Raw genomic sequence first — 117,176 nt, 5'->3', positions numbered from 1 at the left:
TCAGTGTATCTGAAGAAGTGTGCATGCACATGAAAGCTCATACCAAAAACAAACTTAGTTGGTCTCTAAGGTGCTACTGGACAATTTATTTATTTTTATTTTTATATATTTCTACCGCGTCAGACCAACATGGCTACCTACCTGAATCTAGAACTTTTGGGTTGTGTTTGTTTTCTGGATTGTTTTGATTGTACACTGAATTGGGTGGCAGGGGGTTGTACACAGTCTTGGTATCATTTTATTGTGAGGCAACATAGAAAACATTTTAAGTAAATAAATCAAACACTAACTATTAAGGTGCCTCTTTGCAAATGGATTCTACCTCAATGCAAAGGATTGGAATAGATTACCTAACATTACCTCCAGATATTAGGTGCACATTTCCCGCAAGTCCTCCATTTTCACTGCACCGCTTATGTTCTTGGGAAGACAGGATCACCAGAGCAAAACTGGAGCTTCTTAGTAGGTTATATACAACCCCCAGCCAAGTGCCTCATGCCTATTCCACAGGGAATAGCCTGCAGTGCCTGAAAAGCTCAGCACCTGGTTTTAATTTTCTCACAGGTGAGTTATGTCTGGTAATGCTGCAAAGTCTATTGCCTCCCATGCCCTATGTCAAGGTTATTTACCAGGGCTCTGGGTGTTGCCTCAGACTTTTCTACAATTAGGCAGCCAAAAGCTCAGGGATTTCTGTTTGCATGTTTTAATTTCATGCAGGAATGTCTCCTTCCCTGCCATATTTAACCCCTGCCAAAAGTGATAATTCCAGGTTTGAGCTATGCAGCCAAAAGCAGCAGGACACAGAAGACTTAACAGGAATTATCACTCTATATAACAGGACAGTGCTGTCCCAATGGTCCAGGAGGCTGAATCCTGCTTTTCAGTAACAATAAAACCGTCACACTGATCTCATCTCACAAGTGGCCTAAATCAGGTCCAGGAGAGGACTACTGGCCAGTCTCTAGTGGACCTTCTCACACTGGCTTGACACTGTGATTTTGCAAAGAATTAAGGACTAGATGGAGACACAACTGACTTGGCAAGGCACTTCTTGCATTCTTAAGCCAGAGTCCATGTTCACTTAGCACAGATTAGTTGTACCTTAATTGTTAAGACAAGGAATCCAATGAAAATATGTTTTTTACAGGTTGATGTAAACAATGGCTGCAACACCACTGTGGCTGTTGGGATGAATGCACTGCAATAACACTGGTGGTTTTATGTCTCTGTGATGAAAATTGTGGCTGTTGGCATCTTAGGGGGGCCCAGACTGTCAGTATTTTGTAGGAGGGATCCAGGCACATATCAGAAGAATTGGGCTTAGGTCACTAACGTGAATGAAAGTGCTCAGTCACCCTTCTGCAGGAGTGAATATGCCCTTTTCAGTTTCTCTCTGTTTCTCATTTTTCCAATCTTAAATTCAGTTCTCCACATTGCTACGTCATCTTGTGATGTATTTATTTTTAAATTGTCAGCAGTTCTCTGGAAATTTCTCCTGCACGTTTTTATGTGCAATGTTGCCTAATGTATGCATTTTTGCAAAGCAATTTCCCCTAAAATAATGCACATTCTTATGTTACTTTCCCTTATATACACATTTATATGCACGCCTTACCATAGTATATGCATTTTTGTACACATTAATTGCCTGGAGCGTTGCATTGCAAACTGCGGAGAAGCTCACATTTCAAAGGAGAGCAGTGTTTCAGTTTGCATATTGTTTTGGAAAATGCAAAGCTTTCAAGTTCACCTTTAACAGTGAACTGGAGCGAATTTCTCCATGTGTGTGAAGGGGGGCAGGTTATACCAAATTGAACAGCGACAGGGGCAGGCAGTTTTTTAAACCCTACAACCATGCTGTGATCCCAATCCCACAGTCCTGCCGTTGCTGTTTGTTTAGCATAATTCAGCTACCCAACAGCAGCAAACTCCATCTAGCTTGGCCAGCACATCACGTCCTAGAGTGGGGTGAGAGCAAGCAAACCTCTCAGGACTTGGAAGGCCTGCCTTGGGGAGTCAGGGAGCTGGGAGCAGGGACATGAGTCAGGTCTAAACAAGGAGGGGGGTCCATTTTTCTTTTGTGTGCTGCTTTCACTTCTGAAAACAATGTTTAGGAAACATGTGCTTTTCTTCTTTTCTTTTGTTTTCTTGCTGTGACACCCAACAAGTGTTTCTTATAATTGTATAAACAATCCTCCTCAACTCCCTGACATTGTTTTCACCTTTGGCTGCTTATTTCTGTGTACGTGATCAGAGGGCCAAACATCTGCAGGGAAGGCGGCGTGCTTTCTTGTGGTAGACAATGAGCAAAGTACAAAGATACCTGCTAAATTTATAGTCTAGCTTTGAAAGAGATGCATGCAATGGAATATAAGAGGGAACCAGGGCACAAGGAAGACGGAAAAGGGCAGCACTATGAAACTGGACCACCAGACTATCTATTTTGGCAAGCTGATGAGAAGGTGGCATTGCACCTTGCAAAGCCCCCAATCTCTCTACCCCCTTAAAAAATCCATGCCTACTGCAGACTTCTTTCTCCCACCCAGCAAGGCTAGGAAAATACACAGATCAAGAGTTCTTGCTGGAAATTGCAAGAGGGTGCTTTCCGTTTTGTTCTATCCAGCCTGACAGTGCTCCAGAAGAGGATGGTTCCGTTTGACACCCCTCAAAAGCTATTTTGATGGGCTAAGCCAGGAGCGGGGAACATTTTTTCAGGCCAGGTGCCACCTTCCTTCAAATCCAGCCTTCTGGGGGGCCACATGCCAGAGGAACAAGGAAATGGAATAGTGGGTGTGGTGAAAATGAAAGTGGGTGTAGTCAGAGCTGATATGGGATACATATAGGCACACCACATGCGGCACACACAACACATATTGACACAACGCGTGGGCACAAAATAGCTACGAGAGCCAAGATGGAAGAGTCATAAATAACTGTCCCAGTCAAGGAGGTTGGCAGGGATGTTGGTGGTGGGGTCACCGCTCACAAGACTTGTGGGAATAGAAAAAAAAGAAGCGAAGGGGAACCCGCAGAACAGAACAAGATGGTTCCAATTATCTACTCGAGGACACATGGAATATTCATGAATACGGGATGTACCTTAGTAACTGGATCTGGGGCTGCAGCCTCTACAAACGTCAAGTGAAGCTACGAAGGACACCTCAGGGTCACGAACTGGGCTTTTCTATTTAGTGCAAACAACGCATTTTAAACGGCTGTTGACACAGTACACGAGTAGGATTACCACTGTCAGGGCAGCTTATGCCAAGTACACAATGCTTTAGCAAAGTACTAAAGCTGGCGGGACAGAAGGGAACGAGCAACAAAACCACCCACAGCCATTGAGGTCACTTCTGACATCATTACGCCATCATTTTCACAATCTGTCTTCAGTCCACGTTATTTCCTGCAGCTGTCAGGGGTGGGGAAGTGATGTATCAGAAGCACAAATGGGAAATGGAGCAAGTTACAGAGCCAGGGGGTCGCAACACGAGACTGCTTCTGGCATTGTCAAGTGTTTCGTAAAAATTGAGGCTCGAGACAACCAACCTCTTCCAGGTCACGTCTTAAACCAGCTTCTGATGGGATATTTAAACTGTGTGGAACTCTTCTGCTGTTAGTTACCAGGAGCATTGGACTGCAGTCTACTTACAAACAAGTAGCGTCTTGTTCCATTGCGGAATTGAAACATTAAAAATACTCAGCTTCCAGGTCACTTGAAAGCTTATTTGAGAAGCCAAGACATGCATGAAGACTCCTGAGATTTGCAGCACCCTTCAGTCCCTGAAGAAAATATGTTTTCCTAATGGTTGTGGTTTCTCTGCAGTGCCTGCAGTGTATATGGTCCTATAAACTTCTACAGACCCTCTAAGTGCCTCTTTTTTCTAGGGATAGTCTCAGATTTGCAGAAGCCATCACAGCTTCTGATTTGATTCCAGAATGTCCCACATTTCCTTAGGACATCCCTATTTTCACTTGGGAAATGTTGGAGGGTATGGAGTTATGTGACCCCCAAGCCAAGGAGATAAGTAACTCTACAATTTTTAGAAGATATCTGAAGGCTTTTAATGTTTAATGTTTTTATATTTGTTGGAAGCTGCCCAGATGGGCAGGGTATTATTATTATTATTATTATTATTATTATTATTATTATTATTGAATAGGGCGTCCCTATTTTCACCAGAGAAATGTGGGAGGGAATGCTGCTATCTTAGGGTGCAGGGGTTATTATTAAGATTCATTAATCCATTCAGAATAAAATATTTTGTGTGGTTCCCAAAGCTGTGATGCTAAGCACAAGTTGTTTGGCAGTAAGTCCTGTTGAACTTGATGCCATATTCCAAATGGTGTCTTTCTGCCCCCAAGGAACAGGCATGAGCGCATCTTCTAAAACAGGCCCTACTGGCTTTATACTCAGATAGCCTAGTTAAGACGGAGCCAACACCAACCCCTTTGTTGCCTCGCGCTGTCAGTTTCATGGAGCTGCTGTCCCACAGCTGCCTGGGAGCTTGGCTCCCTCCCCATGCGGAAGAAGCAAGCTGACAAGCTGAGCAGTTGGCAGGCTTCCGAAAGCAACATAAATCACACCGGATTTTCCACTGCAGCAAGCAGACCTCCAATGGCCAAAAGGCATGAATCGGAGCAGAAAGCGGGACCTCAGAAGCAAAGGTGCTGAGGGCACACGATCCGCCTTCTGTCTGGCTGCTGCTGCTCCTGCACATCAGCCGCTCCATAGTGATCGGGCCAATTAATGAAGCGTGAGCCCTGAGCTGCTTTGGCACCCACACGCAAGCACTTCGTAAACCTCTGACCAGTTCTTTTTCATGTTAAAAGTGTCACTGTTTGATATATCATCCAATCCCCAGGAACCACCACCATCGAACATGTCCTCAGCAAAGCAGTCCATGGACATGAAGTACAATCACACCAATATACAGTCAGGTATCTGTGGATGATGGGGCAAGAATGCTAAAGGATTCTAAAAGACTAAAAACACATTTACAGTGTAATTCTGTGCATTTTCACTCAAAAGCATACCTTGCTAAATTCGGTAGGACTTGCTCCCAGTTTTGTACATTTAGAAAATGGCAGCCTTAGTAGGTAAAAGGTATAGGTAAAGGACCCCCGGACGGTTAAGTCCAGTCAAAAGCGACTATGGGGTTGCAGCGCTCATCTCGCTTTCAGGCTCATCTCTGTCCACAGACAGCTTTCATGTGGCACAACAGAACACCGTGACGGAAACCAGAGCACACGGAAAAGGCGTTTACTTTCCTGCCGCAGCAGTACTTATTTATCTACTTGCACTGGTGTGCTTTCAAACTGCTAGGTTGGCAGGAGCTAGGACAGAGCAACAGGAGCTCACTCCATAACAGGGATTTGAACCGCTGACCTTCTGATCGGCAAGCCCAAGAGGCTCTGTGGTTAGACCACAGTGCCACCTGCATCCCAATAGAGTATCATTTCATAAATGGCAAAGAAGCGCTAAAAGATGATGTTCAGGCGAGTCATGGATCCTCGATCCACACTCCCTGGGAAAAGTCATGACTCTGCCCCTTGGGACAATATATATGTTCTCAGCAGGGGCGCCGTTCTCATATACAGAGTCTGTTTCTCCTTTATAGTGTTTTTCTGAATCATCTCTCTGGCTGGTGAGAACTTTTAGGGGTTCAGTGCTACCCAGGTTTGATTTCCTTTGGAAGAAAACCACAGGGGGCTTATGGTATTTGGTGATATTTCACTTTATTTACAAATATACAGGTTGAGCATAAGTGGAGGGACAGCTTAAGACACTTCAACAGACAGCCAAACTTTTGTTCTTCTGCTTTGGTCCTAACCCATATTCTCCATCACTTCCTATAAATCCCCAGAGAGCAGGACCAATCTACCATGGCTTGGGCATCCCTTTTATTGTCTGAGCCACTCCCCACCCCCACCCAACCTTTCATCTCTTTGGATTTGGACTCCCATGAGAATGTTCCCGGGCTCATTCCTAATTTTTAATGCTTAGTCCTTTGGTTCAGAGACAGCAGCGACCGATGAGGGGACGTCTCCTGCTCCCTCTTTTATTCCATAGTACATGTCATCCTCTTCTACATTATGCGTAGCTCTGTGTTCCAGTCGTTCAGGCCCTACTGTAGCCAATGCCCCATCTCCTCTGGGGGCAGGAATAGGGCAACGGCTTTGGTTAGGTGCCGTTATCCTTTCATTGTTTTGACCTTGACCTTCCGCCGTCAGGGAATCGATCAGGGCAAAATCTTCATAGGAAGGAAGCTTGAATCTGAGCTGGCTTTCTGTTGGAGACATAGGCTTCGAGACATTTTCCCTCCTCTGTAGAAACGGACTGTTGGCTGCAGATTCCACGGAAGAGGCGTCAGCTTCCTCTTGGAAAGAAGCCAGTGGCGCCTGGTTAGGAAACTTTTCCGACTCACTAGAATTTAAAGAGAAGGTTCATTGAAGGACATAGCTTCCAAGGCTGATTGCTGAGCTGTTTTGTGTTTCTACTAGGACGTTTATAGTAAATCAAGCCGGGCAGATGCTGTGCTTTTCACCGGCACATCCCTGGTTCTGGAATGACCAGCTGTTGTTGATTTATTTAACTTGGTTTCTAAGGGTAAATTAAATATTATTGACCATGCCAGCCCAACAGCATTGTTTTGATCTTGAACTCAAGAGTCACCAATGTGGTCCCCTCCAGATGTTCTTGGACCCAACTCCCGTCATCCTCGGCCAGCATGCCCAATGGTCTGAGTTAACAGGAGTTGCACTCCACCCGGAAGGTATTGGGCTTGTGATGCCTGCTTTAACTAGAAGGAACAACACCGGGCAGAACAGACTGTGTTGGCTTTTCGTTGATACAGAGCTAGCATGCATCTTATATTTAGCTCCACCTTCTATGGGGATGGTAACATTAGCTGATTAATCTAACAGATTAATCAACTAATGTTGCTAATCTGTTACATTAATCAATTAAAGAACATAAAAACGTAAGAAGAGCCTTGCTCTGGATCAGGCCAGTGGTCCATTTAATCCAACATCCTCTTGTCACAGTGGCCGACCCCTGTTCAGATTTGTTCAGTTCGAAAGGAGCTCCCAGATAAACAATCAGTGGTGCGCTCTCTCTCTCTCTCTCTCTCTCTCTCTCATGCACTTTATATATATATACAGTGTGTGTGTGTGTGTGTGTGTGTGTGTGTGTGTGTAGTACATATATATCATTGCACCATATCTCACACATAGAAAAGGATATAATTTCTAACATAGAATATTACATATTTACAAAGATTGTATCGGTTCTGACACCTGCATTAGTAACATTGTTTTATGCAGATGTTCATTTATTCATTTTGTTTAATCAAGCAATGAAAATGCATACAACCAACTAATATTTATATAATTTGACAACCATCCCACCATTGCAAACTTTTCTCTATCCAGAGTGCCTAATAGAAATCACCAAGAGTGACCATAAGGTTCAGGGTGGTGTGCAATTCAAACCAGCCCCTGAACGCACCGCATGAGCTACTCACCAGTACAACCTTGTAGAGTCCTTCTGGGACATTGGGTCCTTGCAGGAGTCTCCATCGCTTTCTGAATCCCTGTGGACCTCTGCCTTGGCCTGTACAACAGGCTGGGTACATCCTTCTGCCCTGACCGGTGGGACTGGGGCAGACAGAACTCCCACAGATTCTGCACCTGCCACTTTCATCTGGATCTGTTCATAAGAGGGCAGGCTTTTCTCATAGACTTCAGCTTCTTTCTGGCTGGTGTAAGGTGTCTGGGAACTGAGCAAACAACATGAGAAAGTGGAATATTACTTCACCAGATCTGTTATTAACAGGGGACAGGAATCTGATTATTTGCTGATTCAGAAATTTGAGCAGCTTCAGAGGACCTAGCATTTCTCTAGTCAAGTTTGCTTCCTCTTAAGCGTGTTGCAGTTGTTCGTTATCTGGATATGAGCTGTCAGGAGACCTGCTTTTCTTACCTGTCCTCCATTCCCTCCTGGATGACTAGGAGAAAGGGACATGCAAAATCCATCAGTCTGTATGCCAAGGCTATGCTGCCTTCAGCTACTTTAGTTTCACTTTCCTTTCTGTTGTTGGCAATTGCAGTATTATGGAAAATTGTCTTGTGCTGTTTAAGGGAAGTTGATGGATGGAGTGTGGTGGGAAGGGAGATATGAGCAAGTAAATGACATATAGCCAGGAATGGAGTGGCCCATGGACGCCTCTGAGGCTGGGCTAATGCACAGTAGGCTGGTGCCGGGTCCAGGTTTTCAATCAGAAAAACAACTGCTTATGAAGTACATAAAATAGGCCTTCTGGCAGCAGGCTGTGCTCTTGCCCTTAGTCAATGTTGAGAGGAAGGGAAGAAGTGACTAATGAACTTGGTACAAAGCTCTATACAGCTTGGGACCAGGATAGCCAAAGATTATCTCACCCCTGGGACTCAGCTACATTAGTAAAGCAACAACTATTTGAATGTGCTATAAGCATGCAACACCAGATGGTGCCAGAGAGCAGAAAAAATTTATATGCGATTTTCCATAGGGTTTTATCTTTCTTTTATTATAACGGATCTAATTTCTGGCTTATTTATAGCGGTTTCCCCCTGTGTGTAGATCCACCCTATATATACCCAACCTGTCACTGCACTCTGCAGGAGACCACCTACTACAAATAACTTTTCACCAGGATTTATCCATCTCTAGGGTGAGAGAGGCACTGTTCTGAAGAAGCTTGGATGTGAGGTGGAGAATAAGTTCTTTTAAGCTGCCATAATTTTATCTTGATTAACCAGTTATAGCTTCTGCACAGCCCAGAGAGACAAGGCCAAAGGAGCTGCTGTTCTTATGGCCAGTGCAGAATGAACCCTAAGGAGGCCCACATTCTTTTTCTGGATTGGATTATATATAGCAGGGCTAGACACTGAAATGAGATGGAGGTTGCAATCCTATACACACATCTGAGAGTAGGCCACATTGAACTCAATGAGATCTGTTTCCAAGCAGACAAGCATAGGATTGTGCTGCAAATACTGCTGCCTTTTGCTTTCCTATGCATAGGTCTCCAAAGCTGTTCCATGCTTTACACACAAACACACACACCTCTGAGGAGCTTTATATTTTCCCTAAAGACACCGCATTTCTCCTGCTTAAAAATACACTTAAATTGTGCAATTCACTGCCCTGTGCCAGCGTTTCCAGACGTTGACCTTGTCCCCCTGTGGAACACAGTTTGCAATATGCACAGGCAAGTACTGTATTCTAATTAAAAAGTAGATTGCAGACTGTTGAGTTGAAGCTTACAGGCTTGGTTTCCGCAAACATACCTGTTCTTCTCGGGAATCTCATTTTGAACAGATGAAGCAGCAGTGTTCTTTACAAGAAACTTCTCAGACTCCACGTCAACAGAAACAACTCTGATCTGGGGAGGGAAAGCGGGGAAGTAAGGGAAGATAACTCCTTGGAACAAGGGGGTTATTTCCTCCCATCAAATGAGCAGCTACACACAAACACATGCACAAATACTGAATTTAATTAAGAAAATGTGATGTATCATTTGGATCTCAAATAAAGCTCAGGAGGCAGTCCACCCTGGGCAAAGTGATTCTTTCTCATCTATCTCCAAGGAGATGTAGGGGTTCCCTAGAAGAAAGGCATTTTATTTTTATTTTTACATTCCGAACTGTGTCTTCAATCAAATCCTAGATTTCCAGAAAGAAGATTCAAGCTGCAACTCCAACAGGGAACAGCCTTAGATTCGCCATTACCTAACTTATTCTTTCTACAGTTCCCGCTGCATTATATTGTGACATCATTCTAATATCTATCCTGCGACGGCAACATTATTTTTGTGGCAACAGTAAGGAAACCAATGTGTAAAGTAAAGGATACCAAAAAATTTGATTGCTTTGCAAGTAAAATATTTTTAAGTTTCTACTTCTTAAAAGGCTAACAAGCTCAATAAAGAGTAGGGAACATATAATCCCGCCGTTTCCAAGAGCCCAAATATATTCTTGGGAAGTCTGAGTTTGATACCCCCAAAATGCAACTGTTGAAGTCACATTCTTTAGAAAAAAGGAAAAGTAGACTGTTTCCTACCTTCGGGTAGCACTGACACATGCTCCAAATGATCCCCGCAGCGATGACCAAGGCCCCTAAGGTACAAAAAGTGATGTAGATCTGGGGCTTATCCACACTCATGATGAACATCCCGATCATCACGAGAAAAACTCCCAAGACGATGAGCCCATGGCGAAAAGTTTTCTCTTCAGCCATTGGGATCCAGGAAGAGAGATTGAAATCGAGGTAAGTTCTGGGCAGGCTAATTCATGGAAAGAACTTGCACTGGAAAAGCGTGGGTGGTGGTGGGGAGTCCAGAAAGGCTGGGCAGCCCTTCACCTGTCCCTGACCCAGACAGCAGCCCTCCTCACTCTGGTGCACTGCAAGGAGATGGTGCAGGGAGCCAGCAAGGGGACAAGTGTCAGCTGCAACCTTCAGACCAGTCCTGCCCAGGTCTCAGCCAGCCAGCTTTTAATGGGTTTGTAATGAATGCAAACAAGATCCTTCCATTCACACATGAGTAACATTGCCCAGGGACACTTCACAATAACCTTCCCCCTAGGTATATACAGCGCAAAAGCTGAGCATGCTTTGCCAAAGGGGTGTGGACTCAGGAGGGGAGGTTTTAGGACCCTTCTAGAACGGGATCCCAGTTGACAGGTTTCAGAGGCTCACTGGTGAATTAGGAAAACAGTACCCAGAGAGCCAACTGACTGCTCCACAGTCTGGTCCTTTGTCTAGACCTTAAGGGGACTCTCTGGTGGGACAATAACCTTCCTGCCTCTGTGTGGTGTCAGATGGCATGGCCTTCGTAGTGTGCAGTCTTGCACGGATGACAATGGTGGCTCCCCCAGGCTCTGGATAATGAAGTTATTGCTTATGAAAGGCAAATAGGAAGGAGGCTTTACAAGATCGCTTATCCCCCCTGCCCTCCCAAAATGTGTTCTTTCAGTCAGACCAGTTATCACAATGGCTACATTTTGCTCCTGTCACCCCCTTCCCACCCCATTGCTTTCACACAGGCTTTCACAATAACTCAGTTATGTGGGGCAGGATAAATATAATCCCTCACGGAGATGAGCCATTCACTATCAAATGTCAACTGTAGCCCCACCCTCTAAAGTGCTTTCTCAAAATCATTCATTTACAGTTATATTGACAAACTTCAGGCTGCATTGCCTGTATGCATTTACCTAGGAGGAAGCCCTGTTTAATTCAATGGGACTTACTTCTGAGTAGACCTGTATAGGATTCCACTATAAGTCATTTGACTAGCTTTAATAGTCTGCTAATGCATGTTGATAGAGTGGAAGTTTCTATTCATCCTCCCCCCCCCCAAAAAAATCTCTCTCTCTCTCTCTCTCTCTCTCTCTCTCTCTCTCTCTCTCTCTCTCTCTGTGCGTGTGTGTGTGTGTGTGTGTGTGCGCGCGCGCGCGCGCCTGCCTGGCTGCCCGCCTGCCTTAGGAACCATCCTCACAGTCCTTGTTGGAGCTTGCTAGTTTTGAGTTTATATGCAGGATTTTAGTAATCGGTCCATTGTTACAATTTTCTTGTCTCTGCGTGGCTTTGAAATGCAGTTCCTCGTATCTTCTTTCCCACCTGTCAGGGGATATATTAGTGAAATCAGAAATAATACGGATTTCATTTTTTTATGTTATAGTTAGGTGAATGGGCTTGGAGGCAAGGGAGATTGCTTAGGTTATGGCTTTTTCTCCTCAAGCAGCTGATAATATTCTGCTGCCCCCCCCTCCTTTCCTTAAAACCTTTGAGATTTGTAGAAGGAAAAAGTTTTGGGAGTAGGTTGCCATCTAGTGGGCATTTTACACAGCTGCGCCACCAAAAGTGCTGCGGAAAGCTGAAGAAAGCTAGCCTAATGTAAGAAAGCCAGCCTAAATTATGAACCTCCAAAAATGGAAGTTGTTCACAAATCAGAAATCTAAATAATCCTCCCCTCACACCTTTCTTCTTATTGTTTCTTGATTCTTCAAGTGCATATATACCCTTCCAGTGTATTAGCAACCTACATTGACAGTGGGGGAAACCCTGGAGAGCCACAGCCAGTCAGTCTGAATGATGCTGAGCTGGATGGACAAATTGTCTGATTTGGGGCATTTGTAAACTTACCAATTATAGCTATAATTGCTGGGGGGAGAAGTTTGCAGATATTTTGCCATGCTGGCACATGGTGTCAGCATTATTCAGCCGAGTCTTCCAGAATAATGAACTCACAAACACACATTTCTTTTCTACCACGAAAAAGCCCTGACTTTTCTGAAAGATCTGTAATGGATCCCCAACATCTTCATTTGTGCAGTAAACAAGCACCATCCTGGTTTCTTGGTTGAGGGGGTTGGTGGGTATGGCTTGGAAGACATCTGTTTTACACCACCTCCCTCTGACCAGTCAGTTTGTGAGCTCAGTTCAGAGGAAAGGCATGGCCTATGAAGATGATGCTACTGAATCCATGCACTGTTCGTGACAGCAATTGTAAGCTGCAGAAAACAACATTTCATCACAATAACCAGGTTCACCAAAGACATGTAGTTCCTCTTCTAATCTCCCATACTCCCACAAGATTAGAATCCTGGAATACTAGGCACAAATTTGTTTTAAGCCATGAAAGGTCCATTCCCCCCCTGCTCATGCTCATAACTTCCAATATTTACTGACTGGATGAATATAGGGGTATGTAAGAGTTGCGATGACAACCGTGGAATTTCCCTCAATTCAGGCAAAACCCTCCATTAGTGTGGAAAGAAAAACCCCACATTCACTCTATTAGCAGCGGCGTATGACCAAAGGGGCAGACAATCAGCTACAAATTCACTCTTAAAAGAATCTGATTGAACAGCAACTGTTCTACCATAGAGGTAAATGTAGGAAGACCCCGAGTAAGGTAGCTCCCCAAGCTCCTAAGAAGTTATCTTTATTTGGCCATCCATATATTTTCAGTTCATATTTCTGGAGCTTTGGCTTCATTTACTAGCCCCCAGTGGAAATATCCTTCTCTAACAAGACTAGCTCTTGAGAGAGTCGACACCAGATGAGGCATGAATCTTGCTCCAGTAGTCATTGAAACACACCATTATCAGCTGTTGACATTACTCACAGATTTTACAGCACACATTAGATACACAATAGACCCTGAAGAGCAGTCTGGGAAGTCCAGCTTTTAAAAAGATGGATGCAACTGAGCCAATATAAGCTGATGTGTGAAGTGGTCCTCAATCTTGCATCCCACCATGACCAAACATATGTTTCTAAGGCAGGGGTGAGAAACCTGTGGTCCTCCAGATGCTGGATATCTTCTTATCTTTGACGATCACTCGTAGCCGAGTAAGATCGTCTTCCATAAACAAGGTTTTAACAATGAGTCCGTAAGTGACTGTGGAGGCCAATTCTGGATCCACACGTCCTTCCACAGTGGGGACATCTGGGGCTGATGGGAATAGGAGTCCAGCAACATCTGGAAGGCCACAAACTCCCAATCCCTGCAAGCAGGGCAGGGAAGCTATAGGCCTTCTCCACAAGTGTTCCTCTGGTTATGCAGTGGTGCGCTCTGTGTCCAAAAATGGAAATTCCACAGAATCATGGATTCTGTGGCCTCTCTCCAGGCCTTGAGGTGCCTGCACATTTCATATCACTCTGTCCCAGGTTATCAAGCGGTGAACAAACCATCTAATGCACCTTAGGAAAGAGACATCATAAAAGGGATTTCATACAAGCAAAATCAATCAATCATGCGGCTAAGTTTATAACCAGATTCAAGTGGGTGGTGAGCAACTGCCAATAACAGCAGTAGTTGCACTTCAGTTGCTTCAGGTTGTTTTGCTACGTTTACAGCTTTTGGATTTGGGGACTGCATTTGGGTTGTACATGTGCAGCATTTTTCAGCACTGTATATCATATGTGTATCATATCTCAAGCAATCCTTTCAGGTTTATGGGAGGAAGGAGTGGGATACATCTATGCCACGTAGGGTGGGGGATGCAGACTTGGGTGTAGTTGTTGGCATCTGCCTGTCTCGAGAGACAATGGAGTGTGCCTCCAGGGGTGAAGTCAAACCAATGTGTTAGCAGCACTGAAGTGACCTTCCCAGGACACAAACCTGGGCAGTGTGCATAGAGGTCCTGGGCTTGCTGATGTGGTACAAAGGAAAGAAGAGCAATACTATTCCACCAGCTTGGCTGCAGGAATTGCCAGAAGGATGTGTACAAGGCGCCATCCAACCATCTTAGGGACTCTGCTCCTGATTGTGTAAGGTTTACTCCTTAGCCTTTTCTTCTTGCGAAGGCAGCAGAGGTTTAGGATCAGAGTTTCCTTCTCTTAGATGGGCTACCCTCCCAGGTTGACAAACCCCATCCGTACCTCGCTTTCCTCTATAGCACATGAAGATACCACCTTCTTGACCATTGGACCGCTCTTGGTCTTGTTCACTCAGTCTGCCAGAGCCTGTCTTCACATGCAAGGGAAATCCCTAACTCACCAAAGGTTTGAGGCCAATCGGTTACCCTCACCTGGTTAGCTGGCCAGTTGAAACCATTTCCTGGGGCTGCTGTTGCATGCTGACTGCTTCTAGGAGCCATAGGTGAGAGCTGAGTGCAGGGTGGGGACCAAAACAGGACAAACTACCCCAGAAGAAGCATGACGTGTCCCCCATCAGAGGTACTACCCCTCCCCAGCACCCCATACCACCCTTTGGCGTAGTATAGGTTATGCAAATCCATCCTTAAATCTTTTCCAAATTTTGCCTGAATCACTTTAAGGGCAAAGGAATTAAAGTCATTGTCCTTTGTTTCCCGCAAGGTTAATCCTCTGTTTTAAAAGCAAGCAAAGTCTTATCTTAAAAAGTCTCTTGAACTTTTGCTTCTTGAAAATGTGTGTAATCCAGCACAATGGAATGCAGGAAACTCACAATGAACCGAAAAGTTGGCTGCCGGCTGAGTGCATGATCCGCAAGAGGCATCTTTGCAATGTGTGAAGTAGTCACTCCTCTGCACAGAAAGCTGAAAAATCAAGATTAGACGTTCCTATAATTATTTTCCGCTTGATCTGGGGTTTCCCTTCTCACAGTTTATGCTGCAAATGGCTGTCCCACATTCCCTTTCAGTAAGGAAGCATGGGAATTATTGTTGCTGAGGCTGGTCTAGCTGGATATTTCACTCAAGGAAGAAAGGAGTAATAATTATTTAGGATTCCAGAACTATTTGTACCATCCCTTTAAAGCTGTTTTCATAAAGTGTTTCACAAATCCTGTTGATCTTCATGATAGTTAAGTCAGACATAACACCTGCAAGCCACTGAAGAATTACCAATCCTAAAGTGTTAGGAGAGCTTTCAACAATAATTACAGCAACAAATCAGGAGTAAAGTATCATGGGAAATGTTATGTACTGAGCTGAATCCTAGAACAATAGGATCCAGAATGCAGCAGTCTGATTGGTCCACAGGAGCCACCCAATCCAGCTCCAGGTGGAAGTGAATCAGCGACCTGATTGGCCTGAAGGAGCAGCCAATCAGGCTTCTGAAGGAGGTGAATCCGCAAGTGTGGTGTAGTGGTTAAGAGCGGTAGTCACGTAATCTGGGAAACCGGGTTCGTGTCTCCGCTCCTCCACATGCAGCTGCTGGGTGACCTTGGGCCAGTCACACTTCTGTGAAGTCTCTCAGCCCCACTCACCTCACAGAGTGTTTGTTGTGGGGGAGGAAGGGAAAGGAGAATGTTAGCCGCTTTGAGACTCCTGAAGGGGAGTGAAAGGCGGGATATCAAATCCAAACTCTTCTTCTTCTTCTTCTGATTGGCCTACAGGAGCAGCCTGGAATTAACCAATCACGCGGGGCCCATTGTGTAATTAATGTATATATAATTAGATGTTTTGGGGAGATTCATTCATTGCTACTATGAGCTGAATAAAGAGCATGAAATTCACACTCAGGAAATGTATCCATGCTAGGTTTATGTGGAAGCCCCTGATAAATTTCAGAGCTGCATTTAAAGTCCATTTCATTTGAAATGATCACTAGCAAAATCCAGCATGTTTTAAGAGCTGATGTTCCCCTCCCCGTTCAGCTTTTTATGAAGAGATTATATTCTGTCTCTGAAGCACTAATGTAATTTTACTGCAGAAGGATTAACTTTTCAATGAAATTAGAGAGGGTAAATCAGATGAAGAGAAGTGATTTCACTGGCTTGGCATCTTTCATGTCAGGGTTGCCAGCTTTTCTCCTGGCCCTGATCTTGAGCGTTGAGCAACAGCCCAAAGTGAAGAAATGAAACAAGTTATGCTTGCCTCATAGAGAAACAAAACAATGGGGAAAGGCACAGGAGCAGGGCTATTAACACACTGGCAGCCCTTTATTCATGGATGCATTAGGTGGTTGTGGTTGTGGTTGTGGTTGTGGTTGCTGCTGCTGCTGCTGTTGTTTTATACCCTGGCCATTTGGCTGGGTTGTCCCAGCCATTCTAGGTGGCTTCCAACACATATAAAAACATAATAAAACATCAAACATTAAAAAAACTTCCTGACACAGGGTTGCCTTCAGATGTCTTCTAAAAGTTGCATGGTTAATTATCTCTTTGACATCTGAAGGGAGGGTGCTCCACAGGGCAGGCGCCACTACTGAGAAGAGCCTCTGCCTGGTTCCCTGTAACTTCGCTTTTCGCAGTGAGGGAACAGCCTGAAGGCCCTCAGAGGAGTTCAGGCTGAACGATGGAGGTGGAGATGCTCCTTCAGGTATACTGTGCCAAGGCTGTTTGGGGCTTTAAAGGTCAGCACCAACACTTTGAATTATGCTCAAAAACATATTGTGAGCCAGTGGAGATCCTTTAGAACCGGTTTTATAAGATCTAATATCAAACAGAGTAGACTTTACTTCTGGGTAAACTTGCATAGGATTGTGTTTTACATTTAACTAGGTAGCACGGGGAAAGATTAAACAAGAATGCATATAGAGAAGATAATCTAATATTGTGTGCAGTTAATTTCAGAGTAGAATATTTCCCTTTAACCAATAAAAGGGTGCAACCCTGCTAAAAATACCAGACTTAATTGCGTTCCCGATGCTGCCAGATCCATTGTCTAACACCCACATAACCTATTCTTTAGTTTGAAGGAAGAATTGATCGAACATGTGACAGACAATACCACGCTGCACACAATGCTGCCTTTCCTCGAATTACCTGAAACTTAATTTGAGGGTTCCAGATGTGAAGTTTGCCAGATCTTTGGTTGCTGAAGGCACTTCTTAAAGGAACATTAATATGTGTCACCTTGCCCCTTAAGGAATTATAATTTCAGTTATTTATTGTAAGCAATCCTCAAGCTGAGGCAGAAAGAAAGAAAGAAAGAAAGAAAGAAAGAAAGAAAGAAAGAAAGAAAGAAAGAAAGAAAGCTTTGTAAGGGTTCTATTTTATGTGACAAAATTGGCAGGCTACAAATATTGAGTAATCCAAGCTGTCTTTTATGTGGTAGTGATGCATCCTAGGATAACTTCACGCTTGGCTCCCAGATCAACCCACATTTACTATCCACTGCAGAGCCACCCAACATGGCTGAGCCATAAACGTGGGTTGGTTTGTGAGCTGAGTGCGCATATTATGAGATGTCCGCAGACTCAGTGCTGCTTTACTTCCTACTGAATTCGGCCACGCTCCACTCAATCCACATTTCTCATCATGGCAGTTTGATCATACACACTGACCTAATTCTTAAAATCAAATCAACTCCTTCTTAACATTGGGGGTTTCTCCCCCCCCCCCCGCCCCTTTTGCCTTCAAACCTTTAATTTTGTAGTTCTGATCCCGTTTGCTAAATTCTGGATTCTTTGCTTGCAATTGTTTTTGCCTGAGCAATTTTTGTTGGAAAGTATCCTTTTTTTGCTGTCCTTCTTAACCTTTCCTCATAAATTTGCACCCCCACCTAAGGTATACTTATGCTTCTAATGTTGGGGTGGGCTGAGTTGCACACTGTTATGTACTGAGTTGAATAGGATCCAAAATGCAGCAGTCTGATTGGTCCTAGAACAATGCAGCAGTATGATGGGTCCGCAGGAGCCACCCAATCCAGCTCCAGGTGGAAGTGAATCCACAACCTGATTGGCCTACAGGAAAATCCCGGAATTAGCCAATCACGTGTGGCCCATTGTGTAAATAATGTATATAAAGCAGATATTGTGGGGGAACATTCATTCCTCGCTAGTATGAGCTGAATAAAGAGCATGAAATCCACACTCGACTCTGAGTATATTTCATACACTGAACAAGGACACCCGTAATTTCTTAACATAATGAATCATTGTGGAGTATTATCACCTAGACACCTTCTCCAGGCTGGGGAGCAATGGTTGCAGTGTGCTGTAACCGCTCCACTGCTGGTGTTGCAAAGGGGAGGGGACTATCTCAAACTGACATTTACAGGCAGATGACATAAGAAAACCTGAATAGCTGGGCCGTCTATATCCCTCACAGCGATCTCTTGTTTCTTCACTATTTAGTAAACAAACATTTGGAAAAAAGGTGTCATGCGAAAAGGTTACAACTTCCCCCTTGAGACACACACAGGAACAATTCTGTTCTCTAAAGTGGTTCTTGGCTTCAGGACGATTCAACACCAGCATTGTCTTCCATGGAGCTAAGTGACCTTAGGGTTGCAAATGGAGAACTCCGTCCCTTCTTAGGCACTGTATCAACATACAACTATTGGTTATATTTTTATGTATAGCGGAGGGAATCTTTTTCTCCCTCCCTCTCTCTTAACATTTAGACCACCTTTTGGCATAGTGTGGGAGCAACAGCACATGTTCTGTTTCATTGGTTTGTGTTGTGGCTTAAATATTGCGCTATGCCACCCACGCTAGCTTACTTTTTACAATATTAAACCAGGTTTTATATCAGTAAAGTTTGTTATGGTGTCCTATCCAAAATAAAAAAAGCAGCAGCAGACATCCTGTGCTCTGAATTCCTGAACAAGGTTGCTACCTTTGTTTCTGAGAGTCTCTGTACTTTAATAACTGTGCGATAGCAACATTCAGATCAGGTGATTTCTTTTTCGCACTGCGGAGATGTAGTGATGTTTCACCTATTGAATGCTTGCCTGTCACCCAGCCAGTTAACTCTTGCATGGAGGGGGCTCTTCACAACATGACCTGTTGGGTTGGTTCCCTCATCCGCCTGTGGGTCCTCAAGGGCTTATCTGGTGGGGAGCGGTGTCAACAATAACTCAGGCCTAGCCGCCATTTTAATTTCTCACAGTAGCCTAGCTTCATGGCTTCCATTTATATGACCAGTAATTGATCCTTATTGTTTGCATCTGATCACATTACACAAAAGCCAGGTTTATGACACAAACAAGCTCTTACCATTTTCCTGTCTTGGGTAGGACAGGGCAAGGGTTCACAGCTAACTGGGAGCAAAACCGCAGCCTGCCCACTTCCAAATACTTCCTATCAGAACTTCCATAGCAGTCACACTTTAGAATCAGGAGTGAACTATTGTAGAATAGGCATAAATTCAACCGTAACTTCTTTTGCCAGCATGGAGATGCAATTGAGAAATATTTACCTGTTGGATTCCTGCCTGTTTTGCAACTGGTAAAAACACAGAAGTCTTGGTGTATCCTTTGTCCATACACTGACTAAATAAATGTCATTAAACATTTTATGAAATAAGGAGATTAATAGGAAATAGGTATTTGCACAGAGTACTGGAAAACGTCCAGAGGTCTTTTGTAGCTTAAGGGTAAACAGACTACTGTTAATACTTTGGGGGGAAATAAAAAGGGGAGTAATAGGTGGAAATGAGTTGAAGAGAGATAAGGCAGGCTAAGAGAAGAAGAAAAAACTTCTCCTTACCCATTATAAGATTCAAGGAATTGGTTTGGGTATGGATAAATCCCCTGCTTGTGAGATTTTGACCACCTCATCTTCACATGAAATTGAAATTTCTCCTGTGTGAGAATCACCAAAGTTACCGTGTCATCAGAGAAAATGTTATTTCTAAACGGTTTCCTTTTACGTAGTTATCTGGAGATTTTCATGTGGGCAATATTTGAGACAAATAACTTCCCATGTGAAAATGAAGCAGTAAAGTCATTGCTTGAAGACTTCTATCACCTCAAAATAAACATGTGACTCAGTCCTAATACTCCCCCGTAACAATTACTTTTTTTAACATAAAAAAACCTAGGAAAATAAACTGTTCATTCTCATCTGTTAGATCCTCACAGAATCCAAATATAGATGCACGCAGTGGTTCCACTAAATCGTGTTACTTCCAGGGAAGGCAATCCTGCTGCCCTCTTCCTTCCCCCCATGTTTCAGATGACATGGGATTCTTCCTCAGCAGCAGAAGAAGCATATTATCTTTAGTAACTTATGAGTAACCATCCTAATACGAATTGGGGATTGTCTTCCCTCCCACATCTTCCTTGGGCCTACTTAAGACTTGTATGTCCTCAGGCAGAGATGGGCAATCTCAGCCTAGGGGCAAATGCAGCAATCCAAGGCCTCTCTAGCCGGCCCTTGAGACTTTCCCCAGCCATGCCCTCTTCTCAGGCTATGCCGCTCACTGGGTTTGCTCTGCATCCTCCTGCTTTTGCCTGGATGAGGCGTCACTGAACTACGATAATGCCTCTTGCTTGCCTGCATAGAGAGGTATATGCATAAAAACCACTGAAACCAGCACCAACACCCTCTCCATCCCAGCTCACAAAAACATTCTCAGGAGCTCATCAGCAACATCTGCAAAGCACCCCCAGAAACACGCCGGAGCCCAGACCTACTGATGACCATTCACTCATCATAACTATGAAAGATGATGTGGTCTCGATAGATGGTATTTATATTCAAGACTGGGATGCTGGCTTGAAACTGAATTTTGTCCCCATTAAGTATGACCTCATTAAGAGTAGCATTTGGCCAAATATAATCAAAGAATGGCTTCTAGGGGCTACTTAGGAAACCTTCCAGCACTGAAAGAAACCTTTCTCTGCCACAATACATGGGGTTGTAATCCAGCAAAGTTGTACCAATGCCATGGGACTTCCATTTCCTTTCTTCCTCCTTCCCCCGAACCCTCCCCAAAAGAAATCCGCTTCACGAGGTTCCCAGCCCTCTGGAGGTGATTTTGAGAAGCTGGAGGGCACAGGAGAGGAAGAGGAAGTTTCACTGCATGCATTGGATATTGCCTTTGGTGTTCAGAACTCAAACACGTTTGCCTATATCCCCGCTATGCATATAAAACAATTCAGAATTGATAGTAATTTTATTAAGAGCATTTCAGAACATTTTCAAAATGTCATATATCCATAGCCTGGTTACCCAAATTAGCTGTGTACTGTCCTTAAAGGCCTGTAGCAGTGTAACCTATGAAAGCAGTTCTTTCATTTAGCGCAAGTTTGAATTTTCTATGCACTTAGTATGTGCTTCTGAAGCATCATTCTCGGCACATGAAGCATTGTATTCACATTAGTCGCACACTAAAAAAAGCAATGTCGAGACTGACCTCTGACAATTCGGCAGGGACCCCTACGAAAAGACAAAACAGTTGTTCGTATTTTTAATAGCTATTTAGCTTTTCCACTCCAGCTTGCCACAAATAACTAATTTAAGAAAAAGGCAGGTGTCAGCTCAATAGTAATCTAGAGATTCCCAAGACAGATGAACCTGATCCCAAGGTCATCCGTCGCACGAGCGAACACTCTCATAGCTAGGGGGCGGAGTGTCGCAGGCGACGCTCGAGTCGTCCCACGATGCTGACTCCAGCCTCGGCAGAATATTCCGGAACAAAACGCTATCAGAGGAACTGCGCCTACGGCCAGCATGGCGTGTGTCATTTTCGTCCACCACTTGATACAAGGGGGGCCTGCTCTCCTTTAGGCTGTTGGGCTCTGTGCAGTTTGGGGTGTCTTCAGCAGGCTGGCAGTTCAAGGCTTCTTCATAGGAGGGAATACTGCTTGGATCCCAGGTGCTGCAACAAAGCAAGGCAAAATAAAAACCCATTAATCATTATTTTTAAAAAGAGGTAAAGGTAAAGGCACCCCTGACCGTTAGTTCCAGTTGTGGCCGACTCTGGGGTTGCAGCGCTCATCTCGCTTTATTGGCCGAGGGAGCCAGCGTACAGCTTCCAGGTCATGTGGCCAGCATGACTAAGCTGCTTCTGGCGAACCAGAGCAGCGCACGGAAACGCCGTTTACCTTCCCACCAGAGCGGTACCTATTTATCTACTTGCACTTTGACGTGCTTTCAAACTGCTGGGTGAGCAGGAGCAGGGACCAAGCAACGGGAGCTCACCCCGTCACAGGGATTCGAACCGCCGACCTTCTGGTCGGCAAGCCCTAGGCTCTGTGGTTTAACCCACAGCGAAAGAGGTATCTTGATGCAAAATAAGGTTCGCAAGGGCATATGCAAGCAAGATTAATAATTTCAGTACAATTAGTAATCTTTCTACTCCACAGCTGTAGCTATTACTCTTGAAGTCTCAATGTCAAATGTAGAGAGAAAAAGTCAGAGAGAAGAGAGAAGAAGAAGAAAACCCCACCGACCTCTTTTCATGTGTTCCTCAAGGACAATGTCACACGTGACATGTAAATGCAGCTGCAATTCTATGCACAGTTACCTGGGATATGCATCTTATTGACCTTATTTCTTAGCGGGTATATACAGGATTGCACTGTGGGTCTCTTGTGCATTATATAAGAACATAAGAAGAGCCTGCTGGGTCAGGCTAAGGGCCAATCCAGTTCTCAGCAGATGCTTGGTGGGAAACCCAGAAGCAGTGCCTGAGCACAGGAGCACTCTGCCTTCCTGCAGTTTCCAGCTACTGGTGTTCAGAAGCCTATTGCCTCTGACAGTGGAGATGGAACACAGACATCAGGGTTAGCGGTGACAGACAGCTGCATCCACCACAAATTTGCCTAACCCTCTTTTAAAGGCATCCAAATTGTTGGCCATCGCTGCCTCTTGTGGGGAAAACCCACGTGAATAGGTATAGACAGTGCTTTTTTCTGGGGGGATGCAGGGGGACGCAAACCCCTAAACATTTTGTGAATCATTGGCCTCATTGAGTAGGAAAATGAGAGTTGGAAAATGAAAGTACCCCTAAACAATTTTTTTTAGGAAAAAAGCACTGGGTATAGAGAAAGCACAAGAGAATTTTCTTTAGTCGAATGTACCTTCTGTGGGTATATTAGAATTACACAGACCGGAAGTGCAAAAAATACTAATAAATGTATACAACATCAATTTAAGTGAAGAATTTGTCCCTGCATCAGATGCCTCTAGCACTTTAGCAGTACCCGTACACTACGGAGACTTGTGCCCTTTCACAATATTTAGAATATCAAGTGTCAAACTTGACCACATTCCCACTGGTTAATGTGCATTTCATGGGCCACTGATCATCACCAGGCCGCAGCGATTACTTTTTCCATTGTGCTTTGCTAAGCAAACATGGCTTGTATACAGGTGAAACTTTCACATAACCTTTGATCATTTGACTTCCCTTTTCTTTTCCAAGGGGTAAAAGGTTTATATGTGGGAAGCAACAATATACTGAGATCACAGAGTTCACCTTGAAACAGTGCTAGCCAGGGAAAATGCTACGCTGTAGATCAAAAGCAGCAAATGGAAAAAAATGATACCACAAAGTGATATTTTATCATTGTACATCATAGATGTCGTATCCTAGTTTTAGCTAAGCATCAATCTACCCCCATCAGGTTTGGGCGCAAAGATTGTGCTGACCTGCAGGTCTGTTTCTCAAGAGGCTCCACGGTGGAGTAATGAAGGTCCCTGGAAAAATGGTACTGATAGCGGCGAGAAATTATCCCTGCATTGGCTGACCACAGAAGGCCAAAAAGGAGGAGGAGACCACCAATTCCACAGCAGAAGAAGCTTATGGACCTGAGCATTGCATTAGATGAGGAGGAAGAAGAGCTTGCCACTGGTCCGACCTCTCCATCAGGCATGATCTTTGGCTCACTGCTAGATGGGGCGGCTCCCATCTCGCCATCACTCCACCAAGCAAAACAGAGAGTCCCCGTCACCAGCAGGATAGCTCCAGTGATGGTCACTCCATGGCGCAAAGTACCACTTGCCATTTTAAAAACAGAGGCTGAAGATACAGGTCATCTAAAGTTTCACCAGGAAATAGGTCTGATGTTCTGATTCATGCTGGGGGTGAAAAAAAGGGAAGGGGAGAAGAGAAACCATCACAGTGGGGAAAGAATGGGGGGGAAATAAAAAACACAAAGCATGAACTGAGGACGAAAGGAATGCTGTCCTCCCAACACACTAGGAGCAACGTAACAGCCAGTTAATTATTGCAGGTAACAGTTTTTGTCACAACTTTTCATTAAACGTGTTGATGCCGTCCCTTCTGTCAAACAGACCATGGCTAAAGCAAACCATTTTGCTTGTTACTGTGTTATGTATTCTTGCGTTTTTATATTGTAAACTGCCCCGTGATGCTCAAATGAAGGGTTCTATAGAAATGTAATAAATAATAACAATGACTGATCCTTCTGTGTGAACATCAACCAATATCTGACTTTGGGCGTTTCCAGACTAGCGCTGTCTTCAATCACATACTGGCAAATTCGAGTGGCCCAATGAAAGCTGATTTGGCCATCTTGCTCAAGAAACCCACTGCCCCCAATATTGGACTTTTTGCGATAAGGTGACAGGAAAATGCACTGGAAAGTGTGGGATAACAACTGTTTGATGCCACATGGTATAACCTCCCCACAAACAAATCAGAACAAATGCTCAATGCCATCTAACCTCCCTGCAAACTTGGTGCAAACAAGTAAGGAGGAATGCTCAATAAACAGGTCATCTGGAAGTGACCCAAATTACCAACCAGGTTCCAATCCTAGATTACCACTGAGCTTGCCCAGGCATTTATTGTTTAGAGTGGTGCTTAAATTGTTTGTGCCTATAGCCCTGACTCTCTGTTTTCAGCGCTGCTGAATTTCCATCTGTGACTATATTTTATTCATTTCTGGCCCTGGGATTTGATTTTATTTTTTACTTGATAAAGGGTGTGTTAGAAATCCTATTAATAAATAAAAGAGTTTTGCAGTTCACAACTAAGATAGATTCATTGTGTGGAACAGACTGGACGAGTATTAAAATAACCCTAATCTACTGGTTCCCATGGGAGGCAGTGACAGGTACCATCTTGGATGCCTTTACAAAAGGATTGGAGGACAAGGCTATCAATGGCTACTAGTCATGCTGGCTGTGTTTTACCTGCACCGTCCCAGGCAGGCTGCCTCTGCATGCCAGTTGCTGGGAATTGCAAGGAGGCAGATGTGCTCCTGTCTTGTTTGTGGGCTTCCCACAGGTGTCTTAACTGCCAACTGTGAGAACATGATCCTGGACTTCAATGGATCATTAGATGGACCATTGGCCTGATTCAGCGGGTTCTTCTTATGCATGAGCTGAAGGCCCCTGCCGTTACCAGCAGATTCACACATAATGGCAACTGACTACTTGTCGTCTATTTATGACATGAGAGCCATAGCTCCCAGGTCTTCATAATTCCATAATTATTGATGCCACTCATGCTATCTAGATTTTGGAGTGGAGGCTGCACAGGATGTACCCCTAGATCTAGGGTGTAATAATCACTGTAATTGCACAGTTGAGTCGATAACCATGCAAAAATGAATATGCTTTGTATGAATCAGGTGTTAATCATAATATGCAAGGTTTCGAGTGAAGGGAAAGCGCAAGATGAAATGGGAGAAAAATGTATTCCGAGGACTAAGTGATTTAGCAATTATCTTAAAAGGCGTACAAGTTGTATTGCTGCGGGGAACCTTAAAAATTTGTTTGGCTATTAATTTTTTTCATTATAATTTTCAAACACCTGCAACAATTAGACAATGCGCAAAAGATTACAGTATTTCAAAGCATGGCCCAGTCTGAAGGTTAACGGCAACCTATAAAGAGAGAAAGGGGAGGGAATTGTTTTGATAAATCTCTAAGAGTGAATAGCCCTGTGTTTGTTCTGAAATATGCAATCTCAGATCTGATGCAGAGGCAGAGAAACCTAGAAACTGGGATTAATTTGTCATCTTCAGGACGAGTGGAAACTGCACTTTTCACATGAGCTGGGCAAGCTAATTGGGAAACTGAATTACGAGGCAGTGAAAGAAATCCTGGATGATCTTATCCATATTTAATGAAGAGATGTGATGAAATCAGATTTATTAAAGCTGCAGACAGATTGGATGAATCTGAAGTGTATTAATCTAGTGCCTCTTTCAGCTTTGGGGAATGCATCCCTGGCACAGCCCAATGATTCTTGAATCACATAAACATGGGACTACTCTGGAGCTGAGTCTGTCCCATATGACAAGGCCAAGTCAATGGTCTGTGTCAGGAGTGCAAAAACAAAAATGCCTAGCCATCGCTGGTACCTAAAAAGATGGATCTGGGGACTGGCATCTGGGCTGCTGCAGAGGTTACCTCCAGACTCCCTTTGCAAATGTGCTCAGGTCTTTCTCTCTACTCTGAACCTGGCTAATTTTTACTAAGATGTTCTAAAGATGCTCTAAATTTTGGATCCTCAGTATGGGCCAGGGAGTCTGGTGGCCCTCCAAGTGTTGATGGGTTACAATTCCAACCGTCCCTGACCATTTGGTCATGCTGGCTAGGGCTAATGGGATTTGGAGTCCAACAACATCTGAATTCTGGAGAGCCACAGGTTGCCTATCCCTGCAGTAAGATTTCCCATAGTAACGTACTTGATGTCAGAGAGAAATTAAGAGGGGAGATGGCGATTACTGTCAGGGACTCTCAGGTTTGTACCTTGCAAGGTCAGCAGAACTGATGCATTGTCTGTTGCAGTCTCTAAGGCCCTGGAAATACACCTTCCAAGTCTATGAAAGGATCTCCCGCAGCACCAACAATTATATTAGTTTGTGCCCCTGTGGGAAATGGTGGTCTGAGACCACAGAGACAAGCTGTCCCAGAAGACATTGCCTTGTGTGCTCCTGCTTTTCAACAGCCTGAACAGTCAAAAAGGGGTATCGCAGAAATAATAATAAGGTGGTAAGATTGTCTGATATTCAAAGGTTCTTTGGAAGACAGGCAATAGATTTGAATCCAACCCCTAGAATGGAATAGTCCTGTGATCAACAAGTCCCAACTGTAGAAGCCCTGGACAAGGTATTCTACTTGTGCAAATGGGCTTCCCCCTGCTCCCCCAAAAAAGAGCTTTGGGGAAGGGTCAGGAGAACCCCGAAAACAGCACAGCGAAGAGGGGAGGGGGATTGTTCTGTCTGGCAAGTTGAAAAGTTTGCACTGACAGAATGTTCAACAAAGCACAATGCTGAATTCATCCCAATATTTTTAAATTGCTGCAACCCACCCTGGTCCCTTTTGGTAAATAACTGAATTAATAATATTCAGATATGCTGCAAATATAAAGAGATGCTAAAATGTGAGCTACCTTTGTTTCTCGATTCAAGATCTAGCTTCGTCGCCAACAACTCACACCGGTTTCAAAGGAATATCTACCTACCTGCTGGGTCTACAAAATGTGGGTGAGTCAATCCTTCTTAAATCCACTTGAAGGATTATACGGGGCTTAAGCCGTGGTACGGTGCCTGTCTTAACAACACCAGTTAATTAACCTTACAGAGACAGTCTGCTTACAATAAATTGGATTACAGGATCAGGCTCCTTGCATACCACACATTTCGTGGGATGCCTCTGTGGCCACCAGGAGCAAAGCCAAGAGATGCGACTCAACCATTTTATTAACTAAGATGCTTCAATCAATGCTTCCCCCCTTCAGGCCCCTCTCCACCAAACAAAGAGGGCAAAAACAGATCATATTGTTATGAGTTTGTGGGTGCCAGACACTTGTAATCCTAGCCAGCTAATCAAGGGAGGCTAGCTTCCTGATGAGGTAACTGGCCATTAAGACAGCAAAGGAAAGGGCTCTGTGCCAGATGTGAAATGGGGGGGGGGGGGCTTCTCCTCCAGCTCTCGGATAGTTAGAAGGAGAAAGCTGGGGTTTGAGGGCAGAGTTTGCTGTGGCCTAGAAGAAAAAGTGGCAGGCTGGAAAAGCAGAGAGAGCGCGCACCATGGCTGATTTCTGCAAGAATCCAAGGCTGTGGCTATGGGAGAAACAAGACCCTTTGGGGTCGTTGATACTGTGAGCCCCTCCATCGCAGGCTCAGGCTGCATATACAGTATGTGTGAACAAACCATATATCATCAAGACACTCCTGTCTCCACAGTGCCTCATTCCCAAATGGAAACACAAACCCTGGGCAAGTGCCTGGAACCCCTCAAATCTCGCACCGCTTGGAAATTGGCGCAGCACGCAGCAATATATTATATCATTTACAGGCTGGAGGAAAAGGCTTAGAACCTAAGCCTTTAACCACTATATAAATGTGGAGGGATTGTGATGATAATTATAATAAATGCCCATTCTTTCTCTCAAAGAATACAGGTCACTGTAGTTTGTAAAGAATTCCTGGGAATCGTAACTCTTTGAAGGGTTAACTACAGTGCCCATAATTCTTTGAGGGAATGATGTTCTTTGGCTGTGTTTTAAAGGTATAGTGTTGTGTACACAGCCTGTTGGTTACTGCTAACACTTTGCATGCCAGCAGGTCCCAAGTTCAACCCAAGTCCCACGTTCAACAACAACAAAATCAGGTGGTAGTAATGGGGAAAGATCTCTGCCCAAGATCCCAGAGAGCTTTTGCCAGTTACAGTGGACAGTAGGCTTGGTGGACAGTCTGAACTGGTATAAGGAGGGTGAAAATATTGATTAAGCAACCACAGAGGCATGGGAGGAATCCATCTTTGTGGACAGGAAGGATGGTGACTCAGTCAGGTACGAGAAGTTAGAATCGGAGAGTTTTTCTACGAGTCAGCTGAAGACCAGCTTGCTATTTGTTTTGCATCTGAGGCAACACAGCGAACACTTTCCAGTTCAGCCTTCTAGGATGATTTTTGTGGGGGAGGCTAACAGCTTAACGCAATTTTTATCGCTTACAAAATAATAAGGGAGACTGACAGTTTCATAAGGAAAAAAGTCCTCTCTTCCCCCTTGCATAAAAGCTGCAGCAGTGACATTTTCAGCATCCTCAGCCCACGCTTCCAGAAAAGGAGGAGGGGAATTGTAGTGGATCCCTCCTCACACCAATGGCTGCGAGATCAAAATCCCAAAACTTAGCAGCGCGATCCTACACTTACTTCTCAAGTCAGTTCTACTCAATCCAGGGCTTAGTTGCTAAGTTACATGTATTTAGAACTGCACCTTTACAGTCTTGTTTCAGCTATTCCTTGCCCTGATAAGAGATCTGCATTTTTTTATTTATTTGTATTTCATCTTGTTTTCACACAGAGAGAGAGCTATCCACACACATACTCATATCCATGTGTTTTGTTAGCTGTCTTAGGCAGCACCAGATGAACAGGAAGGGTATACATTTACTAAAATACGTAAATACAAAGGCTGAGAAAGTTCAAAGCTTTGAAAAGATATGGAAAGGGAGAATACTGAAAAACTGGGGGGGGGTGGTAAGAGCATCCTTGAAAGGGGCTGCTTAATGGAAGGAATGGCAGGTCCACGGGTCCCCACTTATGTGTCAATAGACTAGCTAGTAAGGCTGCAATCCTAAACCCACTTAACCTGGGAGTAAGTGCCATTGAACTCAATGGGTCTTACTTCTGAATAAGGCTGCTGCTGCCAGGCTTCCATTCCAAACACACTTACTAAAGAACACTGAGCATAGTTAACATGCATAAAATTGTGCTGTTGCAGATACTAGGCTTAACACTCAAGGGCGTGACTTAAGTTGCAGGGTGGGGGGCCTCAGGCTCAGGGGTGGGTGGGATACAGACCTCTAAGCTTCTCTATCTGATTCTTGGGACTCTCTCAAACCATGCACCCTGCCCGGCCACAATCCTTTCTGCCCAGGCCTTTACACCACCTTTGAGTCTTCTGGACTGGCAGGAATGTGTCCCTGAACTGGGACTGGACCTTTCGCTTGCCCAAGTATGCTGGGTGTGTGTGTATGTAGGAGAAACTAGCCTCTGCCCATTGGTGCCACGTTCCCCACCCAGTACTGGCATGGGCCCACCAAGGCCAAGGTTGTTGAGAGGGGAATGCTGGCGGCTTCTAAATCAGCATTCAGATACATAACGGTTTGGGCTGATCAGGGGCATAGGAAGGGGGGTGCAGGGGGCGCGGCCCGCCCTGGGTGACATCCCTGAGGGAGTGACAAAACGGCACACCAAGGGGGGCGGCACTTACTGCAGGGCCTGGCCTGCAGCACGCCAGAGCCACACGTAGCTCCTGGGAGTGACGTAGTGGCTCAGGGCCCCGCAATGCCCAAAATGGCAGCGTGGGGCTTGCGTCCGCCAGGCAGACTCCCTGGGCGGATCGCCGCGGCGCCCCATGAGTTGCTCGCCCTGCCCCCGCTGCTCCGGGGGCAGGAGCAGCTAGCTATGCCCATGGGGCTGATGCCTTTGAGGAAAGAAAACCTTTCTGCCACTAGGCAGTACTTTTTACACCTACTAAGACTCACCTCCTGCTGCAAATTCTGGATGGAAGTAAACTTTAAAAAGTTTTCATGGGCAGGGGGCCACAGGAGAACATATTGGGAGTGTCTAAAGATGGGTTGCACTCAGGCTTCCATAATCGTTATTACAGGCATAGGCAAACTTGGCCCTCCAGATGTTTTTGGGACTACAATTCCCATCATCCCTGATCACTGGTTCTGTTAGCTAGGGATCATGGGAGTTGTAGTCCCAAAACATCTGGAGGGCCAAGTTATTATTAGTGTTATTATTAGTGACCACTTTTCAGCAGCTGACAATTACTTGAAATGCCATTCCTGTGGAGGCATTTTTGGATGGGTTTTTGTCATCTGCCCGTTCTACGTATTGCCCAGTCAAAAGCAACACAATGCCACATTCTTTTCTTGAACTCAAGGAAGAAGAAAAACCTTTGCTTTGGGGGAGGTGGAAAGTGAAGGTGGAGGGCATGCTGGGGCTAACATATTGTGTAAAATATAGGAGCTCCCTTATAAAGAATTAGGCTATGAGTTCCATTTAGGTCAATGTTATTGACACGAACTGGCAGCATCTCCCCAGAATTTCACTCAGGAGTTTTCCATACCTACTTGGAGATAATAATAATAATAATAATAATAATAATAATAATAATAATAATAATAATAAATCATTTATACCCCACCATCTGACTGGGTTTCCCCAAACCAAAAACTGAACCTGGGAACTTCTGCCTGTAAATCAAGGCTCTACCACTGAGCTACTGCCCTCTTCTAGTGTATGGCTTCTATAAACAGCTACAGGATCCTTAATATGTAGGGTTATCCCCCCAGATAACACCATCCTAGCAGGGGAAACAAAACATTAGCATGCACATTTCTTTATTTGAGGTCTCGCCAGTGTTAGAAACTGAGATATGAAAGCTAGGAGCTAATGGCACCTTAAACCTAGGTTAAGGGCGCAACAACGGAATGGCTAGGCACACTTTTTTATAACAAGAATACAAAACTGAAAATGAATGAACTGCAGCTAAAATCTTATGTTCATTTTTCATGTGGTTTAGTCCTTCCCCTGCCCACCCCCCTAATATTCTTAAGAGGGTCTCTTCTCCAGCCTTCAGAGAGTAGCTGGAAGTGGGGAGGCAGAAAAAGGTCCTCCTTTCCTTCCACTCTGCAGTTTTAGTCTGACATCTTAGGCGCAAGCACTGCTCCCGGAGCTCAGAACCTGCTCGCACTGATGAAATTCCCTGTCACAAAATGTGCCTAGAACAATGGGAGTTTTGAACACTGGGTGTTCCAATCCCACCTTTTGCCATAAAACCGTCACAGAGCAGATCACACAAAGCCAATTACAGATAATGAATCCAACACACCTGGATACATCAGAATCAAACTGAACTCAATCTGCATGCTCCTCCACCACCCATTAGGTACCTGAAACAAACTAAGCTTCAGGTGGCTTACCTGTGTCGGTGTAAGCACTGAGCAATGTTGAACCCTCCTTTCTCCACTACTGAGGATACACCATTTATGCAAGTTCAGAATATTGGATATATTCAAGTACACCATGCAACCACCTGTGTGCTACACGTTTAGGAAACCTAGCTCTGTATTTTACTAATTACAGCTCTGTGAGATGCTTTCTGTTACAAGTGTGGGATATTCTTAATGGGAAATGTCTTGCAGGAATAGATCTAAAGTCACTGTGTGCATGGCAGGGAAGGAAGAAGAGATCTGGTCAATCCAACAAGCTTAATACTGTAGTTGTTGCAGGGTAAGTGCACAGAACAAGTTGTGCAGAATGTGGTCGAGAGGCTCCGCTAAGCTTTATGATTCATCAGCAAACAGATTAAACTGGGTTTATACAAATATGGGTCTAAACTGGCTTCACCAGGCTGGAGGATCGCACTCTTTACTAAACAAAATCTAAGGACGCGAGATTCTTGGCTCCTCCGTCCCACTCAGAAAACGCAAGTGTGATGATGGCATCTTCCCCCGCCAATCTTTCTGCTTTCTGCGTCCATCCAACGCTATTAGCAACCGCAGGGAGGCGAAGAAGCGCGATGCGAAAGCACCCATCAAGCCTAGTTGGAAATGGGTTCTGTATTCTCCCCCCCCCCCCTTCTCACCCGCCCCAGCTGTACTCAACTCTTACAAAGAAAATGCACTGGGCTTTTAAGATACAGGATGAAAAAGCTCTGTTAATGCTATTATGATCTCCGCGAGTGCCAGCTGGAAGCAAACATGCAAAACAAAAAACACACACACACAAACGAATGATGCTTAGAGCAAAATAATCGTGCTTGCTAAAATAAAATAAAATAAATTGCCAGAGTTGCCACTGATCTGGGAGACTTGCAGACCATTCTGAATCCCTTACTGGTTGCAGCGTCAACGACGGCTAACTTTTAAACGATTCGAGCCAGGAGCAAGGAGCAACTAACCGAAGCGGCTGGTGCAACGTAGCAAGACAGCGTAGCATCGCCTGCAACGCCCCGCGCAATCCAAGCGTGCTTCAGCAAGAGATCGAGCTTGCGAAGTACGCGTGCAACTCCTCGTCGCGCTTTGTCCCCTTGCAGCCTCGGCCCTGCGATACTTACTTCGCTCGGCGGCAGCTTCGCGGGTTTCCCCCATGCACTTCAAAGGCAGCCAGCGCAGCCGTGCAAAAAGGCGACTCTCCCGAGGGGCAGAAAGAGAAAGCGCCGCGCGCGCAGCAGCTCGGCTGGCGAAAGAATGCCGCCTTGCAAACGCAGCTCCCGCGGGGAACTTGCATTTAGCAGCAGCGCCCTCCGGAGGACAAAGGGAGAACTTCCCCCGAAGTACACCTGGACGTGTTTTCTGCCAGGCAGGCGGATGGCGGTGGTGATAACGCCTGTTTTTGGCGAGTGCCTCGCATAAATCAGACATGGAGAGGAAAGGAGAAAGGGCAGCTGCCAGAAGGATAAGGAGGTGCTCGGCTCCTACTCCTGTCAGCCCCAGCCAGCCCAGCCATTGGTCTGGGGTGATGGGAGTTCCAAAATGCCCCTGGAAAAGTTTCCTTCCAAAGTTTCCCTCTTTCCCTACCATACTAAAAGACCACACGTCTTTGGTAAGTTTTAAAATGGTTCACTTACAAACTCTCCAAAGGTCAGGTTCGATTGCTTCAGAAAGTTGCTCAGAGGCAGTAGAACTTGGCTCAGTTATGCAGTAGGGAAAGTTCCTAAAGTACAGTGGTACCTCGGGTTACAGACGCTTCAGGTTACAGACTTGGGTTAAGAACTTTGCTTCAGGATGAGAACAGAAATTGTGCTCCAGTGGTGCGGCGGCAGCGAGAGACCCCATTAGCTAAAGTGGTGCCTCAGGTTAAGAACAGTTTCAGGTTAAGAACGGACCTCCGGAACAAATTAAGTACTTAACCCGAGGTACCACTGTATTGGCATATAGGAACTCAAGAATGGCTGGTGAAAGCCATGTGGCTGAGCTCAAACCTCTTCAAACCTCTTCACACTATGAGGCTCTCAGGTAGACTGAGGGAGAACAAAGGCTTGGTTACCTCCCAGGTGAGGGGAAGTGGACATAGAGCTAAGCCTGGCAGGACAGCTTACTCTATGGTATTAACCTCTTCATGTGTTAATTAAACTTAAGCATGTTGGTTATATGAGGCTGGTAATCCCATAGTTTGGCCCTACACTGTATGTTCCAAGCATCTTTGATGGGACTGAAAATAAATAAGAAACTTTTGGGATAAAGTTATTAATGTAATATACAATGTTAAAGAGAATAAGATATAAACCAATCCCAAAGTTATTTCGCTTGGTAGATTGGATGGGTGGGATGCTATCTAAATACAAACAATTTGTAGGGAATAAGTTAGCTTCTGCTGAAAGAGTAGTTGGCAAAAAGCTGGAAGAAACAACTCCCATTACTAGAATGTAAGAATAAGCACATAATAGTACATAATACTAATGCTCAAGATTCCATATTATAAGAAACTGTGGAAAGGATAAACACAAGGATATTAAAAGTAGCTATGTTGGTCCATAAGAAAAAGTCCATACCAGGGCAATATCTTTATTTCGCCAACAAAAATGTCATAAAATAGTGTACAGTACATGCTTTCAACAGGCTCTCCTACCACCACTATTAAGTTGGGTCCTCCACCACAGCAAAGCCTCCCCCCCCCCCCACCAGCAACAGTTCTCTCTCCCAGCCCAGGCTGGCAAAGAAAAACCTATGTAGGAACATAGGAAGCTGCCTTATTCTGAATCAGAGAAGTGGTCCATCAAACTCAGTACTGACTGCCAGTAGAGTGAACCTGGGACCTTCTGCATGCAGTGCAAAAGCTGGGCCCTTCCCCTGCAATGTGTTGTGTGTCAGCCTAATACACACACCCAGCCATCAAAGGGATGGGGAAGGCAGAGCTGCCCTCAAAAGTGTTAAACCAGGACCATATTCTCGGTCACTCGCTATATGACAAGCCAGAGAGAAGGCTTCATGTTGCATAATCAAGCGTTCTACTCAGCAATAATTCTTACAGCTTTTTTAATAGATCTAAAGGACTCTGCCTCCTGAAACTCATATACTGTACCTTCCCTCCCCGCAACCTTCTCTGCAGCAAAGAGCTCTATTTTGGGAAGTTTTGTGTGACAGGCATTATCTCAGGCCCTTGCAGTGATGAATTGAACGGGGACACAAATGCAGCGCTTTTTCCTCCCTCCTTCCTTTCACCCAGGCCCAACTAACTTGAATTTATAGGGGGGGTTTCCTCACCCCCAAGGATCAAATGCCTCATATGTATCAGTTTACAGGAAGGGAAGCGGCCACAGACTACCCTTGCAAAACTTATTTCATAAAAGGAGAATAGTGTAAATAAGCAACCTCAAGAAGAATCTCCGTTGAACTGACAAATCTCTAACTTGTGAATGCTCTGCTTCCATGGCAGAGATGCAACCACCAGGGCAGGAGTGGGCAAACTGCAGCAGCCCTAGGGCCACACGAGGCCTTTAGCCGAATTTTATGTGGCCATAATTTCAAAAGCCCTCTGTATGCAATCAGCTGAAGATCTGGGTAGAAGGAGGGAGGTAGCAGAAAGAAAGTGTGAGGAAAGGGGTCGCCCCACCCACTTTTGGTTTCGGTCTCTGCCTCCCTGGGATTAAAATATAACATAAAAAATATTCCACAGAAACTCCACCCTGCGCCACTGCATGTTTCCCCTTGTCCTCTATCACCATTGGTCGAGTCAGTGCTGATTTCTGTGACCTCGCCAATGGAGGACATCTTTGGGTTGTTATGGATGAGCACAGCAGTGATCAAGAGGTAGAAATGGTCATCACTACTTCAGCGAATGCTGTCACCCACAAATTGGACAAATGCTTTTCATCTAATGGCCTGCCTACTACTGTAAATAGTGACAATGGACCACCTGTTCAAAGTGTGTAATTTCCTCATTTTTCAGACCATCTTGGATTCAAATATCAAAAACATTGCCTCTCGTTGGTCTCAAGCAAATGGGGAAGTTTAGAGATTTATGAGGACGCTTGGGAAAGACTTATGAATTGTCACAGCAGAGGCAGCCAGTATAAAACAAGAATTGTTTCCATTTCTCTGAAGCTCCGAAACCATACCCTCAGAACATCGGCTCTGGATCCATTCCAGTCCGGCTTCCGCGCTGGTCATGGGACCGAGACGGCTCTGGTCGCCCTAACAGATGACCTTCGTAGACCAGCTCCTGATGCACTGCCACAGGTGCAGGCTCTTCAGCATCTAGGCCTTGCCCCAGTTCAGCCGGCCCTGGAGGCGGGGACTCCTGTGCAGGCTGGGATTCCTCTGTTTCATCCTCCGAATCGGAATCCCAGGCCATCACACAGCTGGATCGAGGCGGGTCGGGGCTGCTGATTCTTCTAGATCTATCAGCAGCTTTCGACATGGTCGATCACGAACTTCTGGACCACCGCCTTGCCGACGTGGGGATCCAGGGCACAGTCCTTCAATGGCTGCGCTCGTTTCTCTCTGGTCGGGGACAGAGGGTGGCGCTTGGGGGGGAATTGTCATCGCACCACTCCTTGGTGTGTGGAGTACCTCAGGGTGCGATACTCTCCCCGATGCTTTTCAACATCTTTATGCGCCCCCTCGCCCAGCTTGTTCAGAGTTTTGGGCTGGGTTGTCATCAGTATGCCGATGACACCCAACTCTATCTGTTGATGGATGGCCATCCTGACTCGGCCCCAGACACACTGACCAGATGTTTGGAAGCTGTGGCTGGATGGTTACGTGGGAGCCGGTTGAAGCTAAATCCTTCGAAGACAGAGGTCCTGTGGCTGGGACGGGGCGATATGGGATTGGGGGGGCAACTCCCATCTCTTGCGGGGGCGCAATTAGTGCCAGCACCGTCCGTTAAGAGTTTGGGTGTAATCTTCGACACCTCCCTTTCCATGGAGGCGCAGATTGCAGCTATAACAAAGGCGGCATTTTTCCATCTCCGCCAAGCTAAGCAGTTGGCTCCTTACCTCTCTCGCCCTGACCTAGCCACTGTGATCCACGCGACGGTCACCTCCAGACTGGATTATTGTAACTCACTCTACGTGGGGCTGCCCTTGAGACTGACCCAGAAACTCCAGCGGGTGCAGAATGCTGCAGCGAGACTCCTTACGAGGTCTTCGCTGCGAGATCACATTCACCCGGTGCTATACCAGCTGCACTGGCTCCCGGTGGAGTACAGGATCAGGTTTAAGGTGCTGGTTTTAACCTTTAAAGCCCTATATGGCCTAGGACCCTCGTACCTACGGGACCGCCTCTCCTGGTATGCCCCACAGAGAAATCTACGGTCTTCAAATAAAAACATCTTGAAGGTCCCAGGCCACAGAGAAGTTAGGCTGGCCTCAACTAGAGCCAGGGCTTTTTCGGCTGTGGCTCCGATCTGGTGGAACACTCTGTCACAAGAGACCAGGGCCCTGCGGGACTTGACATCCTTCCGCAGGGCCTGCAAGACAGAGCTGTTCCACCAGGCCTTTGGCCAGGGCACAGCCTGACTCCCTCCCTCGGCAATCTTCGCAGAGCTCTGGCCCAATGGTTGCTAGTGGCTTGAATTAATTAATTTTTACAATGAATGATTTTAGAATGTTGTTTATGTTGTACTTTTGTACTGTTTTATTGTTGTCAGCCGCCCTGAGCCTGGCTTCGGCTGGGGAGGGCGGGATATAAATAAAATTTATTATTATTATTATTATTATTGCATGGCACCAGCTACCATGTTTGGTGGAAAGGTAAGGACAACATTTGCTCAAATTGACTTCCCACACAGGGATGCACACTGCACCAACGTGATAATAAGGCAAAGCTTGCAATTAAAAAGTATACAGACCAATGCAAGCGAGACACAGTAGTGCCTTTCATAAAGGAGAGAGGGAGGTGATCTATGTTAAGAGTTTTGCAACAAACTTTCAATGCCTTTCAATCCTGTTCCATATGAAATCACAATGATAAATGGCACAATGGTTCACTGCAGAGGCATGCTCATAAAGTCACCAGAAATGTGTCTCACAAACCATTTCATAGCATCACTCAGATTCAAAGACCTTACGATAATGATGACTTCAGTAACTTCTCATCCACCACTCCTGCTGCCTGGAACCCATCAACTCCATGCATTCCAGAGCAGTGTTAGAATCAGAGATATGAAAGCTAGGAGCTAAGTGGCACCTTAAACCTATGTTATGGGCGCAACAGTGGAATGTATAGGTGCGCTTTAAAAAAAAACAAGAATACAAAGCTGAAAATGAATGAACTGCAGCTAAAATCTTTCACATGGTCTAGTCCTTCCCCTGCCCGCCCCCCTAATATTCTTTAGAGGGTCTCTTCTCCAGCCTTCAGAGAGTAGCTGGAAGTGGGGAGGCAGAAAAAGCTCCTCCTTTCCTTCCACTCTGCAGTTTTAGTCTGAAATCTTAGGCGCAGCACTGCTCCCGGAGCTCAGAACCTGCTCGCACTGATGAAGTTCCCTGTCACAAAATGTGCCTAGAACAATGGGAGTTTTGAACACTGGGTGTTCCAATCCCACCTTTTGCCATAAAACCGTCACAGAGCAGATCACACAAAGCCAATTACAGATAATGAATCCAACACACCTGGATACATCAGAATCAAACTGAACTCAATCTGCATGCTCCTCCACCACCCATTAGGTACCTGAAACAAAGTAAGCTTCAGGTGGCTTACCTGTGTAGGCGTAAGCACTGAGCAGTGATGAACCCTCCTTTCTCCACAACTTGAGGATACACCATTTATGCAAATTCAGGATACTGGATATATTCAAGTACACCATGCAAGCACCTGTGTGCTACACATTCAGACAGTAGCAGGAAGTAGGGAGGCAGAAAAAGGCCTTCCTTTCTTTCCACTTTGCAGTTTTAATCTGATAACTTAGGTGCAATACTGCGCCCATAGATCAGAAACTGCTCGCGCTGATGAAATTCCCTGTCACAAAATGTGCCTAGAACAATGGGAGTTTCAAACACTGTTCCAAAGATCTCGCAAGATGTCACCGGAAGCCATCACTATGGATCCCTGGCAGCAGGGCTGACACTACCCTGTAGGTTTCTGCTGCCTAAGGTGGGCTGCTTCACTCTGCCCCAAGCTGGTTCTGTTTTGGCTGGCCCTGCCAGTTGGCGTATAAACAATGATTTTGCAAAGAAGTTTAAAAGGGGAAGAAGGGAAGCAGATCTGGGGCTCAGAGTAAAAGACCCAGTGTTCAGGCATCATTTGTTGTGGCAAGGAGAGAGGCTGCTCTTTTAGAGTCACACACACACACACACACACACACACACAGATACACACTATTTCGTGTATAGCTCTGGAATGAGATTGTGGCATATTGTTATCATGGAATGTGGAAAGTGCTCTGATGGAGTAAGATTGTGAAATATATTGTGCGCACGCCCTTGGTTTGGAAGGTTAGCAAAACAATACATGACTGCTGGTAAGAGAATGCTTCAAGTAATTATTTATGGAACTCAGTGTACTCCTGAGAGTACACCAAGTAATTTTTCAATAAACCAGTGGCAACAAGGCTGATCTGAGCAATCCTTGAAACTTTAGCCTTAACCTTCCAACTGAAACTAAGACATAAGAAGCAGCATTTCTCCTCCAGGGGGTGGGGGGGACCAGGGAAAGAAAACAAATATATTTTCAAGTTGCTTTCTGAGACAGTGGAGACACAGGTAGGCAGCCTGACAGACAACTTCTTGTTTTCTTCACAAAGGCATTTAAGCAGCCCACAAAGAGGCAATATAAAGACTTCACATCTCCCCAGCCTTCAGTCTGCAGAAATGGCTTAAAAGCAGAGCTTTGGGAATGGGCAAAGATACCAGGCTCCAACAAGCAGCATCCATATCTGTCTACTCATAAATGAGGTTTCCGTTCTTCAACTGTAGATCTATCTCTTTAGCTGCTAGTAGAAGAGTCCCTTGCCAGGTATGACTTGGTTTATTCTGTGCCAGAATGCTGATATCTATTATATGGTAAACTTTCCAGTAGTCAGAGTATGAGCCAAATTTCTTTTTTTTTATATATAAAATTTTTTATTAAGTTTTAACAATGCACAATATAACAAGAAAAATACAAAGACGAAAACAAGAAGAATATAAAAACACAACATACATACTACAAAATACAACACTACAAACATTAAACACAAAAATACAAAAATACATACATTTTAAAAACTAATAATAAAAAAGAAAAAGCACATATAAGAAAAACACAAAAAATCCCTTTCTTGGTTTTATATCTTAAATTCACATATTTTCCTGACTTCCTCACATCCCCCGTTCTTGTATCCCTTTTAAAAGTTGGTTCAGCAAATTCATAGTCCTTAGTTTATCTATTTGTTAATTTAATCTTAAATTTTGTCTTATTGCTAGAGCCCCCACAGTTCATTTCAATGTCATCAACACTCAGAGAGTATGAGCCAAATTTCATCTTAACCATTTGTTGACATGCTGATACCTCCATGTTGAAAGATATATAAATGCTCCTCACCCCATGTGTGAGAATGTGAGGTTCAATTGTCTATATCTATCTAGCAATCTGAAGGAAAATCAGGGTATGTAGCAATTTAGGGTAGCCATTGTAGAGATGAACTTTATGTAATTCAGTATATGTTCTTGTACATGCATGTGGCAGTATCTTACAGCCGGTGCACTATAGAGGATTGAAGTAGGCCTCCCTTCTCTAACAAGTGGGTATGTTCAGCCTGGAGAAGAGGAGACTGAGAGGAAATATGATAGCCATCTTCCAATATCAAAAAGGCTGTCACATGGAAGCTGGAGCAAGCTTGTTTTCTCCTGCTCTGGAGGGCAGGACTCAAACCAATGGATTCAAGTTAAAGGAAAGGGGTTTCCAAGTAAACAGCAGGCAGGAAGAACTTTCTGACAATAAGAGCTGTTCGACAGTACTGTAGAATGGACTCCCTCAGGAGGGTGCAGACTCTCCTTCATTGGAAGTTTTTAAGTGGAGGTTGGATGGACATCTGTCATGGATGCTTTAGTTGAGATTCCTGCACAACAGAGGATTGGACTAGGTGACTCTTGGGGTCCCATCCAACTTTTCGATTCTATGATTCTATGTATACACAAACCCATTATACTGTACAGTGGTACCTCGGGTTACAGATGCTTCAGGTTACAGACTCCGCTAACCCAGAAATAGTACCTCGGGTTAAGAACTTTGCTTCAGGATGAGAACATAAATCGTGCTCCGGCGGCACGGCAGCAGCAGGAGGCCCCATTAGCTAAAGTGGTGCTTCAGGTTAAGAACAGTTTCAGGTTAAGAACGGACCTCCAGAATGAATTAAGTTCTTAACCTGAGATACCAATGTATTACAAAAAACTATCAGTGGTGCTAGATCAACGCTTAGCAAAATTGTGTTTTTAAGACTTACAGAATATAGAAGGTTGGACACAATTTAGCAGATATTTGATGGTAAGCTACTTGATTCTCACAACAAGGTCAATGCAGGGTTCATCTGACTGTAAGAGCTGGGATATAATTTTTTTCAAAGATGCTAAACGAAATATTGAATACTTGAAGAATTTTAAGTCTGCTGTCTGGTATAGTGAAATCAAACCAGACCATGAAAGGGCCACCTATCTATCAAAATTTATTCTGCCCCTCTCCTTGTTCCAGATATGCTTTTACCGAGTTTGGATTCCAAGCCATGCCTATTGATGTCTAGATATGGTTGTAGATTTTCTAACAGACTAGCAAAGGATGGTTTGGGCTTGTGCAGAAAGGCCGAATTGAAGACGTGATGCACTGTATCTTGTACCATCCATTATATAATTATCCAGTGCTTATGTTTAATCTTCCCTTTCAGGCTTTCTTACAAGGCCAGATGATTTTAACTTTGATAACTTTATCTGAATCTCCTATTTTCATTTCTGTGTTTTAATGGGATTGTTTTATTGCGTGTTTTAATGATGGATGTTTATCTTCTAATGTTTCAATGGATAGGTCAGCTGGTTAGAGCATGGTGCTCATAATGCCACGGTTGAAGGTTCAATCACAATAAAGGACAGCTGCATATCCCTGCATTGCAGAGGGTTGGACTAGATGATCCTCAGGGTCCCTTTCAACTCTACAATTATTTTATTCTGTGCCGCTCAGTTGCATCCATACATAGATGAAAACCTGCTCGATTGCAGGAAGCCTTTTGCAAAATTTGGTTGTATATTAACAGATGTCCAAACAACTTTCCAAAATATATAAAAGTAGTTAATTATGGATTTTTGTTTTAATGTTTTGTAACTGGTTATTTAGAACTGCTTAGAAGAATGTTTTGGCATTAACTGTATGCATGCAGAGCTTTTTGTTACAATACTCACAGGCACAGAAAACAAGCACCTCTCTTTTTGCTGCCCATGGCACCCACAACATGCTTACCAAGATATGAGAACTGGTACATCATTTATTTTATTTTAATTTTAGAAGAACACAGTATGTTTGTATCTTGCTGTGTGTGCAAACTTTCAAAAGTTGCAGTTCCCCACCTGCAATCTAGGGGGTACTGTTACAGAGCAGACCAAGAATTCTGCCAACTCACTCATCCCTCTCCTTCTGCTAATTATTATTAATTTATTCAATTTATATACCACCCTTTATCCAAAGATCCAAGGGCGGAATACAACACTACAAGCATAATTTAAGCAGAACAACAACAACATAATGCACAGCATAACAATACGCAGCATCATCATAATCAAACGATCATAACAATAATGCGTAGGATTGAGTTCTGCTTTCACCAAGAGCTCTCTATTTAGCAAGCAACGTGAAGATTCAGAACTTGGACACGGCTTCTAACATGGCGAACGCCCAAAGGCTGCAGATGGTTCGCCTCGTGCCGCGGCACTGTGCCCCGGACAAAGGGGGCAGGATTACAACGTTCCAGGCGAGGTGCCACCAGGCAGCACGTGGCCTGAAAGGATGCCCCCCTGGTGCTGCTCCAGACCCTGGCTGCCGTTTCACCCCAGCGTGCCAACTGCATTTCCGAGCCCACAGAACTGTATCTGCGTGTGCAAGCAAGGCAGGGCAGGGGGAATTCTCCCTTGGCATGCGAGTTGTCCCATGAGCAGAGGAGGAGGCACATTTGCAAAAATACTTAAGCGCAATCCTATACCGATCAACTCTCAGGTGTGTAAAGGATTGCAACGTTATTTCCCTCTCCTGTTTCGGTATCCGAGCAAGAGGCCTCTTTGTTCTGGCTGCAATTTAGGACGGGCATTCCCCCGCTGCATGGCTTGCGGGGAACCCTCCACAGGACCAGAGACGGGTCACTATTCGTCAGTTCACGAACAGAACCGGGGGTTGGGTCCTCCATACAAAAAAAACCTGCCTTGCAGCGTCATCCCCCCCCCCCCCCAGGGCGAGAGCACCCAGCCTGCATGCCTGCCTAGGGCGGGGAGGCGGCACGCGGCGCTCGCTCGGCCAACTGGCCTCGTGCTGCTCCGAGGCACCCGGCCGGTACGGGTGTTTAGCTCCCTGCCCCCTCGCCTCCCGAGCCAGCCAATCCCGCCACTCGGCGCCTGATCCGATCCAAACGGCGCCACCCCATTGGTTGGACGCCGTCCCTCTCCTCACCGCCGAGGAGCCCGACCGGCCAACCAGGAGGGAGGTGGGCTGCGCTTCGAGTCGGGCCGGGGGCGGAGCGCCGGGTGTCAAGCGCCGAACGTTGGCTCGGCTGGGCTGCGGAGGGGAGCGCGAGGAACGGTCGGCTCGCGAGCTGGGGGTGACGCCGGTCCGCGAGCGGGTGTGACACGGTCGTGGGGAAGGCGCGCGCGCGTGTCCCCGACGCGGTTCTTCTGAACCCGGGTCTCCAAACATACTCTGTAAAGAGACTTGCCCCGTTGCGAGGAAAGGAGAGGGGCGAGTGCCCGCCTTGCTTTGCACAGGGCGGCGGCGCTGCTAAGACGGTGCTGACCGTAGTACGTGGGAAGAGGCGGCGGAGGGTAGCGGGGTCTCGGGGGTTGTTGGAACAGGTGGCTGCTAGGTGAGCCAACTGGGGACTGAAGAGGCCAGCTGTGCAAAACAAGTTGTGCCGGCTTGTTGGGTGCTGCGGGAGTCGAGCGGATCCGATTAGGAGAACGACTTGGGTTGTTAGGCGCGTTGCGTGTGAGTGAGTGCCGGCGAGGGTTCGCGATGGGTCCTCTGCTGTCTCTCGGGGTCGGGCTTCTGCTGCTCATCCTGTGGGCCCGCTACAAGGGGCTCGCGTACGTTCTGGTCCACCACCGCTGGGTCTTCGTCTGCCTCTTCCTGCTGCCCCTCTCCGTGCTCTTCGACATCTACTACCAGTTCCGCGCCTGGATGGTGCAGAAGATGCACAGCGCGCCTCGGCAGCACAACCTGCGTGTTCGCAACATCCAGGAACAGGTGAGAAGGGCGGGCGGAGGGGGAAAGTACCCCCAAAAGGGTTTACAAGTTGGAAGAAGCGCAGGCTGTTCAGTTTTCCTAGTAAGACTCCGGGTGTTCCTGGCCTTCCTTCCCTGGAGCAGAGGTTTTCAAGCATGGAAGTTGGCCAGAGGTTTGAATGAAGCTAAATACAAGTCTTGAGTTGCAGATCAGGACTACTAACAGCAACCATTGAGTCTGGTCCCCCCCCCCCTTTTAGCAGTTTTGTGATATTGCTGATATTGGAAATTTTTCTCATACAAAAACTCAGAGGAGATATCCTGACAATTATGTTGTTGCCCTGTTACTTTGGGTTGCATCTCTGGCTGCACCCTTGGACCAAAGCAGGGATGGGAAACCTGTGGCCCTCCAGATGATGTTGGACTACAACTACAATCATCCCAGCTGTTGGCTTTGCTAGCTGAGGCTGATGTGATTTGGAGTCAGTTTCCCCGTTCCTGACCAATCAGCTGTGGGCCTGTAGCAGTGATACAGTGCTAAATTAATATCTTATTTACTTATATACCATGTAATGCTAGAGTAGGTTTCTGAGCAGTTTAGAAAATATTAAAAAAAACCCAGCCATTAAAATACACTAGAAAACAGTACCATTAAAATTAAAAGGTGGGAAAATCAGATGATGCTCATCTAAGTGGGTTGCCCCAGATGAAGATATCAAGGGACACATCTTGCAAACAGGTGTGTTTTCAGAAACCGGCAGATCGTCAATACAAATAGTGATGTATTTCAGCAGAGAAGGCATTCCATTACTGTTACACAAACAAATTGTAAGTGGAAGGAAAGGTGCTGCAAGAAAGCAGTGCCAGTATTTGGCACATTATTGCTCTCTAGACAGTATCTTCTTCATAGAATCATAGCATTGTAGAGTTGGAAAGGACCACAAGGGACACCTAGTCTTCAGTGGTCCTCTTGTTTATGGATAACAGGCATAAACATTAGTGGAGTCCGTATGTGGCTTGCGTAGGTATGTGCCTGATGCTAGGGAAACCATAAATCAGCAAGCATTCAAATTGCAGAGAGCCTATTCTGTGCCATGTGTCTCCCTGACAGGTCATTATAATAATAATAATAATAATAATTTTTATTTATACCCCGCCCTCCCTAGCCAAGGCCGGGCTCAGAGCAGCTTACAAGCAATAATAAAAACAAGTTGAATGATTACAACATTATACCAAACAAGCCTTTACTCTTTCGTTCCTGTTGATGAAAATAGCAACTTCCTGTGTAGAAAGGTTACAGCACTTGGGGCTTTTTAGTGTAGAGAAAAGGCCATTAAGAGGAGACATGCTAGAGCTAGAAGAACACGGTGCACACCAATGGCACTGTATAATCATCATCATGGGGTTCATTAGCATGAGATACTTTAACCTCACACTGCAGTTTTCTGCTCATCACAGTGCAAACAAGGTCAGACTGGCCTGTGCTGTCATGCTTTTCAGACAGTAGAGTGTGTTCACATTACCACTTTAAAGCTCAGTGAAGTCCCTTCTGCTGCCCCAGTGAATTCCGCAGCACAGCTCATTCTGTCCCCCCTCCCCAGCTTTTCACATCAACATGGCTCCACTAGTGTAAGATTTGTGTCTGTTTGTGTACACACTAGAGTGCACTGGCAGGCAGTGACACCTTTTCCCTATGTAGAAGTGTTCACACCTTGGCTGGAGATGAATTGCGAATGGCTTAAGGACTCTCAATCAGTGTGAAGCTAGTTTGGGGAGAAACTCATAAAACAGTAGTGTAACAAAGTCCAGGATGCATTTGCACCGGAATGGCAGTGAGCACGGTGGGAGTGTGAACACAGCCCTAGTAGGCTCTTATTCTGCCTTAATTGCAATACCAATGCAAATTTTAAAACCTTTTGTGTTAAAGGTACTTTCTTGAGAACAGGCAGAAAAGCCATTAAGTGGTCCACCAAGACCCTCAAGAATTTTCAAGTAATCTGGGGGAGGGGGAGTTCAGGAACTGTTGGCTTAGGTTTTCTAAATTAAGCAGTATATAAATTTTGATAAGTAAATGTTTGCTTTCAGTTGCCCCATTATATTTAATGGGACTTCCAGGGAAGTGTATGTAGGATTCTTCTAGTCAGAATCAGCTTTCTCAGATGCAGATCTGTTTACTTGCAAAAACAACATCAAGTTGTTATATATAAGGTGTTAAATTAATCTTCATTTCTTGCAGGTACGAGAATGGAAAAAAGAAGGGCTAAAAACATATATGTGCACAGGACGTCCTGGCTGGCTTACAGTGTCTCTTCGTGTTGGAAAGTACAAGAAGACGCTTAAGAATATAACAATCAACTTGATGGATGTTCTGGAAGTGGACACTGAGAGAATGGTAAGCTTGGAATTGATCCTTCTACAGTGGTGCCTCGCAAGACGAAAAGAATCCGTTCTGTGATTCTCTTCGTCTAGCGGTTTTTTCATCTTGCAAAGCAAGCCCATTGACGGATTAGCGGATTAGCGCTTTTAGCGGCTTTTAGTGGCTTATCTGCTTATTGGATCAGCTGATAAGCAGCTTAGCGGCTTAGAAAAAGGGGGGGAGGAAAAAAACCCGCAGGAACTCGCAAGACATTTTCATCTTGCGAAGCAAGCCCATAGGAGATTCGTTTTGCGAAGCACCTCCAAAACGGAAAACTCTTTCGTCTAGCGAGTTTTCCGTCTTGCGAGGCATTCGTCTTGCGGGGCACCACTGTATTTAAGTGATGAGCTTTTGTTCAAGGGATGTGGCCATTGCTGAACATCATTGAGCCTGTTTCTGTGCTTTCTGGTCCTCTTTGAGGTGCCTGACCAAGGATGAGGCGCATGATTTCGAAGCGGAAGAATCAGACCTTGGAACACAGGACCTCTGGTGTGGCAGTACTACTGAGGATGTTTCCCCACTAGCTGGTGTCTTCAGAATTGCTATCTTTTGCTCACTCTGTCTTAGTAGCAGGCAGTGGGGCAGCAGCACTTACCTGACCTCATGTCACTCCAGCTTACGGCAAGGGGCCAGGTTGGTGCAGTGCAAACTCGTTGGTGGAACCAATCTGGCACTCCTTGCACCTTCCTATCTCCCTCCCAGTAATATGTAGAAACACCAGTGACGCAAGGGCAAGTAAATGCTGCCATTCCACTGACCACTACTTCTCTGTGTTTATGGAGAGTTGCCTACGCATCTTGGATGCGGAAACTACTCACCTACAGTGCCTTCATCTTGGCAGGATTCAAGCTCTGCTTGTTTTTCCTCATCCATTTCACCACTGCATCTAAGTACTATCCCAGGGGCTGTACAGCCTCTCCCACTTCAGATGTTACGGAGGATAGAGCTGAGTTTCATCAGCATACCGATGGCACCTTACCCCAAAACTCATAATGACCGATCCCAATAGCTTCATGTAGATATTACCGTATTTTTTGCTCTATAGGACGCACCTAGTTTTGGGGGGAGGAAACAAGGGGGGGGGGAATTATGAATCCCAGAAGCCAGAACAGCAAGAGGGATCTGGCTTCTGGGATAGTCTCTTGCTGTTCTGGCTTCTGGGATAGCCGGTGGGATAGCTGGTTTAGCTTTGATCGAAGCCTCCGCAGGGCACGGGGAGCTTCGCGGGGCCATCCAAAAGCCAGAATAGCTAGAGGGAGCGCTGCGCAGCGCTCCCTCTCCCTGTTCTGGCTTAGCCGTGCAGCCTGCATTCGCTCTATAAGACGCACACACATTTTCCCTTAATTTTTAGAAGGGAAAAAGTGCGTCTTATAGAGCGAAAAATATGGTAAATAGCATTGGAGGTACCTGTAAGATAGTAAGCTGTGGCAGGTTTATAATGTAGCCACCAAGGGGTTGAAAGGCACTCTCAAGTGCTACTCTCTGGACTCAGTTCCAAAGATAGGGTTGGAACCACTGCAAAATGCATTTATTATTATTAAAGGAGATCAATGTAGATAACTGCTTGATTGTGAAAGAAATGAAACCTGCCATTTCTGTATGCTAATTGAAGGATGAGGCTTCTGTTCATGGGAAGTTGGCTTACACAACTCTTCCTAGCAAGTGGAAGGTACAATAGCCAGGAACAGAGGCATGACCCTACACTTTGTTCATGCACTAGTATATATGTTTGTGATAAACAGTGCAGACAGGAGTTTCTTGGGCCAAATTTTCAAGTTTTTGGTGCAACCTTAGCTGCCTTGTCTGCTGCAGAAAGTACTGTTGTGCTGCTCAGTCTTAAAGCATTCATGCTACGGGTTTCCTAGTTGTAATTTGCCTAATTACATCCAGGATAGGCAAGCATGATTGCAACACTAACCTGTTTAAAGTATTTCTTTTCCACTGATTTCCTGATTCACAAAGACCGAGGTAACTTTTAAGGTGTGCACCAAATGATGGGGCAGAGTGCATTTCTGTGTTACTGATTCGGCATCAGATTTGTATTGATGTGGCATTCAGTCTTGGCATATAAAATGTGTTCTTCCTTAGGTTGTCCGTGTGGAACCCTTGGTCACAATGGGACAATTAACAGCACACCTCAACCCCATAGGCTGGACTGTTCCAGTGGTACCAGAACTTGATGACCTTACTGTAGGTGAGAGGTCTTGGGATTTGTAAAATATAACTACAACTCTTAAATATTTCAATACAGTTCCACTTAGCAATTAAAAGCAAATTATTTTTATACTTTTCTGTGATGCATAAGATCTAATGCTCACTGTATGATTCCCAAGCTGTGAAAATTCACCTGTTATTTAAGTAAGTCCTCTGGAAAATGAAAATACAATTCATGTGATTGTTGTGCAATGATCTCTTGTTCAGGTGGTTTGATCATGGGGACTGGTATTGAATCGTCCTCCCACATCTATGGACTGTTTCAGCATTCCTGCGTGGCCTATGAACTTGTTCTTGCTGATGGGAGCCATGTGAGATGTACACCGGTAAGATAACATTCTAATTTGCTGTGGTTTGTGACATTATTCCTGCTCTGTATCTGTATGCGCCTTAGTGTTGCGTGCCTTTTGCAGGAGGAGAACTCAGACCTATTTTATGCGGTTCCTTGGTCTTGTGGCACACTGGGCTTCCTGGTGGCAGCTGAAATAAAAATGATCCCAGCGAAAAAATATGTGAAGCTGCATTATGAGCCTGTGAGAGGACTGAAGACAATCTGCAAGAGATTTGCTGAAGAATCTGAGAAGAAAGAAAACCATTTTGTGGAGGGTCTGGTTTATTCTTTAGAAGAAGCTGTCATAATGACCGGAGTTTTGACCAATGAAGCTGATCATAGTAAGGTAACAACATTGATTCTTTCACTTCTTCAGGTAAATAGGACACCGGCGGGGGGAGAACTAGCCAAACTTGCCTCTGAAAACCAATCTCTGCCCTTCATTGATTCTAAAGTTTAGAGAGCCCATCTGCAGTACAGGCTTCCTTTAGTTTTTATGGTATTTTTAATGCCATAGCTTCCCCTAGAGAACAGTAGTTTGTTGAGAGTGTTGTGAATTCTTTTTTGGAGCTCAGCCTCCCTTACAGAACAGTAGTTCCCATGGTTCTCTGGATGGAGGAGTGACTGTTAAACTAGTTTAACAAAATACTGGGCAGATCAATTCCATGAGTGGAATGTCTTGCACATAATTAATCTGGTGGGAGAGGTCATTCTACAAAACTATTTCTCCCACAGGCCTGGGGCAAACCAATCTGCCTGATAGAAGTGCACAGAATTGGCCTGTAGGCAGTTCTTATCTACAAAAAAAATTTGCCAGTGTTGATTGCATACAGACATTTGCATGTAAATGATGTACATTGCATGACTTTACATCAAAGATAGATAGTGTGTCACCCTACAGACGTTGTTGGACTGAACTGCCAGTCGGCCCCAGCCATTGCTGGCCAATGCTTAGGGGGGGAGGGAATTGTAGTGCAGCAACATCTGGAGCAGCAACCCTCATAGCGACCCTTGATCAACACAACCTGTTGTTGGTGTTTCCTTGGCAATCTTACTCTTAACAGTTGCAGAAATGTGCTGAGCATTAAAAGAACTTGCATTCAATTGCAGCTGTAATTAGAGCCACGTTATGAAACTTTGTCTTCAGGCAAAGCTGCTTTTGTGCTGGTGTGTTCATTGTGTTTCTGTTTATGTTAAGATCAACAGAATTGGGTGTTACTACAAGCCATGGTTTTTCAAGCATGTGGAGAACTATCTAAAGGCTAACGAGATGGGAACGGAATATATCCCTGCAAGGCAATACTATCACAGGCATACACGGAGCATATTCTGGGAGCTCCAGGTAAGGTTCCAATTCATGCCATATTAGCTGTCAATCAAGCTCACAGACACATCCTTATCAATTCAACCCTCTCTGTGGTAATGATAAACCTAGTTAGCGAAATAGCTGACTAGGCCGAACTTCTTCCCCATATTATATATCAGGGTAGGAACTAGATCTGACCAGCTGACGTGTCCCAGTTCCCATGGGCCAGTTTGACAGCTGCCTACCTGTTGGTTGCCTGATATCAGTTGATCAGCGGCTAGTGCAAAAACCCCATTTCATTTGCCCACGCCCTTTGATTTCAAGCCACGGGAGCAAAGGGGAGGCATTTCCCCCTAGGGCTTGTCATAAGCACCAGTGTGAGCCAACTGGAAAAATGGTTGCGGTCATTCCCCAGACTGAAAAGCATCATATTGCTGCAGCTCACTGCACAGAAGATCCTTCCAATGTTATGTGGGATTAGTCGCTAATTAGCTAAATCCATATGTGCTGTAGCTTTATTTTATTTTATTTTATTTTATTGTATGTACTAATTAGTGCCACTAGTAATTGTAATCGACTTGATTTTTGTAAACTGCATACAGTGGTACCTCGGGTTACATACGCCTCAGGTTACATACGCTTCAGGTTACAGACTCCGCTAACCCAGAAATAGTACCTCAGGTTAAGAACTTTGCTTCAGGATGAGAACAGAAATTGTGCTCCAGTGGTGCGGTGGCAGCGAGAGACCCCATTAGCTAAAGTGGTGCTTCAGGTTAAGAACATTTTCAGGTTAAGAACGGATCTCCGGAACAAATTAAGTACTTAACCCGAGGTACCACTGTACAGGTTTTCTTTCAATCAAGCAGCATGTGAATTTTGTTAAAATAAATGAATGATGAAAAAGTGTTGAGGTGTTGTTTTTTAAGGCAGACAGTTATTTCTGAAGTCGGCGATCCAGATTTGAAATGCGTAGTTTTCTCACGACATGCATTTGGTCTCTTTTCTAGGATATCATCCCATTTGGCAATAACCCTGTTTTCCGCTACCTGTTTGGTTGGATGGTTCCTCCTAAAATCTCCCTCTTAAAACTGACCCAAGGAGAAGCAATTCGGAAGCTCTATGAGCAGCATCACGTTGTACAAGACATGATGGTCCCCATGAAAAGCCTTGAGCAATGTATCGAAACCTTCCACAGTGACATCAAAGTAAGAGCATCTTTCCTACCTTCCAGGTTGTTCTTAGTAGCAGTAGCTAAACAAAACATGTCTCGACTACAGGATTCAGAAGGGCTGGGTAGTGGCTCCCATGTATTGCTTTGTTGTGAATTTTTTTGTTCTTCCGTTGTCTCTAGGTTTATCCTCTGTGGCTCTGCCCCTTCATCTTGCCCAATAACCCTGGCATGATTCACCCAAAAGGAGATGAAGCAGAGCTCTATGTGGACGTAGGAGCCTACGGAGAGCCCAAAACAAAATACTTCGAAGCTAAGGCTTCCACCAGGCAAATAGAAAAGTTTGTAAGGAGTGTTCATGGGTAAGGGTCTAAGTCCCGAAAGGGCATTCTCTCAAGTTGTTAGGAGAACTCTCTTGCAGTTAACTTTTCAGCTTGCTGCATGACGATGTTGCAAAAACAAAAAGAATTTTAACTTAATTTTTTATTGGTCAGGGTTTTTTTAAGGATCCTTTTTACCTGAAGACATATATAATTTAACAAAAATGTGCTTCATTATAAGGCTGCTATGACAGACTTCCCTTTTGGGGCTACTGAGCAGTCTGAAGTGTTTTCTGTTCTAAAATTCAGAATTGGTTTCATGGGGTTCTATTGGAGTACTGGGGACTAGACAAAAGGGTTCCTTTAGGACAAGATCTGAACGTTTGTGCTGGCAAAATAGCCTGCTCTAAGAAATGAGCAATAGTTTCTGCCGCCTTCTGATGCAACAATTTTAAGATCTGTTTTTCATTCTTCCTTTTAGTTTTCAGATGTTGTATGCTGATTGCTATATGACCCGTGAGGAATTCTGGGAAATGTTTGATGGCTCGCTGTACCATAAGCTGAGGAAGCAACTTCATTGTAATGATGCTTTTCCAGAGGTGTATGATAAAATCTGCAAATCTGCAAGACATTAAATCGGACTCACCTGAGCAAGAAATTGGGTGAAGTTGGATTTTACAATAACTAATTGCTCTGCCCTTAACGAAAGCATGTTGTTGCTGTCCCAAAGACTTCAAGCATATTTGTGATTTAAGAGATATAAACTCCTGCCTTTATATGAAAAAAAAAATCTACACTTAATAATCTTATAGCTTAGAAATGGAAATTCCTATAAGGTTTAATTATAGGTTTGCTATAGATCTTTTAGTGGTTTCCTGTAGAAAAATGGGAAAAATCTGAGTTTTGAGGATGCTAGAACTGCAGTCTAGCTAGCAATTGCCAGTGGGAGTTTGATAGGAGCTTCACTACTACAAATGTAATGGGATGGGATCCTGTAATTTAGAAAATCACCTCTACGCGAGGGTAGTGCCAAATACCTGCCAAATGAGACTGCCTTTAAATTACGTCACTGTTGCCTATACCATATCACTAAGCTTTCCCAGGATTTCCATTTGAATTGTTAAAAGTAACCATGCATTAGATTCACAGTTGTAGACCTGTCTGTCTGAAAGCGTTGGAAGTTATGGTTTGCAGGCAATTTGAATTGTTCAGCCTCTCTCTTTTACTTTGAATTACATTTTTCTTTAGTTGTGTCCATCAAGGTTTCTTTGATGCAGGGGAAGACTTGCTGGTATGCACTGTGGAGGGATTGGTGCATTTATCTTTCCTGTTTATAAATGATGTTGCTTTTGTCTGTTCTCCCTCCTGCCCCCAGTTCTACAAGTCTTCAGGGCAAACTGCCGCTGGGTGGCCTTTGTTTGTTTGTTTGTTTTCCTGTGTTGCTTTTTGGTATCGCTGCTGCTGCTACAAGATACAGAATATGCTATGATTATCTGTTTTTTGGCTAACAAACACTGGATTAGCAGTTTAAATGGATTGTCAGAAATGCAAGATTGGCCTCATTTTCCATAATACACGGAGAAGATCAACACTGATCAGACACTGAGCAAAGTGGTTTCATTTTGTTGCCTAACTAATTTAGGCTTTATTTTGTTTTTGAAATGTGTAGCAAATTATGGGTTTTGTGTGGTAGATGATGCACATAACTTTAGTTTGAAAGGCAGTATTCACCATGGGTATCTTTTATTTTTAGGAAGTTTTTATTTTTATTTTTAGTGCCTTAATCAACTGGAAGAGACCTGGATCATTTTAGCCATCCTATTTTTTAGACTTCATTAGCGTTTGGAAATGCGGGTGGGGTAGGAATAGATATCCAGATTTTTAAAATGTCGGAACATGCACCCCACATGTAGATGAAAGGAAACTTAAGCTTTTGTATGATGTAACTCAATCCTATGCACATTTACCCACAAGTCCCACTTTCAGTAAGCCTTAAGAGAGCCACGTACATCCAGAAGCCAAACTTGCATGCAGCCAGCCTTGTAGGAGGACGGATACCATTTCTTCATCCTCTTTACCCTCATCCTGCCCAACAAAAGGCAGAGGGTTTGGATGAAGCAGAGCTGTCCTTCTGCCTAAATCTGTCAGCAAGAGAGATCTGTTGCCATCTGTCAAGCCCTCCAAAGTGCTCGCTCAAAAGGTGGGTGACAGATACAGCTGGTGATATTCAGCAGAAACCTGGGGTTGAGAGACCAACACATGATCAACTGGATCCTGAGCCATCCCAGCTGCTGGCAGCCACAGGCCCGAACTAGGCCACCAGCCCAGCCCTGGGAGCTGTTCTAGTGAGGGGGAATTTTGCCCCCTGCTTCTTCCACACTGGCTGGTGTGTTGTCAGTAGGGCTGTGGAAGTAGCAGCGGCTACAATTCATTAAACCTAGCCTTAGTGGTCCAGGGGTTTGGGTTGCACACTAGAGAGAGGAGCAGGCCTCAACTTTACTTTTATGTGTGCCCCCCTCTTCCATACATTCTGATTAATGTTAAAATGTTAACATGGCTGTTTTCTTTTTCACAATTCTACAAGCTAGTGGTTTTTCTGTTAGGGTAAAGCTTCTGCACTGAAGCAATAAGCCCCCAACGCCTCTAACATCAATGCTTCCTAAAAACTTAATGTAATAGCAATAGGTTAAGTTTAGCTGGGGCCATGAACTTTCCCATAATAAAACTCGCTTCACATCTGTAATCAGTTTTACAGGGGTTAAGTGGGTTTGGGTTTCTTCTTTCCTTTTCATTGCACCAAGTTTAACCAAAATCTGATCCAAAGACTAGTCAAGACTCAAAAATTCTCACGTGGAATTATTTATCTGAACATAGGGAGAAATGTTCGGCTTGGTGAGACAATATGAAAACATCTTACTGTCTGTGGGGTTTTATTTATGACCAGCTGATGGTTTTATTTATTGGAAGAGAATAAACGAGCATATTTTAGCTACTCAGTAATGCACATGCATTTAGACTGATCCATCTGATAACTATTCCTTGATGGGGGAGAGCCCTGCATACACTGCTGTAGCACATCTGAAAACCATTCTCGTAATGTTTGTGAGAGTAGGAAGTGGCAGTGGCAGTAAAAAGCCACTGTAGCTGTGCCAGCGTGTTGGGCATAGGTTGAATCCAGAAAGGGACTGAGAGTTGACAGCGCAATCCATGCTTGCCATTATTTATCTGTGCAGGAATGAGTTCTAAAGGCAAAGGGGGGGAAAGTGCCAGAGTCTGTAATCTGTAGAGTATGTCTTTGTGTCGCACACAGTTCTGTTTCTCATCACAGGCTGTATCTGCAAGTGTGTTTGTCCTCTTGCTACAACCATAGTGAAAAAGAGTCCCAACCACTCAGATGTCCTAATTTTATACCAGCAGCCACAGTGTACTTACGTTGCAACTGTCAGCTGTTTTGTACTGCTGCTCTCAGGCAGAACTTGCGCTACGACCATAAAAAAAATATGCTATTTTGATGTGACTGAATAAAATGGTGTTGAGAAGATCTTTGCTGTACGTCTCTATTATCTCAAGTCACTTTGAATGGAAGACGCATTGGAAATGTCATTTATTGGGCAGAACTCTTTGAAAACTTTCAAGTAGGTCTTCATAGAAGCTGGGTTCAGGAGCTTTTTGAAGTGCTCATAGGATTTTTGAAGCTATCAAAATTCAATCTTTAGCTTTTTCCTAGACTTAACTGTTATTTCTAATCCTGGGATCACATCCATATTTATAGAATATGTTGTATTGCATCCTTTTAAAAAAAAAGAAGAAAGAATTTATGCCTCCATTAGACTATAAAATGTCTCAAAAGTAAACCTTGCCATAAATTCCTACAGGGTCTTGCCTGGCATTATTTTACCACATTATGTGCAAGTTAACATTTATTCAGAAGTATAATAAAATGTCCTTAAAGGAATTACAAAATGAATTAATACTTCAATTCCTTGTGCTTCAGTACTATCCAATTCAGAAGTAACGAATATGTGCCCTCTTAACATTGTTGACCTCATGGTCGGGGATGATGGTCCTTGTAGTTGCATCAACATCTGGAAAGCATCCTGTTGGCTCATGTTGGTCTAGTTAAATAGAATTTTTCATACACCAAATAGGATCGAACCATTTAGTGTTCAAATGCTGTGACAGTCAATGCTACCCTATGAGATCGCTAGGGAATATGCCCACCCACAAAAAAGCATGAAAATGTTCAGTGGTGTTAATCATCAATGAAACAACAAATTGATAGGAAACACAACTACTTGTATTCATGCCAATCATCCCTGTCGGGATACAGTCTTATATCTCTAGCAACTGCTGCTATTTCTGTTCGTGTGACTGCATTGAAGGATTGCACAAGGTTTATATGTGCACATACATTGTACACCTGCCAAGTTAACTTCAGGTATTACACTGGAGCCAAGAAGCTCCTCCTCCTCCTCCATCACCATCAACCAGCATGTATTGGTGCTTCTGATACGAGTTCAGACTTTCCAGGTAGATCCCTGGCAGAGGAGAGGCACTTTAAAAACACCTGACCCTGATTGTCTGCAGTATTTGGAGGAACTAGTAGCAACTGCAAACTGTGCTTTCTTTACTCATACAACTGACTAGTACAATTATTATTATTTTTTGTTGGTGTTGACTACTTGTAACAGTAAGCAGTTCAGTTTGTGTCTAGCATTTTTAATATTGATATAATTACATCAGCATGCTGGTTTTCAAAAAACACATTAACCATATTCCACCAAGTGTCTTGATTTGAGTGTTATACATAATTACCAAGAAATGATTGTAGGTGGGTACGGGATACGATATAGCAAATGTTGAGGTGTCTGTGTCCTCTTGGCAGGATTTTTTATGAACATTAACCAGAAATGCAGCTGATACCTGGTGACTTAACTATGTTTCAGGAAGCAACGAGTCTTCAGGTAGCTTAACAGAGTCTTTGGAGGCCTTTATTAACAGGCGTAATCCTCTCCCTGAAAAAGAAGATCGAATTGTTAGAAGAATAAGCCAGCAAAATGTTTACCTTCAAAGAGATGCAAATGAGCTGAAAATTGCACCCAATTCAAGAATTAATTTTAGGAATTCTAGTTAAGCTCCACTCCTTCTGGGTTCTAGTTTATTGTTCCCCTGGTTTGTTTAGCCTTACGGAAGCAGAATGGGCAACATCTTTTTATCTCCACATGAGACGTTTTCACTCTAAACGCTTCCTGTCCCACTGGCCTGAGCCAAATCCTCAACATTTCACAAGCCCAATTCTATTACTATTCTAGATCCTGAAAAGTTTCCAAATTCTAAAACTAAGTTACAATCAAAACTTGTCATCCAAAACAAGGCATGCAAATTAGGCCAAGTGTACAAATTTGAATGAATTGCTCAAGCACAATTTCACGTACTGCTAGAACTTAGAAGTTGCTGCTTCTCTGTGTTTTGTAATTTTTTTACTTACTGTAAGCACTTGTCCCTCTCCAGGTTACTAAGGTAACGCTGTGTATCATGCATATAAAGGGAACGGTATCTGATCTTCTTTCGGTATTTCTCATGTTTCATAGTATCATAGCGGCCAACTCCAACTGGGTTCTATAAACAGGAAAGCAGACAAGGAGCAGCTTTGGGTATCCTGAGATGCAGATCTGTAAAGCCCTTGAGCATCCACTTCTTGTCTGGCCAATGGAATGAAAGTAAGCTCATGCTGGGGAGATGAATGGGCATTAAGCATCCCCTCTGTGCAAAATCCCCTTTTGGCATTAGACAGTAGAAGGGCAAAATGCACAGGTTTGGACTACTTTCACAACTGCTTGTTAATGTTCCCTGTTATGTCTGAGACTTTCTGATTTTTGTGAGTGACATCATGAATGTTCAGCTGCACTATAGTGAAGATGATACCACCTCTCATCTTTATAACGTTGGAACAGACATCCACCTCATTGATACCCAATATATATCTACATATCTTGTCATAAGGTCCTCCAGATGTTGGTGGACTACAACTTCCATCGTCCGTGGACATTGGTCAAGCCACAGACTCCCCCCCACATGTCTTAAAGGAAGACTTCTGATCCTCTCAAAGGGAGAATGGGTTGAAAGAATTGTGAACATAGCCTTAAAGGCTTTGACATCACAATCCAAAGGCTCACTCCACTTGTTCATGAATCTCTATAAGTGCAGTGGATTAGTCTAATGAGTAGAATGATTTCAAACCAATCTATTTGGACAATATACCAATGGCTTGACCCTATATTAGGCCATGCCATCTAGTCCTCCAACAGCCCTCCCCCCCCACGATTTCACACTGGGATTCCTGTCACCAGAAATGTCAGTGGCCCTGCTAGAGGGAAATGTTCCACAATCCACCTAGCCTTTTATTGGGGGCAAAGCCTTCTCCCTTGCTGCTGTTAGGAAGTTGCCTAAAAAATAAATTGGCCCATGTAATTCAGCACTGTCTGCACTGACAGGGAGCCGCTGTCCAGGGTTTCAGGTGAAAGTCCACCCACCCACTGACAGAGAATGACAAACATTGGGCCTGGGACCTTTGGCATGCCAAACACTGGCTCTTCTTCTGAGCTATGCCTCTTTTCCAATGTTGCCATTAGTACAATTGCTGTAGGGAGAGGCCATGTATCTAAAACACCTCTGCAAAGGGTCCTCCCCGTCCCCTTGGGGTAAGAATGGCAGTAGAACAGAGAGAGGCTATTCCGGCTATCAACAACACCCCATTTGCATGTTTTGTACTTGAGAACATCAATCCCCTCTTTCATTTCCATATGTGTACAAGAATTCTCATTCATTTTGCTAACTCTGGCTATTTGAACCCAGATCACTGAGCAGGCCCCTCTGAAGTAGGCTTTTTTTAGATGTCCCAGTGGCCAGAGCAAAACGATTTGCTCCTCCATTGCATTAAAAACTCTCGAACCGCCGGCAGGTAAGTTCAGTTCTCTGCCAACTTTATCCGCGACACTTAATCACCACCAGCAAAGTTCCCCATCAATTATGAAAGAGCCCTTCATTCTTGACCTCTTTTAAGTTCCCTGCTCTCCAGGATCAAGGAGAGAGAACAAACCCTGCCTGGGAGTCCTTACCTGTTCCCTAAGTGGAAGTGAACTCTTTCAAATGAAAGCTTTCGCTGACTGAGTCCTCCCAGCTTTGTTCCAGTTCACCACAGGAACCCAGAAAAGATGAATGCAGATGATACAAGAAAGGGCACAAGGAGAAGGAGGAACAGAGCCAGAGCCATCCCTTTGGCACATCATTACTAAAAGGAGTTTTAGCCTATCAGCAAAAGGGATGCGGCACTATCAAACAATCTAAAATAGATTCCCTCAACCCAGCACAGAGTAAGGGGCCCTTGAGCCTAGTGGAGACAAAAGTATTTTATTTGAGCACTGCAAAATTCCTGATCATAAATGTGTTTGCTTGGGGGGAAATAGTCCTACTTCTAAGTAAGTACACATAGGAGCGTGGTCAAAGTATAAGGCAGGGATGGCCGGATGTGTGTGTGGCCCCACCTGCAACTTGGCAGTGGCAGAGGAAATGTTTCCAACCAATCCAATTCTCTGCCACTTCACCATTCGTGCCTTTGCCATGCTTCCTGGTGGGCTCATGTGAGATATCCATTGCTCCATTGAGCCCCTTCTCAGGACAGGCAAATCTATCCATTTTGATTTCTCTCCGTTTCTCATTTTCCCATTTAGTACATACATTACTTGGCAGGAGAACTGCACTGGAATATCTGGAGAAGTGCACATTTTGAAAGATGGCTGTGTTTCGATTTCCATAGTTTTTCAGGAAGGGCAAGTTAGGTAGCTGCACCTTTATATGCAAACTGAATTCAAATTCTCTCCCTTTCTGCCACTGGGAAAATTACGGTAAGCGGTCTTTCTTAGTCAAACTCTGATCATATAATTTCCCACTCACAGCATTTCCAACAAACAGACGGTATGCTTTCCTGTCAAATCTTTTTGCACCAATCCAGAACGGTGGCTGATTTTCATACTCTTTTCTCTTGATGGGCTTTATGTCGTATGAGCCTGGCCCTGTCGAGTACTGTAACAAGTAAAATAAATTACTTTGAACCAGTGAATACAACAGTTGTGTAGCAGCACAAAGAGTATAGAAAAGTATCCTGGGGGAGATACAGCACAACGTTTTGCTAGAGATTCCCCTTGTTCACTTGACTAGCAATATTGTGTGATTGAGTGCTTACCAGTTTGGAAGTCACATAAAATACTGGCTTCTATGTACTTGGAGCAAGATGCGCCTATGACATTTATGAAACAAAGGTTGAAACACAACCACCAAAACATATTAATTTGATGCTATCTCACAATGGACTCTGCCCCCAAACCCCTAGATTCCAGGTGTGTGGCTGGTTGCCCTCAACCCTGCTTGGTTGATTAGCTGCAGTTCGGCATCTACCTAAAGCTGAGGAGTTAGTTCTATAATAGCCTGGGGCCCGTAGTAGACTGCCCTAGCAGCCTGTTTGTTCTTTGATGTTTGTTCCCCACTCACCATTTTCACCTCACATGACTTCCCAACCCTGCCATTCGGAAGAAACTGGCACTGTGATTGCAACCAAGAAGCAATGGAAAGTCACCTACTTGTTCACGTGGACACTGGCTGACAGTGGCCCAGAAGATCCGATCGGAGGGGCACTTGGGATTCCAAACAAGACTGCCGAAAGTGCCATGCTTCCTTTTATCCCTTGATTCTAGTTCTTCCAGGAAGCTCTTCAATGTGGTGCCACTCAGTTCGATGGACTTTTTCTAGAAACATTAAACAAGGAAAGGAGACAGTTGTACCTTGGATCTCAAACACCTTGCAACTCAAATGTTTTGGCTCCCAAATGCCACAAACCCAGATTCCGTTCACCAGCCAAGGTACAACTGTATATCAAATCTGTACAATTTTACAAAAGGAGGAGGAGGAGGAGGAGGAAGAAAGTCACCTGAGGGTACTCTTGTTGCTGTTCTTTCATGGAATACAGTTATAATTTTCACACGCCACACACATACACACAAGCTCAATAATCTGAAGGAAGATTGTATCAGGTTCAATGATCTTATATAAAATGAATTTTCAACATGCATTGTGTAGGCTTACAACAGTTAAAATGCACGTAATGCAATTGAATTTGTTGAACTGTAGAATCTGCCCTGATTCTGCTTTTCCTCTACCACCGCTGATTGACTGCTTTTTCTATACTGTTTTCATTCAACCTGTAAATTTATCCATTTTGGAAAAGGAAAGCAATGCAATATTTATCACTGGCAGAAAATTTAGAAGAAAGGGCCATCCCCAAGATTTCCTATGCCCACCCCCCTCCAAACAGCTGCAGTTATTTGCATTGCTTAGCCTCAGATCCATCTGTAGTATTGTATAATACAAGATTTGTTGTAAGGGTGCTGAGATAATTAATGGAATATGCGGTGTATTGGAACACTTGTGACAAAATGCTAAATAAGTACTTAATCATCAATATAATCGGAATAGTTTGCTCACCCTGGTCTGGAGTGTTAGAAACATTAAAAACAATATTACAGTGGAGACATTTGAACTCTTACAAATGCCTGTCTAATAATTTAGACATTTTTCATCTGAATCATCAGTGTTCCAAGTAGCAGAACCTGACAGATCACAAAACTTCAAAATTTAACACATACAAAATTATTTCTTTTTGTGTTTCTATATTTTCTTCTTTTTAAAGACAATCAGAATCTTCTTTAATTCCATTACTCCAAAACTTGGAGGCTTAAAAGAAGCAGTGTGGGGAAGGTTCATGGACTTTCTGATGTTTTGCCAGTCAATCTGAAGTTTGGCAACTCTATCATTTGAATTACTAACCAGCAACATGACGCTTTAAAAAAAAGTTTGCAAGCAAAGAAGATGAGCGTACATACATCAGTAGCGTAATGCCCACAGACAATAGGCTTTGACCTGTCTCCTGTGAAGGTTTCATAAGGGCCTTTTAAGCTGACCACGCGTTTCAGCATCTCATCCATCCCATTTTTGATATTGTAGGTGCCAGGTCCCAAACCACTTCCCTGAAATCAAGGATTAAGAAAGTATTAGGGAGAGCCTTCTTAAGCAGTTTGCAAAAGTGTAGCATCTGTTGCGTTGAATAGGTGAGGACTTGGTCCTGATGTGGCTGTAGTTGTATGAAACTACATGGGATAATAATCCCGTGCCAAAGGTGTGGCATGGGAATGCGATCCCGTATCAGCAACACAAGCCTTCTCCAGCCAGTTCAACAGGAAGACTTTGAAGATTGAGAGCAGCTAAGCAGAGAACTAAGAAACTAAACTTGCCACATTGGGAAAGGCGAAGCATTTTGAAGTTTTACTGTCCATTATTCCAAGTGCAGTCACAGAGCGTTTTTCCTTTTTATCCAGGGCAGCATAAGGATTTCCATAGGTTCCTGGGCCAGGATAACATTCCTAGGATGTTAGGGTGGAGAGAAAGAGAGAGAGAGAGAGAGAGAGCATTAACATAACCACAGCAGAGCAATGCCCATCTCTTATCTGGACTCCACATTGTTTCCAATGGTGCTTCGAGACTGCTGCTGTTTTTGAGCTGAATGCAACCACATGCTGGCAATTTCATGTTATGCAATTATACTTGATTTTGAGCTTCTGCTCACCAAGTGCATCTTACCAAAATACTGGACATTTTGCATTAAGAGAAATGATGGGGAATTGCACTAGAAAGCACATACATAGTCACATTTATTATGACACCATGTCATCTAACCTTCCTGCAAACAAATCAGACTCTATGTTCATTAAATAGCTAGTGTTGACTAATCACCTGGCAAACTAATTAGGAAGAATACTCAATAATTATTAGCGAAGTCTTCGGCTGGCAGTTCTTATTTGGTAGGGCTCGTGTGAAAACAGCAGGCATTCAAAGGGTGGAGCTTTCCCCAGCAATTGGATGGGGCAATGGGAAAAGTTTCACCTACAGAATGAATTTCTGCTTGTCACACTGCTGTTAAAGGTACAGAAGGCCTGCCAGAGGAAAAACTCTAGATCAGGGATGGGAAAGGTGTGACCCTTCAGATTTTGTTAGGCTACGACTCCCATCATCCCTGACCCTGGGTCACACTGGCTGGGGCTGATGGAGTCCAACAACATCTGGAGGGCCACAGGTTATGAATCCCTGCCTTGCTGTTTTCTGCTACATGTACATAAGCTGGTTCTTCATGTCTACCAATTGCTTCCTAGTTGCCTCTTGCGGAGGAAATAGCTCAGGTTCGTGTAGGAAGGCAAGGAGCCTTCCCTTGACTTCAGGAGCAAGGAGGTGCTATGAGAAAACACCCTTTAAAAAAAACCACACACACACACACTTTTACTGAGATTTGTATCAGCTACAAAAACAACCAAAACCTCGCACAGACTAGAGTATTACATATGTCCATATCCTTTGATACTTTAAGACAGTTTCCCTTTTGTGGTACTATTGATATCATCTTCGCTACTGTGACATAAGTGAGGGTTGAAAAACCTGGCTTTTTGGAATATGTTGATTATAGAAAAACATTACAAAAACAATTCCTGGAAATTCTGCACAATAGTTCAGAACAAAGAAAGCAGTACAACGCAATGAATAATACTGCGATTAAAGGTATTTTGCAGGCAAAGCAATCTTTCCAGCAGTTAAGAGTTGTAGTACTTTTTTTAAAAAATGTGTTTCACCTACTAATCCACTGTGAGTCACTCTTGCTTCATAAATGTGTCAGTCCGGTGATGAATAATTTTTATTTTGCTGGTGCTAAACCACAAAACCGTTGGAAGGCAGCCAATATATCTGTCCTTCATTCCCACCTCCATGATTCACAAGGAATGGAAGATGTGCGGACAGCTGAATCTTGAGCCTTTCACCACGCCAACTCTCCATCTACATCAAAACCTTTCTTTTTTTACGACGCAAGCTCAGTTGTTGTAGCACTACAACTCCCATTATTCCTCACTGTTGGCTATTCTGGCTGGAAATAATGGGACTTGGGAGCCCAATACATATGGAGGACCACAGGCTTCCCACCCCTACATACGGACTCCTGAGGTAATGAGCAGGTGGTGGACTCTACAGGTGATAGGAGCGGAGGAAGGAGGAATGTACACACTGAAAGGAGCACAAAGCAGGTGACCATAGCAATGGCAGCCATTAGTACATGCATAATGGCTGCAATCTCATTTATGACACGTTAGAACAAGGGGGTTTTAGATGTTGAGCCAAATGTAAACCCAGAGGCGGTTTTAAGGTAGTGTGACCAGTTCGGCTGCACTGGGCACTGTGCTGCTGGAGGCATCACAACAATGCTGTAGAGCGGAGCAAGAGAGGTGGAAGGTGCCAAATTTTAGTGTCACACAGAGCGCCACTGTAATTTGAGAACCCACGGTCCACCTCTGGTAACCCCAATGGTAGGAACAAAACCCAAATGGTTGACTTCTGTATGCTGATGCTGCAGTCCCACCCGCCTTTCTTGATGCTCTGGAGAGACATAGGCTCACATTACTGGGGACAGTGGCTTCATGGTGTGGTTTCTCTAAGCCTACTTTTCAACCTAGACCCATAACGTAGTTTTTAAAGGCCGAATGTTCTTGGTAGGTTGTCAACTCTCCTTTTTTAGCAGAGGTTGGATGGCCATCTGTCATGGATGCTTTAGTTGAGATTCCTGCATTGCAGGGGGATGAAGCAGATGAGCATAGAGTCGGGGATCCCTTCCAACTCTATGATTCCTTTAAAATGGAGACAATTTCTTTTAATAAAAATCTCTATTATTTTCATAATGGAATATGTTGGCGTGGTGAATGGCTCAAGATTCAGCTGTCCACACATCTTCCATTCCATGTGAATCATGGAGGCGGGAATATGTTTTGCATCAATACGGAATTGCACCACAACTGGTGGTTTGAAAGACAGGATCAAAGGAACCAAGACAAACAAATAAAACCCCACAATCCAGGTAGCAAAGTTGAAGACGATACTAAAAATAGCAAATTCAAAGTAGATATGGCAAAAACCATTCGCAAAGAATGATGCATTTCACACAATTCATTCCGACAAGGACAGATGCCTACCCTGATGCGGTCTTTAAATCTCACTGCTCCGGTGTCACATATTCCTCTAATGCTGTGTGGACGTTTCTCTTGGAGTTGTAGAAAATCTGAGTACTCATAAGTCCCAGGACCCAGCTTTGTTTTCTTGGAGAGAGAAAGGATGCACGTGAATAGGGTGAAGAGATGGCATGTGCAGCTTTAAAACAGCCATCTGGTATGTGGAGTTTGTGGCAGCACAGGAATGAGGTGGAGCATAGCTCCAGGCTTTATTTTATTTTTCACAGCAGATTGTGCCCCCGGCTAGTGGCAGAAACTAGGGTGGGGGTGATTGAAAGGTAGGTCTGACCTGGTACATGACCCCTTTGTTAGGGAAGCCAGGCTCAGATATGAATGTCATAATTCATCAGGAGTTATTCTGGAGTGTATATGCCAAATATTGGAAATAACTGTGTTATATATAATTGGCAGATAGAAGAGTGGAAGCACCTCTTTTTTATCTTTTTTTTTGTTTTTGCTTCCTTCCTACTTAGTTTTTGATAGTATTTTATTAATATTAAATAATACTGCTTATGGTTAAGGTAAAGGTAAATGACCCCTGGATGGTTAAGTCCAGTCAAAGGTGATTATGGCATGTGGCACTTCTCTCACTTCAGGCCGAGGGAGCCAGCGTTTGTCCACAGACAGCTTTCCGGGTCATGTGGCCAACATGACTAAACTGCTACTGGCACAACGGGACACCGTGATGGAAGCCAGAGCACATGGAAATGCTGTTTACCTTCCCGCCACAGCGGTACCTATTTATCTACTTGCACAGGTATGTTTTTGAACTGCCAGGTTGGCAGGAGCTGGGACAGAGCAACAGGAGCTCACCCTTTCACACAGATACAAACCACTGACCTTCAGTTCAGCAAGCCCAAAAGGCTCAGTGGTTTAGACCACAATGCCACCCGCGTATTTGCCTGAGAAATAGACAGCGGTGACAAGATTCCCCCATACACTTGCCTGATGCCCATTGTTACGCTTGATGGGCCTTTCCTTCATATTTCACAATGATAACATTCTTGGTTACGGTATGTAACAAAGACAAACCACATGCCATTTGGAAAATACTCTTAAAGATGATACCAGTCTCAGAGAAAACTGTGGGCCCGTGTCCTCGGTTGTATCTGAAATGAAACTGGCTGATATTTTAACCCCTTGACTAAACCAACATGTAACAAAGAGCTTGAAGCCAAACACTCACCAGAGCTTTCGCCCTGCTGCATATTTCCTTAAAATTGAAATGTGGCATTTTGGTGAGCCTTGCTGCCTCCTGGGCTTTCGCCCAACTAGAGCTTGACATCTTCTTATGCAGATGACTAGAACTGAAGCCTCCATAGTCAATACTGTAGGTGCCTGGTCCTAATTTCCGGTTCTAAAGAAAGATATGGTTATTTTCTGCATTTGCTTGCATAGCTACAGTTCCTTCGAAAAACGGCATCACCAGGGCTAGATAAACTATTAGGTAAAAAGTCTGTACATTCTGAAGCACCCTGGTTCAATGGGTATCCTTCAGCATTAGTTATCCCATTTCAGCAGGATATTTTAATATGCTAATGAAGGCCTCGACTGATATCTGTTAAACTACAGATATTGCTCTTGGATCTCAATCCACCTACCCACATCACTCATCAATACCTCTGACATCAGTACCTCTAACATCCACAAATGAAACCATAATACTCCCTCTCCAGTGTAGCATAATTCATATTCTAGAACGGAATGGTATGAGGTTAGTTGCACCAGCGGGAAAGACACAGAATCACAGAATTGTAAAGTTGGAAGGGACCACGAGGGTCATCTAGTCCAACCCCCTGCAATGTAGGAATCTTTTACTTGAACCCATGACCCTGAGATTAAGAGTCTCATGCTCTACCGACTGAGCTATCATTGTAGAGCAGAAGCAAGTAATAAAATGAGTGGGGGGGGGGGAAACAGAGGGTATAATAAGTTTCTTCCTTCCGCTACCTTCCGCTACCAGGCGAGGGACTTAGAGGATAGGTGGGGTCACTACTGAGACAGTTATGAAGAATTCCATTTAACACTGGAAATTTAGTATGTACCGGTACCTATAAGTAGTTCAAATTTAACCCACTGTTTACCATCCCTTCTACTTTGTAACAGCTTTCTTGTGGTAATATTCCTCTAAGGTTTTTGACAGGAGGGGTTCAAAGCATTACACTCCCAGAGGGTCCTGTTTCTCCCAGTGCTGCTGCCTTGGATTCAATCTCTCTATCCACATAACGCTTTGACCACCCTTTTGTTGCATTTAACAGACTGACACTTTTTTCCCCTCGGTCACACCACAGCCAACTGAAATCCTAAAACTTCCTCTTAACAAAAACTCTGGCATTAGCTTCTGATTAACCATCACAGAGCTCAGGGAGGGGCTCTTCCCATTTGTTGGCTGCCAGAGAGTCCATTGCTTTCTTGATGGCTCTGTCCCTTCTCTTAGTCCTCTTTTAATAGTCTGTCTCCCCAGGTGATTTACCTGCCATGGGAAGCTGGTTTGACGTGTATTTTAACATGCTAAATCCAGCATCTGGCAGCCCACAAGCATTGATTCAATTCTAACATTTACTAAATTCAGGAACGGTGGCTGCTTTGCACCCACAAACTCTGGCACCCAAACTCATAACAATATGATGCCGTCGTCCTTCTGCTCAAGGAGAAGACAACTTTCACCCTCTCCAATAGCAAACTCGGGCTGTGAATGCTGACAGAAATGAGGCTAAAACGCAGGCAATGAAAAACAAGGAGGTGGCGTCATAATGCTTTGAGAGACCCCGAGGTTTCCAGAACTATAAACAGTGCTATTTTCTGGGGGGATGCAGGAGTATGCATACCCCTAAACATTTTGTGAATCGAAGTTTGGCCTCATTGAGGGGCAGTATTTTATATGAGTAGGAAAATGAGAACACCCCTAAACATTTTTTTTTGACCAAAAGCACTGACTATAAAAGATATTAAAACAGACCCTCAGGGGGCAAAATATCCGCCAAAAGGGGGGGGGAGGATCAAGCACATTTAGTAGCCACAGAATGTTGAGTATCAGTTGGAAAGGAAAAGAAAAACTGAAGTGGGTGTGGAATAGCATATCCTGGAGGAAAGCATGGCTGGATAGAACCATGAAAAAGAGCACTCCTATTAGGACTCGGAGTCCCAGTCCATTTCATTAGAGAAAAGCCAAGTATGTCTTGACCGTGCTCTAGAATGATCAAGGAATGGAATCCCTCTAGGGCTAGGCAATGTACATCTAAATTGGCTTGTATGATACTCCACATGGATGGCATGCAAGCAACTGCTTCTATGAGCAGACTACTCAAATGAAATAGTTTGACATCACAACAGCAAACTCCCAAGAGATTGTCCCTCTGTAAATAGTCAGTTTGCAGCTATAGTGGGAGACAAAGTTCTGGATGGTCTAAAGTAGATGCAGGGTAGGGGTGGTGGTGGAGGAGGGAATACTGTACATTAAAAAAATATTGTTCAACCACGCATACAGTAAAACTGAAGACTAGGTTTGCTTTGTGCATGTGAGGCACCCTGAGATATAGACTCACCAAGTCTGAGCAGACCGTTTTGGTGTATGGGGCCTGCAGGTAAGTACTTGGTCTCTTGACATCTGGATAAATTGCTGACACATCAAATCTAGCCAGAGAAATACAAATATGGAGAGCTGAAGGATCCTGCTGGGGCCATTTGAATCAAAGTCATGTAACACAGTTGCTTTCAAAACAATTTTTGACACTCTAGCTATATAACCACAATAATAGCTTCAGGGTATATATAGGCAGCCAACCTGTGTTTGGAATGATGCAGAGTGCTGCTTCAAAATCCAGATCCTGCATCTCAGTGTCTCCAGCAGTGCTATTATTCGAGAAAAAGAGGTGCCAGAACTCCCCTTGTTCTCTTAGAAGGGCAATGGCACCCACCTGAGAGGTGCTGGAAGTTGAGTTCCAGCAAATTCCAGCTGAGAAAAAGCCCTGGTCTCCAGTTAATTTGTCTATAAGGTTAGAACCAGTCCAGGTGTTTTGCTGTCTGACTTGGAGCCTGGAGGACAAGATGGTGCCTCCCTCCCTCCCTCCCCCCACTTCCATATACAGAAGCTAAGCAGGTGGGCACTTGACTCTTACTTCAGTGCTGCCTGGTAATGATGAGCAGCACCCCCCCCATCATACCTGAGGGCAGCAGGGGGTACATGCCACTTGGTCCTTCAACACCTTCACACAACTCCTTACTTACCAGCATCTGCTGCCTGAGGTACTTGCCTGTCTGCCTAATAGTAGGACCAGCCCTGTATGAGGTTGTTTCAGAGCTCGATCTGACTTGCAGAATTCTGGCACAGGGTAATCTACATTAAAATCCTTCCCCCTATATGCCCCCCTGCCCCCTGAAATTGGTTCAAGGGGCTGTTGGGAGGATCCCCAGAACAGCACATGAAAGGGGGTGTTTGTTTCATCTGGCAAGCTGGTGTGCTTACAGAGATAAAGCATTTGTAATAGAAGTAACATTTGAATTGAATTTGAAGTGTCTAACAGCTGAGGCAAATGGGAAGCCCTCTAAGGTGTGAATTAGTGGCGCCCAACTTGTGACCCTGCAGGTGTTGTTGGACTCCTTTTTAAAATGTTTGATGTTTTATGTGTCAGGAAAAAGCAGCAATGCAAAAGCCAGCTGCAGGTGGCTGGAAAGCAAAACAGGATGTTGTTGTCTGGAACTGTACTGGTGGGAAAAAGGGGCAGTCCATTCTCTGTACTGAGCACCGGATGTTAGCTCAGAGTGTCATCTGACCTGTACTGGAAGTACAGGGGTGGAGTTGTGACTCTACTGCCGGAGTCTGGAGAGTACAGACACGTTTTCTCTGTACTGCTGAATGACAGGAATAAAGACATGTAAATAGGACTCCTGTCTGTCTTTCTTCCCCTCCCTGGGGGGAGTGCAGGGAGGGAGAGAAGGAGGAGGGTGTGTTCTTCTCACGTTTGAGGAGGATCGCCTATTTACGACCTTGCCTGCCGGGAGACGCAGACGGGAAGGTCAACAAGGATCCCAGCCGAATGCCTGGAGTGAGGCCAGTTACCTCTGACTGCGGCTGGAATCCTAACATTATGATGCGTTTATATGTGCTGGAAGCCACTCAAAGTTTCTGGGGTAACCCAGCCAGATGGGTGGGGAATAAATAATAAAATTATTATTAGTAGTATAATTATTATTATTTTATTGGCACTAGCCAGTGTGGCCAATGTTCTGGGATGATGGAGTCAAACATCTGCAAGGCCACAGGTTGCACACTCCCGCTATGGAAGGAAACTACAACCCTATTATGTCTTATTATGAGTACATTTGTGCAGTTGAAGTTGTCTTCTCTTAAGGAGCCAACAGATCTGTGTTCTAGGTTGATGTGATGCGCAGAATTCAGTTCTGAGCAGGTTCAGGGGTATGTTTGTTTGCTTGTGTAGGATTGTGACTTAGGGTATGTCTACATGGACTTTGAACCAAGATAAATACAGATCTACAAGACAGAAACTGTATATGATCCATACTTGTGTGAATATTTGTATGTGACAACTTACATTTCTTGCAAAATTAAAATCCATGGTGAATTATTTTTAAGCATTGTACCACGAACACAAGTGGTATATGAACTGTAGCTTGGTTTTTAAAACACAAAATGCCTGCATTACTCAAAGCTGCCAGAAAAGAGCGCCCTCTGCTCAAAATCCCAGAAATCTGGAAGAATGGCTGTGGTGTCTCTCTCTCTCTCATTTTTTTTTAAATTCAACCAGATATCCACATACAGCATCCCAAGAACATAAAAGAAAAAAATAAAAACAACAACAACATCCTCAATAACATCTACATCAAAAAGAAAAAATCCTAAGCACGATGTTAAACACAAAATGACAAACTGAAAATGGTCTTATTACTATAGACCCGACTTCCTGTCCACTCCTTACCTCAGATAATCTTCATTAGTTTACTGCCATTACACCATACATTTGATCAAAATGTAAATACGATTGAACTATGTTATCTCTCACTGCAAACTTAAAACTGCTACTAAAGTTATTCAAATGCTGTGACAGAATTTAAACTGGGATAATTATTTTTCAAGTATATTTTAAAGGCTTCCCATTTTGAAATAAATGCTTGTTTTGATTTGTTCTTTATTTTTTCAGACAGGCTATCTAATTCTGCATATTCCACTAATTTTGAAATCCATTCTTTCTTTGAGGGTATTTTATCACTCTTCCAATTTGCTGCTATAAGAACTCTTGCAGCCACCATGGCATATTAAAAAAAATTCTTTTGCTTTTTTGGGAATATCCAGGTCTGTAATTCCCAAAAGAAAGGCTTCTGGTGTTTTTCCTAAGGGAAGGATGGCTGTGGTTTCTCAAGTGGGAAAGCCACTCACCACATGCTCAGAGACTCTTATATTTTCCGTCTTTCAGGACTGATCGTTGATAAGCCCTAGCACAAGTTATGCCCTGTCTTCGAGAAGGTGTAATCTTTTTTTATTTTTAAAAAAGAAACCAACCCGATTCCTGTGGGAGCAGCCCTTACCTTGCCGTTTGACTCCAAAAGGGGGCACCTGTGAATCCCTTTGGCTCCTCCATCCTCTGATGCTTGGAGCAGAAGAAGGACAACCCCCTTCCTTCTTGGAGATTGCTTCTGAGAAGAACTCTGGAACTTCACTGCCATGACAACACTAGATGCTTGGCTTTCTGTTTCCATGTGGCTGGGAGGAGCAGGTCTTCAGACAGCCTGATATGCTCATGAGGATTTCTCAGTGCTGAAGGCACCTGTGGTGGTTCAGTGCCAGAAATCCCATGTGGTACCAAAGGACATTGTTGTGAATTAGGGCATGTCCAGGTGATAAGAGTCTTCCACAGTTTATCTCGCATTGCAAGCTGAAGGAAAAATATGGGAAAGGTTTAGGGAGTGGGAGAGGTGGTGTACAACGGTTGCTCTTTCAGGACTGTCACCACTTGTCTTGATCGTGACATGTGGAAGGATCAGCCCCTCCATCCAACCTTCAGGAGCCAACGCCTTTCAGCTAAAGGGAGAGGCAGAGAAACAGTTGTAGTCTGCAGCCAGTTTTGCAGCAAATAAAGAATTCTTTATATGTTTATGATACACCAAGATTTCTATATATTTGTAATATATATATATATATATATATATATATATATATATATATTCTGAAGACCTTTCTGCGTGGCCTCCAGGCTAGATGACAGTAACTGAAAGGTGATAATAGTACAAAATAATACAACAACGAGGTTCTTTGACAAGGTAGTGGTGACTTATAAACTTCAGGGTGGGGAGGTGATAGTGGCAGTTATCCCTCTCCAGGCCTCAGCTGATGTGGCAGTTTCAACTGCCGCTTTTCAGATGTTCCGTGGGGACCACAGAGGAGACTAGCACCCCCATCCATGAGAGCTCCCCAGCAACCATGCCCAGGTAGTACCAGGTGTTTCAATCACTGGGAGAAAGGCATCTCCTCACACATGCAGTTACATCAGGCATAGGCAAACTCGGCTCTCCAGATGTTTTGGGACTACAACTCCCATCATCCCTAGCTAACAGGACCAGTGGTCAGGGATGATGGGAGTTGTAGTCCCAACACATCTGGAGGGCCTATGCCTGAATTAGACACTATGCTGTTCGGAGCAGTGAAAGATGATAACAGAAACTATCCACATCCCAGCCTGGTGGTGATGGTAGTGTGGCTGAGAGTTCAGATCAGTGGTTTGGAACCTCCAGCCCATGGAACTATTCAGGCCTGCTAGGCCTCAGAAATTGGACTGCCAAACCATACCTACCTTTCCCATGTCTGCTGTCATATATGACATCAAGCAGGAGAAGTTCAAGCCATGAGGTCCTCATTTCTTCCTTGGTAGGGAAAACTGGCACTTTCAAAAGATGCCAAATATGAAAAGAGCCAAGTCTTGGCTGCAAAGGAAAAACCAGGAGCGCATTTCTGATTCGTTATTTGCAGCTACAGCTTGAATTCAAGCCAGGGAGGCAAAGGTAGAGTCTTCTTAAGGAGCTCCAGCTGCAAAGGGAGCTTTTTCCTTCACACCTGAAGGTACAGTCACCTGATAGACAGATCCAGTTCCCCATCCCTGTTTTAGATGGAGGTAGGTAAATGGGGGTGCAGTCTGAGGCTGTATCGGCTGCACTCTGATGCAAGGCTAGCAGCTACCCTACCTGCTGAAGGAATGTTTTTGTCTTCACAATACAGTACAAGCAATAAAATTCTCATGAAGACACCATCAATCTCCAGGGTTCTCCAAAGGAAACCCAAGACTACCTCTGGAACTTCCCACCCCTAGGGGAAAAGGAACAAGGAATGGTAATTTGTCTTTTATATTTCTGTGAGTTTGTGGGTGTCAGGCTCCTATAACCCCTGGATCCAGCAAGCGTTAGCATTTAATCAAGGCTGATATTGTTAAACTGGGTGCCAGACCCATTCTAACCCCTGGGCCCAGCAAGTGTTAAAATAGAAGGCAGGCTAGCTTCCTGTGTTTAGGTGATGGGCTGTTAAGAGAACCAAGAAAAGGGGCTTTGTGCCAGGTGACAAATGGGTGGGGCCCCTCCTTTCCTACTTCTTAGATAGTAAGAAAGACAAAAACCAGAGATTAGACTTGAAAGTGTGTGCAATGTGACCTAAAAGTTAAGCTGCAGGCTGGACAGCCAGAGAGGCAGAGCACCATGTTTGATCTCTGCTTGAATCCAAGGCTGCAGCTTTGGGAGAAACAAGGCCCTTTTGAGACGCTAATGCTGTGAACCCCTCCATTGTAGGCTTAGGTTGTGTATAGATATGCAAGGTAGGGGAAAGCAGTGCATTTTTTTCTAAAAAAATGTTTAGGGGTACTCTCATTTTCCTACTCCTATTGAAATACTGCCCCTCAGTGAGGCTAAACTTAGATTCACAAAATGTTTAGGGGTATGCATACCCCCAGAAAAAAAGCACTGGGGAAAAGTAAAGGTAAAGGACCCCTAGATGGTTAAGTCCAGTCAAAGGTGACTATGGGGTGCTGCACTCATCTCGCTTCCAGGCCAAGGGAGCTGGTGTTCATCCACAGACAGCTTTCTGGGTCATGTGGCCAGCGTGGCTAAACCGCTTCTGGCCATGATGGAAGCCAGAGCGCATGGAAGTGCCGTTTACCTTCCCAGCGCAGTGGTACCTATTTATCTTCTCGCACTGGCATGCTTTCAGACTGCTAGGTTGACAGAAGATGAGACAGCAACAGGAGCTCACCCCGTCGCGCAGGTTCGAACTGCTAACCTTCCGATCGGCAAGCCCAAGAGGCTCAGTGGTTTAGAGTCTCCGCTGTGTCTCATTTCCAAAAGGAAATGCAAACCCTGGGTAAGTTCCCGGAAACTCTGGGATCTTGCACTGCTCGGAGATTGGAGTGCTGTGCAACAATATGGTTTGTACTAGGTTGCGTCCCACTCAGTTCGAAACTTGACATCCTAAAGCATTTCTCGTAATGGGTTGACATTATGGGTAGCGGGGGTGAAGCACCATTTGCTCTCCCTGCTGCTAGCCTTTTCAAAGGCATGTTAATAACGTACTTGAAATGCAAGTTTGTTCAAAGGAGACGATCACTGTATTTGCCATACACCGGTAGCCTTCCAGGACCTGGAGCTTTCTCCTTTATTGACAAATGAGGGGTTCCTTAAGCAGTTCTTGTCTTTGCTTTCTGCGATTCACTGACCAAATGAGAACCCTGAACCAGCTGGTTGGCTGTGGAATGACAAGCGTTCTATTTTGCTCCTCCCTTCCCAGACTTCATGTGAATCAGCTAAACCAGAAATACAGGTAGAGAAAGAGGTGGAGGATTTCCAAAGGCAAATACCCTGACAGGACAGTAAAAAAACAAAAAAACCACGGCTTGAATGGAAAAATAACAGGGGAAAGTAGCTGTTCGAGAGAGCCTGGAGTGGTTGATACTCTTTCCAACGTGAAAATGGAAGAAGCCGAGGTGGACATTGATACTCTCATTGACGAGATGGATTACATTCCAGGTCACTTTCACTTAGATATGAACTTGAACTTTGAGTCTTCTTCACCTATGAATTTCCAAGGGAGAGACTTGAAGCTGAAACGAGAAAGCCTAACCTATGAGTTAGAGCTCGAAACTGGCTTGCAGCAGTATGCCATCAGAAACCTCCTTGGGGTCTTTTCTTTCTACCTGGAAGAAGTGGAGCAAGCCAAGGAGATTTTCCTCTGCATCTCTCAGGAGGACCCTGAGAATCTGAACACTTGGGCCAACCTCGCCTACGTTTATGACAGGCTAAACAACGAGCAAGAAGAGGCTAGGTGCACCGAAAGACTCTCCCTCTTAATGGGCTTGGATTCAGAAGACCACAAGCCGCAAGGGGACCCCCAGCTCAGAACAGCCCGTTGCTTGGCTGAGCAGGGCTATGCTTATGCCTTTGACGTTGGGCTGGTGAACGAAGAAGAGAAGATGGAGAAACTAACCGCAGGCCTCACTCTCTACGGCAAGGCTCTTGCTTATGGGAAGCAGGTAGGCAGGCTGTTTTACCTTCTGATGTCACTTGCCATTCAATGGGTCATTCATTGGAAGAGGGATACTAGCCAATACACACGCACACCCCTTTTCATTTTCTGTTTCAGAAGGCACACCATACCCATCTGTTGTCTAGAAATATTTTAGAAGTGTGGGTGCTGCATTAGTTGTTGTTATATATTTATTGCCTTTATATCCCAGCTTTTTCTCCAAAGAGCTCAAGGTCTCCCCCTCATCATTTAATCCCCACAACAACCCTTTGAGGTAGGTTAGGCATCTTAGCTGTTGATCTGTGTAGGGAAAGGTGCTTTTTTGTATGCTAGGCTATTTTGGAGGGAAACAACCCCTCTGGGAGCTGAGTCAGGCCAAGAGAAAGCTCTTCTCATTAAGAACCACCGCTTCATTTAAACCACTTGTAGCCTTCAAACACCTAATCCTGCATAAATGTGCAAGAGCAAACAAAAGGAGATGCCAATGGATAATATTGATAAGCCAACTTTTAGAATCAGAGCCCTAGATCCTCATGGCCTCTTGTGAGGCTGAGAGGCCCTTTTGTCCTGCTATGCTTCAACGGCACCTCAGTTCGATTGTGAAGCTCCCTGCTTTGGGAGGTGGCTCAGAGGGAGAGCATCTGCTTTGTGTTCAGAAGGTCCCAGGTTCAGTTCCTGGCATCTCCAAACAGGCCCCTGTCTGAAATCCTGGGGAGCTGCTGCCAGTCAGTGTTGACAATACTAAGCTAAATGGACCAATGGCCTGACTCTGTGCAAGGCAGCTTCCTATGGAGGTGTCTCTGCTCTCTATCTCCCCTGGCTTCTCACTGCTTGACCAAGACTGTTCTGTTCCAGCAGGCATTTGACCTGATGGGTTGAAGCTTTTTTGTATGTGTGTGTGGTTAATAACCACCCTGTTAGGAAAAAGCTGCTACAATATGTCAGACCCATAGTCTTTGCAGCAGATGAAATGGCTTGCACATGTGTCACAACCAGCCCATGATAGCTTTCTGGGGCATTGCTCAGACACATCAGGTTACAGCAACAGCTGCCAGCCGGGCAATGCATTCTGCTAGCCTCGTTCACCACCATGAAGCTGACACACAGGTACAAAGTCAGGGCATGACACTCACCTTTCTAGCACAGTGCTGCATAGGAGCTTCAGGTCTTTAGGTTCTTTTGAAAATGTGGCTTCAGAATCGCAGGGAAAGGTTGGAGGAACTTAACTGTAATCACCTCATTATTATGCACTCTAAAATCATATGTTTAGAATTCTACACCTCTAGTGACTCATTTTTTGGTTGGTCATGTCATGTTTTATGATATGCATGTACAATTTTTGTAATAAGAAAATAATAAAAAAAATCTTTTTAAAAAAAAGTTGGAGGACTGGAAACAGCTATGGACACTGGTGGAGGTGGGGCTTGTTTTGGTATCCTCCCAGATGGGAGGAGCATGCTGCCAGAGGGGAGGGGGTAAATTTAAACAAGGATTCTGTAACTGGGCGCAACCTTGATCAATTTAAAAAATAAATCTAAGATGCTTTAGACATGTGGCTTTAAGAAAGAACCAGACATAACCAAAGATGAGGCCAATTCAAATATTTTATTTGGAATGTTCAAACCTATTAGACAAGTGGTTGCAGTGCTCCCAAGAAGTCTCTGAACAGCCCTCTGCACCAATTTCTAACACTATCCAGTTTTCTGATTAGATGCTTTTTAAATATTCTGGACTACTTGGCTCAAGCTGTCCAAACAAAGGTGCAACCTTTTGCACACCCAGTTTATCATCCCCTGCAGCGACAGACAACAGGGAATATGCAGGTGGCTGAACTGGAGCACTGTTTGTCAAAGCAAAATGTTTGCACTCAGGGGCAGGGCTATATTTATGTTTAAACTACAACTGTACAGAGTCCAAACTTCTTAAGACATTAGAGAAAGCAGCAGCAGTGGGGGGGGACGGGACATCAAACTAACCATACTAGTAACGACAAAAGTGTTTCAGAAAATAATTGCCACCTTGAGTCACATAAAAATGTTGCTATTCTACCTGTTTTGCTCAGAGCTTATTTTAGCTACAGCCCGTTTCCTGTTACTCATGGCTGCCCAATTAAATAAATCTTAGCTAATTAGTCTGAGTTGTTTATTGATCGATCGATCAATCAATCAATAATCAATTGAATGTGAATCAATGTGTATATATCAGCATATATACAGACACACAGAGAGACAAGAAAAAGAATATGTTCTCTGGATTGTGCTCCTTGGAATTAATCCAACTGATATCAGTGGGATTTACTTCTAGAAATGAAAGAATTGGTCAGTTTTGATTTCTTTTAGTTTCCCATTTTCCCAGTCTTAAGTTCATTTCATCACATTCCTGCATCAGTTTGTGATTTTCTTGTCACCATTTAATGTGCATCTCTGCTAATATGCATTGCATTATTAATATTACATTATTGAACATGGCAAGGACAGGAGTAGCTGCCAAAGTCCTTGATTTAATGGCGCAACTGGTGTTCAGCACAGACCTGAAGGCACCTGAAGCCCATCACCTTAGAGAAGCTAAGCAGGTGGCTGGTTGGGTGGCCACTGCTTGGGAACCACATGAATGCCACCTTGGATTCCACAACCAAAGAATGGTTGGAAAATAAATAGAAGGCAATGATATTTTAAAATGTATTTGCAGGGAGGCAAATACTGCTTTTCTAAGAACTTCTCTCTCCCTCTTTCAGATCCCTTTGGAGGAGAAACGAAGCTGGTACTTCACTATGGCCACCCTGCACATCAGGTGAGGCAAGAATCCAGGATGAAAAGCCACCTCAGAGGAAACAGAAACAAGATGGGCTCTGAGGGGCAAGTCTAGAACTTTTTGTGATGGAATCCACTTAGGGCTTATCCACATTTACTTTTTGCCCCGTGCTTTCTTGGGCACAGGTCTGTGCTTCCCCGGTTTCTGTCTGAGTGCTCTATAAAAATTAGCCCGATGCTTTCCCCAGGAAAACCCAATATTTACTGTTGAATTAGAGCAAATGGTAGGGTTGCCATAGTTTTTGAGCTATTTTTAATGAAATTCGCCAAAATCTACACTACCGACGTGGGCTGCCATATGTCCAGATTTTCCCAGACATTTCAGTGATTTCTGACTATGTCCAGGAAATCCTGGACGCGCAGCAGCCCTAGTAAATGGCAACTCATGTTTTCTACGGATTGCCGTTTGCTCCAATGCCAGTGAGTTTCGTGGCTGAGTGGCCCAACTAGACATCACTGCATCAGATTCCTAGCATGTTTTTCAATCATAAATTCTGCCATCGCCAGACTTGGATCAGAGGTGTGGTCCTATGATGTCCTATTCCCCTACCCTGGCTGAAATTTGTCTCACAAGGGACGAGTTGCAGGTAATGGGGGAGCAATTCAGGTCAGGAAAGCAGCATTAGAAAAGAGTTAAACAAGAAACAAAAAACCCTAACACTGCTGCCCTGATCTGAATCAGGATTCCTGTGACCGCATTTATCATTATTCATAACTGCAAGATCTCCATGAGGACATCTGATCACAGACCTCCCAGAATTATATGGTTTGACCCATAGTCCAGTGCTGTAGTCCAGCCTACGCCAAGCAGGTACCTTCCAGCTGTTTTGGACTACAACTCTCCATCAACCTCAGTCAGCATGGCTGATGGGGAGTCATGGTTCAAAACAGCTCAAGGGCACCAGGTTGGCAAAGGCCACTATACCACACAAGAACTTCTGGAGTGAGTTAAGGCCCAACATGGACGAAGCATATCACTTTCAGATGCAAAAAGAAAAGGAGAAAGGCAGGTTCAGGAGGGGCAGCTGTCAGCTCTGCCCCCTGGCACAGCACGAGTCCCTAGCCTGCATTCCTATTCACTAAAGCCGGGTGCAGGCTAGGATCCAGGAAGGGCACCGCTGTTCCAGTTCCCTCGTCGGTGCCCCAGTGAAGCCTCTGCTGTCCCGCAACGCTGCTGCACCAAGAGGGGTGAATGGACTTTGCAGCAAAAAAAAAATCACCCTTTACCTTTTTAGCCTTGGAAGGAAAGTTACTTACCTGGAAATTGTTAGGATATTTCCGTTCCACCTTAAAAGGGAGCAGGCCATGAGTCACAGAGTCTGCGTATTTCCTGTTCACAGGATGTTTCTGTTTCTGTTGCTTTCGTTTTCTCTCTGTGTCGGAGACACTGACGCAGGCAGTCATGTCTTTCTTTGTTCTGATCAACGCTGAATAAAACTTGTAAATAATGCTCTCCTGCGTGCGACTTTTGCTGGGAATTATCTGCTGATAGAGTGTGCATGAGCTCTAGAATGTGGCAAGATATTTTCTAGAAACTCATGTCGCTAATTGCTGATACTGCGTGCCTACGGGAGATCGATGGATCGTCCGGCAGACGGCTTGGGGCCATGATGGACTTTGTCTCCCTGGCAGTATCCCAACTGAAGTAGGACTTACTTCTGAGTAGATGCACTATTGCACTATTATTAGAGTTAAGCATTTGTGGATTAGGGCCTAATTTATCAGCGCTATAGTCTTAGAGCCACCATAGCGCACAGGGAAATACTTATTTTGAATGAGCATAAGTACTGTTGTTAAGGCTAGGTTGAGTGGGTGGGGGGTTGTTTTCCATTTACTTCTGCTATGTTTCTTGTTGGCTGTATTTCATATACTGTGCTGGTAGGCACCTTGCACCATACAGAACTATGAACCAATCAGCATTAGATCAAAGACAACCACAGAGATTTTGATCCACGATCTTTCCTCCCTATGGGGGTTTTGTTACAAAATCAGTTACAAAATCTGTTTGTTTGTTACAAAATTTTGTTACAAAATTTTGTTACAAAATCAGAGAGAAATCAATTGTCGTGGAAAGCACAGTGTGAACAATATAGACACATGAAAATTAGAAAGGACAAAGAACAATTCTTTGCAGAAAGACTTGCCAAAGCATCATTCATTACTGTATAAGGCGCAACATTTGACAAGTTTTAAAAACAAGATGTGCCTTAATCTTTCCCTCCCCAGTTATGACCACTCCCAAAGCTGTTTCCCAACACTGCAACTAGCCTAGAAAAAAGCCTTCTATTGGCTACAACCAATGGTTTAGCTATAACAAGTGTTCCTTCCTATAACTGAAGTAGAAATGGTATATTTTTTAAAAAAGATTAATCATACTACATGGGGTAAAGGTAAAGGTAAAGGGACCCCTGACCATTAGGTCCAGTCGTGACTGACTCTGGGGTTGCGGAGCTCATCTCGCTTTACTGGCCGAGGGAGCCGGCATACAGCTTCCGGGTCCTGTGGCCAGCATGACTAAGCCGCTTCTGGCGAACCAGAGCAGCGCACGGAAACACCGTTTACCTTCCCGCCGGAAGGTATCTACTTGCACTTTGATGTGCTTTCGAACTGCTAGGTTGGCAGGAGCTGGGTCCGAGCAATGGGACTTCACTATATGGGGTACTATACTACGATAGACATATAATTGTAAAGTTCTTGTTAAAAATATTTTTTCTTTTCTTTTTCTTTTCTCAGTCACTCCTCTGTTTTCTTCACTTCTCACTTCCCTCCATGGCCCCCCATTTACACGACTTTCACCTGTGCCCCCCTTGGAATATCCTTAAGGCCCCCAGTTGAGAAACGCTGCTCAAAGGGTTATTTTGCAGCAGATGGTGGTTATTTTGGGGAACTATATATTGCATTTTATGTCTTTTGTATTTTATATTAACTGTTTTGAAATATTGCTGCCAAACCCATTGGATGGGGAGTGGCATTTGGAGTAAATCATTTGCTTGCCAGTTTTAGAGCTCTGTATATGCAGAACAACAAATCACAATAGCCTTTTTCTCTCTTCACTTCAGGTTGGATGCGATGTGGATGAACAAGGGCAACGATGAGGGGAAAAGGTTGCCAGCCTTCAACAGAACCTTGGTTTTGCTTCAGCAAGTCCTGAAGTGCTCCAGCCTACATTATAGAGGTAGGAGAAGTCACTTGCACAATCGAAACCATGTAATTACATGTGTAATTCACACATGCAGCTCTGCATCCCGCAAGACTGTTGCAACCCAGGTGTGTGTAATTGGGCTCTTCAGCTCAGCTAGCAGAAGTTCAACTGAGTCTTCATTGCTGCAATCTCCATGCCCACTGAGGCAAGCTACTGTGCTCTTTATTTTCACAAGTGGTTTGTTTCATCAGCTAGGAAACCTCAGTGCTTGGTTTAAGGTGGCATAAAACGTTCCTTTGGAACTTTTCTACTATAACCCAACCTCAGTAACTGTCTGTAAATCATTTTGAATTGCTTTGGAGAAGGTAGAGTGGAATTTACAATGCCGTTTGTAATATGTTGCCCTGCTTTCAATTCTGTCCTCCTTCTCTTCTAGCCTTGGCCTGGTGCTATCTTGGGATATTGTTTGAAAGGAAAGATTCCTTCTCAGATACCCCTATGGCTATTCATGACTGTGGGTACTCTGGGACAGATCCCCTCGACTGCTTTGGAAAAGTAGGTTACGAGTTGTTGGTTTTTTTTGGGGGGGGGGTCCTGTCTGGATGATACCATGGGCCCCTATCTGGGGGGGGGGGGGGGAGGAATGCTTAAGAACACGCTTTCCAAACCAGTTCCTTTGTCAGGTTAATGGCTTTACCTGGCTAGTTAAGGACCATGATTTAGCATAATCAAAGAAGTTGCTCTGTACCATAAAACAAATGGGTGAGATTTTTCCCACACACCCCTCACCCAGCTGCAGGGCTGGATTAACCATTAAGCAAAATGGGGGGGGGGCACCACAGAAATTCTCCTTTGATGGGTTTTCAACATTAATAGTCACACATTGCTCAGCTGAGCTTCCATTTTCTCACTTGAAGTACCTTATATCAAAAATCCCAACAGAACAACTATGCAATAAGGCAGGCTGGGTGCCTTATTTCTACTAAGTTTAGAAGCAGATGTGTTGCGTAAGGTTAGTTTTGAGGATCTGATCAAAGACTTTGCAATTAGAAAAAGTAGGAGAAAAATTTGTCAAATATAAATAAAGTGGAAGTACTGTATACAAAAGTATACAAAAAGTATGCAAAAAGTATACAAAAATAAACATTGTTTTCCACCTTACTGTGGGTTTTGTTTCATCTTGAAAGATAAAATGTTATTTTACTGTTTATAACTGTTTATATTTTGAATAAGATATATATGGAGGCCCTCTAAATTATCTTAATCTGGCCCTGCCCTGCTGCTAGCAGAACAATAGCCAGAGTGGGTGGAGCTGCAAAGCTGAAGCTAGAAGCTGCAGAGAGAGATGTATTTGGCCTGTGCTAGATCCAAGGCTGTGGCCAGTGGAGAAGCAAGATCTGTTGGGGTGTTAATGCTGTGAGTGTTTCAAGTGGTGCTTTTTATAATTATGGATGTATGCGGGTGTATTATAAAACAAAGACCCCTTCTACCCTTGAGGATGAACACAAAACTAGAATTCGTTGACTCTGGGTGTACCTATTATTGGCTTCCCTGTCTTCCCCCCTTTCCAATGGGTGCCAGCTACCACTTGCTTATGAGTAGATATATATAAGGCAGTGCTGTACGTAGTTGACAGAAGGGAAGAGATACCCTCTTTTGCTCATTTCCTTCTCATCCAGAGCAAGGTGCCACCTCAATTCACGTCCTCACACACTTCAGTCCTTCCAAAGGGCATAATGTACAATGGCGGCCAAGCTGAATGTTGACACATAAATTTCTCCTTTCATTGCCCATTGTTCAACAGAGCAAGGAGAAGTTCACTAATGGAACAATGTATTGTGGATTTGTTTGTTTTTAAGGCAATAGAGATAGCTAGAGAAAACCCACTGGTTCTGAACCGCCTAGCAAAAATCTTCCACTTCCTTGGCAAGCAAGAGATGGCAATGGCAGTCTGCAACATGGCCTTAGATGTGCTGCCAGATCCAGTACTTAACTGGCAGGCATATTGCATGCGTGCCAAGGTATGTATTTCTCCTTTAAAAACAAGGCCTTTGTAACATACAAGTGCTATGGGAGACCAGCTGGGGGTTGTGGTTTTTTTGTATTAATAGGGGCAGGGGTGGTGGTGTCTGTCAGCATTGTGTTTCCTGAAAAGCCATCAGTGCAGCTGCCTATCTGGGCAGCATCAATTATTTTGGTTTAACTGCATAAACAAAAAGTCTCTTCTTGCAACTTCTCCTAACGAGGGCACTGCTTAAATTCCAGTGCCACCAACTCTGTTAGAACATATGAACCTGCCTTGGTCCATCTAGCTTAGTAATCTCTGTGTCTATTTGATATAAGCTGTTTATTTTAAAGTTATTGTGACTTTTTTGTATTTGATCAGATTGTTATTAAGTATGCAATCTTTGTTGTCTGTTTTGTTACCTCTTCAGCTTGTAAACCACCTTGTGTATAGTAATTATAGGTGGTATACAAATTAAAAGTGAATGAAGGGCAGTATCTGGCAGAGGCAGTAATTTACTGATTTAGACTCTGAACTTAATGGACTTATGGGAGGGGGCTTCAGATGGTCGTATGCATTACTTCACTTAACTTCCATATGTGGTGAGTCAGCCTTGCTGTGTCTGAGGCCTCCCCTTCTCATTCTGAGGAATGGGGGGGGGGGTCCCACACTTCAGTCCCAAAATCCTACCTTGACTGTACCACCAGGTCTTTCCAAGCTCTGAGCCCTGAGACCCTTTTAACAAGAGAGGTTGGGGAATAGAGGAGAACAGTCATACAAACTAATGCGTAAGGAGGGGAGGGCAAAAAATAGTTTAATAGCTCTTTATTTTTAGATGCTGCTTAAACTATATTTGCGTGATTTGGATCGTGTGAAGATGGGCCTGGGAGGAATGCCAGACCAGAGAAACCTCTCTGATGCCAAAGCTGATCTTGAGAACGTCATGAAGGTGCATCCGTGTCTGAAGACTTACCTTGACCTAGGCCAGGTGAGTGAAAGCAACCACCTTGTCCAGACATATTCATTGTCTTCACTTTATTTTATCTGTATGATAATAAAGTGTTGTTGTTCATTCAAGCTTTAACAGGGCTAAGGCTGCATTCTTAACTTCAGTACCTTGGAAGCGAGCGTTATTTGAATCCAATAGTATTTTTGAGTAAACATTGTTAGCATTGCACTTTTTAATTATTTAATTTTAGTGTTAATTCTAGAGAGATCTGAGAAATGTAATCAGAATGTGATGAGAGCATATCCATTTTTAACCACTAGTAACATCTAGAGACGTTCCTGTATGTGCATGGATCTCTGAAGGGATGAGCAACATAAGGAGCTATTCTGAACTTTCAGTTCGACTACTTGCTATGGTTTTATTTGGTGTGACTCACCCACAAGCCAGGTGCTTGGGAGGAAGCCTTGTCGAAGTGGCCATAGTTTGTGAATCTTTTGTTCCCTTCTCTAAAATAATACATTAATTTAATAGAAAGTTCCTGCCTAGCAGCCTACTTAACCAACTCAAGGTTCCAATGGTGTTGACCTATGTAAAGCCCTGACGTTGCCCTGGAATAGCTTTGTCTCTGTGGGGTGTGCTCTCTCCCTCAACTTGCCCATTCTGAGGGGAAAATGCTTTCAGATAAAAAATGAAGAGCTGAATGTCACTGAGGTCCTGTTTTAGTTTCTTTAATGATTGATCATACAGGGGCTTCTTGACTATAACTCTGTTATTACACAGCCTCACTGTTAACACACAGCCTCACTCTACAAGCTTTTAAGAAAGGGAGGGGAAACCTATGGCCCTCCAGATGTTGCTGGACTACAACTCCCATCATGCCTCACCATTGGCCATTGCTGGCAGGAAATGCAGCCTAACAACTACCAGAGTGCCACAGGTTCCCCCCCCCCCCCGTGCTTTAAGAGAAAGTACAAGATATTCAAGAAAAAAAATTATGGTTCATTACCATTATATTAAAAAATGTATTTTCTGGCTGTTACTCAACAGTGAACATTTATGGATTTGTTTTCTCCAAGCTGTAAGCCATCTTTGTTATTTTGACATGTTTGTTTAAATAAATACTGAGTGTTCCTCCTTTCCCTCCCTGCCCATCCACTGCTCTTCTAGGTATGTTACTACATGGGAGTAGATGCCATGCAGGAACTTTTACTTGTAGATGAAAATGCCGTGAACAATGCCCTCGTGTTCTTTGCTAAAGCCATGGAATTAGACCTGGGGAATGTTTTGCCTGAAATCCAGCTGCTGAGGGGGAAATGCCTTCGGATAAAAAATGAAGACCTGAATGCCATGGAATGCTTCAAGCAGGCAATAGAGCTGGATGGTGTGGGTTCTGTTTACACAGAGAGCTTCCGTTGCTTAATGGAAATGCTGCTTGCCTTGTTCAGTCAGAAGAGGATGAATACAGAGATGCTGATGAAGGAAGTAGAGTTGTGGGTGAAGAAGGCTGAGGAGAAATATCCCAAACAGCGAGTGCAGCAGGAGCTTAGGCTAGTGTGTCGTCACTACACAGCTGAGGTACTTGAGCTCTCCAAAGCCATGGTGGCCAGAGGGAAGACTGAGCTGGTGAAATTGCTCTTTGAGACCATGAAGTGTGACTTTAACAAAGGTAGACGGAATGAACGCTCACTCTCCTTTTGAATGGCTGGTTTGCTTTTCAGCCACGTGGCATAGCAAGAGGTTTAGCTCTCCCCATAGTTTGCGGAAAGAATTATGAAAAGCTATATAATAAAATGTGATACTTTCTAGAGCACCCACCAAGTATTATTCTCCCATATACATGGAGGAGTCGAGGTATGTGTGCTCATATTAAAAAATGAGCATGCTTAATTTTTTCCAAAGCAAAACATTAAACAAGCTCAAAACATTTACACTATGTATGTATGTATGTATGTATGTATGTATGCATAGCACACAGAAGCAGGTCAACAGGAGATAAAATAGCCTTCATTTATTACTGGGAAGCAGGTAAGGTGTAAGTGATTTACAGCAACACTCTGATTTTTAAAAATTGGCAACGAGAAATTTCAAGGTATATCTGGCAGGGTAAGAAGCCGAGGATAAAATTTAAGATATTGACAGACGTTAAAGAAAGAGGAGGCTTCGTCCTGCCAGACTTGAAATTGTATTATGAAGCATCTTGCCTCTGTTGGTTGAAGGAATGGATAAAATTAGAAGACACAGATGTGTTAGATCTGGAAGGTTTTGATAATAGATTTGGGTGGCACGCGTATTTGTGGTATGACAAGAAACGGGTACATAACGGTTTTGAAAATCACATTATAAGAAGGTCTCTGATTGAAGTGTGGGAAAGATATAAAAACTTGTTGGAACAAAAAACTCCATATTGGTTGTCGCCATTGGAGGCGATGAGTGTGAAGAAAGTCAATATGACAGGGGGTTGGGTGACATATGAGAAGTTAATGTGTAAAAGCGAAGGAAAATGGAAAATGAGATTATTTGAAGAAGTCAAGGATTATGTGAATGACTGGCTGCACTTTTTTCAAATTAATGAGATGTTCAGAAAAGATCTAAATCAGAGGGGTTTTGCTGATAAAGAATCAAAATTTCAGACAGAAATACTGAATAATGACTACAAGATTTTAGCAAAAATGTATAAGATATTATTGGAATGGTGCACGAAGGATGAGGAGGTAAAATCAGTTATGATTGATTGGGCCAGAGATATGGGGCTCAACCATCAAAACTTAATGTGACCAGATATTGATACTTATGTCCTTGCTTTGGATATATACATTCATTTAACTTAATTGTAGCAACCTAGGGATGTGCTCTTCCGTTTGGAAGAAAACCACCACCATCACCCCATATTTTTCACTTAATGAAAAAGAGATATAATAGCAGATGTTTATTTAGAATTTTAAAAAAAATCAAGAATATGTAGGTACCTGTTTGGTTTTGTCTGTTGAAAATATAGAATGAAAGCCTCCAAATTCACTATATTTTGTTGTTAGGTATGTTTTACATTTTCTGCACCTGCCTTTGAATCAATCGTTGTCTTCACATATCACGTGGGCTTCTTGCTAGGCCACATATTGAACTCACAGAATGGATTAATTCTGAACGGATTGTGGGGCTGTTCTTTTGCCACATTTCCAGAACAATTAATTAAAACCACCAGATATGTTAACAGTCATATTCAGAATCACATATCCAGTAACTTATTTACTGATCTTATCAAGTATGCAACCCATGGGTGCCAACTTCCTGAGACCCTGCATGGCTGAGCACCTACAAAATTCCCCATATAGAGGACGGGAACCCACACATTTCAGTGCCAAGGCCATACACGCTGCATGGCACCCATGGCCACGGCACCAAGCTGGCACTCCTGTGCAACCAGTTACATTGGTGCTGCTATTCTGAGATATACTCACTGCATTTAAATAATGAATTTCTTGCGGGACTCTCCAAATAGCCAACACCTGTTGATTCATGCTTGGACATTAGCTCATGTGATAGTTTAAGCTGTTCCTGGTCGCAAGACATGTTGTTAGCCTGGCAAGGAAAAGACAGTCTCTAAATTGTCAATGCGTCCTTCATTCTGATCTTATAGGAATGTTTCAAGCGATCTAATGTGGCATTATAATAGAAGAAAAACAGCACATGCTACACGGCGAATATCAGCCAAGAGAGAAAAGCACTGGGTGATGTTGAGAAGGATGAAACCCAAGCTCTCAGGAATGACAGTGCACCTCTGCTCAGCACCCTCCATTCTGACTCTGCTCTGAATGCACAGATCCATTCTTCAGGAGTCCTTTAGCGACAGGGCTGCTGGGATATAGCCGGGTGAAGCGGGCAAGTGCAAAGATAGGGAAGATGATTCGGTAGGCATTATAATGCAGAGTACCAGCTTTGTAGAATGCTGTAGCGATGTCACCCTGAGGAGAGGCAAAAGAGAAATTCCTGAACAACCGACATGCAGTCTTCTGTCCTGACTTCATGGTGACTAAATTCCATCTGAGAACCCAGTTGTATGATCACTGCAACCTCTTTCAAGAGCAACTGTCACATACAGTATCACTGAGCTTTTGTTTGGCAAACAAGACTCTGGAAGCAGGAATCAGAGACCAGAGCCAATTAAAATGTAGGAAAGGCGACTAAAGACATTGTAGCATCTCAGGCAGAATATCCAAATGGTTCCATGATTAAAAAATAAAATAATTAACTGGCAGTCTATGGCTTTTTAAAAGCACCCCTCTGACCTGCCACATCTAACAGTAGGGCCAGCTGTGTCCTGTGCTCTGATACCACACAAACTCAATCCTGATGGCACATTTTGATGCCACAGCAGTAACAAGACAGGTGCATGAATCACTTGGGTGCCTAAGGCAACAGAATACTTCCCACAGGAACATCAGAGTGTTCAATAGAGGGAGAACATGGGAAGCACTTGTAAGATCTCACCTGCCAATGCCACACAAGTGTCCATGTGTGTCCACAATACATTGTAGCCATGTACGAGAAGCATCTTTATGACAACAACAATGCCAATGAGAGTACATTCTGATCTGCCTCATTCAGTAAGTGAGGGGTGGAAAACTTTTGGTCCTCCAAATATTGCTGAATTGCAACTCCCATCATCCCTGTCTATTGCCTATGTAGGCTGGAAGGCAACAACTTAGCCACCCCCACTCTCAGTACTTGGTGGGAAATGTTCTGCGTTCATTCATTTTACATATATTTGGAGAACATGATCCATTTCATAGCTGGCTGAAATATACTGTTTCTGTGAACCTTCAAATTATATTGCTATGAGGATATTTGATTAGGAAAAGAAATTAAAAGTATTAACACACCTGAGGCCACTCCCCAATCAATGTCTGTCTGTCAATCAAAACTTGTATTCCTCTTTCCAGAACCCGAACATCAGGATATCTGCAATGCCACAAGAATACTGGACATTAGTTTTGTTATCAGCACCCAGTGAGGGCTGGGGGCTGGAGCGAGGGGAAAGCCTATCAGTTTTCTTCTGGGAAGAAGCCTATATGACTACAATTTCTTTTTAAAAGAAAGAAACCCTCATGGGCTCACAGAAACTCAATGGGTTCCCCTAGGGGAAAGACCTGTAAGTGCATGAGTCCTTCACACAAGTTCCAAAAAGTGAAGCAGCTAAAGAAATGAAATTTCTCCTCCTCTGCCCTTAAGACGGCCTTAACTGCCTCTTTGTTTGGCATTATTTCAATTGTTTGGACTAAAAAGCACCTGAGAACATCTACATACCAAGCTGCAGGAAAATTCAGTCCTCTGTAAGTTTACAAAGCGTGTTCTCCTTCATGGAGAGCACGTGTTGCGGTGGGGGCCACCAGGACACTCCAAAGTTGGGGGGCGGGCTAATTGATCGTTGGCCACTGATGCGATTGGGGCTTCCCTTGTTGTTGGGAAGAAGTTAATGTTGCCATTTATTGATTGACAGCCAGAAATAGTAAAACTCCTTGCACGAGGCTAGGGCTTCCTCTTTTCGCCCGTGCATCGGATCGCCCGTCCCTCCCTTCCTAGAATAGGGTTGTTCGCTTTGACCTTGCTATGCCTGTCATGGGGTCGTCTGCTTTGGAGCGGGGGCCTGGTAGGAATTTTGTCCATCTGGCTGATTGGCTGGGGCCATTTGGCTTTTGCCTACTGCGTAGCAAATCGTCACAACTTGTAAGGTTTGCGGTTAGGCATTGGTTTATGGTTTGGTTGGTTGAGGGGCATGGATTGGCTGTGCCTGCCCCTCTAATGCTGCTGCTGCAAGGGATTCCGTTAAAGGAATTGGGAGCTAACTATTGCTTGTCCACTCTGTCAAGGGGGCTCGGGCCATAGCAATGAGCACCTGGTTGCATTTGGGGTGAGGGCAGGTTCCCTGCTCCGCATAACCCCCAAGTGTATTCCCCCATTCTGACTTTCACGTCGTGCGGAATGTCAGTCTGTCCCCCATGGTGGGGGCAGATAGTCACAACCAATGCCTACGCAACCACTCACAAATTTGTATTTTAATAAAGTTGTAACCAAAATTATGCCAAAAATCTTAAACAAAAACTTCTGTGTGATGTGTGAGTTATTGGGGTGGACCTGGGGACCTTGACACACAAAAGCTAGCTATGCAGCATGAGGGACACAACATGCGAGAGGGAAGTCTGTGGCCTGTTTTTCCATAGGTTTTCAAAGGAGTAATGGCACCCAACGAAAATAAGCACAACCAAAGATACTTCCAGAAGGAGGCGCCTCTTGTGATGGAGGATTAGGCTGCAAACACACCGTAGGTTTAGAGCAAATTACTTCCTACAAGGAATCCTGGTAACTGCAGCTCTGTGAAGGATAAAGTACAGTTCCCAGGATTCTCTAGGGAAAGTCATGTGCTTTAAAGGTACACAGCTCACTGCTTTTGGGTGCTGGTAGCTCCATCTCCCACGGCTAGCCTGCTTCAGCCAACAGGTCCAGAACAAATTTATGCAAGTGATGCAATGCACTCATAGTGAATGGATAATGTGTTTTTGTGAAAAAGACTTTGGAGGAAATGGACTTGGGGCAGATCAGCCCCCTCTTGCCAAACCCCATGAACTTAGAAGCATGTTTCTTTAGCACGCCTTAATTGGTTTGTCTAGCTGCTGCAGAAACCACTTGGGCAAAAGCAGACAGAAGCCTTTGCTAAGGTAGGTAACTGCCATCTTCTGTGCTTACCTAACAGCCATCAGCCCCAACAGAGCCCAGGAGGTTTGGTGGATCTGGGATACGGTGTGCTGAATATATTTGCGAAACCTGTAGGATTCAAATTCCTCTCCCCAGCCACCGTCTTCCATTTGCTTGGAGACTAAGAATTCACAGGCTTTGGTCACTTCCTTGCATGCCTCCCTGGAAAATATGAGAGAGGAAAGAGAAAAAACAGCCCATGAGATGCCTCATTGGGTTTTGTTCCACTGTTGGCCTTGACTGCATCCAAAGATTCTCATGCACAATTACCTGCAGGTAAGGCCCACTAAACTCAGCTGGATTTACTTCTGAGTAAGCATGCATAGGGGCTGGCGCTGTCAATATTATATGCACATGACTCCCCTGCCTTTGATATTTTGGGTGGAGGAGCCTGACGGTCTCTCCACTTCACACCCCTGAAGCTCACCTCCATCAAGGGCTCCCAGCAGAGCAACATTCATACTAATCTTCTACCCGAAAGGCTGCTTACTCACCCACCACGGTAGATGTATCCCATACATGCAAATGCCTCTAGTCCAAACCAAGTGCCATATGTGAAGCATACGCCCCATCGCCTGTCAGGGAGGAAAAACCCATCAGCCGCTGAATGAAAGATACTGAGACAAATGAGAGACTACACCCTTTGAGTATGCCCTTCCATTCACTGTTTGTTTCATAGAATCAAAGAGTTGGAAGGGACCATGAGGGTCATCTAGTCCATGGGTAGGCAAACTAAGGCCCAGGGGTCGGATCCGGCCCAATCACCTTCTAAATCTGGCCCGCTGATGGTCCAGGAATCAGCATGTTTTTACATGAGTAGAATGTGTCCTTTTATTTAAAATGCATCTCTGGGTTATTTGTGGGGAATAGGAATTCGTTCTCCCCCCCACAAAAAAATATAGTCTGGCCCCCCCACAAGTCTAGGGGACTGCTGAAAAAGTTTGCTGACCCCTGATCTAGTCCAACCCCCTGCAATGCGAGAATCTTTTGAATTTCATGTTCCTAGTCAAAGTCAGAATCTCTTATTGCTATATAACTTGTTATTTTATTTTTTTTCTTGTTGTACATTTAACTAGATCTAATTTATATAACCAGTTATTTTTCTAACTGGCTGTAGATGACTCATGAAGGGATCAGTATGGGATCAGTACATAGTGTTACCAACAGTACAGTATGTTTTCTCTCTAAGCCTAATGGCAATGCGAAGGTTTGTGCAACTACCTAATGCAACTACATTGTTAAAAGACTGCTCAGTTGAACGGTCACAAAATCCTGCCTCAGAACAGACATAGATTTACTGAGGGTGGAAAAAGCTGCTGATGCCTAGATATTGGTACTACATTTTAAGCTGCTGGTTTCAAATCACTCCTCAGACAGGCTAACATCAGTTATTTGTTGTGAAGAAGACCCCTAACTGCCCTCTTAGCTGTCACATGCTGAATTTGACTATTTCATGCATCAGGGTTAAGTCTGATCCGGCTGTGTTTATTTTTAGGATCTCATTGCATCAAAAAAGAGGCTGCATACTCATCCTTTCATTCCCGTGCATAGAGTTAGGCTGTAGCATTCCCCTCCATAGCGAGAAGGCAATTCTGTGCATTTATGAGAAATCCCGTTCCTTGCTTGTGTTTTACCCTCCATCCCAAAATAGTTTCATATTTGTAGATCATACCAAAAGAGCAAGCTGTCGCCAGTGCAAATGCAGATAAACAGGACTGTGCCTGTGATTGGTCACCTCAAGACACAGGTCAACCAAACTGACCACCCCCCCAGGCCACCAAATGAAAGTTCTATGCTTGTCTGCCCCCATCTGGACTTCTGGACAGAATCTTCTACCCAAACCCCTTTACCAGGGTTCCCTGAGATAAGGCACCAAATGAAGGGGGTGATGCGCCATTTTACCCCCCAAGAAATAGACCAAAAATTCATCCCATGCCTTATCCACTGAAAGTTGTGACTATTGTTATGAGAAGGCAAAACCACCAATTGGGCCCAATTTGTCTGCATGCAAATTCCTTCCTGGTCCTGAAAACAGTGACCGATTATCTCCACAGCAAGGTCCTCCATACACATTGCCCACTTACCTCAAAGGCAATGCCAATTTTTAGATGGGTGGGATGATCAGCTGCCAACTATGTTGCTGGCTCCCAGTGCAGATGGCTTAAATACTCCAGCGGAGGACTGGAGTGAACCCTCAGTATCTATCTCTGCTGCTGAAGCCCCACTCCACTATCAGGTCACTATTGGCCAATTTATATTTAAAAAATTGACAGACGTTCCCATCATCCCCTCTGGTCAGTTGAAGAAAACAATTGGCCATGAAGGACAAAGGACCTGCCCCATCCACGTCCCCCGAGGGGTTGCACTGGGCCACAATCATAGGCCGTATCAACATAGGACAGCTGACTGTCAACTACACTACAAGTGGTCAGCTGATCCACAGCACTTCGTCTACTAGGATGACACACCAGCTGAAACAATGGAACAGTGTGTTGCATTAGCTAGTTCTCTCCTTTTTATCTGTCAAACTGTTGTGTAGGAAAGGCATTCAAAAGGTGAAGGTTTCCACAGCTCAGTCAGCAAAGTCATTCTTTGAGAACACTATGTATGCATTCAGAAACTCCGCCGACCAGTGCCACAGTCAAGTTCAGTGTGGGATATTTGTAAGCCACTCACCCTAACCAGGAGCCATCAGCTTTCTGCATATTACGACAAAACTGCAAAGCCTTACTTAGAGTATCACTGGAAAGAAAAACAAAGGAGTCTTCTTACATTTCAAGCTAACCAGGTTCTGGATAAGACAATCATTAAGGCAAGCTCCGTGTAACAATGGCATTCAACGGCCTAAAGAAGCCTTCCACTTTTTCAGAACTTGGACCCACCCCAAACATTCATTTAGCGGCCCACTTCTTAATGTTTTAACAACGTTAGTGTTGCTATTGTGACCCACCTTAGAGCAGGCTGTGATCCAGTAGTGGTCCAACCAGCCTCCCAGGTGATGGCTAATTAAGATCAAGAGTGTTCCTCATCAGTCTTTGTTTAAACCACCAGCAACAACTTTACATACTGTATCACTTCTATGTTGGAAATAACATGTATGCTGTAAGTTACATGTACATAAACATTTTCGGAGGGGTAGCTGTGCTGGTTTGCTGCAGCAAAAACAACTAAGTGTCTTGTGCCACCTTAAAGCCTAACACGTTTTATTGTGGCAAAAGTTTTTATGGACTGGAGTCCACTTCAGATGTACCGTGTGATCATTAGTTGCCAGGGATGTAAGCAGATGGAGGTATATGTATATATTTTAAATAATGACTGGAGTTGCAATCAAATACAAAAAATAATAATTCAGTCTTTGCAATTCCTGAGCTCTTAACATGGAATATTCTATTAGAATACAGAATTCAAGACTATAGAATATGAATTCATGCTGTAACAATAATATCCTTCTCAGCTTCTGGGGATTCCCCCCATACCTTTACCTGATTTCATCTTCCCGGTGATTTGGGAATCTTTTCCCAAAATGTTTCAATCCCTGCATTATGGATGAAGTACATTCTGTATAGGTGTGGTCGACCATACAGTCAGCTGAAAATCATAAAGTGAAGTATTTTACTTTATGTTTCAAGGTGGCTTACAGATTTATAAAATGCTAGCATCCCTGAAAATATCCTTTAAAAGGGAGCCAAAACCTAGCAGTTTAAACAGGAGGAGAAAAAAAACTCTATAAAAACAACAGTCAAAATGTCAGCCCTCTGCCCACCAAAAGCTTATCAGGAAAACCGGCCATGCATTTTGTGCAGAGGACTATCAGCGAGATCCTTCTTTGTCTAGATCAGGGGTGGGCAACCTGCATCCAGAGGGTCACATACAGGCCTCAGCCTATTTTTAGAAGCGCAGGAAGAGCCCAAAGGGAGAGGAAGATGGTGGTGGAGGTGAAACAGATGGGGTGATGTGAGAGGAAATCCCTTTGCAAGCAAACAGTTGAGAAGCCTGCAAGAATTAGTGGTCTCTCCCCTAGCAGCCTGTTGGGCACACAGCAAAAGAGAGAGAGGAAGAGAAGAGGGTGTGGCAAAAGGAGGGAGAGATGGCTCTGGCCACACTCCCTGCTGGCATGCAGTTCACAGCAGAATGCCCTCAAGGGAAAGTGTCCCCTCCCTGAAGGCTGTGAGGTGGTGGGGTCATCCTGGGAGAGGTGGCTTCAGAGTTTTGACAGTCAGACGATGTGTGATGTGAGGAGACCATTGATTTCTAGCTGACTTTGTGTACCTGTTTATCATTTTGGTTCCATGGTCAGAGCCACATGGACTGTCCGTATCACGCCATCTTTGTTCTGCCTGTTCCAGAAACCAACCACCAGCCTGCCTTAGAACATCTCCCCTATCAGCACCTACAGTGGACTCTGACAACGTGAACAATTGCCAAGGTCCTATGGCCAAAACAAACTGCCTTCAAACATGTGACTTCAGTTCATGGTCTCTATCCCCAAAACTATGAAATTGTAAAGAGGACCAGAATTCACAAAAGATTCCCATTTAAGTTGTTCTGATATCAAGGCTGTGTTCTTACCATACAACTCTGTGCAGTTCATTATCTCCAGTAGCCTACTCCCTCGTCTGGTTTCATAAGAAGCAAAACCACCATCAGAATTTCGCATGCTCAGAATCTGCAAAAAAGTACAAGTGGGATGGGGGGGCGGGGAGAGGGTTTAAGAACAGGCATGGTGTTCCTTGTCCTACTTGCAGAGGAACATGGCTGGTCGCTCCTGTCCAGCCCCACCAGCCACTCCTGTGCCCCTTCCTCACTTGCCTTTTTTATAAACTAAAAAACCCCAAATGTTATGGAGGAGATCCTCCAAATTCTTCATCATTTTAGTTGCCCCTTTCTATGCAAGAATTCCCATGATTCATGTGGCCATTTTCTGTTTTTCAAGTCTGGATAGATTCCTGCCGTTTCAGACTTTGCCACAATAATAATAATAATAATAATAATAATAATAATAATAATAAATTTTATTTATATCCCGCCCTCCCCAGCCGAAGCTGGGCTCAGGGTGGCTAACAACAATCAAATAGTTCAACATTGTAAAACATTCATTATAAAATTAATTAAATCAAATTAAAATCAAATTAATGGCAACCATCAAGCAAAGTTTTGTGCAGATTGCCAGAGGAGGGGGTCAGGCTGCGTCCTGACAAAAGGCCTGGTGGAACAGCTCTGTCTTGCAGGCCCTGCGGAAGGATGTCAGGTCCTGCAGGGCCCTAGTCTCTTGTGACAGAGCGTTCCACCAGATTGGAGCCGCGGCCGAGAAGGCCCTGGCTCTAGTTGAGGCCAGCCTAACCTCTCTGAGGCCTGGGATCTTTAGGGTGTTTTTATTTGCAGACCGTAAATTTCTCTGTGGGACATACCAGGAGAGGCGGTCCCGTAGGTACGAGGGTCCTAGGCCGTATAGGGCTTTAAAGGTTAAAACCAGCACCTTAAACCTGATCCTGTACTCCACCGGGAGCCAGTGCAGCTGGTACAGCACCGGATGGATATGATCTCGCAGCGAAGACCCCGTAAGGAGTCTCGCCGCGGCATTCTGCACCCGCTGGAGTTTCTGGGTCAGTCTCAAGGGCAGCCCCACGTAGAGCGAGTTACAATAATCCACTCTGGAGGTGACCGTCGCATGGATCACAGTGGCTAGGTCAGGGCGAGAGAGATAAGGAGCCAACTGCTTAGCTTGGCGGAGATGAAAAAACGCCGCCTTTGTTATAGCTGTAATCTGCGCCTCCATAGAGAGGGAGGTATCGAAGATTACACCCAAACTCTTCACGGACGATGCTGGCACTAATTGCACCCCCGCAAGAGACGGGAGTTGCCCCCTCGATCCCATATCGCTCCGTCCCAGCCAGAGGACCTCTGTCTTCGAAGGGTTTAACTTCAACCGGCTCCCACGTAGCCATCCAGCCACAGCTTCCAGACATCTGGTCAGTGTATCTGGGGCCGAGTCAGGATGGCCATCCATCAACAGATAGAGTTGGGTGTCATCGGCATACTGATGGCAACCCAGCCCAAAACTCCGGACAAGCTGGGCGAGGGGGCGCATAAAGATGTTAAAAAGCATCGGGGAGAGAATCGCACCCTGAGGCACTCCACACACCAAGGAGTGGCGCGATGACAATTCCCCCCCAAGCGCCACCCTCTGTCCCCGACCGGAGAGAAACGAGCGCAGCCATTGAAGGACTGTGCCCTGTATCCCCACGTCGGCAAGGCGGCGGTCCAGGAGTTCGTGATCGACCATGTCGAAGGCTGCTGACAGGTCTAGAAGAATCAGCAGCCCCGACCCGCCTCGATCCAGCTGCCTGCGGAGATCATCTGTTAGGGCGACCAGAGCCGTCTCGGTCCCATGACCAGCGCGGAAGCCGGACTGGAATGGATCGAGAGCAGATGTTTCATCCAGAAACCTACCAAGCTGTTCAGCAACCGCTCTCTCAATCACCTTACCCAGGAATGGCAGATTCGAAACCGGGCGGTAATTGGATAGATCTAAAGGATCTAATGATGTTTTCTTTAAGAGCGGACGCACCACTGCCTCATTCAGTTCCCCTGGGAATATCCCAGTGCCAAGGGACAAATTGATGATATCACCCAGGGGGGCCCGCACCTCATCTGGACACGCTCTTATCAGCCAGGACGGGCACGGGTCAAGAGGACAAGTGGTGGGCTTTCCAGCTTGGAGGAGTCTGTCCACATCGGCTGGGGATATCCGGTCAAAGTGGTCCAATACTGGACCCGAGGACAGTCGAGGGGCCTCCAGTTCCTTCATTGTATCCAAATTGGCAGGGAGGTCATGGCGGAGCAACAGGACCTTCTCCGCAAAAAAGCTCGCAAATGCCTCACAGCTGTGTGTCGAATTGTTATTTAAATTTGGCTGTCCTTCGAGGGACGTTAAAGACCTAATTATACTAAATAATTGCGCCGGGCGAGAGCTAGCGGATGCAATGGAGGCCAAGAAGTAGGACTTCTTAGCGGCCTTCACTGCCATCTCGTAGGTTTTCATAAAAACCCTATAAGATGTTCTTGAAGCTCCATCACGGGCACCCCGCCATACTCGCTCTAGCCGTCTGAGGTCCTGCTTCATTTTCCGAAGCTCCTCGGTAAACCAGGGAGCCCGGTTTCTGCGGGGTCGCAGAGGGCGCCTAGGTGTGATCTCATCGATGGCTGCTAGGAGCTGGATATTCTAGCCCTCAACAAGCTCAGTCAATGAGTCGCCAGGGGGAGCAAGGTCCCGCAAGGCCTGACGGAATCTATCAGGGTCCATCAGCCTCCGCGGGCGAGCCCAAATTGGCTCGCCACCTAAGCAGGGTGGGGGTGGAAAATCAATCCTGGCTTTCAGTGCGTAGTGATCAGACCATGACACCTTCATCGAGGGAGACATGATCACATCTATACCGGCGCCAAAGATCAAATCCAGCGTGTGGCCTGCTTGATGTGTGGGGCCCGAAACAAACTGGGAGAGCCCTAGTGTCGCCATGGAAGACACCAGGTCCAGAGCCTGTGAGGAGGGAGTGGCATCAGCATGGATGTTGAAGTCCCCCAGTACCAATAGGTTGGGGAACTCCAAGGCCCAGCCGGCCACCACCTCCAACAGGCCTGACAGGGTGGCTGCTGGTGCGCTAGGTGGCCGGTACACCAGCCAGACAGCCAAGCTCACCTCAGAGCCCCACACTAGGCCAACACATTCAATGCCGGGGATCGATGGCGATGGTAGAGCCCTGAAAGAACAGTCTTCTCGGATTAATAATGCCACCCCTCCCCCCCGGCCCACAGTCCGCGACTGGTGGAGGACGGAGAAACCCGGGGGCGCCATCTCTCGTAAGGTAACAGTTTCCCCTTCGCGCACCCAGGTCTCCGTCACACAAGCCAGGTCAACCCCCTGCGAGGTGAAGAAGTCTCGCAGGGTGGCGGTTTTTTTGCCACCAAATGCAATTCAGGCGCCACTCCACCCGGCTACAATGGTGTGTAAAATCAGAGTCTGTGCTCTTGACAAACCAACCTCTTTATTTTAAGTGGAACTAAACAAAAGGAGAGTGGCTCGCCATACACATGTAGTCGTGCCAGTTGGCCCTCTCTCACCATATTAGGCCAATGGAGAACTCAGTGGATGGGGAGATTCTGTTGTTCTAGCAAACCCTAGAAAGTGTCATTGCTCCTCATGACTATGATGAGGATTCCAGGACAAAATTTGCTAATTTGCACTGTATCTCCAAATTACTACTGTAGGGACAGAGATTAACAGATTATGTATTTGACTTCAAATTGTAAGTAAACTGTAATGATGCAATAGCTACTTTCTAATGAACAAGATCAATGGTCCATCTGTTGTCAATCCTAAAGCCCAGTGAGCTTTCGATCCAGCTTACTGAGGGAGATTGCTCTCAGTCCTGCTACCTTACAACCCTTTACCTGAGCTTAAGGAACTCAAACTTCAAGACTGATCATCCTTCACAGAGGATAAACTGCTGCCACAGGGACACTTACACCAATTCTCTTAGCCCACAAAACCAATACGGTCCCACAAAGCCAATATTCTCCTCAGCACTATTACTGAATGCTAGATGACTTCAGTCTTCCCACAATAGCTTCCTCCTGCCTGCTCCCCATTTTCTCTTCTGAGCTTTCCCCCTTCTCACCACATTGACAGCATCAAAGAGGCGCTGAGGTGCCACATGATCTTCTATGAAGGGGCATTTTTCCTCCAGCAGCATCAATGTCCTCATGGCCTCAGCAGTGCAGTCACTGACTATCCAGTCATTCTCTCGATTGCTGAAGGGGAATCCACCCTGGATATTGAAGAAAATACATTAGGACTCCTTGGGCAGCCATCAGTGTAGAATAATCTCCTCCCAAAAAGATCCCAATAAAGCAACCAGGGATTTGATGAGTGATCCACATTTCTCTTTCAGGATACTAGACTAGATGGGTCCTGGCCTAAACCAGCAGGCTCCTTAAGTTCTCAGAATTAACACTTAAAGACTTTTTTTGCTGGCTATGTGTCACACAGACAGGACACAATTCTGGATGTACCTTGTTCATCTGGCGATAATATCTCTGGTAGTTAGGTGGGTTATCTACAATCTGAAAAACAGATTAGCAGCATATTAATAAAAGACAATCAGATTATATTTATAACCAGAGAAAGCTAGTGTGGCATAACAGTTTGAGTGATGGACCTGAGAGACCAGGATGCCAATCTCTATTTCCTCTCAGCCTAAAATTCCTCACAGCGTTGTGCGGATTCAGTAAGGAGGAAGAAAACCATGTATGCCCACCTTAAGCTCCTTGGAGAAGAAGATGGGCTATGCAATAATTAACAAACAATAGAAAAGAATAAATAAATTAACTCGGTCAGAAATATGTTCTGTAATTTAGAAGACAGAATATGGCTACAACCTGATGCAATGGCAGCACGTGGGGTTGTGTCCGGTGCTAACGCTACTCAAAGCAAACTCACTGAAATTTATGAACTCAAATTGGGCAGGTTTATTAACCTGAATTGGTTTGCTCTGAATAGGATTCATACTGCGTACAACCCACAGTGTCGGTTGAGGTAAATTGCAGTGGATATACAAGGTTTTACACAGGACTGAAGCCACACTATAAAACCGAATTGATATTACTTGTCAATGTTACCTTGCAAAAAGAGACAAGCGTTTCACTCCTGATTCTTTTGCTGAGACAGCTGAAAGCAGTATTGATTCCCTGTGTATGTTATTCCAAGGATCAGTGCTTTACCTGAGAGGCTTTCAAGAATTCATGGGCTTTTTTCAGACAGGATGCATAGTCAGGATTGTTCTGAACCCCAGCCTAGAAAAAGACAGAAGTTATTATTAAGGATTCTGACCCAGGAAAGTCACAGTGAAAATCTCAGACACTTACACAAAATCATCACTTTGGACAGCCACAAAAATAAATGCAAGTTCTTCAGGGATAACTTCAGTGCTACAAAAGGAATACTCAGTGTGTGGATTTCTGGACCTCATGTCCTAAGAATCACCTGGAGAACATGCCTTTCCTGGTGAACCATGACAGGCATACAAGGTGTTCGGATCTCGTAATGCATGTGCTTTGGTTAAATAATGAACACACACCATCTACATGCCAGTTCATTCATCTAAAATATACATGTAAATGGAAATTATTGTGGAGAGAACAAAAGCAGCAGATTTGACAATATAAAATGATACCTCCAAGAAGCCTTGAATGGCAAATGATGTATCCCAGGTCTGTGATCCCATGACCTGATATAAAGAAAGGAAGAAGAGTTTTGTCCATTAGATCAGGGGTGGAGAACCACTGGCCTGGGAGCTGAATGCAGTCCTCTCTAACCAGCCCTTTGGATGCTTCCCCAGTCATGTCCACTTCCCAGCCTACACCCTCCCCCACTGGCCTTGCTCCGACAGCTCTGCACCCTCCTTAAGGACTGGAATGTGTCATGGAATGGTGATAAGCCCTCCTGCTTAACTGAGTAGAAGATGGGGAAAGATGTGGGTGGACTGGTGTGGAAGCCTCTGAAATTTGTGTGGTCAGAATTGTGTGGGAGTGGTGAACAATTGGTTTCTGTTGTGTATTGAGTCAAAGGATTTTATATCTGTATTATTATCCTCCCATTTTTATTTTATAATACACTATTTTAAAAGAAAGCAAGAGCACCGGGAGTAAATCAGTAGCTAAAGGGCTCTTCTGCACCTTCGCTTGGCCCTTGTTTTGATTGTATTGTGTACTGATCAATTCCTCTTGTTCTCTCAGTTAAGCAGCATGTGTTTTGGGATTCTTGGCACATCAGATAAGATCTGAATCAGCATTTTAAAAAGGTGCTACATGACCTGGTATTATCTTACATCTTATCTCCTAGCCCTAACCCTAGGGTGAAGCTACACTTTATGCAAGAGAGCCATGACTGGATCTCCTGATATTTTGACATTTTGATATTTACTTCAATGAAGCTGGTACTGTCAGGCAAGCAGAAGACAGCTGAGCTTCAGAGTCACCAAAGCAATGCAAATTGCAGCCCATAATATTTCCCAACATATTGGTTCACGCTATTGTACCTTTATTAACATACCATCTTGTCCCATCCTGCAGAGATATAAAAAGCAGAGATTATAGCAGACGCAAGACCATGTAGTTACCTATCTGCATTGCATAATAGGAGACCCAAATCATCCTGATATCTCTCCCATACAACACCATGAGTGAGGCATGGGTGTGCATGAGATCTGCCTATACTGCAAATAAGGATATGTTCACATCACTGGCTTAAAACGCAGCAAGGTCATTTTATCCCACTGCACTGCAAGCCGCATTTGCACAGGGTTGTTCAAATCAGATAGGGGGCAGAGATATCTTTATAGAGTGTGCATGCCCTTTCTGCCCCTCCCCCTGCAACCCCCTGGAACTCCTAGTGATGAAATTGCCATCTGAGCATCTGTGCTCATCTGTGCACATATGACGGATGTCGCAGATATACACACCATTTTGAAGTACGATGTGAATGTGCTTTACATTTTCTAGTCTGATTGATCCTTTTTTTGAGGAAAGATCAAGGTCTGCAAAACCACACTTATGCAAGACCATGTTCAGGACACTACAAAGATGGGAGGAATAAATATGCCAGCCTTACCAAAGGTAGTCATAGATCCTGGAGATATGTTCTTGAAAAGCTGGAGAATCGACTCCATCAACATGCCCTCTTATTAGCACATGAAACGCTTTACAAATCTACAGGACAAAAGAGAATATCATTCCAGTTAGAAATTCTCCTCCACTATACCTCCATGCTTAGCACACTCATCTGCCACGTGGCTATGTCTCTGCATGTCACCAGCCAAACACAGAAACTCCTTCAAGTGGGCAGAACAAGATTGCCACAAGCATAGTTCTACCTTTGGAAGTATACTGGTTTCTGAGGGAAATCTTCCTCAGGAGAAGGAACATATGCTGCCATCAAAAGTAATTTGGTCCCGATACAATTATTTCTGAAAGACATTCACAAAGGACCTACCGGACTAGAATTGGTGGCATTTGAGAATATGTCGTCAGCCTTGATTTGCTCATACATTTCTGCGATGGCTTTCTTTCTGAAACTGGTGAAATGGTATCTCTCATACAAATTTAAGGTAGCTGCAGAAGGAATAAGAGAGACACTATGAACATCGCAATCATGTTAATGTGGTTCTATCTTCCTCGTGTGTTTTGGGCTGCAATTTTCCATGCAATTACAATTTAGCAAACACAATTTAGGACAAACACAATTTAGCTTTCAAAAGTTAAATATTAAAAACAAAACAATCAATTTTTTAACACAGAGGAAAACCCCCAAATGCCATGCCTTCCATCTGTGGTAACCCCCGCCCACACTTCCACGAACATTTTGCAGATCCCCTTCTCAAAAACTTTTCTACGATCATTTGCCCCAAACTACCCTGTAGCCTGACAGGCAAAACCACAGTGATGATCACCATGAATGGTTCCAAGACAACAAAACCCATAATGCCATGGCATATGTCCACAGCATGGTTCAGGCCTCTTGCTCACAAAGCAAGGCTCTTTCTTGTATTTGCTACAAAGGTTTGTATTGTGTTTGTTCTCAGAGCTGACTGTTTGCTTCCAGCTAACAAGCTGTGATAATATGAAACCTGGAAGGTGTTGTATGTTTCCATGGATATATGTCTGGGCCAAGGACATGCATGTCTTATTCCTCAGACCAACAGAAGTCTCTTCCTCTCTTTCTCTGTGCCAAGTAAACCCTAGAAAACCTACGCTGAAGACCTGAACTCCTGGAATAAGACTTGCCAATTCCAAAATCACTCACCAAGAGCAGCATCCAGCATCCAGCTGTGTGCAGCTTGCAAATCGGCTTCGTAAATATTGTTCCTCTGGGCTGGCCAATCAATGGTGGAGAAGTCCTCCACATAAATCTCCTAGAAGGAAACCATGAAGTGAAATGACTTTCATAGTAAAGAAGAAGCAGGATATTAGTGTACTTGACAACTGTCATTTCAGAGCTTTAAAAAAACCCAGAAAATTCATGTTAGTGTGGCAAAATCTGCTCTGTACCCACATAACGCAATGCTTTGTGCTAGGAAGGGAGCCCACCCCTCCCTGTGTTATGACATCAGCTTTCATGGTCCTCCTCATCACCATTTTGATACTTATATGAAAAGAGGTATGTTATAATAAATAATATATTAATGAATTAATGAATTAAATATTAGAGGAGGGTACTCCATAGATTAATGGTTCAACAGTTCTTCATTAATTTGTTTTTCAGTAGTTCTGAAGAGGGGAGGAGAAAACACCTTTTACCACCCAAAAAGAAAGGGAGAAAGAAAGAAAAAGATGCATCAAAAAGGGGGAGTCTGGTATTACGGAACTGTGATAGAGAAGGCAACATGGGTGTTGTCTGTCAGTTTTTAGGAGAAGTTTTTAGGAGAGGCAAAGGTCTGAAGCAATTCTCTGTGGAGCACGAAGCACAGAGCCATTAAAAAGGACACCCAGCTCAGCCTTCTCCCTGTCAGATACAAGCAAGCAATCCCCCAAGTGCAGATCCAAGGGAGTACGAGGGTCCCACTTTGACCAAGGATGGTGGGATGTTTGGAGAATGTTGCCTTGCCTCTCTTAGACTCTGGATCAATTCATCTTCTTCTACAGTCAGGCGAGTGGCATAGCAGTAGCTCATCGCGAGGGTGATATGGCGAGCGTGACACCAGTATGTTGAGGGATGTCCCGGCAGCCATGTAGGAAACAGCCTATTTCAGAAAGATGGAAGAAACAGGTTCATGGAAGACAATGTCAGGAATCCTGGATGTATTGGTAACACTAAAAGCAGGTTATATTGCCCTTCATCCAAGGATCACAGGGCAGTTTACGGTATAAAAAGACAAAAATGCATAACATAATAACAAACAAAACAATCCACTATATTTTTGTGCCTTATTTTGCTTTCCAGTATTGTCGTTTTTATCTTCATTTTTATCACAGCTAGGGATCTCAAAAACTGGAAGCGGCCCAGGCCTCTTTGGACCTCTGAGAGTGGCTGCACTCTGAGCTTGGAAATAAAGTTTGGAGGGCACCAGTGCAGCATTGCCATGATGTGCACATTGGCATAATGTGCACCAAACATCTTTGTAGCTGTGTTTTGTAATCCCAAGCACATCAAAAAGTCAGATGGTTGCACATGAGCAAACTATTATATAGGTAGAATCTACACACATATAAAAAATGTTCTGAAAATGCTTTTAAAAAGACATTCCATATGGCTCACCATCACCATCTTGTGGCACGTTGTATATTGCACTTAAAACACACTTAAAACGTTTTATTTGCAGCTGTATAGCTGAGTCCATAGTCTCTTATATATACAGATTGAAACCCTGTTATACCCTATTACCAAAAAAAAAATGTGATAGACAAGAATTCACTCGTCACAGAGACCAAATGGTCTCAGCATTTCTTTACACACATAGTTCCTGAAACCTAGTATCTTCTGCAAGCTTCTGGTTACTTCTTTCTTAAAACCAGCACTTCTTTTCTGGGGGTATGTTGGGGAGCACATACATCTAAACCATGGGTGTCAAACACAAGGCCCGCGGGCCAAATCCGGCCCGCCAGACCTCATCTTGTGGCCCGTGTAGTCTGGTCTATATACCGTATATCTGTGAGGGAAGCTTGGGCTACGGCGCGCGCACAGGGCGCCTCGGGTCCCTTCTGCGCAGGCCTCCCCCTCCTCCAGCTACCTAGCCGAAACTTATTTGACATGGCGAGGGCGGGGTTGGATATGGGAGGCCGTTGCTGCTGCTCTCAACTTCTTTTCGGGCTCGCCGGGGTGAAATAAGTCCCGGCGGGAGCCCAGCGCGCCTGCGCGAGGTGGAACGCAGAGAAGGGCAGAGCCGGCTTCGCGCGCGTTGGAGAGAGGGAGACCGAGAGCGCACTTGTGTTTCGGGAGCGCGCCCTGTGAATACTCGGGGCGGCGTGCTTTTGCTTTTCTTTATTTATTTCTTTAGCCGCGTTTCCGCGCTGCCCAATGAACAGCATCCTCTGCCTCTGGGGATTCGCGATTCAAAAGCAAATTCGATACGCAAGTGCATGTTTTGTAAATAACGTCAGGCATGGCTTCCGCAGGGTGCGCATTGCAAAAATTTATATATGGAAAAAAAGCTGATAAGGAATTGGTTTATTTTTTAGGGTATTTACACATCATGCAATTTTTTCCTCAATGTTATTACAGGGTCCGGCCATCAGTTCCCGCCCTCCTCAAAGGTTTAGGGTAGGTAGCAAAGGGGGGGAAATCCAAACAAATGCTCGATTAAAATTTGGGGAATGAGAAAAATTAAAACCTGCACATTTTGTGTAACTTAAACACCAAGCCAAACAGGAAGCAATTTTTATATTCATATATGTATTCAAATGAAATCAAGGTGTAGTGTTCCATGAGCCAGAAGCTCTGCATTACTGAATCCAGCTGTTAAAGGTGTCATGGGCTTTGAAGACACTCGAACTCGAACCGGCCCTTTGAGGGTGACCAAACTGATGATGCGGCCCCCCGATGAATTTGAGTTTGACACCCCTGATCTAAACATTTTGTGAATCTAAGTTTGGCCTCATTGAGGGGCAGTATTTTAATATGAGTCAGAAAATGAGTACCCCTAAACAATTTTTTAGGGGGGAAAGCACTGCTTAAAGCAGTCCTAAATTCATTAAAATCATTTCCCAGGCCTATGGGCTGCAGTTTGAGCTCCATTTGTGGCTTGCAGTTTTTGCTCCTTAACATGCAGAATATGCCACATCCGTGACATATGTCTGCTCATCAATCAGGCAGAGGTATGGCAAGCAGCCATACCTCACTCTGACTCATGTGTAGATGTTCTTCATCTGAGTAATCTCTACATGATATCCTGTGAGGAACAGGTTCTGTCACAAAGACACAAAGTAGTGAAGATTAATATGGATGTCTCCATTTCCAAGTCATTGCTATTTAGTGAAGGATCTGTCTACTGTGTAATACTATTGCAGCAGAGACCTTTCTCTGGCAATTCATGATCGGCAGGGTGGGTTGGGGATGAGTAAACTTTAGGACACATACCATAGCTCAGGAAACAGTGTATTCATTCCCTCCCAGCTGTACAAATTCATAGTAGCCAGCCAAACTTTGCCCAGATGAGGGATTCCAAGAGCACCACCTGGAAAGAGAATTAACAAATTTTTCGTTTCCATAGACTGAAGGGGCAAAGTCAAAGAAACCTTCAGTGAAAACCGAGATATGTTTATAGCCTTGTGAGATTGAAAGCTCAACTTGTTTAGGGTTTAGTGATGCAGTGCCTCAGAATTCCACTAGAGTGCTGTGCCGCAGCCTCCTTTTGATTGGTTGTGGGTACAGGTAGCCAGAGGGAGGTGGTGACAGCACTTGGCGTAGGCAAGAGAAAAAAGCAGCTAAGGAATTGGCGTTCTGGCATTCAGCTGGATAGTTGTATAGCTCCTGAGCTGTGTGTTAAATCCACTCTGTAATCAGAAAAAAGTCTCTGAACTTAGTTTGAGAGACAGTGATTAGTGTATTTTAAGAGTATATAGACAAGAGAAAACTGGGAAGCTGAATTGGGAACAGCACATGTGAGAGGACATATTATTTGGATTCTCAATTCAGTAAGAAGGGGAGAGATCTTCTTGAAAGAGAAGAATCCCAAACCAGTCGGACGGGTGAGCTGATCCCCTGGTCTGTTATACTAGAGGAGCCTCACAAGTAAGATTTATAGAACGTTGGGAAACTGACAGAAAGTACCACCCTGAATTACACCCATGAATTCATGGAGATCAGGCCGGTTTTTTACCAGGTGGATATATGAAAGATAATATACGGAACATTATTGATGTGATTGAATATCTAGAAGTTAGAACTGATAAGCAAGCAGCTTTGATTTTTATTGATGCAGAGAAAGCTTTTGATAATATATCATGGACATATATGAAAAAAGTAATTGAAATAATGAATTTTGGACAGGTCTTTGCTAAGGGTATTGAGGCAATTTATTCTGAGCAACAGGCAAAATTAATAGTAAACAATACAGTTACTGAAAAATGTAATATAACAAAGGGAACAAGACAGGGGTGTCCATTGTCACCCCTGTTATTTATTCTGGTGTTAGAGACTTTGTTGAGAAAGATAAGAACAGATGAAGAAATCAAAGTCATCACAATTGGAACTAGGTCATACAAACATAAGGCATGTGCAGATGATTTAGTATTAACAGTAGAAAATCCTTTGGAATCGGTACCAAAAGTATTAGAGAAATTGAATGAATTTGGCCAAGTGGCAGGTTTTAAGTTAAATAAAGGAAAATCAAAAATGCTGGTTAAAAATATGACAGAACAAAATAAAAATGAACTTGAACAAATAACAGAATTAAAGATAAAAAAGTAAAATATTTAGGGGTTGGTTAACATCAAAAAAATATGAAATTATTTCAAGATAATTATGTAAAAGTGTGGAATGATATGCCGAGTAAATGTCGAGTACATGTTGGAAATGTAAAGATAAAGAAGGCACATTTTTCCATATGTGGTGCACCTGCAAATTAGCAAAAGCATATTGGGAAATTATATATAATGAATTAAAGAAAATGTTTAAAATAACTTTTATTTAAAAACTAGAGTCTTTTCTATTAGGTATAATAGGAGAAGAAATCCCAAAGGAGAAAAAGGTCTTATTTATGTATGCGACAACAGCAGTGAGAATGTTATATGCCCAGGGATGGAAGGAAGAAAGAACCTCATCAAAAGAAGAATGGATAACGAAATTAATGGACTATGCCAAAATGGCGAAATTGACTGGGATGATCAGACACCAAGAGGACAAAATATTTTTTTAAAGATGGACTAATTTTGTAGAATATCTGAAGGAGCATTGTAAACACATAAAAACTTTAGCAGGCTTAGAATAGCACTGGTGAGATAATTAGGGTAAATTTTGTAATAAGGGAAATGAATAAATTAGAGAAATATATAAAATGCAGAAAAGATAAGTGGTAATGATGGGAAACCGGGGGGGAGGATGGGGGCAAGTCTGGGGGTTGAGAACCTCCAAAAGGTAGTGTTTTGTTGTGTTGATATGAATGTAAAATGTAAGAAACAAATTCTTAAAATAAAATATTAATATATATATATATAAAGATATTACCACCCTGTTTCAGAACCAAAGTATTACGTAAGTCCTAAGCTGTAACACCTAGGCAATTAGCTGAAGAAATTGAAGTGAAAATAAGCTGTGTTTTCCACATTGTTTAGATGCCTGTAACAACGACTGAATTTAATGTATTTATATATGTTAACTGCCCTGTCGTACCCTCATTGCCTGGCTTGGCCACACTCCACACATTGGAGGGCAAGTCTAGCAGCAGCTTGCACAGCTGTCAGCTACATTCAGTGTAGGGTTTCTGAACAGGTTTGAGCCAAAGGGTCCCCTCTTCATTTCTATATTGGACAGAGTGAATGCCCTGATCATCCTGGAACCATATGCATATGTTTCTCAGACTGTATCCATGCAGAAGTAACTACAGTGGTACCTTGGGTTATATACGCTTCAGGTTACATACGCTTCAGGTTACACACTCCGCTAACCCAGAAATAGTGCTTCAGGTTAAGAACTTTGCTTCAGGATGAGAACAGAAATTGTGCTCCAGTGGTGCGGCGGCAGCAGGAGGCCCCATTAGCTAAAGTGGTGCTTCAGGTTAAGAACAGTTTTGGGTTAAATACGGACCTCCCAAACGAATTAAGTACTTAACCCGAGGTACCACTGTACTTCACCTCCCACTGTGCCATTAAAACCTATGTATGAATGCTACTGCAATAAAAAGGCTATAACTCACCTCATTCTTTGTATTTATTAAATAATATTTTATCACTGCATTTGTGCTTTACGGAGTGGCACAAAAGGGCCTGCGTCCAGACCCTCCCAAGAGTTCCCAGTATAAATTTTGGAGGTGGAAAAAAACAGGAGGGAAGATATGACCAGCATCTTCTGTTTGATCATAGAAATGGTGTCAATGTGCCAGTCTATGGAGATTTCTAAAGGGACCCACAAAGGAAGGAAGGAAGGAAGGAAGGAAGGAAGGAAGGAAGGAAGGAAGGAAGGAAGACAGAATAGAGAGGTGCTCCCAAATAACTGTACAACACCAGGACCCCCAAGTTTTGCCTGGGCACTACGCTCAAGCAAAATGGATTGATCCAGCCCTGCTGGAGATTTCTGCCTTACCTTTCTTATGGAGATTTATCCGAGCCCGCACTACATCTGGATGGTCAGGCCCAAGTCCAAGGATTCGCATGGCTATGTAGCTAAAGGTTGTGCCAAATACTGTTGACTGTTCTGTAAGATGGCTACCATAAAGAGAGATCAAAGAGCCATTAGAAAGTACACCAGAGTGTTTGGATGTCTAAGAAGCTGTTTGAATTGTTTAGTTTCCATTCTTCTGGTGCATTAACTTAAATTCAAAAACTTCTCTGAGAACTTGTCAGAATACAGTGGTACCTTGGATTTCATATGCTTCAGGTTACAGACTCCGCTATCCCAGAAATAGTGCTTCAGGTTAAGAACTTTGTTTCAGGATAAGAACAGAAATTGTGCTCCGGTGGCGTGGCAGCAGTGGGAAGCCCCATTAGCTAAAGTGGTGCTTCAGGTTAAGAACAGTTTCAGGTTAAGAACGGACCTCCAGAACGAATTAAGTACTTAACCTGAGGTACCACTGCACTCCAAAAATACCCAGTTAGCTAGCCATTAGCCGGGATACCACAGAATACCTACTTTTGTTTTCTATTTCCTTTTTTTAAAAAAGTAATGCCTTAATGAAGGACATGTAGTGCTTTGAAATGTTTCTTTTCAGGAGACAGCATGGGCTTGAGAGCAGCTCATACAGCCAGAATACCATTTGAAATTCCATTCCAGATAAATAAAGCTGATCTTGGTCAGTGAGAATGTAGATTCTGAATTCAGATTCAAAGCTGAGTCAAACCCCAAACTATTTTGTGGTTTGCTATTGGTTTGACAGGATACATTTGGATGGAGGCAACCTGGCTTCACCAGGCCATTATCACTTGTAATACTTCCTAGAGATGGTGCTTTTTAAAGGCAAGAGTGATGTCAGATATCATTGTGGTGGGTCCCCGGACGTTTCACCGTCTATTGATCCCTGTGCCACGACTTTATTTCCCGCTGCCACCACCCAGGCCCCACCTGGTGCAATACTGAGCCCAGTCAGAGTTAAATTGGAACATAAACTTTTGTTTATTTATTGCAGTTTAACAAGCATGTGGTTTAATAAACGGTATCAGTCAATTACAAACATGGGTGCCTATCCAGACCTATAACTTCTGCTACCTGCTCCCACTCACTAAACCACCTCTCAGATATTTACTTGTCTTCCTAGCCCCTAAGTATTCCTGATTCAGCTTATTTCGTAACACTAACTCAACCTACCCACAAACTCTAACCCAATTCACTCCCACTCCAACCAACCACCCAACTCCCAACAAACTCCCCCCTTTGCCCCTCCCAGAGCTGGTTTTATAGTCCCTCTCACTCCACCCCCCTGGGTCCTGATTGGGTAACCTGTTTAACTATTTCACCTACAGCACTCTTTCATATGTTAACGTTGCAATCATGTCTTCATTATTGTTGCCTCTCTCCACCCCTCTTGCCACAATTCTAATTTTCTCTGCCACAGCTGGGCAGCTTCAGTACATGCTGAGGCCAGCTGGCCTTCTGGTCATCTGCCCTGCTGCCCAGTCCACATGGTGAGTATTGCTCAGAAGTCAAAAGACAGCAGAATGCAGAAGTGATTTAAAGAAGCCTTCATGGGGGAATTGCATCATGGACCAGCCCAAGACAAAGATATGCAGAATTAGAACATCACACCCTCCTTGGACTACTCACAAACTCCAGCCCCCATCTGGAAGCTGTTTTGAGAGGATGTAGCGCAGGAGCTCTTTCTCGGCCTCTTCTGGTAGTGAGATCTTGGCAGCATAGCATGACATCAAAAAACCTGTTTGATTTTTCAAAGAAGATAACAATGTATAATACTTGACTATCTCAATTTTGGTTTGATTTGTTTGGATACCACCTGATTGGATATCAAAATGTAATTTGTGCTTTTGTACCCCTGATAGGTGGTGTGTGGTTTTTTCCTATCTTGAAACAGAAGAAAAAGGTCAAACATAACAAGATTTAATTATCTAGCAACTTTAGGCAAAAGATCATCACTTCTGCCCCCTTACTAGAAGGTGCATGATTTCATTCTGGACTATTCAATGTTGGATGCTGCTTACAGTGATTGCCTGGAGCTGTATGCACATCCCCTGTGTGGTGAACCATTGAACAACAGGCAGCAGGATTCTCAGTGAATTTTCTTCAAACTGCTGGGGTCTCCTATCAGGTGATGCCAGAGGACAAGCCTAGGACCTTCTGCATGCAAGGACTGAACTGAATTCAGCTTCTCTCACTTCATTTCCAAGTTTGGTTCACTTTTTCGCATGAGTTTGTGATTTTCAATTTCATTTTAGTTCTCATGAAAATTCATCATCCCAATATACAAATTTGTGCAAAGCTATTATTGTTGTTTCTGCTGCTGTTGTTACTCTAGTATATGCCATTCTACACATTATGCGACTGGAGAACTGCACTACAAAATTCAGTGAAAAGCAAATGTCAATGGATGCCTGTGTTTCAGTTCTCATGCTGTTTCTGAAAGGTGAGAGCTCTTTGTTCCTTTCATACTAAAGGCTTACAGGTCCATTATTCTAGATTATTCTGACTTCATTGGAAAGAGCAATAGCTTTTGCTTTGTGGCAGAAAATCCCAAGTTGGATCCTGGGCATAGAGCTGGGAAAATCACAGAGGGTTGCTACCTGGTCAGTGTTGAGATAGATGTGCCAGTGGGATAAGGCAGCTTCCTATGTTATTATGATGAACAGCTTTGTACAGGCAAAAGAAAGACAACTGATTTAAGCAGTTTCAGAGTTTTCTCAAAATGTCCACCTATTTGTGCCTAGCCTATCTGGTAAAAAAAGAAATAGATTTATAGAAAATATACAGGGAGGCCCGTTAATGTATTTGTGGTAAGTCTGTTAGCGTCCCTATACCTGGTCCAAGAGCAACGACACCAGAGCACTCCATAGCCCAATGGCCATCTTCCGCTTGCAGGCCAGAGAAGAGTTTAATTGCTTTCTGGACTGCTTCCTGGGCCGTATTGGCTTTGGGCAAGTCTGGAAAGAACTTACTCTGTAAAACAAAATGGGGGAAGTAAGAGAAAAGTACAGAAATTTAAAAGTCTGGCTACAGTACAAAGTATGCATAGTGTTAAATGTCCTGCTACATATAATGCAACTGTTGGGTCATTTGAAAATAAATATAGCAGAGAAAGGTAGTCAGGATAGGGACCATGGCAGATGGGGAAGTGTCATTTAATACTTCCCCTCTCAGCAATAGTCTCAATGAAATCCCCCCGCCCCTCGCCAGCTGCTATTTGTATGTGCCTGGGGACACCAGCAGGTGGGGAAAGGCAAACTCCCTCCTTCCCACCCACCACAATCCCCATCCTGACTGGGTCCTCATGTAGTTGAACAACAGTCATGTTAAATACAAAAAGTTGTTTAATGTAATGGATGGTTTACTCCTGACAAACCATTCCAAAATAAAGTTTTACAATCACACCGTGATTCCGGAAAGTGAAATCAACATCTGCAAACATCTCACAATGCTTCACATCAGTGGGAGATCACAGCTGTTCAGAAATCCAGGAGTCTTTCTCTAAACAAACTGCATAGATGATGCATGCGCCTCAGTATTTTCACACACATGAAATCCCTCATGCAAATGCATCATATGTGCATCATGGAAATTATTATCAGTATACTGGAGAATAATCATTCTAGAGAACATCTCTGAGCTCTTAGATCAGAGAACCATAGAATATAAGAGACCAGAAGATCATGTAGTCCAACTCCCTTTGCACAAGTAAGAACCCTACACTGACTCTGGCTTGCAGATGAACTCACTCAGCTTTCTAGGTATCAAGCACAGAGCAGCTACCTTGTAGAAAGTGATAACCAAGTTATGTATTTCAGTATTTCCAGTAGATTGTCATATTCATCTTGCAGGCTTGTCTTTCTTTCAAGTAGGGTTTCATATTCAACCCTGACATTATCAAGTTGCAGTTGTACAGCACCAAGTGGCAGGCGGTTGGGGGAGATGACCCTCATGATCCCTTCCACAATTCTATGATTGCAATAACCAAGCTTCCTGTGCTCCTAACTGAGGTGTCAGAAGATGAGAACCCAAAAGAAAAAGGACCCAGCCCTTGGGAAACTGCTGCTAGGCAGGGCCAAGCCAGCAGTCCTCATGCCCTGGGCTCCTTTTGTAGCCTTTCCGTGTTGTACCATCTGTTATCATTAAGCCACTTACAGTGTCCAGCCCTAAAGTGTAAGCCTCGAGTGCATTCTGTTCACGGGCACATTCTTCACTGTCTGCCACGTAGTACCATCTATGCCGCCCTTCCACGGAGCTGAATCGCCAGCGAGTAAGATCAGTTTTGGGTTCTATTTCATGTGCACCTTTTCTTCTGCGCAGACATCTGCCAAAGAACACAGAGGGGGTGGGGAGTTTGAAACATGCAAGCAGATTTTCAGTTTGTTATCCTACCACAGGAAGTTATTCTGAACCCCATTCTGTGGTCCTTCCAGCCGGAAGTGAGGGACTGACATGTCTATTGATTTCAGTGGGTCTATTCATGACTAATTTGTCCACTGATTTCAGTGAGTCTACTCTGAGTATGGCATATTCATATACCACCAATAGATCCTTTGCTTTTTCTAACTAGCTCATTATGGAAACCCTTCCTATTCTCTACAACCATATTTTTGTCCCAGTTGTTCAGAGCAGAAAGCGGTTGCTTATGAGTTTCTTTTATATCCCGCTTCATTCCAATGACAGAGATCATTTTAGGGTTCTTAAGTATGGAAGTCCCAGATTGATCAACATGACTTACTTTCAGATAATTGGGCATAGGACCACACCTTTAATTTCCAGTCTGTCCACCTATGTTCATTTCCCCAAGTCTGCTCCTAAAATTGCCCCCCCCAACTTCTCTTAGTTATTTTACAATATCTCTTCTAACTTGGTAATGATGAATTTTCAAGTGTCTGTCTTTCACATTATCTCTTTGGTGGAATCTCTTGCATACTTCCTGGAGAAAAGCCACAGTGAAACAGTGGTACTTACTTCTGAGTAAGCATGCATAGGATTGTCCTAGTAGACTATTCCATGTTTAAAATTTAGGGGTGATTTTCTCGTAATTGGCCTATTATAGGCCTCCACTAATTGAACTGTTTTAGACATCAATAATTGACAAATAATAAGGACCACTGATTCAGTTCCAAAGAGAGTTAATATGTATGTACTATGCTGCACTCTGCTTTAATAATTAATTTATATGCAGCCAGATATTTTGCCCATCTTCTAGTTATTCCCATCATTTATCAAATTGGGTTTGCTAAGTTTAACATCATCAACACATCTAGTTTCATGTCACTTCTCAACTGCAAATCTTTTTCTTCAAAGTTATTAACACCAATGAAACTTCTTTACACCAATTTTCATCTCTGTTCCTAATCACAATACAAAACTTCTGTTCTATTTTCCACAGTATTTCTGAATGAAGAAAAGCCAAAATGCTGCCTTTTTATTACTTAATACATCAAGTTAATTGCCCTTCCCATCTTATTTCTGTGAATTTCTCCTGTAATAAAGCTTGCTTAATCAATATGAATTAAGTCAAGCAACTGGCACACTTTGTTATTTTATTTAACCATCATCCTAATTCAAAGCATATAGATTGCACACAATGTACTTACGTCCCATCAGACATCTTCTTGGGTTGATGAAACTGCCTGGTTATATTTTAGATGTTGGCAGACAGCCACGCAGGACACTGAATAGGACACTGAACTCTTGGACTCTGGGCTAGAGTTCCTGCCTCTGAAGGTCCACAATTCCTAAAACATTCAGGCTCACATCCAGTAAAATACTTGAAGGTTATATAAAGACTGACCTAACCAATCACAGCAAGAATAATTTTACAGGGTGGGATCAGGAGTGTTAATGTAATCAGTGAAAGGCACACCCACAATAACAAAGGTCAGTGTATGACAGGGCTATCCTTGATGCATTGCACTGACGTTTTCTGGAGAGAAAAATCTATCATGAGTAAAGTAACTTCCCCAAAGGATGTGTGCTGAAATTTCTTCAAAGTCAGACTCTTAGCTATGCTATGTGAACTATCTACCCTAATGCCCTATGGATGCTAATACAGCATAACATGAAGATTTCCAAAAAAATGAAGACAACATCCACATATGGGAAGGAATCAAATTATATCATATGTAGAAATTGTGAAAGTGCCTCTTATTCGGTGATGATGCTTTCTGCAAGCTGCCATGCATCTGAGATCTAGGAAAACCTGGTTGAGAGTGCAAGGGTAAAAGAAAAATCTAGAAAATCTGGCCCAGGGGCAAATAAGAACAACAGATAACTTTATCC

General features: G+C 44.1%; 6 protein-coding genes across 12 annotated transcripts; 2 read left to right on the top strand and 4 right to left on the bottom strand.

Moving 5' to 3' along the window:
- Positions 1-5,722: 5,722 nt before the first annotated feature.
- BSND (barttin CLCNK type accessory subunit beta) lies at positions 5,723-10,322 on the bottom strand. The gene is made up of 4 exons (XM_083510370.1): positions 10,103-10,322; positions 9,331-9,425; positions 7,527-7,781; positions 5,723-6,427 (listed from the first exon to the last, which is right to left on the bottom strand). Exons 1-4 carry the CDS (start codon positions 10,277-10,279, stop codon positions 6,004-6,006), a joined length of 951 nt encoding a protein of 316 aa, XP_083366496.1. The 5' UTR covers positions 10,280-10,322; the 3' UTR covers positions 5,723-6,003.
- A 10,979-nt stretch (positions 10,323-21,301) lies between these two features.
- TMEM61 (transmembrane protein 61) lies at positions 21,302-38,908 on the bottom strand. Of its 3 annotated transcripts, none has more exons than XM_083510394.1 (3): positions 38,797-38,908; positions 23,801-24,229; positions 21,302-22,025 (listed from the first exon to the last, which is right to left on the bottom strand). In XM_083510394.1, exons 2-3 carry the CDS (start codon positions 24,154-24,156, stop codon positions 21,734-21,736), a joined length of 648 nt encoding a protein of 215 aa, XP_083366520.1. In that variant the 5' UTR covers positions 24,157-24,229; positions 38,797-38,908; the 3' UTR covers positions 21,302-21,733. The 3 variants fall into 3 exon arrangements, with proteins under 3 accessions (XP_083366520.1, XP_083366518.1, XP_083366519.1); XM_083510392.1 differs by lacking the exon at positions 38,797-38,908 and adding an exon at positions 33,207-33,363; XM_083510393.1 differs by lacking the exon at positions 38,797-38,908 and adding an exon at positions 32,987-33,163.
- Positions 38,909-39,792: 884 nt separating this feature from the next.
- Positions 39,793-55,779, top strand: DHCR24 (24-dehydrocholesterol reductase). 2 transcript variants are annotated; one of them, XM_083510196.1, is made up of 10 exons: positions 39,793-40,118; positions 40,537-44,505; positions 46,720-46,875; positions 48,988-49,093; positions 49,321-49,439; positions 49,527-49,790; positions 50,643-50,786; positions 51,758-51,955; positions 52,102-52,280; positions 52,720-55,779. In XM_083510196.1, exons 2-10 carry the CDS (start codon positions 44,275-44,277, stop codon positions 52,871-52,873), a joined length of 1,551 nt encoding a protein of 516 aa, XP_083366322.1. In that variant the 5' UTR covers positions 39,793-40,118; positions 40,537-44,274; the 3' UTR covers positions 52,874-55,779. The 2 variants fall into 2 exon arrangements, with proteins under 2 accessions (XP_083366322.1, XP_083366323.1); XM_083510197.1 differs by lacking the exon at positions 40,537-44,505 and having other exon boundaries at positions 39,793-40,050; positions 46,692-46,875.
- Positions 55,780-56,941: 1,162 nt separating this feature from the next.
- CIMAP2 (ciliary microtubule associated protein 2) lies at positions 56,942-72,071 on the bottom strand. The gene is made up of 10 exons (XM_083510198.1): positions 71,933-72,071; positions 68,935-69,022; positions 66,576-66,746; positions 65,354-65,476; positions 62,582-62,710; positions 62,174-62,317; positions 60,875-61,039; positions 60,192-60,320; positions 57,727-57,857; positions 56,942-57,253 (listed from the first exon to the last, which is right to left on the bottom strand). The coding sequence occupies exons 1-10, from the start codon at positions 71,983-71,985 to the stop codon at positions 57,208-57,210; spliced, it is 1,179 nt and encodes a 392-aa protein (XP_083366324.1). The 5' UTR covers positions 71,986-72,071; the 3' UTR covers positions 56,942-57,207.
- A 32-nt stretch (positions 72,072-72,103) lies between these two features.
- On the top strand, positions 72,104-88,509 carry TTC22 (tetratricopeptide repeat domain 22). Of its 4 annotated transcripts, none has more exons than XM_083510193.1 (9): positions 72,104-72,241; positions 73,623-73,727; positions 75,168-75,909; positions 78,637-78,692; positions 81,772-81,887; positions 82,291-82,409; positions 83,714-83,875; positions 84,695-84,847; positions 85,976-86,734. In XM_083510193.1, exons 3-9 carry the CDS (start codon positions 75,349-75,351, stop codon positions 86,504-86,506), a joined length of 1,698 nt encoding a protein of 565 aa, XP_083366319.1. In that variant the 5' UTR covers positions 72,104-72,241; positions 73,623-73,727; positions 75,168-75,348; the 3' UTR covers positions 86,507-86,734. The 4 variants fall into 4 exon arrangements, with proteins under 4 accessions (XP_083366319.1, XP_083366320.1, XP_083366321.1 ...); XM_083510195.1 differs by lacking the exons at positions 72,104-72,241; positions 73,623-73,727 and adding exons at positions 72,727-72,832; positions 88,443-88,509 and having other exon boundaries at positions 85,976-86,474; XM_083510194.1 differs by lacking the exon at positions 73,623-73,727 and having other exon boundaries at positions 72,105-72,241.
- Positions 88,510-88,587: 78 nt separating this feature from the next.
- LOC310709808 (lanosterol synthase-like) lies at positions 88,588-116,516 on the bottom strand (the record flags this gene model as incomplete). Its single annotated transcript, XM_083509847.1, has 22 exons — positions 116,492-116,516; positions 115,044-115,212; positions 113,723-113,861; positions 112,518-112,626; positions 110,844-110,965; positions 107,682-107,778; positions 105,213-105,348; positions 104,412-104,520; positions 103,602-103,720; positions 103,221-103,318; positions 102,649-102,676; positions 101,785-101,838; positions 101,333-101,404; positions 100,625-100,675; positions 100,231-100,380; positions 96,125-96,221; positions 95,038-95,143; positions 94,232-94,297; positions 92,050-92,130; positions 91,547-91,717; positions 89,686-89,764; positions 88,588-88,767 (listed from the first exon to the last, which is right to left on the bottom strand). Exons 1-22 carry the CDS (start codon positions 116,503-116,505, stop codon positions 88,588-88,590), a joined length of 2,247 nt encoding a protein of 748 aa, XP_083365973.1. The 5' UTR covers positions 116,506-116,516.
- Positions 116,517-117,176: the final 660 nt, after the last annotated feature.

This window comes from Podarcis liolepis (assembly GCF_965112155.1).
Source record: "Podarcis liolepis genome assembly, chromosome: 6".
Classification (NCBI taxonomy): Eukaryota; Metazoa; Chordata; class Lepidosauria; order Squamata; family Lacertidae; genus Podarcis; species Podarcis liolepis.
This window is presented reverse-complemented; position numbering and strand designations above follow the sequence as displayed.

Bases quoted from the DNA above. Each gene is read 5' to 3' on its own strand.
- BSND (XM_083510370.1), bottom strand. From the start codon at position 10,279: ATGGCTGAAGAGAAAACTTTTCGCCATGGGCTCATCGTCTTGGGAGTT. The intron at 9,426-10,102 runs GTAGGAAACAGT...TTCCCTCCCCAG, and splicing joins TGTGTCAGTGCTACCCGAAG to ATCAGAGTTGTTTCTGTTGA. The intron at 6,428-7,526 runs GTGAGTAGCTCA...TTTAAATTCTAG, and splicing joins GACTCTACAAGGTTGTACTG to TGAGTCGGAAAAGTTTCCTA.
- TMEM61 (XM_083510394.1), bottom strand. From the start codon at position 24,156: ATGGCAAGTGGTACTTTGCGCCATGGAGTGACCATCACTGGAGCTATC. The intron at 22,026-23,800 runs GTCAGCACAATC...GCTTTGTTGCAG, and splicing joins CTTGAGAAACAGACCTGCAG to CACCTGGGATCCAAGCAGTA.
- DHCR24 (XM_083510196.1), top strand. From the start codon at position 44,275: ATGGGTCCTCTGCTGTCTCTCGGGGTCGGGCTTCTGCTGCTCATCCTG. The intron at 49,094-49,320 runs GTGAGAGGTCTT...TCTCTTGTTCAG, and splicing joins ACTTGATGACCTTACTGTAG to GTGGTTTGATCATGGGGACT. The intron at 49,440-49,526 runs GTAAGATAACAT...TGCCTTTTGCAG, and splicing joins GCCATGTGAGATGTACACCG to GAGGAGAACTCAGACCTATT.
- CIMAP2 (XM_083510198.1), bottom strand. From the start codon at position 71,985: ATGGAGGAGCCAAAGGGATTCACAGGTGCCCCCTTTTGGAGTCAAACG. The intron at 57,858-60,191 runs GTGAGTGGGAAA...TCCTGTTTATAG, and splicing joins GTCTGTTTGTTGGAAATGCT to AACCCAGTTGGAGTTGGCCG. The intron at 57,254-57,726 runs GTAAGTAAAAAA...CTTCTTTTTCAG, and splicing joins GAGAGGGACAAGTGCTTACA to GGAGAGGATTACGCCTGTTA.
- TTC22 (XM_083510193.1), top strand. From the start codon at position 75,349: ATGGAAGAAGCCGAGGTGGACATTGATACTCTCATTGACGAGATGGAT. The intron at 78,693-81,771 runs GTGAGGCAAGAA...TCTTCACTTCAG, and splicing joins ATGGCCACCCTGCACATCAG to GTTGGATGCGATGTGGATGA. The intron at 82,410-83,713 runs GTAGGTTACGAG...TTTGTTTTTAAG, and splicing joins CCCTCGACTGCTTTGGAAAA to GCAATAGAGATAGCTAGAGA.